Source organism: Bos grunniens, chromosome 25 (genome assembly GCF_055505025.1).
Source record: "Bos grunniens cultivar Pamir isolate PY7600 chromosome 25, Bosgru_T2T1.0, whole genome shotgun sequence".
Taxonomy (NCBI): Eukaryota; Metazoa; Chordata; class Mammalia; order Artiodactyla; family Bovidae; genus Bos; species Bos grunniens.
This window is the reverse complement of record NC_141189.1, coordinates 20,100,019-20,217,833: the sequence shown is the minus strand read 5'-3', so window position 1 is coordinate 20,217,833 and position 117,815 is coordinate 20,100,019. Positions and strand designations below refer to the sequence as shown.

The 117,815-nt window shown below is 44.5% G+C and overlaps 1 protein-coding gene and 2 pseudogenes across 17 annotated transcripts; 2 read left to right on the top strand and 1 right to left on the bottom strand.

The window, feature by feature from the left end:
* Window positions 1-2,323: 2,323 nt before the first annotated feature.
* ARHGAP17 (Rho GTPase activating protein 17) lies at window positions 2,324-104,788 on the bottom strand. 17 transcript variants are annotated; one of them, XR_015154606.1, is made up of 22 exons: window positions 104,196-104,328; window positions 60,327-60,366; window positions 56,074-56,178; window positions 50,335-50,408; window positions 49,092-49,203; window positions 48,774-48,850; window positions 45,105-45,216; window positions 41,543-41,611; window positions 41,302-41,383; window positions 36,520-36,647; window positions 35,633-35,744; window positions 35,004-35,085; window positions 32,433-32,513; window positions 30,311-30,424; window positions 27,800-27,891; window positions 25,422-25,581; window positions 22,944-23,177; window positions 20,805-20,968; window positions 12,975-13,568; window positions 11,697-11,873; window positions 10,041-10,089; window positions 3,684-4,546 (listed from the first exon to the last, which is right to left on the bottom strand). XR_015154606.1 is itself a non-coding variant. In XM_086375262.1 (21 exons), exons 1-20 carry the CDS (start codon window positions 104,246-104,248, stop codon window positions 11,827-11,829), a joined length of 2,532 nt encoding a protein of 843 aa, XP_086231388.1. In that variant the 5' UTR covers window positions 104,249-104,328; the 3' UTR covers window positions 2,324-4,546; window position 11,826. The 17 variants fall into 17 exon arrangements, 8 of the variants coding, with proteins under 8 accessions (XP_086231388.1, XP_086231390.1, XP_086231387.1 ...); XR_015154605.1 differs by having other exon boundaries at window positions 11,826-11,873; XM_086375262.1 differs by lacking the exon at window positions 10,041-10,089 and having other exon boundaries at window positions 2,324-4,546; window positions 11,826-11,873.
* A 605-nt stretch (window positions 104,789-105,393) lies between these two features.
* LOC147345232 (thyroid receptor-interacting protein 11 pseudogene) lies at window positions 105,394-108,011 on the top strand (annotated as a pseudogene).
* Window positions 108,012-108,014: 3 nt separating this feature from the next.
* LOC147345231 (thyroid receptor-interacting protein 11 pseudogene) lies at window positions 108,015-111,478 on the top strand (annotated as a pseudogene).
* The last annotated feature ends 6,337 nt before the right edge of the window (window positions 111,479-117,815 follow it).

Genomic DNA, 117,815 nt, shown 5'->3' with positions numbered 1-117,815 from the left:
CAGTGATCCCCACCTCCTGGTGTCTTGCTCTTGTGTAATCCCCTCCCCTTGAGTGTGGACAGAGCCTGTGATTGGCTTCTAACCAACACAATATGGCAGGGGTGATGAGATGCTGTCTGGGATTGCATTACAGCACGCAGACACAGTCTTGCCAGCAGACTCACTCTAGGGGTCTCCTTGTTGACTTGAAGTAGCAGCCTCCCTGCGGAAGCCCATATGATCAGAACTGCAGGCAGCACTTAGATCACGGTCAGCAATCAGCATAGGCTCTCAGACCTGTGGTCCTACAAGCACAAGCACGTGACTTCTGACAACATCCCGAGGGAGCTTAGGAGTGGGTCCTTCCCCAGTCGGACCTCCAGATGACACCCCAGACCCACGTGACCCTTGACTGCAGCCTTGTGAGACCCAGGCAGAGGGGCTAGCTAAGTTCTGTCTGGACTTGTGACCCACAGAAACAATGAGATAATAAACGTGCATTGTTCTAAGCTGCTTAAGTTAGTGGTCATTTGTTGCTCAGCGATAACTGACAGTGTGTACCATTTATGCATACCTGTGTGGATAAGAAGGGTGGGGTGATGTGGGGAGAGCTTGCCTGTGGGGTTGCCAGGGGTTTGTACAGCTACGTGCCAGAGAATGAGCAGAAGAGGGCAGCCTCTGCCGGCTGGGGTGATGAGATATCTCTGGTTGTATTATAGCATGTAGTGCTACACTCTCTTTTGAAGAGTGTATCAAGTAGGAGTCATTTGCTTGCAAGTAACAGAGACAAACCCTACAAAGTTCAGGCAAAAAAACAATAAAAAATAAAGGTGAGGCAGGGGAGGGGGGAGAATTTGTGGTGAGGGTACCAGGGCAAGAAATGCAGAATGGCCTCAGTGATGGAGATGGGTTAATGGGAGAGTGAACTGCAGAGACACCTCTAAAAGTGATGCCAGAGAAGGTGCCTCAACTCTGCACCACTTCATGCCTTTTCCCTAAGCTGGCGACTCAGGCAGTTTGAACCGCTTTTTGCCTTTTGGTTGCATCAGAGCCAGTGGCCTCACCATGTTCACAGATCTTTATCTTCAGCTCCATCACTAGGCTATTAGCAAAATGGATGCCTTTGGTCTAGAAATATCTGTCAGTGGTGTGCCGCCCGGTCTCATGCAAGACCCTATACTGTGAGTCAGAGACTACTTAGGGCTCTGAAATGCACTCACAGACCATCAGGCTCAGGGTGCAGGTGGCAGAATGGTGGGACTAGACCACAGGTAGAGAAACTAGAAAGAGGGTTTGTCTTAAGTCCTGCAAATATGAGCACTTTAAGGACTCACTGGGCTCAGGACAGTACTGGAAGCTGAAGCCCCAAGAAGGGGACCAAGGGGATCCACGGAGCCCCCAAGGGAACCAGGGTATTAAACAGGTTCAGGGATTCAGTCATTCCACGTGCTTCTGACCTGTAGGGAATTCACAGGGTAGAGCCCAGTACAATCAAGGTAACCAGGGTACACCCTGACCCCCTGCCTGCAAGGGGTGCATGGTGAGAGGCCCAGGTCCTTGACTCTGGTGTCGCTGTGGGCAGGGAAGCAGGAACAGAAGGCCTGGGCACCCAGGACTGACACTGCCATGAGGAATATTTGTATGGAGAAGGGAAGGGAACAGTTTGAAGGGCAGATCCCAGCACCTCCCTTGATGGTCAGGGAAGGCCATGTGAGTTTGTATTACAGACCTCTCCACCTCTCTGATGGTGGGTATGGTGAAAAGACTCTTGTCATGTGTAGTATACTCTGGGCAAGGTGACAGTCACATGGCGACCCCTGCCCCCCACACAGGGGTGATTCTGTCTCTGCAGCACCTTGGAGGTGCTCCCGTGGTGATGCAATGACAGCTCTGATTACAAGCTGAGCCAGCACGTCCCACACCATGACTCGGCCATTCAGGAAGGACAGCGGCTGCTGACACACACAGGGGCAAGCAAGCTTCATCTTTCTTTAGATGGGAGCCGCTGTGGTAGGGTGACAGCTACAAACAACTGGAGAGGGAAACATGAACACTGTTCCTAAAGCAAAGAGGTAGGGTTTGGTGTATTTCAGAATCATTTTGTTCAAATAACAAACCTCAGCATACATTCTGGGGAGAATGTTTGCCATGGCCCTTCCTCCTCCCCAGGCACCCACACTGTCTCCTGGGCAAGCACCGCATCCCAGCTCCCTCTGGAGTGTGAGTTCAGGCATTCTGGAAGAAGTATCTCCAAGGTCTGCAGAGATGCCTGACTGGATGGCTGAGCTTCTTGGAGAGGGGGTCAATACTTAGGAGCAACATATCAATACACGGAGACTTTTGCTTTCTCTAGAGGTTTTTTACTATAGTGCTAAACAGGGATGGGAGGGAGCAGAGAAAAAGAACAGAGGTGGTGTATGAGGAAGGAAAGAGTGAGCCTTCAGTAAACACAAATTTAAGACAGGGGGTAAACAGGTTTACAGGTACATATTTTCAATGTAATTTAAAAGTGCAGGGAGTTAAACTTTGAGTTAAGAGAAAAAAGTGATTGTCTTTTGCAAGTTAAGTTTCAGTCAATTCATATAACTGTGGTGCTGGAGAAGACTCTTGAGAGTCTCTTGGACTGCAAGGAGATCAAACCAGTCAATCCTAAAGGAAATCAGTCCTAAATATTCATTGGAAGGACTGATGCTGAAGCTGAAGCCCCAGTCTTTGGCCACCTGATGCGAAGAGCTGACTTATTGGGAAAGACCCTGATGCTGGGAAAGACTGAAGGCAGGAGAAGGGGGTGACAGAGGATGAGATTGGTTGGATGGCCACCACTGATCCAATGGAAATGAGTTTGAGCAAGTTCCTGGAGATAGTGAAGGGCAGGGAAGCCTGGTGTGCTGTAGTCCATGGGGTTGCAGAGTTGGACATGACTGAGCAACTGAAAAACAACGACAACAGGGGAAGGAGGTCCAGTGGCTTCTGAGCAGGGGTCGGGTCATGGATTCTATCAGTGGAGCCACTTGGGGCAGCCAGCATGGCAGCCTGTGTCCCAAGAGACGATGCCAAATCTGGGCCACAGGGAGGCACTACCAACACAATAGGTGTCCAGCCAATCGGCCTCACTTTGCTCCAGTCCCGCATCCACTCTTCCCAGGTTATTTCAATCCTGGGAAAGAAGTGCTTTCCGGTCACTAGAAGAGGGATTTCCCTGGAAGGTAATGAATGGCTCTGCCTCCTGCACTGAGCCTGCGGGGCTGAGATACTGAGAGTTGGCCTCCAAGTGTCTAAGTGTCGCTGGACAAGTGTCTCCAGACAAGAAAAAGAATCAGGACTGGTAAGAAGAGGAAAGGAAGAGCCCAGCCCCTGGAACATTCGACGAGAGGGAACCAGTCTGGCAGGTCTCTGGTCCCCTGGGGGCGGGTCTCACTTCTGTGACCTTGCTCTTGACCCTTTCAAACTTCTACGTTCACAGTTAAGACTTTCGGCTGTCCCATCCACAAGTCTTTTTTTTAATTTAAAAAACTTTTTGACGTGTGAGATCTCAGTTTCCCTGACCAGGGACGGAATCCACGCCTCCTCCAGTGAAAGCGCAGGCTCCTAACCACTGGACTGCCAGGGAAGTCCCCCATCCACAGTTCTCTGTAGTTAAGTGACAGATGACACATGCACACACACAATCCACAGTTTTGCCTGCAAGAATGATAGTTTTCATATAAACCACAGAATATATTTAATTCAAATTAAACATGAAACTAGAGTAACGTTCGGTCCTTATCAAGTAGCAATTACATTGTTTAAAAAAAAAAAGAACAGTACATTTCTGTCTACATTCTGGCAATCCAACAAGGCACAAGGCGATCCAGTTTGCTGAGGTGACGGATCCAGCAGTCACCCCCAATGCTCGTGGTTCTGAGGGGTCGGGGAGACACAGACCATACTTCATACAAAATGATTCTGCAGCATGTCTGAAGGAGAGGAAACTCCCTTGTGATAGATGAGAAGCAAAGTCCAAGCAGCAGGAAGTAGGTGAGCATAATGGATGTACTTCATTAAATAGAGTGTTAATGCATGGCTCTTTGTTCATTCCAAGTTGCCCATGGTGCTGCCTGTGTGAACAGCAGAGACAAAAGCTTCCAACACATGTCTCGGCAATGATACACCTTCCACTGTAGGTATCTCTCTTTAAAAAAGAAAAAAAATTTTTTTTGGCGTGATTCTTTCCCATGTAAAGAAAGCCAACTTCTTCAAGACACAGGTCATCCAGCTTTAAGTGTCAGCCTCTGCTCTCTCCTGGGGCTGTGAGAAGGCCACGTCCAGCATGGTGAGGCCTTTCTTCTTCCCCTTCACTGAAAGCTTCTCACTGTTTGGTCTATGAAGATTAACATCTGCCTGCCCCTGCTCCACTCGCCAGGGCGGAAGGGGTCAAGGGTGGGGCATGGCTTTCTTCACAGGGCGGTGCTTTCTGTATCATTGTCCATATCCAACAGAATGCGGCCGGGCAGGTCTTTGCTGGCTGAGTCTGAATGCATTTCAGGAAAGATGCTGCGAAGCGGTTCTGAAACCCTAGAATTGGCGTCTGGACAAAAACATGAGGAGACATGGTATCAATGGTGTGGAAATGCCCAAGAGGCCACCGAGGTTCTCTGAGAAGGAGAGAAGCTGGAGAGTTTGAGGGTCAGCCCATGCACGCACACTCCCCTACTGCAGGCACCATTAGCCCTAAGAAGTTGAGTCAAGCCTTGGAGACCCCAGGGACAGCCACGTGGCACAGACCACCTGGCTCTGGTGGTCCTTTCTGGGAGCCCATGGCAATCCTCAGAGATACAACCCTTGGAGGATCTGCTTGCTGTGACTGAGGAAGAGAGACCTTATTCCTACCAATAGCTCTAAAGCATTAACTGAAATCTGCTGACAACATCTGGGCTGCGGGAAGGGCTGAGCTTCACTGGAAAGGGTTCCCTCCTCTGAGGCTGGTGAGTTTCCTCCTGATACTAATGAATGCTGTGGCCTCAACCTCGGCATTAGTGACATGTGGGGCCAGATCACCCTGGGTGTGGGGCTGTCTTATGCACTGTAGGATGCTGAGCAGCAGCATCCCTGCCCTTAACCCATGAGATGCTAATGCACACAGCTCTCCTTCCCGCAGCTGACAACCAAAGATATCTCTAGTCACTGCCAAATGTCCTTGGGAAGAGGGTGGGATGGCACAATCACCCCTGGCTGGCAATCACTGAGGCAGAGCAGCAAATCTCCTACAAATATTAATTTTCACATCTATTTCTAATACTTGTGCAAGCACGTGCTAAATTGCTTCAGTCATGTCCGACTCTGTGTGACCCTGTGGATTGTAGCTCACCAGGCTCCTCTGTCCATGGGACTCTCCAGGCAAGAATCCTGGAGTGGGTTGCCATGCCCTCCTTCAAGGGATTTCCTGACCCAGGGATTGAGCCCGTGTCTCCTACATCTCCTGCACTGGCAGGTGGGTTCTTTACCACTAGCACCACCTGGGAAGCCCGTTTCTAAGACTTATATACCTCCAATTCCTTTTTCGTGTCTTATTACGATGGCTGGAACTCCTTCAGTGAGATGGCAAATACATGGTCCTCAAGCCATGATTGCTCACAGGACACCTGAACCAATCACAGCCCTCTTCCTAGTGAGATGGTGGGTCTCAGATTCCTTCATCATGAACAAATACTTGCTCAGCACCTACCACATTCTAGCTGTGAAGACGCAATAGTGAACAAGTCAGACACAGCTTTAGTTGAAGCCCATGGCCAAGTTGGGGAGACAGGCCTTCTGGTCTTGAAAAACTTGTTTCTCTAGTAGATGTGAATTCTAGCAAATGATGAGCCTTGTTAGGGATTTTAGGGCAGTGGAACAGAGGCGGGAGATGTTTAGATGTGTTGTAGTTTCCTTTTGCCAGGTTAGAGCTAGTCATGTAGGGAGCAGGAAGTAGGTGGTGGGGCGGCAGGGGGGACGTGTGGTGGGGTTTTCCTGTTATGCTTAGAGCTGCTTTTCTGTACTGGCTGTGGTGCAGTATGCCCTTGCTAGAAGCTGCTTTCAACAGTACTAAAACAGTACTAAACAGTACTTCTGTTTTAGCCACTCCTGATCCACATAGGCAGAACTGGCAAATGCAATTGTATCCTGAGAGGCTCACTTCTTTGAGACTCCTGCTCTGACACATCCCTACAGCTCTGAGGTGTGAGATCTACTTACTTCCCGGAGTGTCCCTTTTCTCTCAGTCACTCCTGGGTTGGCAGACCATCCCTTGAGATTTGCTATGCACCATAACTCAGGTGAATATCCGAATTTATGGAGGTGCCAAGGTGTCAAAGAGTTGAGGTGCTGCGTGTCATTTCAGATAGCTCAGGTCTTATGGTAATTGTAAAGTCAACTGAGTGTGCTGAACGGCACTGTCTAAAGGTACAGGAAAGGGTGTCTATGTACACAGAATACAATGTCTCAGATTTGTCCTCAGCAGAATGAAGGTCAACGAGGGCAGGGACCACGTCTGTCCTACTTACAGTGCGTCCTTGGTGCCCAGAACAGTGATGAGTTAATAGCAGATATTCAATAAACATTGTGGCTGTTTGTGTCTGTCTGGACAGAAGAATAGATAAAAAGTCATCTAGTCCAGCCATCTTTCTAATCCTCTTTGCCGACAGCCTCATGTAAAGAAGTGGCCATGTCTTGAAGACAACACTGATACAAGAAACTCAATGCACATTCAACCCCTTTACCATTATCCCAACCCAGCAAGACAGATGGGACAATCAGCCAGTGCCGCTCCCTGGCTCATAGACTTTACACAGAACCATGGAACTGACATGCATGATGCAAAGGGAGTGTGCATATGAGTTAGATTTCTACTGATCAGTATCTATTTACATGTAAACGTAACACTATCAGTAACAGATCCTTTTCAGAGTACAAACTTGTTATTTTTCTTCTTTTTCTTTTTTTAACATCACCAATAATTTCTGGACTTGACTTTTCTGAATTTCTCTAGCTATTTATGATGAACACACATTACTTACATACTTAGAAGAAAAATGTGTGGTGGGACATAGAGGAAATTCCTTTACTTCACATTGCCTGGTTTGCCTGAGGCTGGTGGATTTCTCCCATCTCACTTTTATATGAACCATTTCTTGAAAGAAAACTACAAATCTGTTTACACACAAAAAGCAGTAAGAATCACGGCATGTGTGCAGAGCCAGCTTTCAGAAAGAGACAGATTTTTATCCCAGTGGCCGAAGCTACTGAGCAGCTGCTACTTTCCAGGTGTGGTGCTGAGTGCGCCACACACGTCACCACACCACAGCATCACACTGAACCCTCGTGAAATCACCCCAAGGCGGCACTGGCACCGCCATAAGACAAGCAAGGGGGGAGTCTTGGGCGGGGCTCGGCTCTCTGATCCAGGGGACACAGCCAGCACTGGAAGGAGGAGCTAAGCCAGACCAGCTGGGCTCTGGAGCCTGGTTCTTAATTTGCAGAAGGCCTCTCCACCTCCCTAGAGGAGTCTAGATGCCCCTGGAAGAGGGGCCTGGGAGAGAAGACAGCACCTGAGCAGATAATGGCTTGAGGCTTAGACTCTTGGCCTCATTTTAGTGACTTAAAGTGTCACTAGTCCCTTTAGTGACTTAAAGACTTTTGGCTCATTATTTGCAAAGGAGATAAAGGTTCTTTTAGGAAGATGCCTATAGGAGCCCTTCAATGTTTTTTAAAAAAACATCTTCAAAACTTTCTGGCTATGGATTTACTTACGCAAGGCATCATTTTTCATTATACGCACTCCAAGATGGGCTGGTCTTTGAGCATATTTCTTGGAGTTAAGTTCATATGAAAAGTATTATAAGAAGGCTGAGCAAGAGGGCCAAGTCACAGCCTCTGCTTGCTGGTAGAATGCCATGTGGTTCACCATTGCTCTGGGGCTCTGGCTAACATACCCTGGATCCTCCAGTTCCACGAACAGAGGAGCCTGGTGGGCTACAGTCCATGGGGCTTCAAAGAGTTGGACACGACTGAGATACTGAGCACGCACACACACATCGAAGGGTGGGCCTTCTGAGGGTGGGAACTGGCATTCTACAGTTAGGGTACGGTCCTAGGAAGTCTGTCACGCCAACAATATTTAGTAGTGATTTAGGTGGTAAGCCTACCCTTCAGAAAGGCCAAGGTTATTCTGATAGCCACTCTGACACGTTAAGGGGTCCAAACACAGACCTGAAATTAAACATTTCAGGCACAAGTGCAGGGTGAACCACCCCACTCTCAACCATTAAACCCTTCTCTAAGCTAGAGTCTGAGGAAATGACTTCCTTATAATCCTCATCAGTTTTCTAGGGTTGGGAGAGGCTTACTCATCTGCAAGCGACTTTGAGTCAACTTTTTATTATTTCAGTCAAAGGAGAGCGCCTGTTCTGGTCTCACTGGATGTTTATCTTGACATGATCCTGACATCCACTTATTAAAAATAAAATGCAACTACAAGCAGAAGCCACTTACATGTCCAACTGTGAGCAATAAAACATCTGCTTAATGAAATATCATGTAGTCACTGAAAAACTACATTATAACATGGGAAATAGCATATCATATAAAGTTATAAAAATTGTATCATAATATAAGAAAGAGCACATGATGTAAAGTAAAATAAAAACGTAAAATCAAACTCTGTATATGCCAAACAATTATGATCATGCATCCCTTTGCCTTTTAGGAAAAAAAAACTAGAAGAAAAAAATAAAATATGAATAGTGGACTTCTTCAATTATGGAAGGGTGATTTCTTATTGTTTCTAATTTCCCAATTTGCTTTAGTATTCATATTTATTTTTTTAATATATTACTTTTTTGGAAATTTTTTTTTTTTTTTAGTATGGACCATTTTTATGGTCTTTATTGAATTTGTTACAATATTGCTTCTGTTTTATATTTTGGTTTTTTGGCTACCAGGCCTGTGGCATCTTAGCTCCCCAGCCAGGGATCGAACCTGCACCCCCTACATTGGAAGGTGAATTCTCAACCACTGAACCACAAGGGAAGTCCCAATACGTTACTTTCATTTTATTAAAAAAATGCTTAATTTTAAAAAGCAAAAGCTATGGGAACCAGCAAAATGTCAACTGTTTGATACAATTATTGTGACTGGTTCTACCACTGTGCAGTGGACGAATGATTTACTAAATTAACTTTCAGGCTCACTAAATTAAGAATATCTTCTACTCCATTCCTGCACAGGGAGCTCAGCACAGGGCTCTCTGATGACCTAGAGGGGTGGTAGGGTGGGTGAGGGGGTGGGTGGTGGAAGGGAGGCTCAAGACGGAGGGGATATATGTATACATATAATTGATTCATGCTCTTGTACAGCAGAAACTAACACAACACTGTAAAGCAATTATACTCCGATAAAAAAATATATGTATCTTCTAGTCCAGAGCACTGTCTTTTCAACCCACTACCAAGTGGCACATTGGAATCAAAATACTGGGCTCCAGACCTGACATGTCTGGATCTGGGCATGTGAGTCTTTAAAATGGTGACATACGAATCTAATACCTAACTCTGATTATCTATTTTTTCTCGATAAAAATGATAATAAATAGCTACCACTGACTCAGACCCCCTGTATATTAAGAACTGTAAGGTCCTTTCCTTATTTTATCTACTGTAACGCCTTGGATAGTTACTCTCGCAAATGTCACCATTTTACAGAGCAACCCGGTGATGCGGTGCCGCTGTTCCACAGAAAGCTGAAATTCGAATTCAGGCATGTCTGGTTCTAGTGTGGTTTTTCACTACCCCTCAAGCCTGCCCGGAACAGAAAAGACTAGAAGTTGAGGAGGTGACAAGGCCAGCCCGGTGACACGGGAGTGTGAACACAGTACTCACAGTCCTTGGCAGCAAGCATGAACAAAGCCAGCCTCCCTCAGTGCATGCACGGTTAGTGGGGGTGCGAGCAGGCAGGGTTAGAGTGAACGGTTAACATCGGGCATTAGTGCGCGGACATGATCATCAAGTAGCAACAATGCTTTGGCCAATCAGGTGCCTTTTCCTTACCATTAAATATTCCAATTTCAGTTCTTACTGAATATGGCAGGTCATACATCTAAATTATTTAATGAAATGTTTAGATTAGAACACTCTAAAATCTATTACTTTAAAAACAGCAAGATGTAAACTCTTTTCCTTGCAAAGCTAAAATCCTATGGCTCTTTTTTCCTACTGCTTTCTAGAGTTAACAATTAAGAAGAGATTCAGAAGGACAGCAGAATCCCTCCTTTCTCTGGTGCTGAGCTGCCAGAAATTGACTGCCAAACCTGTTTGGTATCAGGAATCTCTCCTGAGAGCTTATCTTAATCCCCAGGCCATAAGTTTTTAAGATTAAATGCTCTCAGTGAATAACCTGTTTTCAGGAATTCATCTGTCTAGAGTTTTCCAAGTGAAAACATGATTTCATAATAAAGGACTACCTGTCTAGGGAAGTTAAAACATTTTCTTCTTCTTGAAAAACCCAATGACTGTATTCCAGATTGGTTAACAGCAGCATGATCAACACAAGCATATTCGTAAATTCTAGATGCTGGCCTTTTATGTACTTCTAATGGCAATTCAGGGGATTTGAAGAAATTAAAAATTAATTCTATAAAACAAAGATATGGTGACCTGGAATTTCTTGAGTTAGGAGAATTCAAAGTACAGATTGATTTTTACAATATTTACCTAATATCCTAGGAAAAGTTATTTATAATATCAAATTTCACTTATCTGACAGTTGTTAAAGTACAGAACATTACAGTGTCATAGCACATCAATAAAATAAGTTTCTGGAATAAAAACACCCGGATAACAATGGTAGTGAAGAGCAGATACAATTCTGATTGTAGTCTTTCCTCTAAAGAAAAGGGAAGATCTGGAAATAAAATTCTGATGTATCACAAGAATTAAAGTGTTAAAAGGCTCAGCCTTAATTAGGGTTTAGTCTTTTCACTCTGTGATTTCCACACCCAACTGGGTAACTGCAGACTTCTGGGTTCATTACCCAGGAGTCAGGAAGGTAGAATAAGACCTGAGCCCTCCACTGGTTGTAAAGATTGAGTTCTTGTTTTCCCTTTCTGGTTTTTACAGAAAGTCTTCCTCAGGCCAAAGCTGGGAAAACTCTAAGTAGCCCACTGAAGGCTTAAGGCTCAGGTCAGCTGATTAGAACTGAGTTGGACACATGACAAGAGCCTTATGCTGTCCAAGCGTGGACCTAAAGGCTAGATTCAGATGAGCCTCACAGTACCTTTCAAAAAGCTCATGTGGTTTAAGAAAGCAAAATGTAAGCATGCCAGAATGCAAAGAAATTTAGTGTGGGATCTTTGGAGAAAGAACTTTTTTGGAGGGGATGGGGGATCCTGAGAATTTTAAACACCAAATTAAGAAGCTCCATGCAGTTAATTCAAAATTAAAGCTCAAGACATAAGGGATGCCATTTTCTGGGCTAACTGCACCCCAGTTCTCTTTGGTTGGACGCTGAGGAGCCAATCAATGACAGGGAAATCACGCTGAGCAGAGCAGACGCTTGGGAAAAGCTTACCAAAAAGAAAGGAAACATTTCTTAGTATTCTTATCTGAGCGGCTTGAAATTGGGCTCGAGATCTATTGACACCTACATCTCGAATTTGGAGCACTGCAGCTCCAAGTGCTTCTGATATAAACAAGAGTGATGTCTACCTGCTAGAGAATGGATGGCAGGGGGTCGGACGGCTGCTCTTGAGCACAAAGTCAAAAACACGTATACAAAACATGGCTAAGCAGGAGCATTTGGGGCTGCGGGCAAGCTGCTTGGGGAGGGTTACAGACCTTACTCCTGGAAACCTTCCCCACCTGTGAGGGCGCTAGGAAGGGCATCTATTGGGAAACAAACAAACAAACAAACCAATGTGGCTTTGTTTTTTAAATAAAAGCTGAGGTGTCATCAGAAAAAAAAAAGCTCACAATTTATAACACATGTAAATCACGCAATATATTCCTGGGGGAAAAAAGTTATCAAAAGAGAAACTAGTCGGTTAACCCTCGTCACTTAGGGTGGGATGTATCCTTTGCTCATTTTTAGCAGAGATGTCATTCAGCATGGCTGGAGGGCCCAAAGATATATTTCAGCTACTTCTCTAAAAACAGCTCCACTTAGGAAAATGTAAAACTAGGCTGTTCTAAGAAATTATTCAAAGCTCCTAATTACCATTTTTAAAAACATTAAAAAAAAATCCATCCATCTCATCCTTAAACAGTAAATTGGAGCACTTGAGATGGAAATTAAAAAAAAAAAAAATCACAATTAAATAAATGGTTATGTTCCAGACTGCCAATAAAAAATATCCCATGAGACAGGTAAAATCTGTACAATCATCAATACCTAAAACAGGTTTTCAAAGAATTAAAAGGAAATCTCAATTCTTCTGTTCTTTGCCATTAAAGGCTGGCATTCTCATGCATCTCAAATCTCCCTGCTGAGAGCATCCAGTTAGCACAAAACATAGTTTTTAAGATTATACCTGAAATGCTTCACTTACTGTAAATTACTCTTGAAAAGAAAACAAGCATTTTAATGAGTTCACTAAGAAATGAATATCATGCTCGAGTTGGACAATACCTTCCACTTGGATGAGGTCATTATACCTAGAAAATGTAAACGTAGATGGTTCTCAAACATAGTGACCCTATACATCAGGGGCTGGCAAACCTGAGGGCCAGGTAGGAACTCTGAAGGCTCTGGGAGTATAGGACTTTCCAAAGGCCGACACAACTCTGCTGTTTTAGCATAGAAGCGTCTAGAAAGAACATGTCAACAAACGGAAGGCTTTATTTATGAAAACAAGCTGGGGGCCAGATTTGGCCCACAGTCCTGGTTTGCCAACCCCTGATGTAAAATGGAAGCCTAAATGAAGGAGAATAGTAATAAAGCAAGGTAGAGTTGGCAAGGGGAACTGTCTGAATCCATTTCCCACTTACCTGTGACTATTTTGGAGGCGGTGGGAGCTGCGATGCTGAGGTTGCCGTCCCCGGCGGCGTGCGCGCCGGGAGGATGAGGGGGCGGGGGCACGTTGGGCCGGTTCCTTGGCTTTGGTACTGGTCTCGGTCTCGGTAAGGTTCCAGCGTGTGGCTGTGCGGTCTCGGGGTTACTCACCGCCTGGCCGGGGTTCTGTTTTCCGAGGGGCGGAGTGCTGGGGGGCGTTGGAGTCTGGGGAGGGGTGTGGGACGACTGCTCGAGTCCAGGCTCACCGGGCGCCGGTGGGCCCTGGCTGCCCGGCTTGGTGAGCGCCGACGGCGATGCGGCCTGCGTGGGGGGCTGCGGCGGCGGGTGGTTGGGGGCTTGGATCGGAGGCAGGCTGCTGGAGTACCTCCGCGGTGCCGAGAGCTGCGACGTGGCACAGGGCTGGCCCGGGGCCTGGCCCGGGGGCTGGGTGGGGGGAGAAGGGCTGCGGGTGGACGGCTTTGGCGACAGGCTGGGTGGGTGCTGAGATGTTCCTGGAGAACTCTGGCCCCCGGGGTGGCCGGGAGGCGGGTTTCCTGGTTTCGGGGGTGCTGGAGCAGGTTTTTTAACAGCTGCGCAAAGGAAAAACACCTCTCAGGAAGCGGAGCGCTGGGGATGGCCAACACCCCCTGGACCAGGGTACCGAGCTTAACCTCACCATGTAAGCCAGGTGAGATCCGGACCTGCCCCAACTCCCAACCCCATGTCAGCCAGGGGCACCCCCCTCCGTGGTCCTCCTCGCCCAACCCCACAGTCTCGGCCTAACCATGAGAAAAGCGTCTGACACACGCAAATTGACAGACTGTCTTCAAAATGCCAGGACTCCCCAGAACTGTCAAGGCCACGAAAAACTAAGGGAAGACTAAGAAACTGTCACAGTCCAGAAACGGTAAGGAGAGGTGGTGTTGACTAAATGCTACATGCTGTCCTGGGGGTCGGGGATCAAGCTGGGGTCAGAAGAGGGCCAGTAGAGGAAATATTGGTGAGATCTGAACAAAATACAGAGTTTGGTTAGTAGTAATGTACCAGGGTGGTTTCACAGCCAACTCTGGTGATAAAGTACCCTGGTGATGGGAGATGTTAACCATAGGGGAAAGTGAGTGAGAAGTACACCGAAACTCTTAGACTACCTCTGCAACTTTTCTGTAAATCTAAAATTATTCCAAAATAAAAAGGCTATTTTTTAAAAAAGTACATTGTACACATATAGGTCTTTAAAAACCTGTCATTTTAAAAGCTGAATGATTAGAAAACTCAGTTAACAGAGGCTGACCCACTTACATGGAGTCAAGCACCTTAAGACCAGCTAAGTATTATTCGCTCAGTCGTGTCCGATTCTTTGCAACCCCATGGACTATAGCCTGCCAGGCTTCTCCATCCATGGAATTTTCCAGGCAAGAATACTGGAGTAGGTTGCCGTTTCCTTCTCCAAGAATAGCTAAGGAGGTCTCTAAGCATGACTGGGCCGCCTGTACGTAACCATGGACCCCTTGCCCTGAGGTATCATCTCCTAGAGGGCATGATATTTTTTTATTATTGAAAGAAATTCTACAAATTCCAGAATCATTTGTGCTAATAGATATATTCTAGATAAAAGTATAAATCTGGATGATAGCCTTGGATTCAGTTCCAAGAGTTGAACTGCATCACTCTACTTCCTACATCAGCTAAGATCAGTATCACTGCGGGTGGGGATTGGGTACCAAGGATGGCAGGGTAGGAGAAAAAAACAAGTCTGGAGCTGGTGTGGGGTTGGGAGAAATAAGTGGAAAGGAGAAACTTTAGCATTTTTTCAAATTCTGCTGAGATCCTTCTAATCCTGCAAGAAAGGAAGAGGGAAACAAAGGGAAGAAATGAAGGTGTATCATTCACCTAATACGTGACTGGCACCAAGTTAGGCCCTTTACACAGACTGTCTCATTTAAGTCTCATAAGCTCACTGCAAGACAGGCATTATCATATCCATTTCATGTGCAGAAAACCGAGGCTCAGAGAGGTCAAGTGTTTGTAAAGGGTCACACAGCCAGTACAGAGCAGAGCACAGGCTCACACCATGTCCTGTGGCCTCCTTGGACTCTTTTTCTCTCTCTTCTTCCTTCCTACGCTGCCTGGCTCCCTGCTCATAAGGTCCAGAATTCAGGAATAAAAAAGGAATAAAGTCTGCTCTGCTGGCTTGATAGAACTTTTGACCTTGGAAATGGGAAGATCTTTTCCCACAGAAACAACCAACCCACTGACAAAGGAATCTGGAACATTAGCTGCACTCTCGTTATCATAAGCAACTTAAAAAGAAAAATTTCCAGCATTCTGTTCTAAACAATATTAAGTACAAATTCATGCTGAATAAAAGGTCATTCCTGACATTTAAGGGTGTAGCGGGAATCCGGAGAGAAAGCACAAGAGTAGCACAACAAGGTCCGAGTCCCGCGTGGAGGCCAGGCTGGGAGGAAGGCCTCGTCTAAGCCCACCCCGCAGGTGCTGGGAGGCTGAGCCAGGGCAGGTGGATGGTGCACAAAGGCTCAGACTCTTCTTGTGAGGAAACCTGAGATCTGTGATGCAGGAAAAACTCCTAAAGGGGCTATGAAGGAATCTCAACCTCACTTCCAGGGCTATACCTGGAATCCAGGTAGAAAAGACCTAACTTCCCTCGAGCATCAGTTAGGATGCAGACAAAGATGACGGTGGCTTATAGGAGAGCCTCCGTAATAGCAAAACTGTTTTTTAATAGCAAAACTGTTATTTATTGTTTCCCCAGTCTTGGTTACCGAGATGATAACACAAGAAAATGAACTCAGAAATATACTCTTTGCCCATTTTTAAATGGGATATTCTGTTTTGCTATTGAATTGTATGAGTTTCTTATATATCTTGGATATTAACCTCTTGTGATTGGGGTAATAACTTCACAGTGAATACATGTATTAAATCATCACACTGTACACCTTAAAAATGTGGGATTCTGGATTGATACTGGAACAGAAAGAGAACTTTACTGGAAAAACTGGGGAAATGTGGTCAAAGCCTGAAGTTCAGCTAATAACACTGTTTCAGTGTTATTTCCTGATGTCTATAGTTGTTCCATAAAAGTATAAAAATTTAAGAGAGGTTCAGTGAAGACTATGTGTACATGTTCTACACTATCTCTGCAACTCTCCTTTAAGTTTAAAGTTATATCAAATTTAATATTAAAAAATATATTTTTTTGTTATATATATGTCATTTTATATTGAAGATCATCCATACTCTGATAAATGCAGTTTGGAGTTAAGACATAGGGTGCCCTGGTTCACGTGGAATTTAACTGGCTTTAGAAACATCTTCAGTGAATCATGTCTCTTTGTAGACCAGTTTCTCAGCCTCAGCATTACTGACATGTGGAGCTAGATGGTTCTGCGTTGCGGGGGGCTGTCTCGCACATGGTAGGATGTTTACCAGCATCTTGGTCCTCCACACACTAGATGCCAATACTGCTCCAAGTCTCCAGACATTGCCAAATGTCCCAGATGGTGGGAAGAGAGCAAAATCATCCCGAGATCCGAATCATTCAAGCTTCTCTAGTTCCCAAACCATACATATTTGAGTATCCTCTCTCTAACAGGCACGGGACCAGGACTAGGAATATAGGAGTGCGTGAGACAGGCAAGATCCCAGTTCTGTGAGCTATGAGGGGAGACGAGCAATATGTTAAAACACAAATTTAAAAATTTCAGATGGAGAAAAAGGCTCTGAAAGAAACAGAGTGATGTGATAAGAGAATGACTTGTGTGAGTGGTGGGCCTCAGTTCAGACTGGGTGGTCAGCGAGGGTTCACTGGGGAAGTCTTTGAGCTGAGACCTGAAGCATGGAGAGAACAGACAGCACAGAAATAAATCTGTGTCTGTACTGCCAACTGATCTTCAACAGGGTACCAAGAATACACAATGGAAAAGGATAGTTTTTCCAACAGACGATGCTGGCAAAACTGGATACTCACATGTGAAAGAATGAAATACACCCTTATCTTACACAAAACACAGAGGTCAACTCAAAATGGACTGAAGACTTAAATGTAAGACCCGAAACTGTAAAACTCTTTGAAGAAAACACAAGGGGAAAGCTTCATAACACTGGTGTTGGCAGTGGTTTCATGGATATGACATCAAATGCATAGGCAACAAAAGCAAAAATAGATGTGTGGGATTATATCAAACTACTAAGCTTTGGTAAAGCAACAAAAGAAACAGTCGACAGAATGAAAAGGCGACTTACAGAATGGGAGAAAAATTTCAAAATCATGTATCTGAAAAGGTGTTAGTTCCCCAAATATATAAACAACTCCTACAACTCAACAGCAAAATAAGTAATAACCTGATTTTAAAATAGACTCAAGACTTGATGAGGCATTTCTCTAAAGATGACATAAAAATGGCCAACAGACATATGAAAAGGTGCTCAACATTGTAACAATCAGGAAAATGCAAATCAAAACCAAAACGACATATTACCTCACACCTGCTAGAATGGCTAATATCAAAAAACAACAGACAGCAAGCATTGGTGAGAATATGGAAAAACTGGAACTCTTATACATTATTGGTGGGAATGTAGATAAGTACAGCCATTATGCCAAAGAATGCTCAAACTACCGCACAATTGCACTCATCTCACACGCTAGTAAAGTAATGCTCAAAATTCTCCAAGCCAGGCTTCAGCAATACGTGAACCATGAACTTCCTGATGTTCAAGCTGGTTTTAGAAAAGGCAGAGGAACCAGAGATCAAATTGCCAACATCTGCTGGATCATGGAAAAAGCAAGAGAGTTCCAGAAAAACATCTATTTCTGCTTTATTGACTATGCCAAAGCCTTTGACTGTGTGGATCACAATAAACTGTGGAAAATTCTGAAAGAGATGGGAATACCAGAACACCTGATCTGCCTCTTGAGAAATTTGTATGCAGGTCAGGAAGCAACAGTTAGAACTGGACATGGAACAACAGACTGGTTCCAAATAGGAAAAGGAGTTCATCAGGCTGTATATTGTCACCCTGTTTATTTAACTTATAGGCAGAGTACATCATGAGAAACGCTGGACTGGAAGAAACACAAGCTGGAATCAAGATTGCCGGGAGAAATATCAATAACCTCAGATCTGCAGCTGACACCACCCTTATGGCAGAAAGTGAAGAGGAACTCAAAAGCCTCTTGATGAAAGTGAAAGTGGAGAGTGAAAAAGTTGGCTTAAAGCTCAACATTCAGAAAACGAAGATCATGGCATCTGGTCCCATCGCTTCATGGGAAATAGATGGGGAAACGGTGGAAACAGTGTCAGACTTTATTTTTCTGGGCTCCAAAATCACTACAGATGGTGACTGCAGCCATGAAATTAAAAGACGCTTACTCCTTGGAAGGAAAGCTATGACCAACCTAGATAGCATATTCAAAAGCAGAGACATTACTTTGCCAACAAAGGTTCGTCTAGTCAAGGCTATGGTTTTTCCTGTGGTCATGTATGGATGTGAGAGTTGGACTGTGAAGAAGGCTGAGCGCCAAAGAATTGATGCTTTTGAACTGTGGTGTTGGAGAAGACTCTTGAGAGTCCCTTGGACTGCAAGGAGATCCAACCAGTTCATTCTGAAGGAGATCAGCCCTGGGATTTCTTGGGAAGGAATGATGCTAAAGCTGAAACTCCAGTTCTTTGGCCACCTCATGCGAAGAGTTGACTCATTGGAAAAGACTCTGATGCTGGGAGGGATTGGGGGCAGGAGGAGAAGGGGACGACAGAGGATGAGATGGCTGGATGGCATCACTGACTCGATGGACGTGAGTCTGGGTGAACTCGGGGAGTTGGTGATGGACAGGGAGGCCTGGCGTGCTGCGATTCATGGGGTCGCAAAGAGTCGGACACGACTGAGTGACTGATCTGATCTGACAGCCATTATGGAAAACAGAATGAAGTCTCCTAAAAAAAATTAAAAATAAAACTACCACATTGATTGAAGAATCTCACTTCTGAGTATTTATCCAAAAGAAATGAAATCAGGATTTTGAAGAGACTGTTTGCACATCCATGTCCACTGAAGCATGATTCACAATAGCCAGGATGTGGAAACAATCTATTGCCCATTGATGGATAACTGGATTTTTTTTTTCTTTAAAGAAAAATGGTCATTTTTCCCAAGGAGGTGAAAAGGTATTTCTTAGTACAACTAATTTTTATCTCAATTTTATGATGAACAGGATATCAGCCCTTTAAGTGGCTCCTGATTTTTTAAATTTAGTATTCAGTATATTGGATATGGATCTTCTATACTTTATTTGCATCAAAAATTACTTCCAAATTTTTTTCTTACACTGAGAAGGGATGACTGGATTTTAAAAAAGTTGGTATATATATAAAATGGAATAGCCTCAAAAAATAGGAAATTCTGTCATATATAACAATGCAGATGAACTTTAAAGACATGATGCGAAGTGAAACAACCTAGTCACAGAAAGACCTATTCTAACTGATTCCACTTACATGAGGTATCAAGAACAGTCAAACTCTTGGAACCAGGAGTGGAATGGGCGTTGCCAGGGACTGGGGGCAGGAGTAAAGACGGGGAGTGATGGAGAGCTGGTATTCAACAGGCATAAGGTATCAGTCATGTTAGGCAGCTTCTGGAGATCTCTTGTATATCACTGTGTCTACAGTACAGGATTGTATTATGCACTGAAGAGTGCAGTACTGTCTATTATACACACATATTTAAAAGGGTAGATCTCATGTGCTCCTACCCCAATAAAATAAAAAAGAAGGAACCATGTGAAGATGTGGGACAGAATGTTCTAGAAGAGAAAATATGTGCAGAAGCTCTAAAGAGGGAGTAAGCTTAGTGCATCTGAGGAACAGAGAGTGGACCAGTGAGGCTGAAGTCAGTAAAGGGACAAGGGAAGAGCTGGGCTCAGAGGGGCCAACCTAGACCACGTGGCCAGGCCATGCAGGGTGCCTGGTGGGAGGTCTGCATGGAAGGAATGGAGAGTTCCAGCCAGGATGACTCACTCAGCTTTGTGGCTTAAAGCCATCCCCCTCCTGATGGGCATTATGCTGAGCAAAATAGGTCAGAAAGAGAAATCCTGTATGATATCTCTTCTGCATGGAATCTAAGATACAACGGAGTGGTGAATAAAACAAAAAAACAGCAGACTCAAAGATACATAGAACAAAACAGTGGTTACCACTAGGGAGAGGGATGCGGGGAGGGGCAAGAAAGGGGTATGGAAAAAAGGGGGTGTTATTATGGGATTATATTAAATCACGTGTGCAAAACTTTTGAAAAAACTGTAAAGCACTATAGAATTTAAAGAATTTTTCATTAAAAAAAAAAAAAAAAAAGCCATGTCCCTGCCTGCGGGGGTGAGGACCACAGTGGCACAGGTGGGAGCAGGTCAGATTACATGTGAATGGGGACCCAGAGACCCAGAGCCCAATCCAGAGAGCCTGGGGACTCCCAGGCCCAGGAAGCCTGGCTGGGACAGAGGCTGTGATTCTGAAAACAGAGTGAGGGCTTGGAACACCAGGTTCCTGGAAAACAGGGAGCATTTCTGGAGAAACGACTGTCTCTCAGGCTTGGTAGCTCAAACATATTCTGAAAGGTCTGTTTGCCTGCTCCCCATTTTTCCACTTCCCTTAAGGATTCTTTTCCTTAACGACTGGTATTTCTGCTTGCCACTTTACAACAGATGTGGAACCATCAGCCGGAGAGCTTCTCAGCCTGACTGCTACGCTGACCCAGGGAGGTGTGCGTGTCCCTCCCCAAGGGCATGAGTGAAGGTGGCGGGGACTTACCTCGGCGCACAGTGTGAGGGCTCGGGCCGGCGGAATTGTGCACGGGGCCCACAGAGAGCTGATGGGAGCCGGCAGCTGCCTGGGCCTGGCTTGGACCGGGGGCCGCCTGACTGCTGTTCCTCCCGGGCGCAGGGGCAGCTACAGAGTCCTTGGGCTTTGGAGGACTATGGGGAGCAGAAGCCACGTTAGATGTCAAGCATTTCCAGCTAGAAAAGCTAAACATGCTGTAAAGTATGGGATTCCCACTAGTTTTCCCCATAGCAGGCAAGGAGGTGGTCTGAACTTTTAAATAGCTCACTCAGGGTCTCTGAAGCTGGTATCTATTTGGTGCCAGCCAGGACCACAGATTTTGAGATTCATGGCACCAGATGGTCTTCCAACTACTCTGTCACTTAAAAATCATGAGAGGCCATTTTGCAGCAATCAATAAGAAATTTCAAGTTCTAATGAGCTTGTACTTAAATTGGGCAACATTTAAAGACATGAAAGGGTTTTTGGACTTCAAAATAATACCATTTTGACATACACGTTGGACAAAACTAAGCAAATGGAGTAGCAAAACACTAATGCTATGCTAAATGATCAAGTGCTCAATTATTATCAATAATTTGGCCTGCAGGAAAGAGAAACTCTGAGAGGCTAAATGATTACTCAAGGTCCAGGGTGGGTTAATAGTGGCGTAGAGATCAGATCTGAGGTTCCACTAATCCCTGGCTCAGAACTCTGTATACTGAACTTTACAGCTACAATTTGTCAAGGTAAATGCCATTGATGAGATGTACCCCAAGATATCTACAGAGCACAAAAAACAAAGAGCAAATTGATGACGGAGATCCTACTTGTCCTTCTACGGTGAAGACTAATTTGTCTTAAATAAAATATTTTGCCTGATTAAAACAAATTGAACGCTGCAGGTAAATGAAAATGTGTGAGTCTGCTAAGACTTTTTCTCCAAGCAAAAGATTTAGGCCCAAATGAACACCTGTGTGGCAGGAGTTATGGACAGGCCAAGGTGGAGCTTACAATGCGTGTTTGAAGCACCAGGGAGTTTGAGGCCTTAGTTATTTTTAACCAGGAGGTATATTTCCTTCAATTATGCTGGTAGAAAGGAATGTAGGAATGTACAAAGCCCTCAGTTAGCTATGAGAATTTAATGAGATTCTCATCTCATTATGCTTTGCACATGACAAGCAGTCTCTCCCCACCAAAGGAGAAGACCTGAGGGAGCTCCCCCAAGGCAAAGTCACCTCTGGGCAGGAAAAAAGTGCATGATTCACAGGCGGCCATCCTTGTTTTACCTTTTATTTTACTTGATATATGACCGTTCAGTGCTTTATAGGTGGCCAAGGTAGACCAAATACAGTAAACATGTTAGCATGTACAAGAGGGGCTCATCTTTTATAGCAGCTGCCAGCTCTGAACCACCCAACATACCACCTCAAGTGGCTTCTCGTGGCTATCTGCCCAGGTCAGAGTGGAGAACTGAATTCACGCCAATTCAATAAAGGTCTCCAGGTCAAAGGTATTTTTCCCTAAAGCTGCTATAAATTCACAGTCCACTCCAGGTGGCTAATCAAAAGGTGAAGTAACCAAAGAGCCTCCGAAGAAAATCTACCATTATTTTCTACAATCCCTTCCCCTACAAGACTTAAAGTCAGGGGGCTGGGGGGATGCTCAGTATAGTGGCCAGCACAGTTATTCACTACATCTGATTGGATGGATGGCTGAATGGATGAGTGAAGGAATGCGAGGAATATGATTATCTTACTAACTTGTTACAGGCCAGCATTTACTAGTTAGCGTTCTGGATGACAACAAGCAAGTGCTACGTGAACAACGAGTATACATCAAACAGGTAGGAGAGGCTTATGACTGTGAGACACTCACTGGCTTCTAGCTTCCCACCCCTAAAGCAGTATGGTAAAGAATGCAAACAAATGTTGCTTTCTTTTGAAAACAGGAAAGGAAGCAAGCAATTTGCAGTCTTTTTTTCCATCCTTTGCCAGGAGGAGTGAAGGCAAAGATGGTTCATGCTGTGCCAAATGATCCTTGGGACATGGAGGCCATGCCCGCAGGCCAGCACCTGCAAGAAGGCTGGGGTGTCTGGCACCCACTGCCAGCAGAAGCTGGCCTCCTTACCTGCTGTCGCCCGGGCTGGGCCCCTGCTCCAGAATGCCTGCAGAGGAGGGGCCAGTCCCACCCCCTGTGCTGCTCTCGGCCCTAGAGCTCTGAGGAGGGGGCTCTGGGCCCGCCGGAGCCAAGGTGCTGCCATCTGTGGGCGGGAGTGGTGGCTGGAAAGCAGGGGATACGTGCTTTCTATTTAGGGTGCCACCCCGCCGGTGGGCCTGGAAGTCCATAAGCTTCACACCAAAGCTACACAGAGAGAAGAAAAGTGAGCAACACACCATGCGAGCCGACCACTGACACAGACGCCCGTCAGTCCCCGCGTGTTAAACCCCACACGCGGGGACAGCCACCCCAGTTGCCCAGCATGCAATGAAGCAGCAAGGACCAGATGAATGGTCGCTCCTGTTACTCAGGCACGGAGTAACAGGGCTCTAAATCTGGACCTGGTACTGACCAACGTCCTTTCTGAAAGTGGGTGTGAGCAGCTGAAAGCAAACACGCAGGCCTCATCCTGAGTGAGCACCATCATAACAGCGTGTTTATTTCCATAGTTTATTTCCACGAGGCCATCACCTGGAATCTGTGTGTTTCCCCATCAAGGTGGAAGCTGAGTGCAGAAGTGCCACCAGCAGCAAAGTCAGACAGCCTTACGTCACCTCTTAAGCTGAGATGTAGAAACTTAGGTCTGCTGCTGCTGCTAAGTCGCTTTAGTCGTGTCCGACTCTGTGCGACCCCATACACGGCAGTCCACCAGGCTCCCCTGTCCCTGGGATTCTCCAGGCAAGACCACTGGAGTGGGTTGCCATTTCCTTCTCCAATGCATGAAAGATTAAAGTGAAAGTGAAGTCGCTCAGTCAAGTCTGACTCTTAGCGACCCCATGGACTGCAGCCCACCAGGCTCCTCCATCCATGGGATTTTCCAGGCAAGAGTACTGGAGTGGGGTGCCATTGCCTTCTCCAACTTAGGTCTATGCGTATGCAAAGAATATATCCAAAAGGACGCGCTGTTTGTTGTTTAGCTGCTAAGTCATGTCCGACTCTTTTGCGACCCCATGGACTGTGGCCCACCAGGTTCCTCTGCGCATGGGATTCTCCAGACAAGAATACTGGAGTGGGTTGCCATTTCCTACTCCAAGGGATCTTTCTGACCCCACATCTCCTGCGTCTCTTGCATTGGCAGGCAGATTCTTTATCACTGAGCCACCAGGGAAGCCCAGAAATGATGGTAAATACGCAAAGAATATATCTGAGCAGATGTGTAGGACTGGAAAAATAGTTGCTCTGGGAAAGGAGATGGTGGTTGGATGATAGGTTAGAAGGAAGATTCACTTTCTACTGAAGCCACTGGTGTATGAACTTTAACCTTTTTGGCCAGTTCAAAAGATTAGAAAGGTATATGGCTGCCTGAGCTTGTGGTTACTGAGTCAGCTGGTGGGGAGAATCCATCCAGGAAGATGGCTGGGAACTCTTTAGCATGTGCTAAGTAGACCCTAACACTGCAGTCTGTAACTTCAGATACACAAAGGCTAATTCTGTGAAGGACAGTTTGTCATCAGGGAGCTCTTCTGCGTGTGTGAATGTTGGTTCAGAGGAGTGAAGCTTCTGCACATCGTAAATGTGGCCTCCAGAGTGACGGAACAGAAGAGTAAAGCCTTTTCCTTTGCTATGGGTTTTAAAAACAAAGAAACAACAAAAAGGCAAAACAAAAAAACAGACCTCACTTTAAGAGCGGGCAGTTAGAATAAGAGCTTGTTTAGTTTTCATGTAAAACTATTTCCAGTAAGATTATTGCATGTACATGAGAAAAGCACGCGACTCCTAACTCAGCGTTACTGGTAAACACAGTAGCATTTCAGCATACATGTTGGACAGATTGGCATCTGAAGGCAAAAACCACAAATAGTCTTAATAACGTTTGAAAATCCCACAGATCACCCAAGGAGCCTAGTATAGAGACTAGTACTGCCTCTTACTAAGTCCGACACAGTTTTTTTTCTTCCAGAACTGGCAAAAACTGAGGCTCCTATGGTTGGCATCCAGTGAGGAACCAAGTTATACCAAAAACGTGTGTCTTTAGACACCAGCTCACACAGATCACCATGAGAGGTGGGTTGTTCTCATATTCACTCCTGGACAGACATCCTCAATATTTAACTCTTTTTTTTCTTTTTCTCCAATCAAGTACATTTAGTAACATTTAGTAACATGTGTGTGATGCTACTGTGTAGGGCTCATCACAGACCACCAAGCAAAGCTTGGATGCGCCAGGTACGAGTGTTAACTGGTGGCTACACACCTCCTGTCGGGACGGATTAATGTTTGCAACGAACTAGAGCCGAGTTCCTGAAACTGTCTGGACTCTGACAGGCCTGGGTGCTCACTGAGTCGCTCCCGAGGGACAGGTCCACTGAGGCAGGACCAGGGACCATGGGTCGCTGCCTCTCCCCGTGCCAGCTCCCACCACCGTGAAGATCATAGCTCTGAACGCACCTCTCCTTCTTCACCAGGTCCCCCTCCATCACCGCCATGCTGGCAGGCCGCTTCCTCTCCAGGGTCCCCGAGTCGACAGGGTCGTTTCCAGTGTGGGATGAGTGATTGGAATTTGGGGTGGTGAGAGGTACGAACGCTTCTGACACGTTGAATTCCACCTCTGCCGGAAGAAAAAGAAGCGTGTACGTGAGACACAGCGCACAGTGGCCAAGAGAGCTGGAGGACAGCCCACTGGGACAGGAGACTCCTCTCGTCCACGAGCCCTCACTATTTCACAAGGGGAAGCCCCAGGCACCTCATCTTCTTAACGACAGTTTCCCAAACCAAGGTAGGGGGGTAAGGTAAGAAAACTAGAGCTAAGGGAGGGGTATGACTCAGCATCCAAGTTACACAACTCCCCCACTTTCTCTTTTCTTAAAAAAAAAAAAGAAAACATGGAATATGGAAGAGGATACTGAGCATGGATGACTACTTATTGGAAGCAGAAAAAACTAAGATATTTACAGCTTGATATTAAATAGATAAAAAGGGCGGTATCAACTTCATACTGTCTATAGCAGGTTCTGAAGACTCGTTTTCTCAAAAGAAATCTTGGCTCTCAAAAGCGTGATCAGGGAGCCTGGGGTGCTGCAGTCCGAGGGGTTGCAAAGAGTCGGACACGACTGAGCAATTCAACTTATTGAAAAGCATGATGCTAAATGAAAGAAGCCAGATACAAAAGACTACACTCCATACTCTTATTTATATAAAAATGTTTAAAAGACAGACTGTAGACACGGAAAGCAGATGAGTGATGGCCACCGGCTGAATGATAGGCATGACTGAAAAGGGTCATGAAAGAACTCTCTGGGATGATGGAAACACTCTATGTAAATCATTGTGGCAGGTACACACTGGATGTATTTGTTAAAAATCATTACACTGTACAGTCAGTTGTTAATTTATGCAAATTGCACCTCAATGAACACTGACCCCCTCCAAAAAAAAAAGGAAACCCTGGGCAGAATGCCAATTATCACCTATCCATCACACATTCACTATGCATCCTTACATGAGTGGGGTGTGATTCTGGATGGTGGGAACTCAGGGGAAGAGACAGATGAGAAGAAAGATGACTATGAAGAAAAAAGACAGAGGAGAAGAGATGTGCTTGACCAGGCTTCAAGGAGCTTACACTCCAGAGGATGACAGCCGGGCTGCTCTGGGCAAAGCTGGGGCGGAAGGGCCAGACTCCCAACCAGTACCCGAAAGGGGGCCCTGCACCCCTGAGGATCCCTGCATGTCAGTGTCACCTCTTCTACAGAGTCATCCCTGGCCCTTGGTGCCTGACACCTGAGTCTGTCAAATCCTCCCTCCACCTTCCTTCAAAGGTGTCATGTGTTAGAGTTTCTCTGACGATCAGGTCTCCTTCTCCAGGGAAGACAGCACATCTCACCAGCAAACATGCACCTAGCGAGTACTCAGCACACACTGGCTGAATGGATGACTCCATGTGCTGTGAAACAAAGTGAAATACCCAACAGTGAGGCTACTACTGTGTGAAAACAGGAATGCCAAGGGTCTAAAAAGAAGCATGAAAAAGTAAAGGCAATGTGATGGGATTACTTATGCATTTGCTTCCTTAAAAAGATTGTTTATACATAGAATTCTCATATAGCTCAGCAATGCCACTCCTGGATATGTACCCAAAATAAATCTGGGAATTAAACAGATACCCCTATACCGATGTTTAGAGCGGCCAATTACCAATAGTCAAAAAGGTGCAAACAGCCTAAACGCCCACCAATCGGCTAACAGATAAACAAAATGTTGTTTATACATACAAGGAATATTATTCAGATTTTTAAAACGGAATGAAATTCTGACACATGCTACAACATGGATGAATGACCCTTGAAATTGTTATGCTAAATGAAACAGGGCAGACACACAGGGTTAAACATTCTATGATTCTACTTATAGGACATGCATAGAACAGGCAAATTCACAGAGACAGAAAGTTCAGTTGCTCAGTTGTGTCCAACTCTTTGTGACCCCAAGGACTGTAGCATGCCAGGCTTCCCTGTCCATCACCAACTCCCAGAGACAGAAAGCAGGACAGTATTAACAGTTACAGAGACTGAGGGGCAGAGATAATGTACACTTATCATTCAGTGGGCAGGGTTTCAGTTTGGAATGATGAAGAAGCTTTGGAAATAGATGATGGTGGTGGCACAACACTGGGAATGCAGTTAACCCTCTGAATTGTACACTTAAAACGGTAATTTCATATTATGTGTATTTTACCCCAATGAAAACTTCAAAGATAAACAACAAAGAAAGACTGTTTATACTACTGTTGTGTATCAGTGTGTTGATGAAATTGGAGCGGCAGTCACCTTCGGGGAAGAACCAGTTGGCGTGCTGGATGATGGGTTCGATGACCGCAACCACGTGGACGGATGTGGCAGCTGCCATCTCGGCGAGCGTTCTGCAAAGGAAGTTGACAAAGTTAAACCACCTCCCCAGGTCAGCTTCTAATTTCTGCAGGTTGAGTCAGGGCAATTCAGTTATATTGAAAGGATAAAACATTTAAGTACAAAGGCAAAAATGAGATCCATCAGGCTCTGGCCAAGGAGTGTGGCAGTGATCACCCAGGAAGAAAAATTACCCTAACTTGGCCGTCACTCCTTAGTCTGTGCTAACAAGTATGACGTAAGTCAGTCCCCAATGATGTCTCAGAATGCTGGTTTTCAGTTGTTTGGGGACAGGCCTGCATTTTCCCACTCCATACTCTTGCCTGTGGGAGTCACACTGTCTAAGACCCCGGATCACATATACAATGGTGATCATGGCTATGATGCAGCCAAGCGTATGCGGTGTTTCGGGGTGTCTCTTATCACACAGAAGACCTGGGCTCTGCGTTTACACATGTTAACTAAGGTTGTCACATACAGATGTGGACTGGTCCCAAGGTGTGTGTTCAGAAGTTGACAGTGTCTGAATGCCAGGGCTCACAAGAAAGAAAATAAAGAAGAATTGTTGTCCCTGCAGTTAAGGAGCTCACATCCAGTCCAGAGTCAGAACACAGGACGGCAGATGGGCTGCAAGGGCCTGACATTTACTGGGCACCAACCATGCTCAGAGCCTCAGATTCTTCACTGCACTTAATTTTTACAGCATCATGACTGTTCTGAGGTTTTTCATATAAAGGAGGACACAGATCTCTGACAGACTGGATCCCACATCCGACTGTCCCAAACCTACTTCCTCCCTCCTTTTATCACTAGAACCTGTCTTTCCACTGGGAAGAATACTTTTGCTCTGATTTCCAACCATGTGAAAGTTCTAGCTCCTTTCAAATTCCAGATTAGTTGGAATCTGAATCCAAATTCTGCTTGAAAATCACCCTCCCCTCTGGTTCATGCTTCCCTTCCACCCACCTGGATTCTGATTCTCCTGCCTTAGAACCTCAGCACGGGGGAGGAACGATTCACTGGTATTCTTGGCCAATCTTTCTTTTTGAGGAGATATTGTTTACCTATTGATTTCAAGACCTTTTTATGTATCTGGATATTTTTAGAGGAACTCCCTTCCCATTTGTGAATTGCTATTTATTTAAGGAGCTTTTTGACTTATCTGTTTCCTAAACTGCTTTTATGCTTATAAAATCCTCTTACATTATATGCTCAAAGCTAATAAATATTTACCTGACGCATTTATGTTTATTTGCTTATTTTTTTTTAACTTGCTATGTTTACAACATCACTCTTTATAATTACCTCTTTGGTCTACCTTGGAATTTATTTGCTGTAGGATACGATTCACTATGTAGTTAGCCTTTATATTCACTTATCTTTTGCTTTATAACGTTGGATCTTTGTAAATAATTTTATAAATACTTTCCAAAACAAGAGTGGGCATACCACAAGGAAATGGATGAATTAAAGATAGAAAAAATTTGATTCAGAAAGTCCTTATATTTTTTGAATGGTAACTTGAACCATTCATGATTTTACAAAGCTGAAGAGAAGTGAGGGGAGGCAGGGAAGAGTGGTAAAAGCTAAGGACAGATCCTGTGGGCCCCACCACTTCCCTGCTGTGCAATAAGCAAATTATTTGTCCTGTCTAAGCCTCAGCATCCTCATCTGTAAAAATGAGGACAGATCACCGATTTCAAAAGGTTATGTGGCAGATGTCAACATGAGTGGTTTCCTGGACGCTTCCTAGTTGACCTCTTAGATACCTCTCCTCCAGTCAATCTACAGTTCTCAGAGCCAACAAATAATCTTTCTAAATCCAATTTGCTCAAGTGATTCTTCTGCTGAGAAATCTTGATGCCCTCTTCCCAGCATGACCCATAAAATAAGTTGCTAACATCTCAGCAAGATGCATGAGGCCCTTCATAAAGTGGCTCCATAAATTTCACCCATAGCCTCATGACCCCTGTGCTCAAGCTATATGAGACCACATGATGCACCCCACCCCTCACCCCCAAACACAGAGACCAGGGCCTTTTTATGCCCTCTGTGCCACGGCTCATTCAGGTCCTACCCATGGAAAACCGCTCATCCATCATCAGTCAAGTGCCGTCTCCTCCTGAATGACTCAGCCCAAGCTGTGTTCCTCCTTCATAACGTCTATGATGCACAGATGTGTGTGTGGAGCTTATCACTGCACGATCACCATTCACCTGCCTGGCTGCCCAGGACTGGGGTCCTTGGAGGACAGGGACAAAGTCTCTTACACCTTTGTGTGACCAGCGTGTGGGACAGGACCCAGCGCATAGTAAGGTCTGAGAAAGTCGGCTATCAGGGAAATATCGACTTCAGAAGTGAATTTCATGTCTACCCTTCGCATCAGGTGGAAAGCAGAACTTAGATAACAGGATACAGGGAACGGTTACTCACCCTTCATTTTTGGCCCATAACAAGTTAGGGCCTAACACGATTGCAATGTTGCTGGGGGTCATTTTATTAATGTCGCTGGTCTGAGCAAGCTTCGCAAGGAACTTGATTAAATACCTACGGAACAAAAGAGAGAAGAAAAGCATCTACTCTGAAATACTTGGAGGAGCAGTACCTTCCTGCCCATGGGGTGCTCAACCCCAGATCCCACAGATGCTAACTGCAGGGTGTGACTTAACCCGAAGCTGCCTTGGGTTAAGTGTGTTTTCTTTTTTTTTGTTATTGAAGTAACCTTTATTGTCCCACTCTTTGTGACCCCATGGACTAGCCCGCCAAGCTCCTCTGTCCATGGAATTCTCTAGGCAAGAATACTGGAGTGGGTTGCCATTTCATTCTCCATAAGTACATGTTCTTTGTTCCAGGGAATAGATAGTTCAGAGCTTGGAATGGGAAAACAGCTCAAATGCAAACCTCAATGATTCAATCTCTATGTGCTATATATTTCTAATCTGTTTTTCCTTTATGACCTATCTCTCTACCCTGAAATAGATTACAATTTGATTAACAGTGGGGTCAAGATATTCTTAATGTGAACATAATTTCTTTTTTACAAACATGATTTTAAAAATACAAGTATAGGTTTATTGCTTAAAAGAAACTGTATATGAGAACGCTTTAGGCCCTAATTATGAAAATGTCCAATTTATCATATACTCTCAGGTACAAAAATAGCACTATAAAAGCAAAAAATTAAGCACAAACCCAACTATTTACCAAGAGGGGGCTGATTAAATAAATCATAGCATATCCATACAGTAGAGTACTATGTAGCCATAAAAATGTATTACACACTGATATGGACAGACCTCCAGGACGTGCATTATAACAAAGAAGGCAAGGAGAAGAATGATGTACCTAATATACAGTGCCATTTGGTTTAAAAAAAAAAAGTGAAAGGTGTGACAGAAACGTTTGTAGATATGTATGTAGACATATATATATGTATATATATTTGATTCTACATCTATCAACTCTTGCTGAGAGGATATACAAGAAACTGAAAACACGAGTTGTTTCTCAGGAGAGGAAGTAGGTAACTGAGAGACAAGAAGAGGAAAGAGATTTTTTCCATTGTACATCTTTGAATTTTGAACCATGGAAATGTCCTCCCTAGTCAAAAAATAATTAGTAAAAATTATAATGAGTAAGTTAAACAAAATAAAAGCTCAGATCCCAAAGTACCAAGCACTGTAATTTAGTTTCCACCATAAGACACTGAAGAAAGAGTACCTGCAATTACAAGCTGGGTGTGTTAAACAAATCAAATAAGGGATTATAAATTTAACACATTCATAAGGCATGGTTGATAGCTAAGATATTAAAATATTTAGATTTCAAAATATTAGCTAAATATTAGAATATTTAGCTTTAGCTTAGTAACAGGATCTAAGACTGAAATTAAAGGTCAGGCGACATACCAGAACTTTCACCAGTAAAGTATCTGTCATTTCAGATCATATCTTCTTACAAAGTTTTCTTTGGTTTTAAACAACTTTATTACCTCAGGCTACCTTTTTTACCCTCTCTCTGTGCTTCTTCAAAGTTACATTTTAAGTCAAAGAGAAAACTGAAGTTAAATACTAGAAATTTATTCCATGGCAAATTTTCCTACAAACACAGCCATCCCACAAACTAATACATAATCTCCATTTCTTGAAGTTTTATTGAGCAGGATGATTTGTACTCTGCTTAAATTATGTAGCATATGTGAAACACATTACAGAAAGGACAACTATTGTTGAATTTTTGCCTTTTAGATATTGGACAATTTGGACTCCAAATCCAACATACTGTCGATCAAACTTTTCATAAGAATTTTTTCCCAACAGCTGCAGTGATGAGATGGTCAGGAGACATACCTGTCGATGGCAGACATGATGCCCGTGCTCCAGACACATCACAGTAATATATATCAAGCCCCACTCCCAGCAACCCCGAGTTACCCTCCAGAGCATTTTTTTGATTGTGCCAAACATGCTTGAATCCAGTGGCCTCTCCGCTGCGGATTAAACCTTTCTTCATTGCAGCTCGGTGGCTTAATTTGCAGAATGCCAATCATACATACCTAAAGTTAACAAAATTTTGTGGTGGCAACTTCTGACATGTTCTCCATAAATCCTGAAGTTTTTTGTCTTGATCCTGTACGCTGAGAAAAAAAATTATTTATAACCGTTTATTAACACTCATTTTAGGAATACCTGTGTTCATTTGCTATATTAGCAGCGATGCCCCCACTGACAGAGAAAGCACAGTTGGAAAACAGCACAGCAATTTCTAGTGGTTCGGATTCGGCACTTTTCACTGCCGTGGCCCAGGTTCAATCCCTAGTCAGGGACCTGAGATTCCGCAAGCCGTGTGGCACAGCCAAGATTAAAAAAAGAATTAAAGGGGCTTCCCTGGTGGTCAAGTGGTTAAGACTCTGAGCTTCCAATGCATGGGGCAGCGGTGGGGGTGTGCAAGATCGATTATTGGTTGGGGAACTAGGATCCAACATGCTAGGTGGTGTAGCCAAAAAATAAAAAATTAAATTAAAAAAATTTTTAATTAGAAAGCACAGATTTTGGAAAGAAACGAATATGGAGTCAAATACTAACTAACATATGCTGAGCAGTTAGTCAACCTCATTAAGACTCAATCTCCTAAAGTGCCAAACTGGGGATAAGAATGTTAATTCTGCCAAGTGACTGTGAGCTTTCAGAGACAGAACAATGAGAAACCACCTAGATCAACGTTTGGCACACAGGAGGCATTCTGAAAATTCTATCTAGACAATGTGTATATTCCTGTACAGCGTCCGGGGCTCAGGTCTGTTGTCCCAAGGGTGGCCCAGCAACAGATGAGCGGGCCAAGCTCCTAGCACCCCAATCCCCAGGGCTCTCCCTGTGCTCAGTACTGCCCAAAGGCTCCGGGCCAAGAAGCCCTTTCTGTTTTGAAGCAATTACAGGAATTCTCCTGCTGCAGAGTTTCAATGTGTGAGCTTTCACAGACCCAAAAAGGGTTAGATCAGAGCCCGCAGGGCAAGAATCAACTCTGCCCACCAGCGAGAGAGGGCGTTAGAAGTTGCTCACACAACACACCTTCGGACTTAAAACCTCCTCGACAGCTGAACCAGCCTGGAGAGCTGTGGGTAGGGGTTAAACACAGTGACAACTCTAGAGGCCAGTGAATGTGTCACTGGGAGGGGATGACATTTCTCAAGTATAGAATCAACACACCAGTAGACAGATTCCCTCTTTTACCGCTTATTTCCTCACAGGGACAAATCTGGGAATCTCAGAACAGAGAGAAAAGTCAAGGCCTAGGAAGAGGGAAGGAGCCCACCCAATACGAGACTCCAGAACCCCTGACCTGACACTGCTCAGTGGGTTCCCCCAGCCCCACACATGTGAGTACCCAGAGCAGGCAGTGCCCCGTGCTGCTTCCAAGGACACAACTGGCCTAAGAGGTCACTCTTACTTTAAAATCCTGACTGTCTGCCAGGGAGAAAGCCTTGTGCCATAGCTGCACAGAAAAGCTCACGGACTTCCCTGGTGGTCCAGTGGTTAATAATTTGCCTTCCAGTGCAGGGGATATGGATTCGATCCCTGGTCAGGGCACTAAGACCCCACATGCTGCAACTAAGACCTGATACAACCAAAAATAACTAAATATTTAAAGAAAAAAAAAGTCAACACCATAAAAAAAAAAAAAGCCCAAATGCCTGGTTCAACTGATGATGAATGACTCATCAGAACACATGGCTTATTTCTAATCACCGCTCGTTTGATGGGAACAGGTGAGTATTTGAAGATGCGTGGAGGGGAGGGGAGGTATATTCCCCTCCCCTTATAGGTGAGGAATTAGGCATTCTGAGAGGAGGCGAGTCAACTGGGAGGGACACGTTGACCAGGAGGCGGCCAGGAAGAAGCCTCTAGAACTTTTGCAATGAGTTCTGCCTTGCCTAAAACCAACTACTTCTGGACAGACAGAAGCCGGGGTTGGAGGGGAAGAGATAAACAGCAGGGACTCAGGCTCCGGGGCAGAGTTCTGGGTGTGGATTCCAAGCTCTGTCAGTTAAGTGACACCAGTCTTTCGTAAGCCTCCGTTTCCTCATCTGAACAGTGAGGATAACAGCCATTTCTGCCTTTCATGTTATTAATTATTGGCTGCAGGAATTCACGGGCATAAAGATTAGTACAGTACTTAGCTTGCAGTAAATGCTCAGTAAGCATCAACTGTTGTTACTGATTACGTAAACATTATATTATTGCACAGCTGAGTTCCCACACAGCTCAAAATACCTTATTTTAATGTTGTTTTGTGGTCCCCAAGAGTAAGGTGATTTACAAACAAGACAGAGTATTACATTGTTTTCTTTAACTTTTAAAATTCGGTGTTCTTTACATACACACTACCATATGTAAAATAGACAGCCAGTGGGAATTTGCTGTATGACTCAGGGAGCTCAAACCAGTGCTCTGTGGCAACCTAGAGGGGTGGGAGGTGGGAGGGAGGGTCAAGAGGGAGGGGACATGTATACCTATAGCTGATTCCTGTTGATGTATGGCAGAAGCCAACACAATATTGTACAGCAATTATCCTTCAGTTAAAAGTAAATCAATTAAGAAAAAAACAACTTGGTGTTCTTTACACTTACCTCGCAACCTGTGTCCATTCTTCATACAGATTAAAAGTCATCAAAGGTTCAGGCAGCTCCCGTAAATAGGACTTCAAAGCACCTGAAATTAGTAACACCCTCTTTGAGTGTGACAAGGGGCAAGGCTGGGACTCTTAGGATATATCATTTTGCAAATTCAAATGACCTCAATTATAACCACTCACAATACATAGAACAAATCATGAACTGGCAGGAGTGGTTAGAGAATGAAATATTCACAAGATGATTTCTGTCCCTTGTAAAATATATTGAGAGATCAATAGAAAGTAAAATTAGCTTCAAAGTCAAATTAATAGGTATCATTTCTCTGTGCAGATGGAGATTTGGGGGTAAAAGAAAGGAAGAGAATACAAGCATGCCTCCAAACATTTGGATTATAAGCTTCTTTCACCTTTACTTAATAATCAGGAAAATAAAACAAAACCCCCAAAACAGGAACAGAAAAGATATGTATGTGTAAGTAGGCACACTTTTGAGTTTTGTCATTTCAGTTTTGTCACTTAAATCTATTAAGGAGACCATTTCAGTTTCATCTGTTACTTAAACTTAATGTTGAACGTTCAGCTGATGCTATGTCACCTCGAGGTGCCTTCTTCCATGGAGCTCACCTGCTACGGCATGGGGGTCAGAGTAGAACTCATCCAGGTGAGAAGTAGAACAGTCTAGAGCAGCTTTCAGTTTCTTTAACTTGGAGGCCCCAGCCCCAATTCGGAAAAGGCCCTAAAGACAACGCAAAGCCATTAGTATCACCTCCTGTACAAACAGCACCTGGAACTCTGCTCGAGGTTACGCGGCAGCCTGGAGGAGACGGGAGTTTGGGGGAGAATGGATACACGTATCTGTACAGCTGAGTCCCCTCACTGTTCACCTGAGACTACCACAATGTTGTTCATCAGCTATTTGCTTTTGTTGTTCAGTTGCTAAGTTGTGTCCAGCTCTTTGCGACCCCATGGACTCTAGCCTGCTAGGCTTCTCTGTCCATGGACTTTCCCAGGCAAGGACACAGGGGTGGGTTGTCATCCCCTCCTCCAGGGGATCTTCCTGACCAAGGTGGGAACACTATGCCTCCTGCATTGGCAGGTGGGTTTTGTTTTTTAACCACTAGCGCCACCTGGGGTAAGGATTTCATAAAATAAAAGTATGTAAATACCACCCTCCCCCACCTCACAGAGTACTACACAAATCTAAGAATCTTGCTATTGGAAACCAAAGCTCACATAAGCTCTGGTTCAGTAGTACATCATGAAATTCACTTTCACAAATCATGACCACAGTATAAAATGAAATAATCAAATGGGGCCAAAAGAAAAAAAAAAAAAAAGGCAGAGTGTACTGCAGGTAGGCAAGGTAAATATTGCTCTGTGAAAGCTCTCTTTCATTCCATGTCTACAGAAGGTAACATGGACAGGGTTTCAGTGTGAAATGTGGTCACAGTGAACGCGGTTCAAGAGTCACTGGTCCGGGGAGACCGGCCCGGGACGGCGGGGCCCCTCACCTCCTCCTTCATGCCCGTCTCCAGCAGGAGCATCACGCAGGCCTCGATGGGCAGTGCGATCTCGCGGCCGCTCCGCTTCAGGTGTTCTTCCAAAGGCGTCCCAAAGGCGGGCTTCTCCGCCCACTTATCTAGAGCAGCAAACTGTCCAGTGAGACACTCGACCACCTCGTGGGCGTCACCAAGTTATTTCCTCCCCCAGACTACGAGGAGGGATTTTTCTTTTTTTCTTTAGCAGCCTGTAGCTGAGGCTTTGGGAAAGGGGGAAACGTGTCCTCTTTGCTCGTGTCCTTTCCTGTTTACATATGTGCCAGGCTGGGAAGGTGGCCTGTGGAGCAGAGCCCAACACGCCACGGTGCCCGACGTGAGATGCCCAGCGGAAGCTGCAATGGGGCTTCTGGCCCAACATGCACCCGAGATGGGTGGGCTGCCTTGGGCCAAAACCAATGGCCTGTCTGAGCACAGAGGTTCCACTGAGAAGAAATTGACCTAGCCGTGCAGAGCAGCACTGGTTTTCTATCCGGAGGACAAGAAATCGACTCCTTCCATTGAAAAAGGAAGTAATTTCTTAAAGATGTAAACACCAGCCGAGTATTACTAAACAGGACTGGAGAGGGCCACCGTAAACTCCTACCCCCAGACCTGCAGCACCTCTTGGTGCCAGACCCCCAGACTGCCCAGGATTCTGAGTGGAGAGAACGCAGCCCCCACAAGGCAGCTTAGGCTGGAGGCTGTGCGGACAGCAGCAAAGCAACGCTGTGTATTATTTTCCGGTCATATGCGCTGCTTCATTCCACGAGAGAGGTGAGGCGGCTTAGCAGAAAGACAAACGAGAGAGCGGGCACACAGAAACAGGCATTTACGACGGGGATGCCCAAGGGAGACCAGGAACTGGTGGTGGGACCCGGGCTGCCTGGGGGCCCGTGGAGACCCAGTACTGATGGAGATGCATGCAGAAGCCAAAGGGAGCAAGTCGGCTGGTGGGAGGGACTCCACCGGGACATGTGGTTCAGGAAGGGTTCCTCTCAGCATGTGGACATGTGTCCTTCAGCCACTTTGCTATTCGAATCTTGAATGCCAGATGGGCAGTGTTACCCCAGCATGGCTCTGACACCGCTCCGCATGTGATGGCAGGAGGGGCCCACTGCAAGAAAGAAAGGGAAATCCCACGAACCCGGAGACCTGGGCGCTCCTGGGAAGTCAGAGGTCAAAGGCTGCTTTTCTTTGGTGGAAACAGCAAGTAGGGTACAAGAAATCGACTCCTTCAGTTGAAAAAGGAAATAATTTCTTAAAAATGTAAACACAAGCCTAGCATTATCATACAGGACTGGAAAGGGCCAACATAAATTCCTACCCTAGGACCTTAAAGGACAGGGTGAGGGGGCGGAGGGCAGTGGCCACTCTCAGAACTGTCAGGAGGCCCCTCGCCCCTGGTGAGGGCCCCAGCCCTGGTCCGTGGAACTCTGAACACAACCCGCACCCAGGGGCCTGGCCCTTCTCAGAAGACAGAGCTCTGGGACAGTCCACTCAAAGGCCAGATCTTACCTCAAACACTTCATCCCTTTATTTAAAGCAATGATTCTCAACACAGGCAGAAGAGGGCCAGCTGACCTTCCCCTGAGGGGGTGGGGGACACATCAGAATCACCCAGGGACTTCTGAAAATGATTCCTGCCATCACATCCCTGTGCCTGACCCTGCGATGCTGAGGGGCCGGCACACTCCAGACCCTGGCCGGAACTTTCAGGTCAACACTGGACAGGGTGTCTCACCCCCACGTTGGTGTAACGTTGGCAGAGGATGGGTGTGAGAGCCCTTGGCTTAGAGACCACTCTGGAGGCAGACTTTACCACCAGGGCTGCCCCTACAACAACAGACCCCTCAAGTGACAGATCTGCAGTGCTGGGTCAGAGTTCACCCCCCAGCCCCACTCCCCGGGACGAGAGCAATCAGAATGTGAAGAGAGCACAAGACACACATGTAAACAGACAACAGAAATTAACAAGATGAGACGTGTTTGCTAAGTCACTGCAGAAAATGGTATAGACGAGGGTCGCAAACATGACTGTGCAGGGGCACCGTAGGAGCTCCATCCGGTGGGGAGCGTGTGCGTGGTCTGTCCCCACGGCGGCAGCCGCTCCTGGGAGCCGGACCCGTGTCACCGTGCGGGAAAGCACGTCCAGCATCACCAGACACTCTGAACTTCCAAGACAAGCCAGAGATTAGGACTGTTAGGGTTTTTAAGTGATGGCAATTAGTTTAAAAAAAATTTTTTTTTTTTAAATGAGAAACGGCTGTTTGCGACTTCTGGTGTAGACCATAAACGCTAGAGCGATTTGGGAGACGCAAGTGTTCACTGCTGGCTTCAGTTGTCAGAGAAGGCTTCTCAAGGAAGGGAGCTTGGTGAAAGTCTTAGAAGATGGATAGGAATTAAGTAGACCAGGAGGACTTGGGCTGAGAAGAGAGCAGGGATCTTGAGTCTGGGAACGGACACTTTCGTCCACACTCTTGCTCTAGGTGACGGGGGCGTGAGTGGGAATGGAGAGGAGGCATCAGAAAGGAAGGAAAAGAGGGCTCTGAGGTTTGAAACCTGGATTGTCTGAAGGAAAGGAGGTCCTGAGGAGCCCAGGTGGAGGAAAGGTCAGCTGGTGTGGGGGAGCATCAGTTTGCTGCTTGAGATATGCTGAGTTTAAGACAACAGCCAGTCATCGCCTGAAACTGAGGCTGTGTGGATGAAGATGCGGGTGAGAGTGGAGGCCTGGAAAGAAAAGCTGGGGAAGAGGGGAGGCAGAAGAACACAGGAGCGAGGACTGGATCGCAGAAAAGGCTCAATTTCTGATGTGGAGAAAACACAGCCCCAGCAGTGGTGGGAAACACAAAATGAGCGGGGGAACCGGCAAGGAAGAGCCCATTCAAGGCACGTCGCATGCCGGAACCTGACAACCCAGAGTCACTGACCCAGTGGGGCTTGCAGTGCCTTCTGTCTTCCGTTTTTGGTTTTAATAGTAAAGTGACTGGAAGCGGAAATCAGACCACAAAGCACACGGGTGGGAAGGTGGTTAGAAAATTGAGGTGGTCAATAGAAACGAGTCATTTGAAGAGCCTCCCAGAAGAACCAAGGAGAATGTGATGAAAGGAGGCTCCATGCTGAGGACAAGCAGGTACTGAACAAAGGTCAGACGACCAGAGTGGAAGACCAGGGCGCTGGGTGGGAGGTTGAGCTTTTTGCCTACCATAAGGACACTCTGAGTCTTTCTAGAAATAGAGAAGAAGGAAGAGGAAGACAGAACTAAGATAAAAGGCAGATTGGAGGCAGAGGTGGAAGGGGCTGAACTGCAAGGCTTGGGCGAAGGCAGCAGCCTCAGAAAGAGAGAAAGAATCTCATTTCTTTCGACGGCTGCTCCCGCCACATGCCGGCTTGTCCCTCCTAAAACGCCTGCCTGCCCCTGCCCATTCCCCATGACTTTCTGACATGCTTCTCCAGGGAAAAGAGCCTTGGGTAAAAATAGAACAGGAGCTTTTCAAAAGCGGGGAGTGGAGCTGCTAAAGAAATTTCTTTTTTGTGTCCTTTAGCCAACCCTTCCAGACTAGGCTTCAAAGGCTAAGATGGTGAAGTTTACTATTTTGTCCTGTGTAGGGCACTGAGCATAGGAGGTATCCCGTAACTACAGGCTCTTGGCACTCTGACCTTGGCCAGCAAGAGCTGGCCCCTTGCAAGGCTGAGTGTTCGCCGGCTGCTTCGTTCCTCTGCACTGTGACTCAACCCCATTACCCAAGAGTTAGGAGATGGGATCAGATGGGAGATGGGCTAGAGAGTCAGGCAAGACACAGAATTTTCTAATTCTGAAATCTAACAAGTCTCAGGCACAAAGACTATCTGTTGGGATTGCCTACTATTAATATTTAGGAGAGAGGAGTGGTATTCTTGAGGGGCCAGTGTGTGAGCACAGCCACACCCACGCACACATGTGTATGTTTCACAATCATGGAGTTGTCACACTCAGCGCCTGGCTTAATCCTCTTTCAGCTCAAGACCAAGGCTTCTGTCGGGGGCATTTAAGTTCCAAATGTCAGGACCATACCTTAAGGCAAAGCATGTAACATGTCTAAAGGGGACAGCAGTGTCTGATCATCTACTCATCTCTGCTGGGAGATGCTCTGATAGCAAATCAGAGAGGATTAGAATCAAAACTAAGCATCAAGGGAAAGTTTGGACTGCTCATAACTCAAGGGTAGGATCAGCAATGTGCCTGAACACGGTGGGCAAAGTAAGTGCTGATGAGAACAAGATCTGAATGAGATGGTCACGTTCTCATGACCCGATCACACTGATTACATGCCTAATGCTGCGGTATCAGGTACTGGCTTCTAAAGTTTCTTTTGGGAAGCCCCCAACTTTTTTCCTAGAGTGTATGCTCCTGGAATCCCAGAGCCAGAATAACGCCCTATGGAACAAGTAACTGATTTGGGAGAAGGTAATTAGAGACTAGAAGGTTTTGAGCCTATTTAGAAGACAAGAACAGGCGCTCCCCCAAAGGGTGCAGCTTTCTCTTCAACTGAAGGTTTCAGAAGAACTGCGAATGCTCTGTTAGTATGTTAATTTGGGCTTGGAAGAAAGTAGAGAATGCAGCAAGGGAAGATGAAAGTGTGCTGGGGAACAGTGTCCGCCGAGGCAGAGCAGCTTTGTCCAGAGGAAACGCATGCAAAGGAGCTGGGTGAAGAAGAACAGAGGCGGAAGTGGCAGAGGCGAGAAGGAGGCATCAGGCCAGCACGCAGGTTACGTTACCTTGATGGGCTCGCAACTCGGGAAGGGCCTTTTCTAAGACTGCTAATGCTTTTCTATGGTAATCTGCTTGAGCTTCTAATAACTGAGAACAGACCCACATTCAAAAACAAAAGTAACGTTAGCATTGGATGGACATACACACAATGGCTGAGCAAAACCAAAAATGACATCTTTTGCAAAAAAAGCTAAAATGACTCAACTTTTACAGTGCTTTCATGTCTCGCCAGGGCAAAGTGCTTACCGTAATAAAGAATTTGCCGTACTCCCCTTCTTTGGCCATAAAGTTGTACATGTCCGCTGCAAGTTGATCCTGGGTGAGTGGAAGAGGAGATGTGTCATTGAAGAAAAGAGAAGTGAAAGCAAATAGCATCTGAGAATTGATATCCATGAACTCCAAGAGCAACACGTGATGAAACAGCCACAGACTGAATGTCCATCAACTGATTGGTATACTCATACATAGGGATGATGAAAAGAATAAGCAAGCTTATTATGGCCTGATCTTATTAGGTATGGCCTGATAATAAACCTCTAAGGTTTATTATCAAAATGCCTTGTTAAGATATGAAACAGAACATTACTTCTGGTATAGTATGTTACTACCAGTGTAAAAGAGGGAGAGGAAAGATTTTTACCACCATGTTTGTATAAAAATACCTCTAGGAAAAAAAGCAAGAGGGTTTGCTTAATAACAGGGGTTACCTGTTGGGAGCAGTGGGAACTAGGAGGAGAAGGACAAGGGTGGAAGGAAGACTTTATATTGTTTTATACTTTTGATATTTGAATTAATGTACAACAGACTGGTTCAAAATTGGGAAAGGAATTCGTCAAGGCTGTATATTGTCAACCTGTTTATTTAATTTATATGCAGAGTACATAATGCGGAATGTTGAGATGGATGACTCACAAGCTGGAATCAAGATTGCTGGGAGAAATATCAATAACCTCAGAGAAATATCAATAATAATGCAGGTGATACCACCTTAATGGCAGAAAGTGAAGAGAAACTAAAGAGTCGCTTGATGAGGGTGAAAGAGAATGAAAAAGCTGGCCTAAAACTCAACATTTAAAAAACTAAGATCATGGCATCTGATCCCATCATTTCATGGCAAACAGATGGGGGAAAGGTGGAAACAGTGACAGATTTTATTTTCTTGGGCTCTAAAATCACTGCAGATAGTGACTACAACCATGAAATTAAAAGAATTCATGGAATTCTTGAAAGAAAAGCTATGACAAACCCAGACAGCATATTAAAAAGCAGAGACATTACTTTGCCAACAAAGGTCTGCATAGTCAAAGCTGTGGTTTTTCCATTAGTCATGTACAGATGTAAGAGCTGGGCCATAAAGAAGGCGAGCACCAAAGAATTGATGCTTTTGAACTATGGAGCTGGACAAGACTCTTGAGAGTCCCTTGGACAGCAAGGAGATCAAATCAGCCAATACTAAAGGAAATCAACCCTGAATAATATTGGAAGAACCGATGCTGAAGCTGAAGCTCCACCTTTGGCCACCTGATGTGAAGAGCCGACTCACTGGAAGAGAAGACAGGAGAAGCGGGTGACAGAAGATGAGATGGTTGGATGGCGTCACCGACTCAATGGATATGAGTTTGAGGCAAACTCTGGGAGACAGTGAAGGACAGGGAAGCCTGGTGTGCTGCAGTCCATGGGGTCGCAAAGAGTTGGACACAGCTTAGTGACTGAACAACTAAATGAATTACTTACATAAAAATTAAATAATGTGTTTAAAACTGATAAGTTGGGCAATTGGATATACCCATATTTCAAAATTTCATATACATATGTATAGAATTTCATATATATATATTCTTTTTTTTAGTGTACTACTTTCTGTTTTGGATAGGGTTCTAGATCTGGGAGAGTAAAACATTTCCCTGAGAGTTCTCAAATACAGATCTACTTTCATGAGGGTTTGGAGTTTGAGTTGATTATACGTATGGTCTAGAAATCCTTAAGATGAGAAAGTTTAGTTTAAAATTGCCCTGGACTGGCAATACTCTCTGGGAGACTGACTCCTAATTCCAAGAAGGCCCACAGATAAAGTTCCTCTTAAAATAAGCTCATGATACAAAACTGCAGAACAGTCCACCATAAAGGAGAAACAGTCTACCATAAAGGAAACTCTCCCAGAAAATTTAAGAAAACAAAATGAACAAAGACTTAAGCATACATAAATGACTGAAAACATTAAAAAAGAATAATGCAATATCAAAAAGGGCAGGCTTGAAGAATTAGAACTTTAAAATGAAAAATATAGTCAGTGGAATTCAAAACTCGTTAATTAAACATCAGATCATACACAGTGAAAGAGAGAATCAGTGAACCAAAACTTAGATCTTAGGAAACTACCTTATGGTAGGTAGTTTCATAGTAGGTAAGATAGTTTCCTAACTATCTTAGGGAACTAGAAGTTAACATAAAGAGAGGAGGAGAAAATATTTTCGTACGTTTTCACCATTTGACTTTCCCACAAGCCATGGTGTGGAAGTTCAGAGAAGAGACATCAGCCCATAATGCACCAGTTCAGACACCCAAAGTGAAAGTGAAAGTGAAGTTGTGTCCAACTCTTTGGACTGTAGACCCGTGGACTGTAGCCCACCAAGCTCCTCTGTCCATGGGATTCTCCAGGCAAGAATACTGGAGTGGGTTGCCATTTCCTTCTCCAAACTGCTAGTCAAATTTATATCCAATAAGGAGCCAGCAGCTGAGAGCTAGGTTAGACCAGATATGAATGACAATGGCAAAGCTACAACTCTCTGAACAAGAAAAAGCCAATGTGAGACTTTTACCAGAAGCATTTGTGTGGTTACCATCTTTTTAAATGCAAAGGCTATGGCATGACTTCAGTATTAATTCTTACCCACTGTACTATTTTCAACAAGTCGTTTTGCTGCAAATTGTCCAAGGTTTCCTATCTTGAAAAGTGAATTATAGCGTAACCTGAATAAACCAAACTATCCAGTCCTAATGCCAGTTTTGGAAAATGGTGAATAATAAAAGGAGGAAAAGTTTCAGGCCATGATTCTAAGAGTCACCAAAGACTTGTTTCTTTACCACCTCAAATAACATTTGGAATAAACATCTATTTTCATAGATAAATGCATAGAGAATAAGATCACTTAACCACCTAGCCTGGAATTTAATTTATGAGATACAAATTTTATATTTCTCCCCAAGTGAGAAACCAATTGTCCTAGCAACATCTTAAAACTAATCCTTCCCTTTCTTATGGACATATTATGAAACCCATTACTATATATCCAACCCTTAAACATAATAGCATTCATTCTAGAAAATCTATATGATTCTGTTGTTGTGCTTGCTCTGCATTATTTTAATGTCTATAACTTTTATGATATGTTTTTCTATAGTTTTCTCCCTTTATCTCCCCCCATTCTTTATTTTATTTATTTTTAGTTGGAGGACAATTGCTTTACAATGTTGTATTAGTTTCTGCCATACATCAACATGAATCAGCCATAGGTATACCTATTAAAATCTTTGTTTTAAATAAGCTTAGACATTTTAATCAAGTTTTGTAAAAAAAAAATCCTACTTGAATTTTTAAAATAATGTTTTATTCTGATTATAAAGCAATGTAGAGCCTTGGAAAACAAAGAAGGAAGAAGAAAATAGAAACCACCTTGAACATCATTCAGGGAATTCTAATAGGAATTATAGAAGACATCAAATAATTTGCAATATTTGACCTTTCATCCATCACTTGCAAAAACCAAAAGACTGATTTAAGTACACATTCATTAGGGAATTTTCCTACCTTGCACTGTTCTACTTTATTTCCAGCTTCATCCATCTCTTCCTTTAGGGTATCTATTTTTGATGGAAGCCCCTGAAAGTTGGTTCCTGAAGATTTGTGAGCCTGGTTCCACCTGCAGAAGCACAGGGGTAGGTATTATCTGAGAATCCACTCTATATACGCAATCTTATGGAGTCAAGGATCTAACAGAGACAGATTCCTTTCCCAAAACTGATTCTACCTGGGACAGGTGTCAGTACCTAGGATGTCAGCTTCTCTGGAGTTTATCCTCTAAGAAAGGAAAGTGAAAGTGACACAGCCTTCCCGCCAGGACCGGACTCTCATAGTGCTGGGAGGAGCTGTCTGCTCCGAGCGGAACTGACACGTCTTGTCTCACGCAAGCCCCACTGCTGGAGATCAGTCCATGGAACTTCTTCCTCTAGAGTTCAATCTTGGGATCGCTGCCATGAAACACCCCCTTGTGCTCTTTGATCTAGAATGTTCCCTGTGCCACTGGGGGTCAGCTGCTGCTCTTCAGGACCCCTTATAACACTGCCAACAACTGTCCTGACTTGTGACTACTTTTAGCAAGTGAAAGCCAGAACTTCAGTCACGGAACTAGTAATCGATAGCAGTGAAAGCACTTTAAGAATTAAAATCACTTGTAAGGATTAATATTCCAAAGACAACAGCTACAGCAAATCTGAAACATAATGTGGAATGTTTACATTCCTTTCACAGAAAGTCAAAAGGACTCCCTTCCCCCAAATTATACAGCAATAGTCATGGCAGGGGGGCGGTGCATAGGGAATAACACTCTAAAACAACTTCTCTTTGGTTTTCAAGTGTGTTTTGACTTCTTTTTAAATATGGACATACCTGCTATTGTGGAAAGTTCTAGCACTTCAAATTTAAACATGGATGTAATATGGATGCAGATGAGAACCCATGTTAGCAACTTATCAAGCTTCCCAGATGACTGCATTGCCCTCAAAAGGCTCTGCTCCACTCTTTCATGCTCCTGATATGCTGCACTCCTCCACAACAAGGCTTCAGTAAATCTGCTGAAGCAAAGCTGGCAATGGAAAAAGCATTGACTTTGAAGTCTGATGGGCTCAAGTCTAAAGGTCAGCTCTGCCTTCATGAGCTGTGTGACCTTGGGCAATGGTCTAACCTCTCTGTGCCTCAGGTTGTCTCATCTGCTAAACTAAGAAAACAAATACCGTTTGCACGGCAGAACTGTCCTAAGCAACAAAGGAGAGAACAAACATATATGTATATGCGTGTGCACGTGATGGAGTCCCACTTGATATTAGCTGCTACAATTTTCCTCCAGGGAAAAACGACAGGAATAAGTAAAAGTAACAAGGAAATATTCATCTATTTCAGTTTCTCTGATCATTAAATGAACAGAGCCATGAACGCAGGATGAAGAATCAGTGTTGAAATCTCCTATGGGATATGTGTGTTGCAGATGTAAATTCCGGGCAGGTAGGCATCTATAATATTGCTCAACCAACTCCAGCAAGAGTGACTCATATCTTTGTTTAATTAACCATAAAAACATTCTTCCTTTTCTTCAGCAAAAATCTACCACTGGGCAGCCTGCACTGCCCGATCCTGGTTCTGGACACAAGATTCTAATCCCACATACACAGATGGCAAGATGATGATGGACTTTGCATTCAGAATCCTAGCTCTGCTGTTCACTATGTCTCAGGGCCAAAGCGAGTCACAGACACGCCATGTGCAGGTGCCTCCTGTCTCCGCAATACAAGTCTCCTCTCAAAGTAGGAGATATCACAGAACCTCCTAACCCCCGTCCCCCGACAACCCTCACTGAAGGGTCTCTGCATTTAGCAGCAGCAGCAGAGTCTGATTCACAGTAAAGACCTACTTCATGTCTGTTGAAAACATGAACAGGCAAACTGATAGGGATTGGTGGGAGAATCGAAGAACTGACATACCACGTATGTGTATCTGGCACGCGGCAAGCACCCGGGTAGGTGGTGGCAATTACCATTTTCACCACGTGTTAATTCCTAGATGTCTCTTTTATCATCTCAACATTTATTATATCAGGATGTGTCTTACCAATTGATTTGTACATTTAATACAGTGGTGTTTCTATTTCATTTCCCTCTTGAAATCAGGTATTAAATCAGTCGTGCATCTGGCACTCAATGACATCTTAGAAACAAGGAAACGCAGCCCTGTTACAGACTTTCTCAATCTGCGATAAAAGCATCTGACACATAGAAAGTCAGTAAATGGTGGCTGTGTCTCCATTTATTTGCCAAACAGAAATAACCACATCTATTTCACAAGAGCACAATGACGACTATTAACAAAGCAGGGCTCAGCAAAGCCACCTGTTTTGCAAATAAAGTTTTATTCAAACACAGCCTTGCTCATGCATTTATACAATGCCCAGGGCTACTTTTATGCTACAACAGCAGAGCTGAGTAGCCGGAACAGGGAGCATCCGGGCGGCAAAGCTGAAAACATTCATCTGGCCCTTTACAGAAAAAGCTTGTCAATCCCTGTATAAGGTATGAGAAATGATCGGGCCTATGGGGGCCATCTCCCTTATCCCCATGCTTCTCATATGAATCATCGATACAAATGCCCTTACGGAAGGAGCTGAGGCTGGAGCCCGGAGCGCTAACAGACAGGTCACTTGACATCAGCCCTCTGGGATGGTTACTTGGTTTTACTCAGTTCCTCCCTGTTGAGCACAGCATTTCTTTCTTTCTATTTTTGAGTTAATAATATTGTATTTTGAATTATTTTCCCAGCTTTTCTGAATGTATCGCATGATGTTTTCTCTGATACAGTAAAACATTTGAGTATACAATAGATTACAAGGTCTGCAGTGATGAATTAAAGATAAAAGTGCTTTTTAATCTATTTGCAGACACAGCTTCAGATATAGTTCTTCCTGTTTCTGGTTGTTGGCAGAACATAAGCAGTTTCTTACATGTTTTTAAAATTTACAGTCAGGCTCTTTCCCTTTATCTGGAAGGAAACTGAGTTCTCCTTTCCACAGTCCTTTCATCTTGTGGAAAAGAGACCACAGGAAAGTGCAGATGAGAAGAAGGTCAGAGGGGAAGAGAGGTTCGATAAAATGTTACAACTAAAAAATGAAACTAACTATGCTCTGAGAAGGAAGGACGATTTACTCCCTTCCTTGAGTCCTGTCTGTTCTCCACAAGCACGTGAAACGTGAAGGAACGCCTGTTCTAGGATGGAGTGGAGCACAGAATCCCTTGACTATGAAAAATAATCAAAACCACACGAGTGTATCTTGACACAGTGGGACCCTTCGTGGTTGCTAAGATCACAGATCTATTTATTCCTACACTCCACTACTCCAAGAGCAACGCTCTTAGTTTTTCTTAGAACTATCTCTTCTTCCCTGAATACACTTAGGTTTTTTTTTTTTTTTTTCCTGTCTCCTTTCACTGTTGGTTGATTAACAGCAGGGTGTTCTAACACTGTCCCGCTGGGAGAATGAGGCCGGAAAGCAGGTGTCAGTGGGCTGTGACTCGGTCTGTGAGTCAGGTGTGTGAGTCTGCAGTGACTTTCGCTTTGTCCACCCAGCGGTCTTTGTCTGTATTGAGGAGGGGGCTGGTTGCTGGGGATGTCATGGAAGACAGCATTGTGGGTTATTTTTCCGCTTTATCTTACCTGGCTCTGACCGAGTCCCAGTCTAACACCAGTTTGGCGAGCTGCTTCCTCTGCTTCTGGATGTTGGGAATCTCAACCTGCAAAGAACACACCAATACACCACGTGGGACGAGCTCCAGGGTTTTCAGTTTAACATTTGCAAGTGTAGTCTTTATTTACAAATTTTTTTCTCTTTAGGCAAAGGATTTTGTACCCTCTGCTTACTCCCCTTACTTCCAAAAAGAAGCGTAAATGTCAAAAGCACTGATTGTTAAAATTTCAGATACAAGTGAACCTTCCCCGTCCAGCCCCCACCGAAGACCCCACTGAAGCCCCCACCTCTGCGATGCCGTACAGAGGGTCCACAATCTCCTTCTCGACAAAGACTTCGTGCTGAGAGAGTTCCAGAGCCAGCTGATTCTCAGCATCTCCACACGTCTCCAGCATCTTCCTTTAAAAAACAATATACCCCGACAACACACGTACATCCATTAAATCTGGCCCCCAAAACCCACACTAAGCCAGTTCCGCACTCCCCACGATGGGAACACCTTAGGGCGCTACACAATAGAGCCTTAAAAATGTTATAAATTTATTAGGGCATGAGTCCACAGGCTTGTTCTTTAAAATGAACAAGACTATCTTAGGTACACTGTGTGTGTGCACGGGTGGGATGTGTGTAAACAGTGAGGTGACAACTCACTGAAAGGTTAGGTCCTTGGATCAGGGGACGACCAAGAATTCTCAATATCTCTGAAAATCGTTTAAAACATACATCAAGTTCATTATTCTATTCTGTTTTTTTTGTCTGCTAGAAAATAATAATAAAGTTCATTATACTGTATCTGTTTTCTGTCTTCACGGCCTAGGCAGTGCCCTTCAAAGAACGACAGAGAACTACAGGGCACAGAACATGGCAGACCCTGGAAATGGGCTGAAAAGTCCAAAGGTCATACCCAGCTGGGAAAGGAGGGCCCATGTTATAGCAGGAGAGAGAGCTGACAGGATCCAAGAACACTAGCCTCGTAGAGAAGCAGGTGGAAGGAAAGGTCAGCCTTCTCTTTTACAATGAAAACAGCTTTACTATTAGATTTTAAAACTATATAATACATGATCACTGTAAAAAAAAAAAAAAAAGAGCCACATAATTCAGCAAAGGCCCTATTTTGAGAAGACCTCCACTGCCATTACGGTGATCATCTTTAAAGAAGTGACTCTTAAGGATTGGAAGAGACTGGACAGGGCCTTGGAAGAGACTGGTCAGGGCCTTCCAATAAGTCTGAGTCAACACCTGAACCAGGGAAGGGACTGAGCTCTTTATACCCAGGCTCAGCAGAATAAACACTGACCTATCAATTACTTCATCATCGGCCCTCTGTAGCGTCAATCCCTGCTTCTATTAAAAGAAAGATTCTCTAGCATCCCAGGGGCCTCCCCTGGCGCCTGAGCCATTCCCCTGGCAGATGGGCCATGCCACCATGCTCACGGTCCCTCTGGTCACACAGGAGGCCGCCCCCCGGCCACCCACTTCCACCAACCCACAGGGCGCTCGGCTCTCTTTCTGATAGCAGTCAATTCTTACCCCAGGAGAGAGTCTTCTAGCTGGGTTGATGCTTCCAGCATATTCTGAGCGAGAGCTGTCAGAGGGAGTTTTTTCTGGAAGGCAGAAGACAATGGGGTTTTGTTTTTTTCATTAGAGTTGACACCCGTTCTTAATTACCTGCGTCAGATCATCAGTCATTGGTTTCTCCTCCAGGTCCACTGCACAGGTAAGAGATAATTGTTTAGGTTTAGATCCTGGTCTCAAAGGTATCAATAGTCTGACTTAACCTCTGTGTTCGTTTCCTCATGCCTGGAAATTTGGGCTAACAGTACACGGGTCCTAGGGCTGTCTGTTGACTAAAGGAGATATATCAAGGTCAAGCAACCCCCCACATGGTAAGTACTTAGAAGATGTAAGCTGCTATTATTACTGTTGTTGTTGCCATTTCTATAATTACTGATTAATCAAGAGCATACTATGTCCCATGCACTAGGGACATGGGACGTAAGACACAGAACATGCCCTCTGATTATCATGGCAAATAAATGCCACGAACTGCTCAAATTTCAAAAACTGCTAGAATACTCATTCTTAAACTTGCTCTTACATTGGCTGTAATCAGAAAGATTTTGCTTCAGTTAAAAATTTGAAAATACCAAGCTAAATATCCAAAAGAGATTTTTAAGGTTTTTAAGCATAAAACCATTCCTGTTCCTATCAGAGATTGGTTTTTCAGCTGGAAATGACCATAAGGGTCATCTGATTAATGTTCGCATAGTGTGGCTGGGAAATGGGAAGCCCAGGGCGCTTACGTGGCCTGACCAGGCACCCTGGTGAGGGCACAGAGCCAGACCTTAGTGCTGACGGCCCGAGCCCCGGTTCAGAGTCTGTCCACACCTGGCTGGTGGTTTATCTCAGAATATGGGCAGAAGATGCCAGGACAGCTGCACACACGTTGGTCATAACACCATAACCTGCTAACAAAAAATGCTTTCAATGCTGCAGTACCCCATGTCATTTCGCCTTCCAAGTAGGAACAACACTCATGTTTAAAACCCAGGGTTCACCTTGCTGTGGCATAGCTCTGCCTCGACCTCACGCACGGCACCTGCCTTTCCTGCTTTCAAACGGGTCCACTCGATACACTTATAGAATTTCTCTGGAAGGCTATACAAGAAGCTCCTACTACTGGTGGTCCTGGAGAGGGGGACTGGGGGCCCCGGAACAGAGCTGGGAGAGACATCATGTTACGTTCACTTATTATGGATTTTGACCATGTAAATGGACAGCCCATTCAAAATGGCATATTTAAATTTAAAAATAAATAACAATGGGGACTTCCCTGGCTGTCCAGTGCACTTCCATGCAGGGGTCATGGGTTCGATCCCTGGTCAGGGAACTAAGTTCCCACATGGGGCATGGTGCAGCAAAAATAAAACAAAATAACATAAAAAATAAATAAAAATAAATAACAAATATATTTATCCATCTCCCTTCCCTGTCAGGTTATTTTCAAATAAACAAACAACAGGCTTTATCTGCCCCACAGGAGACGCTTCTGGCTTCCACATTTCTAGACTAGGAAGCTATAAGAAAATGGGCAGTACACTTGGATCACAACAGAGGATACTTTATACCTTTTGGTGATGCTGCCTTTCTAAGGGAACTTAATGTATGCTCAATGCAATAAGGAAGAGAAATACACTTTGTGCAACTCTAGATGGAGGTCAATGGGGAAACAAATCATAAAGAGAAGAGTTTATTTTGACAAGTATCATTCAAGTACCCAGCTGTAACTAAGCTGTGGTTTCCATGCCCTGACTCCCAAGCACAACAATCCCGTTTCCTAATGTCCAGATTACAGACCTTCCACTCATTGGACACTGGTTAATGAAGATGCTGTCTACTCACATCAGACGCCTCCACAGAGACGACTGAGGATGTCCTAATTTACAAAAGGCATGCCAGTTACACAAAAATAATTTCAGATCTAACATGTATGACCCACAATATAAGCTGAGAAGTTTGGGTTGAGAAGGCCACCTGCTACGTCTCTCTTCCCTCCAATTCTTGCCTCTCTCCAAGCATGTAAGCTTTCGATGGGGCCTGGGGGAGGCTCCTCTGGTATTTCCTCGAGCCTGAGAGACTGCTGTGATTTTCTCAACATGACTGACATCTGATGGCCACCTATTACCTGTCATTTCCATGGTGACTCCTCTTCCCACGTGCAGACTGTAGACATTCTCAGAGCCTGTCTTGGGCACTTTGATTTGAGGTTGGAAAACGAAGGCTAAGACATTAGGTTTCAGAAATGAGGGTGATACACCTTTGCTCCTGCTGCCTGAAGAGGCCCATCACCTGACACTCTCTCTCCTTTACAGCTAGGCCAGTGCCTCCTCCAGGAATCCTCCCTTAACTCCCCTCTCCTCCTCTGGTGTCCATTCTTGGTCCTAGGCTGTGTCTCAAAGTAGACCAAAGGAACAAGAAGACAGCTCTGTGTGAAGGGCAATGACCTATAGCATGAATGGGAGGAAGCAGGAAATACTGAGACTGATAAGGAAAATTTGATCAGATTATGATGGGCTCAAGTCATCTTCCCCAGGTGGCTCAGTGGTAAAGAATCTTCCTGCAATACAGGAGATGCAGGTTTAATCCCTAGGTCAGGAAGATCCCCTGGAGAAGGAAATGGCAACACATTCCAGTATTCTTGTTTGGATAATCCCAGGGGCAGAGAAGCCTGGGGGGCTACACTTCATAGGGTCTCAGAGAGTTGGACACAACTGAGTGACTGAACACACACATGTCCTCTAAAGAGCTTGGACTTTAGGATATTTTGTTACAGCACAGAGAAAATGGCCAATATTTTATAACAATTTTAAATGGAGTGTAATCTATAAAAATATTAAATCATGAAACTAATACCATATTGTAAGCTCACTATACTTCAATTAAAAAGGAAAGAAAGCTTGAACTTTAACCGAGGCAATGAGAACCAGGCACTGTCCCGACACAACACTGCTGGCCTTATGGGATGCTTCCTTCTGTGGATCTATACCTTCAGACACTGCAGAATGCTCAGTATCTTGGTCCCTGCCCTCCAAATGTCAGGAATGTCCCCCTGACCTTATGGCAACCAAAAAAGTCTCTACGCCCTTCTAAATATCAGGAGTGTAGTTCTGGTCCCTGTTGAGAATAATTAAGCTTAAGATTTTTTTTAATACAGAAGGATAACAGGATCAACTTTTCTGTTGTTTCTGTTTGTTTTTTGGCCTCTCTGCATGGAATGTGGGCTCTTAGTTTCCTGCTGCTGCTGCTACTGCTGCTAAGTCGCTTCAGTCGTGTCCGACTCTGTGCAGCCCCATAGATGGCAGCCCACCAGGCTCCCCCGTCCCTGGGATTCTCCAGGCAAGAACACTGGATTGGGTTGCCATTTCTTTCTCCAATGCAGGAAAGTGAAAAGTGAAAGTGAAGTTGCTCAGTCGTGTCCGACTCCTAGCGATCCCATGAACTGCAGCCGACCAGGCTCCTCCGTCCATGGGATTTTCCAGGCAAGAGTACTGGAGTGGGGTGCCATGATCAAACCTGTGCCCTCTGCATTGGAAGTGCAGTCTTAACCCCTGGACCGCCAGGGAAGTCCAGGATCAATTTGTATTTGAGGAAACCAACTCTGGTGATCACACTGAAGAAAGGCTAGAAAAAGAAGGAAATTAAAGGCAGACAATGTAGCTCAAGAAGTGACTGAACAGTCCATATGAGAGGTAACTGGGTCTTGCATTTAGGCGAAGGTGGTAAAGATGGAGTGGAGGTGAGGAATTCAAGACATAGTCACAGACAGAATCACAGGACTTGCAAATCAAGCAGCTATGGGAGGGAGAGGATAAGACAAGCAGGAAAATAAGATAACCTGGTCTGCATAGTAGGGTGCATGGAATTCACAAGTCAACACAGAAGGAAGAATAGGTTATGCATGCTAAAATAGATAACTAGGGGAGGCAGTATTTTGCTGATTGAAGATGGTTTACAAGTGCCAACAAGGTCCTACTTGTAGAGCACCAGGAACTCTGCTCACTGTTATACAGCAGCCTGGATGGGAGGTGAGTTTGGGGGAGAATGGATACATGTATATGTATGGCCGAGTCCCTTCGCTGTTCACCTGATCTAGCACAACACTGTTAATCAGCTATACTCCAATACAAAATCAAAAGTTTAATTAAAAAACAAAAAAAGACAACATGGTTTACAGGTGCCTGAATAAACACATTAGTTAGGAGCCATGAGGAGAGGAGGGGCCCCAAGGAGTATGAAGGCAAGAATAAGGAGATGAATGGAGGGAATGATATTAACAGGGGAGCAGAGCAGAGGCCATGGCAAGAAAATGTGAAGGAACAGTGGCGGCAGGACCAGTGAGTTGGGCCTGGTTCTGATGGCAAGCTGGCCAGAAACATGTGTAGGAGATATCAAAGGAGATGACACAGATCGTCTGCCATCAATTCTTATGCAATATCTACTGACAAATAAAACAATATGGGGAATCATAGCTTCCCTGAAAGCCATCAAAACTCCCACTTTATAGAGTTACACGGATTTCTAAGGGTTAGAGTACACTCACAGGCTGGGAACTTGTAACACTAAGGAGGGAACTGCCTGATGAACAAAGATGCTGTGCTCTACTCAAGGGATATGGGGACTGGGACGCTTTGAGCAAACGTACCCTGAAGTAGACATCGGATTATTTCCTAGAGCCCATTCTTTCTCCTGCCTATAACAGCATCCTGAATCCTGCTGAGGATCTATTCTGGTTTTGATGGAGCCTACAAGCTGGAGGTAAGACCACAGCCCAAACTCTGGGATGAGCCGTGATTAACTTAAGCTAACCAGCACGTCCCGTCTCCTCACCCAAACTCACCCCCACCCACTGTAACTGGTGGGGGTTGGGAGGAGTTTGTTCAGGAATGGAGAATGTGACCCAACGCACATCAGTGCAATGGGAAGGGACTTCTATCTGTGAATGGTATGGGAAAAAAGTTTCCTCACTCCATTAAGGACACTACTAGAAGACATGCTCTCTACTCCAGCTGGACATGCACAAAGAAGCAGGCAGCCCATGGAAGCTGCTGGTAGCCAGCCTGCACCATGAGGGATAAAGCAGACGCTGAAATAGCTAAGAGGAGAGAAGGAAAGAAACTGGGGTCCTGGTTACACCACTGAAAAGCTAGACCAAGCCCTACCTGCAGTCATCCCAACTACTGGACTTACGAGTAAGTCAGTTAATTCTACTTTCTCAGATAATTCAAGAGAGGCTTTCAGCTTTCTGCTGTCAAAGGATTTCTAATTGACGGTGCAATCTCTAAAGGGCTTCCCTTGTGGCTCAGCTGGTAAAGAATCTGCCTGCAATGTGGGAGACCTGGGTTCAATCCCTGGGTTGGGAAGATGCCCTGGAGAAGGGAAAGGCTACCCACTCCAGTATTCTGGCCTGGAGAATCCCATGGACTGTATATTCCAGGGGGTTGCAAAGAGTCGGACACGAGTGAGTGACTTTCACATTCACTTTCAATCTCTAAAAGCACCTGCAGAGAATTCAGTGTGAGCAGGACCTTCAGCTCAGGGAAGCATGAAAGAATGCTGTGGTCAGGCACGAGTCACGAGCGTGAATGGCGATACAAGGTTCATGTCTGCAGCCAAACCTTCTGATGCCACTTGGGAAAAATCGCCTGATAAAGGGCAAGAAGCTTCTCAGGGACACGAGAATCAGGGCTCCGAGTCCCACCCGGTACTCACGTGTCTCCTCTCTGCGTCGGTGCCATGCTGGCCCTGGAAGCAGGCCATGAGACGCTTGTGGGAATGGTGACACATGGAGCGCACTGTGTCCAGGCGCCGCTCAATCTGAAAACACAAAGACGGATGAGTGGTTGGCAGGGCTCAGGAACCGGCTCAGCCTCCTCTCCTGCACTGTTTGCATGTAGGCAGGGAAAAGTGTCCTGCCGTCGAATTTTTCAGCTCTCAGGGGTAAATGGAAAAGGTTCCCACGCACCTACACCAGGGCTTCTCACCACTGACAGCTGGACTGGATAATTCTGGGCTAGGGGCAGCTGTCCTGTGCATTATCGGTGTGTTTAGCATCATCTCTGGCTTCCACCCACTAGATGCTGGTAGCACCCAACTGCCCCCTTTCTAACAACCAAAATTGTCCCTGGATATTGCCAAAACAGCCCCTGGTTTTGCAGTGAAGCTTCAGATCCCTTAAAGGCTGACTCCATGTGCAGGAGGAGGGGACAGTCCTGACTAGAGCTTGCTCTTTGATGAGTGGTGGCCAAGCCACACACTATAGCACCAGCAAAGTCCCGGGTCCAACCAGCAACACTGCAGATGAACAAGCTGAGGCCAGTGCAGGCCCACTGCCAAGTGGGAAAGCCACGGGGACATTCAGCTTTCTCTAGATTGTGGCAATGGAGTCCTCCACACGCAGTACATCAGACAGAAGAGTCAAAAGATGTGCTCTGCAACTGACACTTGAGATCAGTGTTTTCAAAATTATTCCTTATTGTTCCTTATTGGGCTTGGGATGGAGGAGGGTGGGGGTGTTTTTGCCTATTTATTTATTGTTTTAGAACAAACCTCTAAAGCAAAATGGACAGCCAACAGTAAGAAAGTCTGACTCCGGGGGCCCACTCATCATCATTAGCTTCCCAAAATATTATTGCTGGGATATGGCTGTTTATGGCAAAGAGAGCTGCTTTTTACAGGAAGGAATGCCAAAAATGTGTATTCTGATGACTCATTAAGAATGAGGGCAGGCCCTTAGGGATGCTTTCTATTTTAAAGAAAAATCAACAGATTTCAAGCAGAATACATTTTTACCCCAAAATATTTTACCCAAGGAAATGGTTTTGGGCTTCCTTCTCAAGCAGCCCTTCTTCAGACTGGGGGCCCCCTCCCAGGACCCTGATCTGCAGCCTCACTTATTTAGGACCAGATGCCACATCACTTGCCCCAAATTTTATAATGACCTGATTGTAAGGCATTGGAAAATTAATACATATTCTCCATCGGCCATAAAAGCAGGGGCGGGGCGGGGGGGAACCCAGAAAACTCCATTTTTACTTGATTCCATTTTCCACTGGTGGTGGTTTAGTTGCTAAGTTGTGTCCGATTTTTGCGACCCCGTGGACTGTAGCCTGCCGGGCTCCTCTGTCCATGGGATTCTTCAGGCAAGAATAACAGGGTGGGTTGCCATTTCCGTCTCCAGGAGTTCTTCCCAACCCAGGAATTAAACCCAGGTCTCCTGCATTGGAGGTAGATCCTTTACTCACTGAGCTCCGAAGGAAGCCCCAATTTCCTCTAGAATTCCTTGATGACTCAGACAGTAAAGAATTCACCTGCAGTGCAGGAGACCCAGGTTGGATCTGTGGGTCGGGAAGATCCCCTGGAGAAGGGAATGGCTACCCACTCCAGGATTCTTGCCTGGAGAATTCCATGGACATAGGAGCCTTGCAGGCTACAGTCCATGGGGTCACGAAGAGTCAGACACGACTGAGCGACTTCACTTTTATCAAGTCCACAAGGACAGGGCCTTGGTCTCTTATGTTCACTGATTTATCCCGAGTGCTTTGATCACTGCCTGGCCCATGAATGGAAGGTAGTATGTGTTGAAGGAACAAGTATATACTGAATCCCTGTACACGGTATTAGAAAAACAAGAGTAAATAATTTGTGGTTCTTGCCCTCCTGGGGTTGACAGCCTCTTGGGGAAACTCCATACAAACAAGATAAAAGGGCGGCCTCTTGAACTGCTCTAACTGAGAGCTAAGAAAAGAGGCTGGAGAAAGAGCAAATTAAGGGAAGTCTCACACCAGAAACAAAATAACTTCTGTGGCTTGTGACGGTGGCAATCATATCAACAAGTCATTAATATTTACCCCTTACTACGGGCCAGGCTTTGCTCCCAGGGCTGACCATGTTTAACCCATGAGCCCGTCCTAACAACCCCACAGAGTGATATGTCGATTACCTTCCTTCTAGAGAAGTGGAAACTGAGGCAGAGGGAGGTTCAGAGAATTCTTGAGGGCACCGAACTAGTTAGGGGCAGACCTGGCATGGAATACAGGTGGCTGGTCGCCAGACTCAGCACTTTGAACCACGACACACCTTCTTCATGGCTAAAGATCACAGAAATAAGAGCAGGAAAACAACCGCTGCAGACGTGGAGTATCTGTGTTATAAGGAGTTCCTATATCCTGTGATAAACCGCAATGGAAAAGAATACGAAAAAGGATATAGAGATAGTTGTAACTGAATCATTGTGCTGTACAGCAGAAATTAACACAACCCTGCAAATCAACTAAACTTTAATAAATTTAAAAAAAATAATAAGGATTTATAGAAACTAGCAAACTCCTCAGGCCCCAGTGGGTGTTTGAGCAAAGAGACAAGAACAGACAGTTACTGTCTGAGTCCCGTACGATCTCTGCAATCCTCCACCTGCCAGCAAGAGCTCTGGTCTCTCCTCAGGGCTTTGGGATGAAATTACTGACATGAGATGTGGGAATGAGAATGCTCACAGGAAAACCTAGTAGAACTAGAACAAACAATATTTCTAAAAGTCTGAAAATGGATTTGAAATATCTGATAAAAGTTAGTGGGGAAATAGTGTTAAGAATCTGATTCTTAAGCTATAATATGTGTGTTAGTCGCTCAGTCATGTCCGACTCTTTGTGACCCCATGGACTGTAGCCCGCCAGGCTCCTCTGTCCATGGTATTCTCCAGGCAAAAATACTGGGGTGGGTAGCCATTCTCTTCTCCAGGGGAGTTTCCTGACCCAAGGATCGAATCCGGGTTTCCAGATTATTTACCATCTGAGCCACCCGGGAAGCCCTAAACTATAATATTGTACATCAACTATACCTCAATAAAAAATTTATTTTAAAGATTATGATTCTTTAATAAATCTTTTTCTAAAAACCTAGTCCTTGATAAAAATTTCTAGTCCTTAAAAATAGAAAAGAAAAAAGTGCTCTTAAAATCTTCTACCTGCAGAAGACTGTCATAATTTAGGAGACTGTTTTGGCATGGGGTGGGAGCAGAGCACAGGCGGTGTTTTTCTAAATTATGCAGCTCCTTCTCTCCACGGGAAGAGACAGAAAGCCATCTGGGAGCAGACCTCTGGTCTCCAGGGACTCCTTGGAGCACACCTGAGGCAGGTTATGAAAATAAGAGGCTAGGAGACAGGTGGAGAAGTCTTAACAAAACCTGCATGTGGAAGGGGTCCTGTCTTTCTCGAAGTATTCAGTGTGCGTGGGGATCGAGTGGGGTTGGGTGAAGTGATGTGTATATAAGGGTCCCAGCCCTCTTGGGAGAAACACCCAGCCCCACAGTTAGGGAAGTCTACTGAGAGATAGCATGGAGTAGCCGTAATTAAGGTCCCCAGCAGGAAATGCCCCTTCCTGTTCAAAGAGGAAAGTCTGGCCTAGCCATGTGAGGCCACCCTAGAGCCCCTGGGTGGTTTTGAGAGACCTGGTCACTGTCACTGAGACTCTGAGTCCTGCAGGACCCAACTTAGCTCAGTTTGGGGGAAAAGAAGCATATAATGGAGCAAAAAATCCAAACTCTGTTGGAGCTAGTGGGGTCACTGCTGCAGCTGGTGGGGCCTGTTGCATCAAGGGCACCACGCAGCGGCCTGCAGGGACCTGTGACCAGGCCACTGTGCCAACTGCCCAGACGGCCCAGCCAGGCTCCGCCCCCTGTCCCCACCCCAACACCTGGCACTTGAACTTGGGACTAGCCCCATCTGAACTTCATAATATGACACCAAAGTTTCAGATCCCCTTTTATCACCGTGCAACTCAACTGCTTTTCTTTTCCTGCTCAAAACCATGCTAATTCTGTTTCGGGAAAAATCCCCCCAAAACAAAGAACCATAAGGTTCAGTTCTCCCCTATGGGTTTTTTAATTTGTTTGGTTTTTTCTACCTATGGGCTTTTTTGTTGTTGTTCTTATTTAAATGGAGCACTTTAAAAAGTCTTTCTTTTGTTACCTGTAACAGATCTTCACTGAGGACTTCTGTTTTCTCGGCCCTGTGGGAAAAATTCAAAGTTCAGAGTTAGATGTCTGGAAATAAAAAGCAACCCATGAAACTGAGTAATTAGTATCCTGGCGTTTAAAACACAACAGGTAGAAATGAATGATCACAAGGGGGGAATTTTTACCAGTTTTTATATTAGAGGGCGACTTTAGCAAAGCCACAAAGAAACAAACAAATGAAAGTCTGCAGAAACTAGCAACCCTCAAGACCAAATGATTGAGATCAGTGGTTCTCAAACTTGGGCATGCACAGAACCAGCAAGGGGGGGTGGGGGAGGAGGTGTGGCCTTAAAATGCCATAGTCCAGAATTGTAGTGAGATCCTGAATTTGTAACAAGCCCCTCCCTGCCCAGAACTCCCTGGCAGGAGGCCTGTAGACCACACTTTGAGAAAAGACTGCTCTGGAGAAAATTAAACTTTAGTTCTTAAAATGATCACTTCTGAGTTTCACAGCGAACAAGTGTGCCACAGATCCAGAAAGGTTACGCAATCATACACACAGGGTAACAACACTTAAGTCTTCCTTCCTTCAGCTATCTCATCTTTACTTTCAAAAGAGACAAAATAGTTTCACCCTTATCTATGCTTCAGAACTCCTGCTGACCTTTCTAGAGGACTGATACAGCAGCTGACAATCAGCAGAGAATGTGAGCTGCTGGAACCTCACGTGCCAGGCCACCATCTTTTTCCAAGAAGATTTTTCTCTGCAGTCCGAAACAGCAGCATTGTTGGTGTACCCAGAGTCACTACAAATCACTACATTCTGGACTTCTGGTTCAAATAGCGATTTAAGCCCAATCATTTAACATCCCTACCAAATTCCCATTGAAACAAACTGGGACATTTTTAAAGGAAAATGAAAAAAAAAAAAAAATTCAGTTCTGATCACGCTGTAGGAGGGAGGAGGCAAGACCACTGATGAATCAGAAAATTTGAAGCCTTTTTATAAGATACACTGCAGAACGGAAGGCTGCATGCCCTTGGTCTTGCCCACGTACCAACACAAGAGAAGGAGAAGGCATCTGGCCAGAAAAACCGGTGGGATCCCCAAGAATGACCGCAAAACACTGCTAGGCTCAGAAGGGCACTAGATGCAAGGAGGATGGTGGCCCACAACCCCAATCCCACGCTTGGGAGATGGCACATCAAGCGAAACCCAGCCATTGGCACGGAGAGCTCCAGTATCAGTCATCAACAGCAGTGCCCCAGTTAACCTGGAGATGCCTACAGGAGTGGCTCACTTGTGGTTTCTGCAGGAAACTAGAACTCTGACCTGATTCAATCCTCCCAGGTCCAGAGGAGCAGAGCCTGGAGATCAGGCCAAGGCCCCAGGTTCCCAAAGAGGCCAACTCAACTCTATGAACAAGTTCTGGAAGCAGCCGGCCAAAATACGTCATCCTAGCCCTCGCTTGGCACGCGTGGTGCCAGGCATTGCTGAAGCGCCAAACATAGGTAGTCATGCCAGTTAGGGAAGTGGAGCAGGACCCCAGCTGACTATGATCTCAAGCAAGCGGCCTCGGAGAGAAGCCTGTGAGTCGGCCTCGCAGGGACAAACCTGGCATGAGACCACCATAGCTTCACCATTCATCCCAGCCTTGCCGCTCCTCGAGCAAAATATCACCTCAAGACAATGTAGCTTTCATTTGTCTTCACTGGCCAGAACCCAGAGTTCTGGATAGGGCCCTGGACGACTCTGAGAGCATGCTGATATCTCCTTCTCGAAGTATAAGTAGAGAAAAGTATATGCAGAGAAAAGTATATGCAGAGTATATCTCCTTCTCTAAGTATATGCAGAGAAAAGTCCCAAGGCCTATTAAAATATTCATAAGTTCAAAAGAGAAGATTCAGAGCATATATGTCTACTTATGAAACAAAATTTTAAAAATAGAAGAGGAAAACTTAAGTTTAAAACTCCCATTGTGGTACAGATGGCCAATGGGCACATGAAAAGAGGCTCAACATTGCTAATTATTAGAGAAATACAAATCAAAACGACAATGTAGTACACTTCACTGGTCAGAACGGCCAGCAGTAAAAAGCCTATAAATAATTTATGTGGGAGAGGTTATGGGAAAAAGGGAACCCTCCTATATTGTTGGTGAAGTGAAGTTAAAGTCGCTCAGTCATGTCCGACTCTTTGTGACCACATGGACTATACAGTCCACGGAATTCTCCAGGCCTGAATACTGGAATGGGTAGCCACTCCCTTCTCTAAGGGATCAAACCTGGATGGGACCCAGGTCTCCTGCATTGCAGGAGGATTCTTTACCAGCTGAGCCACACAGGTTAATTATACTGTTGGTAGGAATGTACATTGGTGCAGTCACCATGGAAAACAGTATGGAGTTTCCTCCTTAAAAAAAACTAAACATAGAGTTATTGTATGACCTGGCAACTCCATTCTTCAGCATATATTCCAAACAAAATTATAACTCAAAATGATACATGGACTCCAATATTCACTGCAGCACTATTTACAATAGGCAACATACAGAAGCAACGTAAGTGTTGACAGATGAACAGATAAAGACGATGTGGTATGTGTATACACACACACACACACACACACACACACTGGAATATTACTCAGCCATAAAAAAGAATGAAATAATGTCACTTGCAGCAAAACAGATGTACCTGAAGATTATCATACCAACTTAAGTAAGTCAGAGAAAGACAAATATCATATGATATCAATATATATGGAATCTAGAATATGATACAAATGAACCTATTTACAAAACAGAAACAGACTCACAGACATGAAAAACAAACTTATGGTTACAGAAAGGGAAGCTGAGATGAGGGATAAGTTAGTAGGAGTTTGGGATTAACAGATAAAAACTACTATAAATAAAACAGATAAACAATAAGGTCATACTGCATGGCACAGGGAATGATACTCAATATCTCATAATAAACCATAATGGAAAAGAATATGAAAAAAATATATATGCATGCATGTGTAACTAAATCACTTTGCTGTACACCAGAAATTAGCACAACATTGTAAAGCAACTATCAGATCAGATCAGATCAGATCAGTCACTCAGTCGTGTCCGACTCTTTGCGACCCCATGAATCACAGCACGCCAGGCCTCCCTGTCCAGAACCAACTCCCGGAGTTCACTCAGACTCATGTCCATCGAGTCAGTGATGCCAACCAGCCATCTTGTCCTCTGTTGTCCCTTCTCCTCCTGCCCCCAATCCCTCCCAGCATCAGAGTCTTTTCCAATGAGTCAACTCTTCGCATGAGGTGGCCAAAGTACTACAGTTTCAGCTTTAGCATCATTCCTTCCCAAGAAATCCCAGGGCTGATCTCCTTGCAGTCCAAGGGACTCTCAAGAGTCTTCTCCAACACCACAGTTCAAAAGCATCAATTCTTTGGCGCTCAGCCTTCTTCACAGTCCAACTCTCACATCCATACATGACCACAGGAAAAACCATAGCCTTGACTAGATGAACCTTTGTTGGCACAGTAATGTCTCTGCTTTTCAATATGCTATCTAGGTTGGTCATAACTTTCCTTCCAAGGAGTAAGTGTCTTTTAATTTCATGGCTAAAGTCACCATCTGTAGTGATTTTGGAGCCCAGAAAAATAAAGTGTGACACTGTTTCCACCGTTTCCCCATCTATTTCTCATGAAGTGATGGGACCAGATGCCATGATCTTCGTTTTCTGAATGTTGAGCTTTAAGCCAACTTTTTCACTCTCCACTTTCACTTTCATCAAGAGGCTTTTGAGTTCCTCTTCACTTTCTGCCATAAGGGTGTTGTCAGCTGCATATCTGAGGTTATTGATGATATTTCTCCTGGCAATCTTGATTCCAGCTTGTGTTTCTTCCAGTCCAGCGTTTCTCATGATGTACTCTGCATGTAAGTTAAATAAACAGGGTGACAATATACAGCCTTGACGAACTCCTTTTCCTATTTGGAACCAGTCTGTTGTTCCATGTCCAGTTCTAACTGTTGCTTCCTGACCTGCATACAAATTTCTCAAGAGGCAGATCAGGTGGTCTGGTATTCCCATCTCTTTCAGAATTTTCCACAGTTTACTGTGATCCACACAGTCAAAGGCTTTGGCATAGTCAATAAAGCAAAAATAGATGTTTTCTGGAACTCTCTTGCTTTTTCCATGATCCAGCGGATGTTGGCAATTTGATCTCTGGTTCCTCTGCCCTTTCTAAAACCAGCTTGAACATCAGGAAGTTCATGGTTCACATATTGCTGAAGCCTGGCTTGGAGAATTTTGAGCATTACTTTACTAGCGTGTGAGATGAGTGCAATTGTGTGGTGGTAGTTTGAGCATTCTTTGGCATTGCCTTTCTTTGCGATTGGAATGAAAACTGACCTTTTCCAGTCCTGTGGCCACTGCTGAGTTTTCCAAATTTGCTGGCATACTGAGTGCAGCACTTTCACAGCATCATCTTTCAGGATTTGGAATAGCTAAACTGGAATTCCATCACCTCCATTAGCTTTGTTCGTAGTGATGCTTTCTAAGGCCCACTTGACTTCACATTCTAGGATGTCTGGCTCTAGGTCAGTGATCACACCATTGTGATTATCTGGGTCGTGAAGATATTTTTTGTACAGTTCTTCTGTGTAATCTTGCCATCTCTTCTTAATATCTTCTGCTTCTGTTAGGTCCATACCATTTCTGTCCTTTATCGAGCCCATCTTTGCATGAAATGTTCCTTTGGTATCTCTGATTTTCTTGAAGAGATCCCTAGTCTTTCCCATTCTGTTGTTTTCCTCTATTTCTTTGCATTGATTACTGAAGAAGGCTTTCTTATCTCTTCTTGCTATTCTTTGGAACTCTGCATTCAGATGTTTTTATCTTTCCTTTTCTCCTTTGCTTTTCGCTTCTCTTCTTTTCACAGCTATCTGTAAGGCCTCCCCAGACAGCCATTTTGCTTTTTTGCATTTCTTTTCCATGGGAATGGTCTTGATCCCTGTCTCCTGTACAATGTCACGAACCTTATTCCATAGTTCATCAGGCACCCTATCTATCAGATCTAGACCCTTAAATCTATTTCTCACTTCCACTGTATAATCATAAGGGATTTGATTTAGGTCATACCTGAATGGTCTAGTGGTTTTCCCTATTTTCTTCAATTTAAGTCTGAATTTGGCAATAAGAATACTTCAATTTAAAAAATAATTAATAAGATAAAATTCCAGTGCGGGTGTTTAGTAGGTATGAGAGAGTTAGTAACAGCTCAGTGGTTTGAGAGAATAAACTATGCATCTTGTCCCTGCTGCTTGTTCAGTGACCTCACATTGGTAACTTGAAATGAATTAAAAAAAAAAAATCAAATACAATACAAACAAATACACATAATACAAATCAGGGTTGTTTTTTTTTTTTTTTTTGAGAGTCAGCTATATGAGCATAGCACTGCTATAGCCACAAAGAAAATAAAGCTAATGTAAAAAGAAAACAAGAATTAACTTCAGAAAAATCAAAAGTCTATTGGCAAGACAGTCCTAGTTTACTTCTATGCTTTGATGCAAATAACTGATTGAACATAGTATTATATATATCAAATAGCAATATATGCAAAAGTTGTAATGTAACTGTATTGGAAGGATGAGAAAGCAGAAGTAGAGAGCCCTAAACCCTCATTTATCATAACAGGAAGTCAATAAATAATACCTAAACTTGATAACTCAAAAGACAGTGGTTTATATATATTATCTATAAATATAGATAGGAGTTAATGCCAAAATAAACAGCACAAATTTGAAAGCAGTTGCCTCTTCAGTGAGGGAATCTCAACTGGGAAAGTGCAGTGAGTGAGGAGAGAATCCACTGTAATTTGTGCATGAGCCTTTTCCTGTTATTGACTTTTAAAATTACAACAAATTTCAAAAAAAAAAAAAAGCACTTTTTTAAACAGTTAAAAAGTAACAATAGTTCATTACTTTTTTCAGCAACATGCTTGATATGGTTTCAAGCGATGTATAAACTTAAGTGAAGCGTAACTGTAAAGTGATGAGTCCAACTGCCAATCTGTACAAAAGAACATCAGAACACAGACATTAGAGTATCTGAAATACAAGGCAAATTGGTATATTTGTTGTCCTTTCTTCAAACTGACAACTGTGATCCTTTCCTTTAAATTTAGAGGCATTTTACTTGCAAAGGTATCTACAGACTGAAAAACACACGGAACATACTACATGAAAATGTTAACAGACAGCTTAAAGATGAGTTTATCCTCTGTTTTCCTCCTTTGTGGACACTCGGTATACCACACTGATGAAGCGAACTTTAGAAAGAGATCCAGTGCATCTTCTCAATCAGATTTTTGTGTTCAATGAAATTAATTAAAATTGCCTATAACCAGGAAAGATTATTTCCCCCCTAGCTTTACTGAAGTATAATTGACAAAACTCCATATATTTAAAGTGTACAATGTGATGATTTGATTTACACACACAATGTGAAGTGGTTAATGAACACATCCCATTACCTTTTTTTGTTATAGTTGTGAGAATGCTTGAGATCCACTCTCAGCAGATGTCAAGTATGTATTATTAAGTATAGTGACCATGCTGTAGTGAAGGTGAAAGTCACTCACTCATGTCTGACTCTTTGCGACCCCATGGACTATATAGTCCATGGAATTCTGCAGGCCAGAATACTGGAGTGGGTAGCCTTACCCTTCTCCAGGGGATCTTCCCAATCCAGGGATCGAACCCAGGTCTCCTGCATTGCAGGCAGATTCTTTACCAACTGAGTGAGAGCCCCAGAATTTATTCATCTTATAATTGAGGGCATTTACCTTCTGACTAGTATCCCCACCATTTCCCTGATGCCCCATTCCCTGGTAACCACCACTCTGTTTCTTTGAGTTCAACTTTATTTAAGACTTCACATATAATTGAGATCATATGGGTCTTTCTCTGGTTTATTTCACTTAGCTTAAGGTCCTTCTGGTTCATCCACGTGTTGCGAATGGCAGGATTTCCCCATTTCCTTCTTTCTCATGGCTGAATAATGTTCCTGTGTGCCTGTGTGTATGCACCTTCTTTATCTGTTCATCCATCACTGATAGACACTTTGTTTTTACACCTTAGTTATTGTACCTATGCTACAATGACCCTGGACGTGTAACTATCTCTTAGAAATACTGATTTCACTTCTTTCGGATACACACCCAGAAATAGGATTCCTGGATCATATGGTACTTCTTTTTTTGAGGAACCTCCATACTGTTTTCTTTAACGGCTATACCAATTTACACCACCAACACTGTAAAAGGGTTTCAGTTGCATTTTGGCCATATGGAAAAATGCCTTCATTGGATAAATGTCTGTTTAGATCTTTTGACCATTTTTTAATCAGGTTATTTGTTTTTTTGTTGTTGTTTGATACTAACTCCTTATCACCAGTCCATTCTGAAGGAGATCAGCCCTGGGATTTCTTTGGAAGGAATGATGCTAAAGCTGAAACTCCAGTACTTTGGCCACCTCATGCGAAAAGTTGACTCATTGGAAAAGACTGTGATGCTGGGAGGGATTGGGGGCAGGAGGAGAAGAGGACAACAGAGGATGAGATGGCTGGATGGCATCACTGACTCGATGGATGTGAGTCTGAGTGAACTCTGTGAGTTGGTGATGGACAGGGAGGCCTGGCGTGCTGCGATTCATGGGGTCACAAAGAGTTGGACACGACTGAGTGACTGAACTGAACTGAACTCCTTATCAGATAGATGGTTTGCAAATATTTTCTCTCATTCCAAAAGTTGCCTTTCCATTTTGTAGATTGTTTCCTTAGCTGGGCTGAAGTTTTTTAATTTGATGTAGTCCCACTTGTTTATTTTCAGTTTTGTTGCCAGTGTTTTGAGTGTTATACATATGAAATTATTGCCAAGACCAATATCAAGTAGCTTTCCCCTCATTTTCTTCTAGGACCTCTATGGTTTCAGGTCTTGTATTTAAGTCTTTAATCCATTTCAAGTTAACTTTTGTGCGTGGTGTAAGGTAGGAGTCCAGTTTAATTTTTTTGCATATGGATATGTGTATTTCCCAACAGCATTTCAAACAGACCATCATTTCCCTACTGTGCATTCCTGGCGCCCTTGTCAAAGACTAGGTAACTGTACATGTGTGGGTTTATTTTGGGGCTCTTTATTTCGGTCTGTTGGTCTATGTGTCTGTTCTCACCCCAGTGTCATACTGCTTTGATTACTGTAGCTTCATAATATAGTTTGAAATCAGGAAATGCGATGCCTCTAGGTTTGTTCCTGCTCAGTAATACTGCAGCTATTTCAAGGTCTTTTGTGGTTCCATATGAATTTTAGGATTGTTTTTTTCTATTTCTGTGAAAAATGCCATTGGAATTTGGATGGGACTATACTGAATCTTTGGATTGCTTTGAGTAGTATAGAATTTTAACAATACTAATTCTTCCAATCCATGAATATGGGTTATCTAGGAAAGAGTACTTCTATTAAAAAAAAAAAATTTTTTTTAATATAAATTTATTTATTTTAATTGGAGGCTAATTACTTTACAATATTGTATTGGTTTTGCCATACATCAACATGAATCCGCCACAGGTGCACATGTGTTCCCCATCCTGAACCCCCTGAAAGACTACTTCTAAATCACAACTATAGAATGTAATATACAAAGTAGGATGCCTCCCTCTCACAGAAACTCCCCAGTGGACAGTGCTATCCCCATCTTAACTTTAGGGAACCACCAATGTTTCCACCTCCCCCCATATGTGGTCCAAATGACCTGACCTCCCTCATCACTGTGACCAGTCCAAGACTCAGCCCTTTCTATGCTGAAGTGCTTTGAAACATTCATCTTTACCACAGATGTGGAATTTTTACCCTAAAAAAAGTTTGGCGATTAGCATTCAGAGTACTGTCCAAGGACCCCATTTAAAAGCCATTTACCTAAGCCAAAGAAACTTAGTTTTACTGAGACTGAATTTATCAAGACAAAGTGATCCAATTATAAAAATAATACTTGCTAAATCGGATTGTTTTCAATCAAGCATTTTGCTACACAGACCTAAACTCTTTGCATATGAGGGTTGTTTCTTTTTTTTTTCCTGCTTTGTCTGGCCCTTCCTTGTGTCCAGTGTTCCATGCTTGAAAACACACTTGATGTTTCCTGTCTGTAACTGGAAAAACAATACAGAGCAGGAAGGTACCTCCCACTCGCCATTTTACTCTGGGGGTTGTTTTTTCCTATGCAAGCTGCTGCACAATTTCTCTAGTCATTCAGACAAGGCTTTCATCAGGCACGATTTTTAATTTACTTATCACTTTCTGATAAAGCATAAGATTTCCCTCTTCTAATTCCCAAAGTCTAAAAGCAGCCACACTGTGTGGGCCATAACGTAGTCACCTTTTCCAGAAAAGCTCACGTGAGGAAAAGGGCCAAAGGAAGATTTCCAATTGGCCTTGATAATTTCCACCTCTAACCGTGGACTGATTTCTGGAGGAGTTTCTGCCATCACTACACTCAATCCCAGATGTTGCTAGCATATCATGAACTGCCATTCTACTTCCTGGGGAACAGACATCAGCTTAAAGCACGTACCATGGGAGCCATGGACATAAATGCTCAAGTCCACACCTTCAATGCACACTGTGATCTTCCAAGCACTTATCGAGCGTTACTGACCTCATCCCAGCACGACAGAATGCTCCCTGGGGGCGAGGACCAGGTGATCTTAGCATCAACCCTTCCCCAGCACTTCGCTTAGCCCTGCCTGTCACACAGAAAGCACTTGAATGTGTGTGTACTTAATCGTATTATGACTCTTTGTGACCCAATGAACTGTAGTCTGCCAGGCTCCTCTGTGCCAGGCAAGAATACTGGATTGGGTTGCCATTTCTTCCTCCAGGGGATCTTTCTGACCCAGGGATCAAACCTGCATCTCCTACACTTCAGGTGGATTCTTTACCACTAAGCCATCGCGAAACCCCAAACGCTTAGTAAATATATACTGAATGAATGAATGACAAAGTGACTGTCACAATGACAGAGAAAGAGATGCAATAAAGAATATTCTAGATTTCAAAAGAGATAGCGAGGAAAACACTCAGTCACACTAAGGCAGAAAAACAGCCACACATAAATACAGATTTGCCTTCCACTGTAAAATCCACAATGACTATAATTAAAATGTGATACTTTCTTCTGAAATTCATCTTTCTTTCATGGAAAAAAAAAAAAAAAACAACCGTAAACCATCCCTATGACCAGGGTTCAGCAAACTATGGCCTATAGGTCAAAACACACCAGTTCACCGAATATTTTTGTATGGACAGCAAGCTAAAAAGAGTTTCTATTTTTCAATGGTTGAAAGAACTCAAAAGAGCAATAAACAATATTTTATCACATGTGAAAATTATGAAATTCAGGTTTTGGTGTGCACAAGTCAAGGTTTCTTAGGGCGTGGCCTGGCTGATCTGTTATGTATTATCTATGGTTGCATTCATTACAGCAACAGAACTGAATTGCTGCAACAGAGACCGTGTGGTCTGCAGAGCTCAGAACACCAGCTGGCGGTTCACAGGAAAAGTTTGCTGACCCGGGGGCTGCGGCAGTGATGGTTACAGTGTGTGGTGCAAACCACGCCCACAGGCTTTTGAGAACCACTTTGCAGACTGGTATGTGAGGCTGGTCTGGAGGTGTATTTTCTCCACCTCGTGTTCGAGAAGCAGCTGCTAAAATGAATGTGGGTTGCTGGCTCTGACAATATCGTTCAAAAGTGGAGGCACAGCCCAGGGCTGGTCATGCGGTGACAATGAAAAATCAGAAATTAAGCTTCCGCTCCGCCTACCCACTTCCACCCACCCATGTCCCTCCCAAAACACGTATTATAACAATGATTTTCTCCTCGATTTCTGCTTGTAAACAGATTGCAGGATGAGAAATAAATACAATTGTCTGGTCAGGCATCTCACTTTTTCTGGAAAGACTGGATAATAAATATTTTAGGCTTGCAGGCCACATCGTCTCTGCTGCAATTACTCAGCACTGCCATGTAACACAAAAGCAGCCAGGGACAACATAAAAATGAATGAACCCGGCTGGGTTCCAATAAACTTTATTTATGGACACTGAAATTTGAATTCACACAATCTTCATATGTCAGGAAATATTCTTCTTCTTTTGATTTTTTTTCAACCATTTAAATATGCAAAAACCATCGTGAGCCTGCTGCAGCTGGATTTGGTCCACAGGCCACAGTTTGCTGACTCCTGATCCATGTACAAGTGAAATACGGTTTCCCATGAAACTCCAATCCTTTTTAATCGCTTCCAAATTCTTCTGACTTTGAAGGGGGATTTCTGCACTTTCCCAACTTGCATTTCAGACACTGGCTTTTCAGGACACCATTAGATTATTCCTCTTTGGTCCCTTCAGCCACTCTGAGGGCTCATCTTTCTACTCACCCAGTACCCTCTCTACCCAGGGATGCAAATCAGTGGTACGGGAGCCAGAACTATCACCTAACATTGAGGGCTTCCATTGCCTCCAAGATCACAGTGCTGCCATTTTTTGGTTTAGAAATTCACAAGAGATCCGAGTTCTGTAGGTTTTTCACTTACACTTTCACTTTGATACGCCAATTAAAGGCGGTGGGGGGAAGAAATGGGACATGGAGAGAAGTTTTAATAAACTGATTTTAAATTCTGATTGTCTGCAAATACCTAAACCCATCTTTGATGAACAAGATAAACTCTGATCAATCTTTTGAGGATTCTCAATATCATACGTGGGGCAACAGCACCTCATGGTCACTGCATGCACCGGAATTTATATTCTCAGAGGAATTACAGCAGCCAGACCCACGGCTAAGTGGTCTATTTCATTCTGCTGGGAACCAGATTTTGTGCAACGCTGTCATCTCCTGTTACAAGTGTTTACAAAATCCCCTTGAGCCTGGGCTCTGAGTTTGGGCTCACTCATCTGATTTCACAGTGAGTCAGGGGACTACTGAGTGAGTTTTTCCTGTTTTATCTCATTAGATTAGCTGTCTTCTTAAGTTCCTGGGAAGGAATTGCAAATCTACCTAATTGGATTTCAAAAATAAAGGCCCCTCTGACACTTTATAAATGAATCAATTTGCAACACATTCCACAAAGTAATTTTAAAAGCCTTAAAGGAGCATTTATAGAACTCTAAAGGGATAGTATGGAGGAAAAAAATCTCCATACATAATGCTGAAAAGAAACTGGGTACTAATCGGCTATACCTCAATACAAAATAAAAAGTTTAAAGAAATCAGAGGGAAAATGATTAAGGAGAATTTTGGTAATAGTACGGGCAACAAACATCTCATAGTTCTCTACTTTGATTTGTTTCCCCAAATGATGGGATTTTACCTACATATTTACAGCTGCTCTAAGTAATATATACATTTTTTTTTACTTTAAATAACAACAAACCCTATAAATCTTAACTGAATCTCTGTAATATTATTTGAATTTGAATCAATGACAGAGCTGAATTGTTACATTTTAAAATACGCTGAATTGAGTTTTATCATTTTCCTACATACATAAGCTTGTCCTGCAGCTTTTTGCTTGGTCAGTTGGGTTTTTCGCCCCTCTGGCACCTGGAATGGAATCTATTTGCCATCCCTGCTCTAACCATGAGATCAGCCTAAAAGCTCCACCGAGGACTTCTGCTTATGGCAAAGTGAGAAAGAAAGTTCATGGCCACCAGCACACTGTCCGACTCCTTTCAGTGGTCGGGCGTCCAAGTGCCTCCCTCCCAGGCCTGCTCTAGTCACTCACAGTACCTGCTCGTGCCTGGGGGCACCTGAGTTTGCCATCTCAAAACTTCCTCTCAAAGCTTCCTCAAACAGGTAAAAAATACGTGAGGAATATTTTGCAAACACTGCAAACAGTGCACGCGGAGCGGAGGCCTCTGGTGGGAAGCGAGGAGGAGGACCAGGAAGCGGGGGTCGGGTCTTGTTCACTGCCAAGCAAGGCAAGAGGCCAGCAGCAACTGCGAAACCACGCAAAAAATCTAAATCGAAAGTGCCAAAGGCAAAGCCACACAAAGTCAAGGGCTCAGCTCTGACTCAGGGCCGGGCCGCTGGTGGAGGCACTCCGCGTCTGAAGACAGGTTGTGCTGGCTCCCGTCCGAAGGCTTCTTCCTAAGTCAGCACATTTGGACTTTGGAAAGCATGTTCCCATAGAAAGCAGGTTATAAATGATCATTACGTTCTCAGCCCAGCTTAGACGGACCTACTTCGCTTACAGCTTATCTAAACGACAGCCCTCGTGGGCGGGCGTTGGCTGAACCCAGGGAACAGCAGTAAAAGAAAGAAAAACCAGGAGATAACTGCGGTTCTCAACCATGGCTACACATTACAATTCTTTCAGAATAATGCAGGGGGCTTTTGAAATAATGCAAGCAATTCTGTCTACATAAAATGACCAGAAAAAGCAAATCTAGAGAGGCAGAAAGACGCCCAGTCGCCATCTGAAGGTAAGGGTGGAAATGTGGATTAGCCAGAGAAGGGAACGAGGGAATCTTCCTGGGCGATGCCACTGTTCTAAAATCAGATGGTGGTGATGGTTACCCGACTTTGCAGATTTGCTAAAAATCATCAAATTGGACACTTAAGATGAGTGATGGGTGAATTTTATGACATACAAAGTGTATTTCAGATTTCCCTGGTGGTCCATTGGTTAAGAATTCACTTGCCAATCAATGCAAGGGACATGGGTTCAATCCCTGGTCCAGGAAGATCCTCCATGCCTCAGAGCAAATGCTACAACGGCTGAAGCCCTAGAACCCATGTTCCTCAACAAGAGAAGTCGCCACAATGAACCCTGAGCACCGCAACTAGAGAAAGCCTTTTCGCAGCAACAAAGACCCAGAGAAGCCAAAAAAAAAAAAAGAGTTTATCTCAATGAAGTTGTTTTAAAAAAAAAGAATAATAGCTGGACCCCAAACCAGAAAGGTTAAATCAGAACTTTGAAGGGTGGGGCCTGGCATTTTTTTTTAAAGCTCCCAGCCCACCCCAAAGTGTAGCCAGGGCTGAGAACCCCTATATTAGACAGTCTGAGGCGGTGGCAGAGGAAGTACTGGGACACGGTGGAGAGAGGGACCCGCAGTAAATGTAGACAGAGGGGAGAGCCCACAGTGTTCCTGGATAACAGCCCAGAGACACCCTCCTTCGAGGTCAAGACCATTCAGGATGTGGTCTGATAGGAATGACTCACAACTGGGTCCACGCTCTTCCTTCTCAGGCGGAGTTCGCTGAGGGACAAGAAACTAATGGATGGCAGATTCTAAGTTGCATTTTAAGTTTCAAGGTTAAGGAGACACAGCATGACAAGAGCTGTGAGTCAGGGCTCTGGAGTCAGACAGACCTGACTTTGAATCCCAGTGTTGTGGTCAGCTAAGCTGCAGGGCTTTCCTGGTGGCTCAGAAGGTAAAGAATCTGCTTGCAGTGCAGGAGACCCAGGTTTGATCCCTGGGTTGGGAAAACCCCCTGGAGGAGGGAATGGCCACCTACTCCAGTATTCTTGCCTGGAGAATTCCATGGACAGAGGAGCCTGGAGGGCTACAGTCCATGGGATCGCAAAGAGTCACAACTGAGCAATTAACACACACAAGCTGCAGACAGGAGGCTCCACTTCCTCCACTGTAAAATGGGAATAATCCTAAAAGCTTCAAATAGGAATAACCATAATACTGTCACTTTAGTGGATATTTAGAAATGTCATTTATCTCATTTGACTTCTCTCTCATAAACTGGGTCTCTGGCACTGAGTTCATGGAATGTTAGTCGTTCTGAGAATTAAAGCAAACAACCACCACCAGCAGATAAAACCAAGACAGTCCATCTAAGAAAAAGCTTTCCGTAGTCATCAAGCTGTTGTAGCTCTTCCTGGGAGAAGTCACGGCTGAGCCCAGACCACACAAAGACAAAAAGCTATGTCACACTTACACAGCGGGAGCAGGGCAGGCTGGTCATTTGCAACAAAGGCTTGGTTGTGATAATGCTGTGTGGGCTGCAGGCCACCAAAGAGAAGCACAGGCAGAGAACACACAGAACTTAGAGATCAGATATGTGGTGAATTAGCAAAACCCTCATCAAAGGATCAACATCTTAAGTGGCTGAGCCTCACAGGACGGTAATGAGGCTGTAAACATGCCAGCGTCGGTGGCTCTCAAGTGCGAGCTCACAGAGGGGCCAAGGAACTCTGCAGATAGAAATTCCCTGAGGAAGGACCTGCCACAAGGTGTCTCTGATCTTGATTCATTCAGCCTGTATTCACGGAGCTCTCTCTAAATGTCAAGAACTGGGCAGGGAAGACAGGAGAGAGATGCCTCGCAGTCCCCACCCTTGGAGAGCTGATGGGAAAGACAGAAAAGAAAACAGGTTCGCATGGAGCTGCAGGAGCACAGAGAGAAGCCTAATGGACTGCGCGGCCAGGGGAGGTTTTACAGGGAAGCCATCCAAGAAGTTCTCAGATAAGACGGAACATCCGAACGGCGTGGGGGAAGGGATCTGGAGAGGGTGCTGCACTGGGGCACAGAGCCCTGGGGGCGGGGACCTGGCTGACACAGAGGCTCTGCCTGCTAAGGAAGCAGAGGGCAAAGGCGAGCCACTGATGGCGTCTCGGCAATGGAGTAGCAAGACGAAGCCCAGGTCTGAACTTTAGAATGACCACTCTGACAGCAGGACGCAGGTAGGAAGAGCACCTGGAGGACCCCAGGCATCATCCAGGAGACAGGATAAGAAGAGAGATCCACCCCTCACAGTCTCATGCCAGCCAATGACACGCCGCTATTTTAACAGAAATAATAGGGCAGAATTTATAAACTATAAACTCATGGCTTCAAAAACACGTTTTAAAAGTTCCAGAAAAATGTATAAAGGATGGAGCTCTCTCGGCTCAAGAAATAAATCAAATGCTGACACTAAAATTCATGGATTGGACTTCCCTGGTGGTACTGTGGATAAGAATAGGCCTGCCAATCAGGGACATGGGTTCGATCCCTGGTCCAGGAAGATTCTATGTGCCATGGAGCTGCTAAGCCTGTGCACCACAGCTACTGGAGCCCAGGTGCTCTAAAGCCCACAGGCCACAACTACTGACCCTGCGTGCTGCAAATACTGAATCGGATATGCCTAGCGCCTGTGCTCCACCATGAGAGGTCACCACAGTGACAAGCCCGTGCACCGCAGAGCACGCAGCCCCTGCTCTCCTTTTAGAGAAAAGCCTGCACAGCAACGAAGACCCAGTGCAAACCCTCCCAAAATAAATACAATAAAATTCATGAATTATAACCTGTTTAAACCACCGTATTTCCAACATTAAATTAAGACTTGGCATCTATTCCTTCTTTTTTTTAAAAAAAAATGAAAGCACTTTCACATATATTATTTCAGTTTCTTATATTACACGTACTCTTACGGGGTAATTTTTATTATCCCTGTTTCATGGATGTGGCAAACATCCATTAAATAAATTACAGAATGAAACAAAACTCTTTGGACCCTCAGAAAGAGAGCAATTTTAAGATCATTAACCAAAGTTGAGTCTCTCTGAATTAATTTTCATGCTAGGTGCTGGTCCTAGCTTCACCACAAACTAACCGTATGATCCAAAAATATATCCTTTACCTTCCTGTATCTCACTTTATTTATATTTGCATCAACGATCTTACACAATTTTTAAAAGCCACAATAAAGCAGCAAATGAGAGGATATTTTGAAACCTGTAAAACCGTGCTTTGCAAATTGAGGATTGCATCTCTATAAACAACAATCAAAATTTTTTTAAAAGCAGGTAATACTGAGAATATGGGTAAGTGTGGCCCCTCTAGGTTTCTACAAGGAATGCACATCACAGATGTAACACAGAAAGTTCCATGATTAGTGTGGTGCACAAGATGAAGGGGAAACAACATTCACCTGGAAAAATGGGGTGAGGCTGCTTTTGAGGGACGACGGATAGATTCTGGGTGGAGAACACCATCAATCTTCACTTGCCCTTTTCTAAAGGTCAAAGGGAAGAGTGTTCCAACACCACAGCTTGATGGATGAACGGATGCTGTGGATGACTCGAAACAGAAAATGGATATTTTCAAAAGAGGCTTTTACCCAAATGAAATGTTAACTGAGTGGAGCTTGCAGCCCAACACTGAGTTGCTGTCATGTATATTTTGCCACTAACCTTCCCAAGTGGTTAGTCACTGAACAAATATTTGTTGGGTTCCCTTCCAAGGGCCACCACAAGTAAGAGAGACAGCCCCTGCCCTGACAAGCTGGAGGACTATCAAGGAAAATACATGATGACTCCCTGTGCAGTGAGTGCTTCAATGGGGAGCCCAGGACCCTCTAAGAGGGGTAGTTGTCCGTTATTATCACCATAGTTAACATTTGCTGAACTCATACCGTGTGCTTAGCACGGTTCCAGGTGCTTCTAAGAATTAGAAGGGATTCCTGGGATTTCCCCAGTGGTCCAGTGGCTAAGATTCCAAGCTCCTGATGCAGGGGACCTAAGTTTGATCCCTGGTTGGGGAACTAAGATCCCACATGCTGCAACTCAGAGTTCGCATGCCACAACCAAGCTTTGGCATACTCAAATAAATAAATAAAATATTTTTTTTAAAAAAGAATTAATCCCTTAAGGCACAACAATAACATCATGGGGTGAGTAGTATTGATATCATCTTCATGTTACAGATAAGGAAACTGAGGAACAGAGAAGTGACTTGCTCGAGGTTTTCACAGCTAAGCTCTGAATCTGGGCAATTTTATTCCAGAGATCCTGTTCTTAATGTCTGTGTTCCAGGTGCTTTACATATAGTAACTCGTTTGATCCTCAAGATAATGATGAGATCAATCCTGGTATTACATACATCTTACAGATGAGAAACCTAGGCACAGAGAAGTTAATTAACTTGCCAATGGTTACAGAGCAAAGAGAGGGCATCTAAAGCAGACCAAAGACACCAGAAAGGTTTTCTGAAACTAGTGATGGCTTTTGCGGCCATCACTGGGTGAACTGGACTTTGAAGCATGGGTGTTGGATAGAGAACAAGGGGACAGTGAGGCAGTGAGGGACAGAGGTAAGAGAGACAGCATGAGAGGGAACAGACACATGGTGATACAGGTAGGAGAGAATCCCCTCTGGCTCAGATGCACAGACCTGCTGTAGTCTGAGGGCAAAGCAGGAGAACTAGAGAAACCTTCCAGGACTCCGGGCCTCACACAGAGCGAGAGGTAGAGGCAGTCCACCACTTAGGAAAGGGGTGGGAGAGCTGGCACCTCCCACTCCAGGCTGCCCAAGGCACAAGTATGCAGAGCCTGCTTAAGGGCAGGGGAGAGCAGAGAACCTGCAGGACTTTGGGCCATAACATGAGTATCAGGCAGTGGTCCTCAACCACAGGGAGGGAACCACAGGGAGGGACAGGAGAGCTGACAAAAGCTCTCTTGATGCAGGCACACAAGTCCTACTAAACAGGATAAGCAAGAAAATTGAGCTAAAAGAGCCCTGACAGAGGGAAAATTTTCAACCTGCCTTTGAAGAAGTTGAAGCCTGTGCCTGGAGTCACACAACAGACTAGACTGATTTGAGTCCTCACAAAAATGGCCTGACAGAAGAGGCACATGCTCTCCGTTTCTACACATATCTGGAATTCAATCAAAACTTAACCACAGGAAAGAAACAGAAGACATGCATAATTAAGATGTGATAGAGTCAACAGAACAAGATCCAAAGATAGCCAAGATGTTGGAATTACCTTGCAGGGACTTTAGAACAACTATGATAAAAATATTAAAGGAGCTAATGGAAAAGGCATGCATAGATGAGGGATTTTAGAGGCGATTTGGAAAATGAAACTAATTATCCAAGCTAAGATGTAAAGTATCTAAAGCCTATGGGGCAATATCAGTCTCTCACATATGTAACTATACAGTGCTCAAGGGAAAAAAGAAAGAACATAAGGCAGAAGAAATGGTTGAACAAACAGTGGCTGAAAAGCTTCCAATTTAATGAACAATATCAAACCAGCAACCCAAGCTCAGAGAACTCTTAGTGGGATAAATACAAAGGAAAACACACCTAAAAAAAACAAGGTCATAAATTCTCTGGTGGTGCAGTGGATAGGAATCCACTTGTCCACGCAGGGGACACAGGTTTGAACTCTGATCTGGGAAGATTGCACATGCTGTGGAACAACTAAGCTCATGCACTGTAACTACTGAACCTGTGCTCTAGAGCCCGAGAGTAGCAATTTCTGAGCCCGCATGCCGCCACTGCTGAAGCCTATGCAACCTAGAGCCTGTACTCCACAACAACAGAAGCCACTCCAATGAGAAGTCCAAGCACTGCAGTGAAGAGTAGATCCTGGTTGCTGCAACTAGAGAAAGTCTGAACACCACAATGAAGACCCAGTGCAACCAGAAATAAATGAATAAATAAAAATAATTTTTTTTTTTAAGATTAAGGTCAGGGACTTCCTTTGTGGTCCAGGGGTTAAGCACCTGTACTTCCAATGCAGGGGGCACAGGTTTGATCCTTGGTCTGAGAACTAAGATTCCCCCATGCTGCACGGTGTGGCCAAACTAAAAACAAAAAAATCTAAAAAAAGAAAGATCAAGGTCAAATCGTTAAAACTCAAGGATAAAGAGAAAATCTTAAAAAGCAGAGAGGAAAAAGAAGAAGCAAACAGAAGGGGACTGCACAGACAAGGGCACAACAAGAATGACAACTGACTTGTCATCAGAAACACTAGGACCAGATGACAACGGAATAACATCTTTAAAGTGGCGAGAGCAAAAAAGTCAACCAGTGATTCCACATCAAATGAAAATTTCCCTCAAAGATGAAGGCGAAATAAAGACATTATTAGAGAGACAAAGGTTAAAAAGCTTTCATCTTCTGAAGACCTCACTACAACACTGCAGTGGGCAGGACCGGGGAGATGGAGAGAGTGTAGGCATAAGACATCCCTGCTGATCCAGTCTGGACTGCAGAAAGCTCTGAGCTCTTACTTCCCACGCCAAGTCCCATTAGTCATGGCTGCCTGTAGCCTGGATCAGAGAGACACTATGAGCCTGTACCCAAACTCCCTGGGAAAGAGAACCAGACAGACTGACAGTGACACAGTGGCAGAGAGATGGGCCAGTCATTCTAACCATGGATATGTTTGCCCCAGGCATTCAATGTCAAATTTAATGTCACACCCTAGTTTCTCCATGCAGGCAGATTAGGCACAGTGAAATGTTAAGAGATTTCATCTACTTTCTAGTAAAGTATTAGAGGACAGTTTAACACAAAGAAGACTGCCAGTTTTTAGCTTTCAGATTTTAACTGCTCACATCTCTGAAGTCTTAGGAGATAAAGTAAAACTTTGGGCTCCAAGTGTGCTAAGCAATTTCGAGTTGACTTCTCAACCTTGGCACCACTAGCGTTTTGGTCTAGATAATTCCTTCTTGCTGGGGGTGCTGTCCTGGGCAGCAGAACGTTAACAGTGGCCCTGGATCCTTCAGCTTAGAAGCCGGTGGGAGTGTATCCCCTTTACCCCAGAGATGAAAACCAAAATCATCTAGGTATATTGCCAAACGTTGGGGTCGGGGGCAAAACTGCCCTCAGTTTTGGTTAATAGAAAGCACCTTGACGGCTGTCAGAAAGGCAGAAGCATGGCATTCTTTCAGTGTGAACATCAATGTAATTTACCCACATGAATGGGATGGGAGGTTGAAGGAAGACAGAGCATACTTCTCTAATTTTGTAAGGACCTAGTAAATAACTCTATTTTTGTTTTATTAGTATTATCCCTGATGATGTATCTGGGGGAGTCCTGTACTCTGGAAAATAAAAGAACATAGAAACTTCCTTTACTTCTTCTCTGAAGACTACTTCTTTAGTCCCTTGAGAAACATTTTATGAAATGGTGACAGCACTGTATTGTTTTTTTTTAACTTCCGAGAACTCTGTATCTTTTTGTAGCCACCCCCTCTTTTTTTTTTTTTTTTTTAAGTGGAGGTAATATCTTTTCTGGGGACTTTTCTTACAAACTATGGTTCTGCCTTGGACAACGAATGAGCAAATAAAACTGCACTTGCTTTAGTCATCTGTAGAGCTACCTGCTACTCAAAAAGTCACTTGGGACTTTTTTTCAATGGCTTACAGTAACTTATTTTTTAATTAAAAAAAATATTTTTTAATATCTCTTCTAACATTTCAATAGATTTTAATGGGAGAGAAGAAATAAACATGTATTTAGCCAATCATCTTAAATGAAACCATCTCTAATAATGTCTTAAGTTCCTCTCCTCAGCAGAGAATTTTCCTACCATGGATGATTTCAGGAAGCTACTAGAGGGGACGACAGTCCAATTCGCTGTGCTGTAATATGTTATTATGATAGCTATGTCCCTAAGAATTTATAAAAATTCCTGATTAAAAAATCAGCAGATCAAAAGGCAGAGAGAGAGCAATCCGAATGGAGCACACTGAGAGAGCAGAGGAATTTCTACGGCATCACAGGGCTAATCTGGTATTTTATCACATCTGGATATCATTCAAACAGGAAGCTAATCTTTCCTTACCACTACAAATGCTCTTATAAGTGAGAACACCTTACACATGCATACCTCCTTTGCCACCTATAACTTTGAAAGGAGAACAGAAAAACACTCACCAAAGTATTGATTTCAGAAGGTATCCCCTCACACACCCCCAGCTCCTTGTGGGTAGATGAGGGGGCTAAGTTTGCAAGGGCTCAAGGCCCCATCCACCACCTAAGAGTTGTGTAAGTACGAGGTTACTTCACATTTCTGGGCCTCTGTTTCCTCATGTGGAAAAATGGAAATTGTTGTTTAGTTGCTCAGTCATTTCCACGTCTTTGGCAACCTCATGAACTGTAGCCCGCGGGGCTCCTCTGTCCATGGGATTTCCCAGCAAGACTACTGGAGTGGGTTGCCATTTCCTTCTCCAGAGGATCTTCCCGACCCAGGGATCGAACCCATGTCTCCTGCATTGGCAGGCGGATTCTTCATCACTGAGCCACCCGGGAAACCCCCAAACAGAGATACTGAATTTCGAAGTTAGAGACCTGAAAGGATTGAAAGAGATCATACATGTGAGGTGCTAATTCCTAGAATGCCCCTCTCACAGGGTTTCAGTTACTGTTTCATCACAGGATGTTGAGAGTATAGCCTCTGGAGACAGACTTACAAGCTCTGTGGTCTCAGACAAGGTACTGAATCTCTGTTTTCTCACCTATAAAAGGAGATAATCCGATACAATTGTGCTGGGTATTAAGTGAGTCGGTACATAACTAGCACTTGGAATCGTGCCTGGTATACAGTAAGCACCCAAATAAATGTAAGCTACCGTTATTACAATGATTTTTCTTTGGAAGGATATTTCTGGCAACCGTGTGGAAAATGACTGAGGGGAAGACACACTGGAGAGAGACCCACATATATGAGATCCAAGTAAGGGAAGAGGAGGGTCCAGACCCCAAGTAAGAAAGCAGTGGGCAGGGCTTCCCTGGTGATCCAGTGGTTACGAAACTGCCTTGCGATGAAGGGGACACCAGTTCAATCCTTGGCCAGGAAGCTCCCACGCTGTGGGACAGCTAAGCCCGTGCGCCAAAACTACCAAGCCTGTGTGCTGCAACTACTGAAGCCCGTGAGCTACAGTCTGTGCTTAGCTACGAGAGAAGCCACTGCAGCAGAAGCCTGTGCACCACAACTACAGAAAGCCCACACGCAGCAACGAAGGCCCGGCACAACCAAAAAATGTTTAAACAAGGGGGGAGAAAAAAAAGAAAGCAGTGGGCAGGCAGAGGACAGGACGGGAGTTTTTACAGAGGGACAGTGATCAGGTCCTGGTGATGTGATGTGGATGGGAAGCGAGAAGGAAGAGCCTAGAGTGATCGCCAAGTTTCTGTCTTGAGTGGCTGACTGGATAACAAGGCTCTTCACCTAGAGAGGAGATTTGGAAGGATCTGCAGGTCAGTGCGATGAGGGCAGCTCCAGAAATGCCGAGTTTCAGGGTTCTGCTGAACGCTCAGGTGGAGCCGTCCTGTGTGTTTTTTGATGGATGTATATATGGTTTGATGCATGTGTGGTTTTTTGTTGTATGGTTCTGAAGCACAGAAGAGGCGTCTGGAGGGGGGAGTTCAGATCATGCTGTAAGGACGAGCAGCAAACATGGATTTAGGGGAGTTCGCTCCAAATCCTATAGAGAAGATGGGAAGATGGAGGCTGAGGACGGAAGGCTTGTGATCACAACAGAAGAGGAGCCAAGGCAGGGAGCAGAAGGCGAGTCCCCCGGGAGGGGCGGGGAGGGAAGCGAGGCTGAGAGACTGGTTAAAAATGCAAACGGTGGCAGAGAGGACAGGAAAGTATGAGGAGAATGGTTCCTGGAAGCCAAGATGCAGGGTGGAGGGGGGAGAGGCAAAGCTTTCTCAGAAAGTGGAGAGAAACCTGAACACAGTCAGCAGTCAAGAAGAAAGAGCCAACGAAGGGAGGGAGACCTGAAGATGCAGAAGAGACTGGGGAAGACCGATGAAGAAAGGCCCCTGCGGTGGGCAGAGGAGAAGCAAGGACGAGTGTGAAGATGGTACCCCTTGAGCATCAGGGACTAAGAACCGGGGGCAGCAGCCCGTCTTCTCGGCAGTTAGGAGGCAGGTCATCTGAGGAGAGTGGGTGTGTCTGGAGCCGGGTGGAGTAGGTTTGAGGAAAGTAAAAAGTCTGGCGAAGACACTTAGGAAAATGGGATGGGAAACTCGGCCAAGGATAGGAAAGCAGTATGAAAAGCCCGGCGGAGCTCGGAGGCCATAAACTTTTGGCAGCCCTAACCTGCACAATTGGATGATCTTTCTGGACCGCGCCCTGCATCCCAGGTATTGGAGTGAAGCTGCCAAGAAGATAAAGGCGTCAGGCTGCTGGGCTGCACAACAGGCCAAAGGAAAAGGCCGGCTGAACAGAGCTCTGAAAGTGGTGTCAAAGGGAGGCCACCAGGGTGACTGAGGTTGGAGGAGGAACGGGGCTTCAACGAGGGCAGGAGGAACTGGATTACAGAGAAATCTGAGAGTACGAGACTTCAGTCAGGTGGCAGACAGAGAATCTGGGGCTAAGACTTTTGAAGTAGATCTTTCTCTTTTTTAAAATTTTTATTTTATATTGGACTATGGTTGATTTACAATGTTGAGATAGTTTTGGGTGTACAGCAAAGTGATTCGGTTATACATATTTTTTAAATTTAAATGTATTTAATTGGAGGCTAATTACTTTACAATATTGTATTGGTTTTGCCATACATCAACATGAATCTGCCATGGGTGTACACGTGCTCCCCATCCTGAACCCCCCTCCCACCTATATATCTGCTCCTTTTCAAATTCTTTCCCTATTTAGGTGATTACAGACTATTAAGCAGAGTTCCCTGTGCTATATAGTAGGTCCTTGCTGGTTAGACCTATTTTATTTTTTTAATGAATGTATTTTCTTTTTTTAAAAAATATTTTATTTATCTTCATTCATTTGGCCGCACAACGTCTCAGTTGTGGCATGTGAGATCTTTAGCTGTGGCATGTGGGATCTAGTTCCCTGACCAGGGAAGGAACCAGGGCCCCTGCATTGGGAGCGTGGAATCTTAGCCACTGGACCGCCAGGAAAGTCCCATGGTTATCTATTTTAAATATAGTAGTGTGTATATGTCAATTCCAGAGTCTCGATTTATCCTTCCTCCACTACATGGAAGTGGTTCTTAAACACAATGGCAAATTTCTCTCTGGAAAAGAAAGCCACTCTGCACTTCTACCAGCAGTGCGTGACACAGCCTTCCTCCCCTCTCCCAAGGCAGCAGTACAGCATGAGTTTCAACTCTGCCAATTTGGTCAATGAAAAATGGAGTCTCAAAGCACTGTGGGGCTTCTTCAGTTCCTTGAATTCTGGAGAGTCTCACACATTTGCTGCTCATCTGTACTTCCTCTGTGACTTTCTGCTCATGGTATTTGCTTATGGCAGTGAAAGTGAAAAGTGAAAGTGTTAGCTGCTCAGTCATGTCTGACTCTTTGTGACTCCATGGGCTGTGGCCCGCCAGGCTCCTCTGTCCATGGGATTCTCCAGGCAAGAATACTGGAGTGGGTAGCCATTCCCTTCTCCAGGGGAACTTCCCAACCCAGGACTCAAACACTAGTCTCCTGCATTGCAAGTGGATTCTTTACTGCCTGAGACACCAAAGAAGCCCCAGTAGAGTTCTCTACAATGATTGGTAAGAACGCTTTATACGTTAAGGATATTAACCCTCTGTTGTAGCTGCTCTTGATTTTTCACAGTTACTCATTCACCATAATTTTAATTATGATCTATGATAGACAGAATTTTAGTTATGTGGCTAAATCTAAAGGCTATCTTTTATTGTTCATTCTCTGCATTTGTAAGGCAGAGCATGAAGTTCTTTTCATATTTCCTTCTATTCATTTTATGGTTTTATTTTTTACACAAAACTCTTAATCCATTTGGGATTTATCTTGGCATGGAGTGGCGAGGTGGGATCTCACCTGACTCTTTTCCCCAGTACTAACTTGCTGTCTCAGACTGTTTCCTTACTGTCTTATAGCGTCTCCTTATCACCTGCCAACTTCCTAAACACACCCAGGCTTGTTCTCTGGCGGACAACTGTGGAAACACAGTAGGGAGGCTGACGCAGCCAAGGTCAGAGAGAGACAGCTGGCTAGTGAGCGGCACAGAGAGGATCTCGCGTTCACCTCCTACCATACCCCCACTGCGCTAAAGCAATGTCAGCTTCCTCATGCCCTCATCTACAAGTTTAAAAAACAACTAAATTAACAACCTGCCCAACAAGCTGATTTATATTAAGGGGCAGTAATTTGATGTGCTCATCAAATCTCATCAATTAGAGAACCAGATTTCTGCTTTTGGCAGGGGAGGGCTCTCAGAGAGACCTCGAGTGTGTATTTTGGAGACCAGCAGAACAATAGACAGATGTGTGAGGGACCCATCTGTACATTAAGACCAGGTCACAGCCTGGAAACTGCAGCCCAGCATCTCTCTGATCACCAGTAGGCTTCCTGAGCTGAAGACCATATAAATGGGTTTCCTTTAATCCTGGGGTTCTTGTCCATAGGCTTGAAGATGTCTGGGAAGTCCATGAAATTATATACAAGTGTGTATTTGTGGAGATTTTTTTTCTGGGGAGAGGATTGTTAAAACATTCATCAAAATCTGTGGGTTAGCAAATCTGTTCTTAAACACTATTCTAAGATTCAAAGACTACAATTAAGTCCGTTGATCCGTGACCTATTGACACTTGACAAGTTCTATGAACATATCATCACATATGCTCCATTTAAACTCCTCTCATCAAAGGGAGAAGGCAATGGCACCCCACTCCAGTACTCTTGCCTGGAAAATCCCATGGACGGAGGAAGCCTGCTACAGTTCATGGGGTCACTAAGAGTCAGACACGACTGAGTGACTTCACTTTCACGTTTCACTTTCATGCATTGGAGAAGGAAATGGCAACCCACTCCAGAGTTCTTGCCTGGAGAATCCCAGGGACGCGGGAGCCTAGTGGGCTGCCGTCTATGGGGTCGCACAGAGTCAGACACGACTGAAGTGACTTAGCAGCAGCAGCAGCAGCAGCAAAGGGAACCCTTTTGCACTGTTGGTGGGAATGTAAACTGATAAAATCACGATGAAGAACAGAATGGACATTTCTTTAAAAACTAGGAATAAAAAACTACCATATGACCCAGCCATCCCACTACCGGGCATGTACTGAGAAAACCATAATTGAAAAGTCACATGTACCCTTATGTTCACTGCAGCACTATTTACAAGAGCCAGGACATGGAAGCAACCTAGATGTCTGTCAACAGATGAATGGATAAAGAAGTTGTGGCACATAAGTGCAATGGAATATTACTCTGCCATAAAAAAGAAAGAATTTGAATCAATTCTAGTGAGGTAGATGAAGCTAGAGCCTGTTATACAAACTGAAATAAGTTAGAAAGAGAAAAATATCAAATATTGATGCATATATATGGAATCTAGAAAAATCGTACTGATGAATCTATATGCAGGGCAGGAATAAAGACGCAGATGTAGAGAACAGGCTTATGGACATAGTAGGGGCAGGAGAGGATGGGACAAATTGGGAGAGTAGCATTGAAATATATGCATTACCATATGTAAACCAGATGGCTAGTGGGATGTTGCTGTATAACACAGGGAGCTCAGCCTGGTGCTCTGAGACAACCTAGAGGGGTGGGATGGGCTAGGGGCTGGGAGGGAGGTTCCAGAGGGAGAGAAACATGTATACCTATGACTGATTCATGCTGATGTATGGCAGAAACCAACACAACACTGTAAAGCAATTATCTTCCAATTAAAAGAAATAAGTTAAAAAATAAAACCTCCTCTATTTCTAACTTTCTCTTCCAAGTCCTTCCTTAGCCTAAGTGCATTGCAATTGCTTTCTCCATACAGATGAACGTCTACAAGTTCAGCATTCTTCCCAGAAGATCACCTGTCAATCTTATGACTAAGACACAGAATAAAGGCTCATCATACATATTAAAAGGTGTGAGGCTAAAAGAAAAGAGCGGAAGGACTTCCCTGGTGATCCAGTGATTAAGACTCCACACTTCCAAGGCAAGGGGCAAAAGTTTGATCCTTGGTTGGAGAACTAAGATCCCACATGCCAAGTGGTGTGGCCAGAAAAGAGAGAGAAGGGTAGAGGGAAATGCTTGCTGATTTCCACTGGAAAGCATTCGGGTTAGGACATCTGCATTTTAGCAGGATTTAAGCATTCCTTTGGAGAAGGAAATGGCAACCCACTCCAGTGTTCTTGCCTGGAGAATCCCAGGGACAGGGGAGCCTGGTGGGCTGCTGTCTATGGGGTCACACAGAGTCGGACACAACTGAAGCGACTTAGCAGCAGCATTCCTTATCATGTTTCTGGAATGCCCATTAGAGGTGCAATCACATGCCCTTTATACGATATTGCTATAAACAATTATACAGCTAAACATTATTTTGGGGAGTCTAACTAATTAAATAAGGAAAGAAAAAGAAATCATTAAAATAATACCAAAAGAAATAGAAACAAACACAGATAATATTATATATACAGAAAAGTCAAAGAAGTAACAAAATTATCAACTGTAGCTAGAGAAGCTGTAAAGTATATGCAAACATCAACATGACCCATGCTTACCAATTACACTAATCAGGCACTATTGTCAACAAGAACTATTGCAACAAAATATTTAGGAAGCACAGAAAAGCTCTGGGTCCATAAAGAGATGTGTCATGCTCATGCTGTAAAGATATCAATTCTCCCCAGGTCTAGCTCACAGGTTTCCTAGACCACAATTCCTGGGTTTTAGTTATTTCTGTCTCCTCAGGATCTAGCCCATAGCAGGCACCCAATAAATATTGTTTGGATAAGTGAGGGAGCTCCGTATCAATCAAAATCCTAAATGAATTTTTCTAGGAACTAGAAAAGTGATACCGAAATTCATTTTTAGACAGAAACAGGAAAGAATACCTGAAAAAGAAGAGCTCATGGAAACCATATGTACCAGATTCAAAACGTGCTACCGATCAACAGTTAGTAAAACTGGTGTGCACATACATACAGGCACACTAAAGCCATAAATCAGTGGAAGAGAAAGCACAGTCAAAAAAGTAAATCTATGAATTATATGTTTTAAAAAAAGAGAGAAGCATTATAAAACACTGGAAAAGCCACATATCATGGTGTTACCTATTTCTGTAAGTAACATCTAACTGTACACCTCTTCCCTTCACCTCACACATCATACTGTTAAATGTGTTTTCAAGTCAATTGCCAGTGCCCTTGTCTTAGCTCTGGCCACAACCACTTCCCTCAGTCTGTTCCAGAGCTTCCTAGCTAGCCTCCTTTCACCTTCTCCTCTTTCCCTTCCTCCACCTGCTGCCAGAATTGTCTTCCTAAAGAAAACCGACTTAATTTTCTCAACCTTCTGCATGTCAGGGCTCCCCAGATCCACTGCAATGGTCCCCGAAGCTGGAACAGAAGTCTTTCTAACGATGGTCTTCCACAGAGGAGAACAAAAGCCAGTCAATACTACCTGACTTCAAAAAGTTGGGTGTTAGTGGTCATGGGTGATCATGTGTTTGAGTTCTGCCATATTGGGGTTGTTTGGGAATTATGATTAATCCTAGCATGTCCAGAAATGCAAAAGCACTGAGAGTACCGAAAAGGTTATAAGAGAGGACAAACAAGTATGATGGAAAGTAGAGAAACTAAAAGCTGCACTGTGGGAATCATGCCTCGGTAGACTTTCCATGTGCAGCACAACCGTCTATTCAGCAGTAGATGATCATTCACTCACACGAAGTGAAGAAAACTGAGTATACTGGTTTTAAAGCCTCTTAAACTTTGAAGAACCCATTTATTTCTTCTCCTACTGGATCGAAATGCATCCAGGGACTTGTGAACTGCAATACCGCAGTCATTCTGGACTTGAGATCATATGGATCTACACACAACCTTTCATTAGCTAATCTGAAAATAAGAGCTGAGTGGAGTTTTACCACTGTTCAAGAGTCAGATATAGTTGTCTTTTTTCAATTTATAGACCAAAAAAATATTAAGTAAAGAATATACTTTTCATTCCAATCCCAAAGAAAGGCAATGCCAAAGAATGCTCAAACTACTGCACAATTGCACTCATCTCACACGCTAGTAAAGTAATGCTCAAAATTCTCCAAGCCAGGCTTCAGCAATACGTGAACCTTGAACTTCCTGATGTTCAAGCTGGTTTTAGAAAAGGCAGAGGAACCAGAGATCAAATTGCCAACATCTACTGGATCATGGAAAAAGCAAGAGAGTTCCAGAAAAACATCTATTTCTGCTTTATTGACTATGCCAAAGCCTTTGACTGTGTGGATCACAATAAACTGTGGAAAATTCTGAAAGAGATGGGAATACCAGACCACCTGATCTGCCTCTTGAGAAATCTGTATGCAGGTCAGGAAGCAACAGTTAGAGCTGGACATGGAACAACAGACTGGTTCCAAATAGGAAAAGGAGTTCGTCAAGGCTGTATATTGTCATCCTGTTTATTTAACTTATAGGCAGAGTACATCATGAGAAACGCTGGACTGAAAGAAACACAAGCTGGAATCAAGATTGCTGGGAGAAATATCAATAACCTCAGATATGCAGATGATACCACCCTTATGGCAAAAAGTGAAGAGGAACTCAAAAGCCTCTTGATGAAAGTGAAAGCGGAGAGTGAAAAAGTTGACTTAAAGCTCAACATTCAGAAAACTAAGATCATGGCATCCGGTCCCATCACTTCATGGGAAATAGATGGGGAAACAGTGGAAACAGTGTCAGACTTTATTTTTCTGGGCTCCAAAATCACAGATGCAGATGGTGACTGCAGCCATGAAATTAAAAGATGCTTAGTCCTTGGAAGGAAAGTTATGAACAACCTAGATAGCATATTCAAAAGCAGAGACATTACTTTGCCAACAAAGGTTTGTCTAGTCAAGGCTATGGTTTTTCCTGTGGTCATGTATGGATGTGAGAGTTAGACTGTGAAGAAGGCTGAGCGCCGAAGAATTGATGCTTTTGAACTGTGGTGTTGGAGAAGACTCTTGAGAGTCCCTTGGATTGCAAGGAGATCCAACGAGTCCATACTTAAGGAGATCAGCCCTGGGATTTCTTTGGAAGGAAGAAAGTTTCCTTCTTTCTTCCTTCTAAAGCTGAAACTCCAGTACTTTGGCCACCTCATGTGAAGAGTTGACTCACTGGAAAAGACTCTGATGCTGGGACGGACTGGGGGCAGGAGGAGAAGGGGACGACAGAGGATGAGATGGCTGGATGGCATCACTGACTCGATGGACGTGAGTCTGAGTGAACTCCGGGAGCTGGTGATGGACAGGGAGGCCTGGCGTGCTGAGATTCATCGGGTCGCAAAGAGTTGGACATGACTGAGCGACCAATCTGATCTGATCTGATCTGATAATTTTCAGGGTTTTAGGTTTTCCACTATGAATTTTTCTTCTCTCTTGGAATTCTTAATCACCTATCATCTCTTCCTGCCTGTTACCAACACTGCTAAAGTATCTCATGTCAGAAAAGCTTCATTGAGCCCCCAGCACATTTCAGAGACCACAAGCCAGAGCCCCTGCTCCATCTAGCCTAGCACTCACCACAGCTAGTGAAGCAGAAATACTCTGGTATATTTTCCCAAGGTACAGCTGGGCATGGGTTCAAGTGGCCACTCCAGGCAACGCATCTGAAAGTATCCAATGACCATGTGAAATCCAAGCTGGTAGATGTGTAAATGTTCACGCTGACAGGTAACAGGTAGTTGCCTACAAGAATTTCCATGTAGTTCTGAACATTTATATATTTAAATATTTGTATTTATTTCAGCTTTTGTTTAGTCTACAATTTATGATTTAAACTCTAGGAGGCAAAAACTTGGCTAACCCATGTGGAAGAACACTGAGAAACCATAGAAGAAATGCTGATGAAACATTAAAAGAGAGATCAAATTGACTACTAGATTAGACTATTGATAAGGAAGACACCTAAAAAAGAATTGAGGGAAAGGAGAGGAAGAGAAACATCTTAAGACTAATTAAAAGGAAGAGGTCTATGCAAATAACAAGCTGTGAAATATCAAGACACAGGAAGCAAATCTTACAACCCAGAGCGCTGCGGTGAACTGAATATGTTTTCATTTCATCTGCTACAAATAGGCTCTACCTATTTAAAATCAAGATATGGCATTAATATTTACTTATTAACACCTAAAATCCACTAGAATAGATACATTTGGCTGTATTTGAATTATCTGTTTGTGTGTCTGTCTTCCCACTCAAGTTCCTAGGCATCGGTTACCCTAGGTCCTAGCATTTGACAGGTTCTCAATATACATTGGATATTCCCAGGTGGCAAAGTGGTAAAGAATCCATCTTCCACTGCAGGAGACACAAGTTCAATCCCTGGGACGGGAAGATCATCTGGAGGAGGACATGGCAACCCACTCTAGTATTCTTGCCTGGAGAATCCTACAGATAGAGGAACCTGGCAGGCTTCAGTCCATAGAGTCACAGAGCTGGACACAACTGAAGCAACTTAGCACACATGCACAATACACATTGGTTGAGCTGAATTGGTAACTGAACAGTGAAACTGACAACTGAACATTAATTCCATGGCAATTAAATACACAAATGACATACAGAAAACTTGAACATACAAGGAAACACAAATATAGCGACAACAGTCATTTCGACTTTAGTGGAAAAAATTAAAATAAGAAGTAAATTTAAAAAAAGACAACATCTGGACTTCCCTAGTGATCCAGTGGTTAGCAGCCCACCTGCCAATGCAGGGGACACAGCTGTGATCCCTGGGCTGGGAAAATTCCACATGCCAAGGAGCAACTAAGCCAATGTGCCACAACTACGGAAGCCCGTGCAGCTAAAGCCTGTGCTCTGCGATTAAAGAAGCCACGACAATGAGAAGCCCACAGACCTCAGTGAAGAGTAGCTCCTACTCACCACAACTAGAGAAAGCCAGCACACAGCAGCAAAGACCCAGCACAACCAAAAATAACCACTTGTCTAGGGCTACGAGGGTGATGATGAGACATGGCACTCGTCATGTCTTGTATGGTGTTGTGCATTGCTGGGGGACATACTTGCTGTAAATGTTCTGCAAAGGAAATGACCATGCTGTCATGTTAGCAGGAGACTTGCAGCACATGCCTGCTGCTCAGTCGCTCAGCTTTGTGCAACTCTTGTGACCCCATGGAGTGCAGCCCGCCAGGCTCCTCTGTCCATGGGATTTCCCAGGCAAGAATACTGGAGTGGGTTCCCATGCCCTTCTCTAGGGGATCTTCCTGACCCAGGGATCGAACCTGCATTTACTGCTTGACAGGTGGATTCTTTACCACTGAACCACCAGGGAATCCCCAATTTGCAGTACAGTGACCACAAAAATACTGATTTCCTACAAACGTATGGATTCAAAACTCCAGAAAATTCATCAGGAAAAAAATAATAATAATTTAGAGGGGAACGGCTAAGATCATTAAAACAGTGACAGGCCACGTCAAAAGTAAGAGGAGAGCTAGATGTTTCTCAGAAGGGATAAGAATCGGCTCAAGCCAGCAGAGCCAGCTGGAAGGACACTGTGGGTCCAGGTGGAAAAAAAAAACAAAAACGAAAGCCTGAACTAAGGTCATTGGAAGAATGGTCATCAAGGGGCAGAGACCAAGTCAAAAGATACTCAGGAGGCAGAACTGCCAGATGGTGGTGACAGCCTGGATATGAACAAGGGGGGGTTGGAGGGGGAGGGCGGGCCTGACAGGCGACTGAGTAGGTGTGGTGGCATTCCACACACTAGGGCAAGAGTCAGCAAGCTCTTCAGTAAAGGGAACAGATGGTAAACGGCATAGGCTCTGTGGGCCAGACGATCACCGCTAAAACTACTTAGCTCCGCTGCATCAGCGCATGGCTCTTTTTTTTTTTTTTTTTTTTTACAAAGCAGGTGGTGGGCAGGATTTGGCTTGCAGGCCAAAGTTTGTCGACCTGGAGACTAGGGAATCCAAGGAAAGGAGATCAATCTGGGGATGAAGTTCATGAGTTCAATGTTAGCAGGACACTTAAAGTGGAGATGTTCAGTCTAGGGACAAAGAGATGCTAGGGCCAGACGCATAAGATTGAGAGTCGTCAGTCGTGTGGTGGCAGTGATGGGGCTGAGATCACCGGGGGGAAATGGTCTCAGAAGAGAGGGATGAAGGGCGCTTCCCTGTCCCAATCCAGGGCAGGTGGGCAATGTCACCTCAGCTCACTATGGCCATGAAAAAGATAGAGGCATTATAACCTGCCGCTGCTGCTGCTAAGTCGTTTCAGTCGTGTCCGACTCTGTGCGACCCCATAGACGGCAGCCCACCAGGCTCCCCTGTCCCTGGGATTCTCCAGGCGAGAACACTGGAGTGGGTTGCCATTTCCTTCTCCAATGCATGAAAGTGAAAAGTGAAAGTGAAGTCGCTCAGTCATGCCCGACTCCTAGCGACCCCATGGACTGTAGCCCACCAGGCTCCTCCGTCCATGGGATTCTCCAGGCAAGAGTACTGGAGCGGGGTGCCATTGCCTTCTCCGACCTCCCTTAATTCCTTTATCCTAAAAAGAGGCTCCTATTTTAACACAGGGCTTTCCTTCCCTTTTCCAAGGTTGATGACTTCCAAGATTGAGTTTCAATGTCATAGGTGAAAAAGAAAACTTCCCACTGGCTGGAAAATAAGGCAATTCTAAAATAAAATGCCTAAACAATAATGTTTCATTTTTATTATGAATTTTATACTCAAAACATCTATCACATGTGTGTTAAGTATAATGAATGATGACAGAACAAATGTTTGGTCCCCCATCTTAAGAGGAAGCGAATTAAGTTCATTCTCAAAATACAACTGTCCAACGTTCATACCATAAGAGTTAGTCTCTAAAACCAGAGGTCAAAGCAGGCAGCCCAAGACCAGAGAAAGCCTAAAGTTATATTTTCTTGGACTTACACTAATTTTTTCTTTTTGGTTGTGAGCATTTAAACACCAATAAATTGCATTCTGGAATATAAATATTATTTAAAAAGGGGAGATGTGATTACAATGTATACACATTTCACCACAGCAACAAGTGCTGGAGCTGAGAGTAGATATCCCTTTTTTTTAAGATTCTCTTTTTGATATGGACCATTTTTAAAGTCTTTATTGAATCTGTCACAATATTGCTTCAGTTTCATGTTTTGGTTTTTTGAATGCCAGGCATGTGGGTTCTTAGCTCTCTGACCAGAGATGAAACCTGCAGCCCCCTGCACCGGAAGGCCAAGTCTTAACCACTGGACTGCCGGGGAGGTCCCATCTGCCCTCTTTAAACATGCCTCACTAGGTTCATAGTCCTCACCATGCCCTATGCCTTACACCTGTCTACCACTTCACTTACTAATTTTGCTTGCTCGGCATTTGAGTTTGTGACTCCCTCCTTACAGAGTATTAATTGTGGTTCCCAACTTTTTGGAAAATAGGAGACATTATGTAAAGCAAAATTTCAGACTCTCTCACCAGGAACATTACAGGTCCACAATCCCTTATCCATCACTCTAAAATTAAAAAAAACAAACAAACAACTTTTTCTTTGCAACTCATTTGACGACACAACTTAACCTAAGCCAACACAAAGCTATTTATAATCTTAAGGATTCCATTTAATGTGAAATACATTCATATATTTTGCTATAGAAATATTAACATGTATGATTATGGGCTAGTGCCTCAGACAGTACTGGAGATATTGTATTTAATAATAACCGCATATGTGCACTTTTCTTTAAAATCTGAAAAATTCTGAATTCTGAAGCCCATCTGACCCCAGAGGTTTTGGATAAAGGACTGTGGGCCTATTATACTTTTGGTATCTACATTTAAGAACACATACACACACACAAAGCAGATGGGAGTGCAATAATAATATTTTTACATGGATTTATACTTGATTAATTATAATGGCATTTATCTATATGTGAGAAACAGAAATAGAACAATATGCAAAACCATCCACAGTCTGAGAAGAATGCATGGCGCACAGGCTGACCCTAGGACCCTATGCCAGAGTACGGGACCCTACACCTGACCCTGGTGAGGCCGGCCCTGTACACACTGGGAATCACAGGCACAAACTGAAAGGGAAAGTCACTCACTTTGTGTCTGACTCTTTGCAACCGCGTGGACTAGACAGTCCATGGAGTTCTCCAGGCCAGAATACTGGAGTGGGTAGCCTTTCCCTTCTCCAGGAGATCTTCCCAATCCAGGGATCGAACCCAGGTCTCTTGCATTGCAGGCGGATTCTTTACCAGCTAAGCCACCAGGAAAGCCCAAGAATACTGGAGTGGGTAGCCTTTCCCTTCTCCAGGGGATCTTCCCAATCCAGGGATCGAACCCAGGTCTCTTGCATTGCAGGCGGATTCTTTACCAGCTAAGCCACCAGGAAAGCCCAAGAATACTGGAGTGGGTAGCCTTTCCCTTCTCCAGGGGATCTTCCCAACCCAGGGATCGAACCCAGGTCTCCTGCATTGCAGGCGGATTCTTTACCAGCTGAGCCACAAGCGAAGCTCAAGAATACTGGAGCGGGTAGCATATCCATTCTCCAGAGGATCTTCCTGACCCAGGAACCAAACTGGGGTCTCCTGCATTGCATATGCTATATGATATGTGAAAACGATGCTATGTGACCACATCCTTTGGGTTTTTTTGTTTTCCCCCTCTTGGTGAATAATGGGTTTTCACTCACCTATAAATACCCTGTTTGCTATTCTAGGATTTCACAATATGTAAAGTACATCACAAGGCCACAGAAGATCAGGTTCAGAAGAAGCTGCAAAGGTACCAGATTCCTTACCACCCATGCTCTAAGCAGAGGCTGGATGGAATCCACTCGGATTGGAGCAGAGCACAGCTGCCTCCTCTGTCTCAGAAATACTGTTCAGAGAAACTCAACGTGAGTAAAATGAGGCAGCAGAGAACGGGGTGCATCCTCAGTCACTTTAGCTGTGTCTGACTCTTTGAGACCCTGTGGACTATAGCCCAGCAGGCTCTCCTGTTGGGAGATACTCCAGGCAATCCCAAGGGCATTACCATGCCCTCCTCCAGGGGATCTTGCCAACCCAGGGTTCAAACCCAAGTCTCCCATGTCTCCTGCACTTGCAGGCAGATTCTTTACCAGCAGGGCCACCTGGAAAGCCCAGAGCAGGTGAGGGATGTAGGATGTGATGCTGACAAGAACAAGGGCTGTATCGTGGAAAAGACAAGATGGAGTCTGCGTGGCTCCAGAGGGCTATTCTGGGTATGTGGATAGAGGGGTATTGCTGACTCACCTTGAGAGTTTAGCGCTGCCCACCTGGGCGGGGGAGAAGGTCAGTAGATATCTGTGACCTTCAGGGAGGGTCGGCAAAGACTGTATTGGGGTGACCAAGAAGTTCATTCGGATTTTTCCGTGATATCTTCAGGAAAACCTAGAACGAACTTTTTGGCCAACCCAATAACAGACTAAAACAAGCCAGGTAGGGACTGGGCTGAACAGGAGCTCAGCTCCTGCCTCCTGTACTCGGGAGGGGTGGCAGGCACTGCCAGGTCTTCTGAGATTTTACAAGCCGCTGGAAATCCAGGTTTTCATATGAAAACTTCTCATTTTTGAATAGGAGCCAATGAAGACTCCAGTATTCTTTGCCTGGAGAATCCCCATGGACAGAGGAGCCTGGCGGGCTACAGTCCATGGCCTCAAAAAGAGTAGGACACAGCCGAGCGACTAAGCACAGCACAACAAAGACTCCAAGCTCCCAACACAGGGGTCCGGGGTTCGATCCCTGGTCAGGGAAACAGATCCCGCATGCTGCAACTAAGATCCAGAGTGCCACAACTAAGACCCGGTGCAGCCAAATAAATAAATAAAATATATTTTAAAAAATAGATAAAAATATGAGCCAATGATTGTTAAAATAAAAAAAAAAAGTACTGAGTAAGCCAAAGAGAACACATTGGTGCCTTGGTTTGGATAATTCACATGTCTGGATCCTGGAGGGACTAGAACAGGCTTTGTCAGTCTCAGCAGTCTTGAATTTGGGATCAGATAAGTCTGGGCTTTGAGGCTCTCACATCAGGTGCATTGTAGCATATGTAGCAGCCTCTCAGGACGCCACCTACCCCTCCCCCAACCAAGTCAGGACAATCAAAAAAAGGTTCTCCAGACGTCACCAAATGTCCCCCAGGGGGTGAAACGACACCTGGTAAGAGCCACTAAACTAGAGCAATATCCAACTCTCAGCCTCAAGGATTTTAACAAAAGCATCACTCACGACTCATACAGGTTTCTTACCTAAGAGTTCCCACGTGAAGTATGAATTTACAGCTGCTTTGGAACTAGAATCCAGAGTTTAAATCTGTCATTTACTAGCTTGATGACCTCTCTGAGTTCTGGCTTCCTTATCATTATATCAGGAACAAATCACCTCTTGGAGTTACTGAAAGAGGGCGACGGGATAATTTATGCAAAGCACTGAGCCCAGCAGCTTAATAAGCACCAAGGACATTTAATAAACATTAATCCTTCCCTGGTGAAAAGGCAGCCCAGATTGTGTAGTGGGAAGCACGTGGGATCCAGAGTCAGAAGCCCAGGACTCAAGTCATGCCTCAGCCTCTTAGTAGCTGTGTGAACCTGGCAAGTCATTTCCTTCTTTCTAAAATAGAAATGATAGTTGCCAGTAGCAAGAACCAAGCCAGGTGGTTTGGTACTGTGCTGTGTGCTTAGTTGCTCAGTCGTGTCTGACTCTTTGCGACCCAACTGACTGTCGTCTGTCAGGCTCCTCTGTCCATGGCAATTCTCAAGGCAAGAATACTGGAGTGGGTTGCCATGCCCTCCTCCAGGGGATCTTCCTAACCCAGGGATCAAACCCAGGTCTCATGCATAGCAGGCGGATTCTTTATCATTTGAGCCACCAGGGAAGCCCTGGTTTGGTACAGCACTTGGTACCAAGCAACTAGAGAGAAGCTGATGAATAATACTATCAAATCTTTTAAACATTTCCATCCTGGTGGCTCAGCGTAAAGAATTCGTCTGCAGTGAGGGAGACCACCTGCAATGCAGGAGATGTGTGTTCTATTCCTGGGCCAGGAAGAACCTCTGGAGAAGGAAAACAGCAACCCACTACAGTTTCTTGCCTGGAAAATCTCATGGACAGAGGAGCCTGGCAGGCTACAGTCCATGAGATTGCAGGAGTCAGGTATGACTTAATGACTAAACCACCCCTATAAAGAGAAGAATGAGCTCGTCAACAAATCCAAAGAACCGAGAATGTAATAATATCAGGGTATGTGTTAGTTGTTCAGTCATGTCCAACTCTTTGCGACCCCATGGACTGTAGCCCACCAGGCTCCTCTGTCCATGGATTCTCCAGGCAAGAATACTGAAATGGGTTGCCATTTCCTTCTCCAATAATATCAGGGTAAGGTACAGGAAAAATAAGAAAAATAATAATAGGGATCCTGAAGTCCCAGGTCCTTCTAGACAACAATTGCCGGCTGGTGACCCACAAGCCAAATCTGTCCCAGTATCACAGTGATTGTCTCATTTGCATTAAATACCACCTAAACTTTCAGTACTCTTGCCTGGAAAATCCCATGGATGGAGGAGCCTGGTAGGCTGCATGGGGTAGTGACCATGGGGTCGCTAAGAGTCAGGACATGACTGAGCGACTTCACTTTTACTTTTCACTTTCATGCACTGGAGAAGGAAATGGCAACCCACTCTAGTGTTCTTGCCTGGAGAATCCCAGGGACGGGGGAGCCTGGTGGGCCGCCGTCTATGGGGTTGCACAGAGTTGGACACGACTGAAGCGACTTAACAGCAGCAAACTTTCATTAAAATTCAGATTTCAGGCTTTTCTGGAAAGTTGCAAAGGTTGAGTCACTCTGGGTCCATATTCTCATGTGCCCTTTTTGGTGAGACCGTAGGAGGGGGGCAGGGAGGGGCACGTCCCCAACCCTTACCTGTCTTCAGTCACTCATTTATTTTACTCATCTGGCCCCTCCAGGTATTTGAGTTTGTAACCTTGGCTTATCTCAAAAGCTTTGAACCTCTAGGGAGTACTTCAGTCAAGGCAGGAACCCACACCCAAGGAGACACTCCCTCCCAGAGCCTCACCTAGGTCATAACTCTCCTGGTTAGTCCTTCAGATTCCTTTTCTCCTGGACACTCCAACCTCATAACTAAACTTTCCTCAAAGTCCTCATCCCGTGTACACTTTCCTCCTGGCAGGGCATCACCTCCTCCAAATCGCCACCTGTGTCCAATGGATTATGTGCACCAAGGATTTTCAAAGAACAAAATGCCTGCTTCTTGCTGCTGCTGTGCTGGGCTGTGCTCAGTCATGTCCGACTCTTTGCGACCCCGTGCACTGTAGCCAGGCTCCTCTGTCCAGGAAATCAGACTACGAAAGACCTGACATGATGTGTCTTGTTTCCTAACCAGCAGCCCGGTTTCCCTTGGGGAGCCAGTGCTCCCCCACTCTCAGTCCCTAAGGTTTAGACGGGTGTTGACTCCACACCCATCTCCAGGGAGAAACAGGGGACCCAGTCAGAAGCACTGAGTCAACTGTGGGTCTTTGGAGACAGTGGCTGGGAGAAAAGGTTTTTCCGTCCTTCTGGGAATGGAACTGAGGATGATGGAAGGTGGGGACGGGGAGGGGTCCTTCTGTGGACCCAGCTTGTCCGGAGAGTGAACCCCTGGATCCAGCCCAGCCTGAAGCCAGACTCCTTTTGGATATTTTTTGGTCACATATAAGCCAATTAATTCCCATCTTCTCTTATGGCAGCTTGAAATGGGTTTTCATACAACCAAGGGAGACCTCATTAACACAAAAGAAATCTGAAAGAGCTTGGAGATGAAAACAAAGCCAAAAGGCTTTGCCCAAGCTTTCTTCTGTTTGTTACCTTCCCCCATCCAATAAGAACCAGCATTAGCCAGCGCTCTGAAAGCATGTATCTCAGGGTAACAATTATTTCTTTGCTTGCCTATCTCTTCCACAAATGCATTGAGCTCCTTCAGGGCAGAAACAGGGAGGCAGAAACAGACTCCAATACCTCACATACTCACACACAGTTTAGGCCCAACAATTGTTGAATAGATGAATCAACAAAAGGCAAGGGGCACAAAAGAACCATCCTCATTGTCTCCTTTGGGACACCCACCTCAGGAGACCACCTCATTTGAACCACCTTCTGAAACAGACTCATCCACCCATTGCAAACAAATTGCATCATGAGAACTCACTCCTTCCAGCCATTACTAATTCTCCCACATGTCAGCCCCATGGAACCTCACAGTGGGGTTACTCACAGGTCCTCATTCTGCAAAGAGAATACTTCATCGCAAGACACCACCTAGAACCACAAACTGGCTGTACACACTGTGGGCAAGTCATTCACACATACAACTTCACTCACTAGTGAGTGTGTGTGTGGTAGCCTTTGTTTTGACCCCAATACATCCAGAAGCCTGGTTCTGGTATCCACCAACTATCTGCTTCTGCCCAATAACAATTTCAGGCTCTCTCCTGCCTCCTCCATCTTTCCTCCCTAGTCCTTTACAATTACTTAAGTAGGGAGAGGGGGGAGAGACAAACATATATAGGAAATCAACAGCAGTAAAGCAACAGGTTCCCCAGTAAAAACAGTTTTGATTTGAGGTGCATAATTTCCACACCCTTAATACTACTGTATAGCTGCAGCCTACACCGCATCAAGCAATAAAGATTTTCAAACAAAGTCAAAGGTCAGAGCCAGAATTACAGTCCTAGGGTGAGTCACATCACTCCACTCATTCTGTCCAGTTCTCGTTTTCCCATACCACTTGAACAGTCTAGTGAGAGCTGGATTTACATTCATTTGACAATGTTTATTGAGGATCTGCCAAGTGATAGGAACCACAGAAGATCCTGGGAATCAAAGAAGAAAGAGTAAACATTCTTAAATGTTTAGCACGATGAAGAATGCGGGCAAGTAAAGAAGCAATTACATTATGGAAAAACAGGTGCTATATGGGGTTAGGAAAGAGCCAAGGAGGGACATCCAAACTTTGTCCCAGAGAAGGCCTTTTAGAGACAGAGACCTTTCCAAGGAGACCTGAGGAACAAGTGGGAGGTGACCCAGGGCAGGTGTGGTAAAAGAGACTTCTTTCTGATAGTTCCAAGTAGAGGCTAATATGAAAGAAAAGTATAGCCTCCACTGAAAACTGAAAGTAGGCAAGATGGCTAGAATTTAAAAGTATAAAAAGAGAAGCTATGATAGAGGAAGCAGGGGCCAAAGACACCCTGAACAGTTTCCCTGAACCAGCTTTGCAGCTTTTAAAGCCTCAGAACTTTGTTTAAAAAAAAAAAAAATCACTTGCCTGATACAACGTATAAGCAGGCCAAAATGACTCTCTGGGACAAATGCATCTTGACACTCACTAAATATTGATTCTCTGATGCATGTTCTTGAGAACACTAAGAGGGGTAGAAAATTCACAGAATTATCTTGTAACTCATTCCCAGATTCTTGACTGAAACATGAGCCATCACCAATACTCTCTCCTGGTAGCTTAGCCATGAAGAATTCACCTGGGATGCAGGAGACTGCCTGCAATGCAGGAGACATGGGTTTGAATCCTGGGTCAGGAAGATTCCCCCAGAGGAGGAAATGGCACCCCACTCCAGTACTCTTGCCTGGAAAATCCCATGGACGGAGAAGCGTGGTAGGCTACAGTCCATGGGGTTGCAAAGAGTCGGACATGACTGAGCCACTTCACTTTCCAGTATTCTGGCCTGGGAAATCCCATGGACAGAGGAGCCTGGCAGGCTACAGTCCATGGTCGCAAATCCGACAGGACATAGCGACTCAACCGCCACCACCACAATACTTTGTCAACTTCCTCTCCACGTTATTTCTATCATTTCCCCACAAATAACAGAAAATAAGGCACATTTAGGCTTTAGCCTAGACAGGAATGAACTCTGGAAAAAGGATAAACGCACCCCAAGCTAACAGGGTGGGGTACCAAAAAGACCTAAACAACAAAACTAAGCAAAAAGTTGAGGGAAACGAAACAGTAAAGAGCACATTTAGAAAACTCAAGAGGAAGTAAAAGTATTTTCATACACACACACAAAAAAGAAGTGTCCCACGTGCTTTGGCCAAACCGAACTCCCCCTTTGACTCAACTGCTGAAAAAAAAGAAGCCAACGCGGTGAAAAAAAAATTCCCGCATTCATCTCTCTTCCCAGAATAAACAGCAAAATCGCTACCATACAGCTAACTTGCCCTGGATAGACCTTGAAAATTCTGCCCCAGGTAACACAGCACATGACGGTCATCTTCATGAAGCTCTCAAGACCACAGACCAGTCCTGTCCCAATGGCCGGATCCTCTAATAACTCCGTTCTCTCCTGTCATTTCAGAATCAGGGCTTGTCAAGCAGTCAAGGAATCCCAAAGAAGCAGGGAGCAGGAGCTGCTTCCAAACCCAAAGTGAGAAAGACTTTTTAAAATGATACTTATTTTTAAACTGGCGCTAGGCGTTTCCAGAATCCTGTTCTTCTAATTTTTTTCCCCCCAAGCTTTTTTAAATGTCAAGCTGTCCAGTTCATATTTGCCTCTGGTCTAGAGACAACACCAGCTCGTAACTCCCTCAAAGGGCGTTCTGAAACTCACTAGGCAGATCCGCTGGGCTTATGACCCTTGCTTCTTGACTGCTCGCCCTCCCCGCCATCCCCCGCCCCCAGGCACTTGCAAGTGAGGTTTTGCAGCAGGGGGCCACACGGAAAGGCTGGGAATGCCGCCCCCAAGCCCGGCAGCCTCCGACACACCAGTGATCCGAGTTGTAGCCCCAGGCGGCGGCCCGGGGCTGCCCGATCCCGGGGTAGGGAAGGACGCGGGGCAGTTCCAGTCCCAGGAGGGCGATGCTCCGCGGGGCAGTGGGGACCCCGAGGGGTAGGAGCGGGAGGCGCTGCCCGCCCGGCCGGTCTCCGGGGGCCAGGCGGCGGCCCAGAGCGGGCCTCCAGGCCGCGGCGTGGCGCAGACCCCGACCCTGGGCCCCGCCGGCCTCGGGCGGAGCCTCAGCCCGGCCCGCAGCGGTCGGGCGCGCGGAAGAAGCCGGCCCGCCCCCCACGACCGCGACCCCCGGCCCGCGCGACCCCCGGCGGCCCGGCGCGGCGCACTCGCCTCCCCACGGTCTGGTTGGCCAGCTGCTTCATGCGGTTGAACTGCTTCTTCATGGTGGCGGCGGCGGCGGCGGCCCGCGGGGCTCGGGCCGGGCAGGACGGGGGACGGCCTGGCGGCTCCTACATCGCTTCCCGGCCGAGGCGCGGCGGCGGCACTGCTCCCCAGGCCCGCGGCCCCGCCCTCGCCGCGTCACTTCCAGCGGCGCCGCCCGCCGGCTGGGCCGGGTCGGGCCGGGCGAGGAGCTCCAGGCCCCGGGCGGCTCGCGGCCAGGCCTCCGCCGCCCGCCCGCCCGCCCGGGGACCGTGTGGTCCCCCCGCCTCCAAGAGGCTCCCTGGGCCCGGCCACGCGCGGCCACCCGGAGCCCCGCGGTCCACCCGGACCTCGGCGTGCTTGTGTTTCCGCTCAGCGATCGCCTGCTCGGGTGATATTAATATTTAACTCACTTCCCAGACTAGATCGCAAACACGCGGTGGGCAAAGCAGACACAAAGAGTGGAGACCCCAAGAACCGCCAAAAATTCACCCTCGGGACTAGACTCCCGGACAGGGCTCTCGGAGGTGGGGGGCGGGGTGCGCAAAGTGGACCGGGAAAGGAGCTTTGGGACGGTGGAAACGGTCCAAGTCTTTATCAGGGCCGTGCTTGTGCGCAGGTGTAGACGTTTGTCAAAATACAGCAACTTGGACTCTTAAGACGGACGCGTGTCCCACGTACATGTTTCCTCGATTTTCTTTTTTAAGAAAAAAAAATAGTTGCGTGAAACAAGCTGCAGGACTGTCTGTATGTGAGATGCCACTTAGTAAAAAACTCAGAGGCAATTAAATATATTTTATTCCCATTTGAATACTATTACTGTAGTGCCGCTTCTCTTTTATTGATTTAAATCTACCTTGAATGTCACTCCATATCATAAAGAAGAGAAAAAGAGAAAGAGACAAGGTGTGCTTTCTATGAACACGTGCTCACCGATGGAGCCGTCAGAGCTGCGGTGACGGTCCCCGGTCCACAGGACCGACAAGTTCTTTGTCAGGTCAAGGCCACACCCGGGGCTCCGAGGGTTCTCCAGAGGGGCCTTCGCAGCCCACGTTGCCTAGAAACTCCTCATTTTTTTCTTAACCTCGAGCTGGTCAGCAGTGAGGCTGTCCGACTCCGCTGAATCCTTTTCGCAGGACAAATTAGGTCAGTTCTACGACCTGTGACAATGGCCTGGTTTGGTGGCCTTGGCTCCAGCTTAGGCCATTCCCTGGGGCAAGCGGGTGGTACTATGGCCTCTTTAACAGACTATGTTTCTAGTTTCACAAAAAATGTGCTGAGGAAGGGAGCTGAAAAGGTAGAAGAACTCCTTTACTCTGCAAGAGAGGAAGTTGTCGACTTTGAATCAGTCTTAAAATCAGAGATTGAGAGGCTTCGAATTCTTTGTAGCGATCTAGAAGAGAAGTGATCCACACAGTCAAAGGCTTTGGCATAGTCAATAAAGCAGAAATAGATGTTTTTTTGGAACTCTCCTGCTTTTTGCATGATCCAACGGATGTTGGCAATTTGATCTCTGGTTCCTCTGCCTTTTCTAAAACCAGCTTGAACATCAGGAAGTTCACGGTTCACATACTGCTGAAGCCTGGCTTGGAGAATTTTGAGCATTACTTACTTTACTAGCGTGTGAGATGAGTGCAATTGTGTGGTAGTTTGAGCATTCTTTGGCATTGCCTTTCTTTGGGATTGGAATGAAAACTGACCTTTTCCAGTCCTGTGGCCACTGCTGAGTTTTCCAAATTTGCTGGCATATTGAGTGCAGCACTTTCACAGCATCATCTTTCAGGATTTGGAATAGCTCAACTGGAATTCCATCACCTCCACTAGCTTTGTTCATAGTGATGCTTTCTAAGGCCCACTTGACTTCACATTACAGGATGTCTGGCTCTAGGTCAGTGATTACACCATTGTGATTATCTGGGTTGTGAAGATCTTTTTTGTACAGTTCTTCTGTGTATTCTTGCCACCTCTTCTTAATATCTTCTGCTTCTGTTAGGTCCATACAATTTCTATCCTTTATCGAGCCCATCTTTGCATGAAATGTTCCCTTGGTATCTCTGATTTTCTTGAAGAGATCCCTAGTCTTTCCCATTCTGTTGTTTTCCTCTATTTCTTTGCATTGATCGCTGAAGAAGGCTTTCTTAACTCTTCTTGCTATTCTTTGGAACTCTGCATTCAGATGCTTATTATCTTTCCTTTGCTTTTCGCTTCTCTTCTTTTCACAGCTATTTGCGAAGAGTTGACTCATTGGGAAAGACTCTGATGCTGGGAGGGATTGGGGGCAGGAGGAGAAGGGGATGACAGAGGATGAGATGGCTGGATGGCATCACTGACTCAATGGACGTGAGTCTGGGTGAACTCCAGGAGTTGGTGATGGACAGGGAGGCCTGGCCTGCTGCGATTCATGGGGTCGCAAAGAGTCAGACACGACTGAGCGACTGAACTGAACTGAACAGAAGAGAAATATGAAGCCTCAGAGCTTCAGCTGAAGCAGCAAACTACTAGGTACAGACATCAGTTATGCCAGAAAGACATAGAAATCAGACTTCTGACAGCAAGACAGGTAGCAATGAAGGATCAGTGGCTAAAGCTATAATCAGTCACCCACTCAGTAAATCTTCAGGATAGCTTTCAGCCCTCAACTCCTGCACCCTCTTCACTGGGTTAGATGTCTGTCAGCATGCTTTAGCTTTCCAGAATGATGATATGGACTTCGCTGATCTAATTTGGTCACAACAAGAAATAAATAGATTGTCAAATGAAGTTTTAAGACTTGAGGCTGATGTCAGCCATTGGAGACATTTTGCTTAAACTTCTACAGCACGTGGAGCAGATAGTTTTAATCTAAAGGAAATCTATAAACTGCAAAATACTATCAAGGAACTTGAATAGAATCGAAATAAGGAAATTGATGACCATCAACTTGAAATGGCAGTACTGCAGGAAATTCATCAGCAGAAACTGGCAGAAATAAGTGGCAGGCATCGAAAACAATTAAAGGATTACGAGGAGATGATTCATGATAAGCAAAAAGCTATTCAAGTCCTAGCCACTGAAAAAGTAGCATCTACCAAGAAAATCAAAGGACTTGAGATTAGAGTAAAATACCTTAAAAAAAAATTATCTTCGGTAGAAAAGGAAATGGATGCTTTAGTTAGAGAACAAGACCAGATAAATGAAACGAATAAAAGATTTAAAAAAGGTGAGTTGAAGCCTTCTACTAAGAAGCATAGTGATGCTGTGACAGAAAAGGAAAAAGTTCGTCCACAGAGAACATCCCTGGAAGAAGCATCCAGACAACAAGAGCCATTGTCTGATGCTGAAAACGAAATGATGAGATTAAGTAGCTTGAAGCAGAATAAAAATCTCATTGAAGAGAACCTGAAGTTTCAAAAACGAGCCCAAGTTTTAGAAAAAGAGAATTCATTATTAAATAGAGAAAAGGAACTTCAACTATCACTTGTCAGATTGAGCAATGAATATGAACCCATTAAAAGCTCAACTATAGGACACACGAACTTGGAGAAAAACTCAATGAGAGCACTGCTGAAAAGAAATTACTGATCCCTGAGTTAGGAGAGCTGGACAGGCAGAAACAAAAAACGACAATGTGTGTGGTTTTGATGAAAGATCAGAAATAAAAAAAAAAAAAAAATGAAGGAGACAGCATCATCAGTAAACTAAAACAAGATCTAGAATGTGAAAAAAAAGAGCGTTCATCAACTTGAAGATGATAAAATGAACATTACTAAAGAGTTGGATGGGCAAAAAGAAAAGTTAATTCATTAAAAAATGCAAAAAGGACAGAAGCAGAATTGTGTCAGGCGGAACAGAGGCTATTGGAAGAAAGGAGGAAGTCTGAGCAAGCTATTAAAGAGCTGTCAAGAACAGAGAACCCAGACAGCTCTGCCTATTAGCTGGAGTGTGAGGGTTTGGTTAAACTCGGTCAAGAGAAATACTGTTGAGCAGATGATTGCTGACCACAAAGAAACCAAAGAAATTTTGTCTAGTTTAGAAGAGCAGAAGCAGTTGAAACAACATAAGGGAGAAAGACATTTTTTTATTGAAAAACTTCAAGGAGGTTCACAGCTTCAGGAGGAGTTAAATCAGTATGCTCAAGCCTTAAGAAAAATGGAAAATTTGCAGCAAACCATAGTGGAAAAAGCCAAAGTCTTGCATCCATGACAGAAGAAAATAATCATCTGAAAGAAGAATTGGAACAACTGAGGGAAGAACACAGTCAAACCGCAACAATGATTAACCCTAAAACTGTTCCAGAAATAGAATCTGAGGACTCTCCATGGAGCACAGTTGAAGATAATCTTGAAATTAAATCTCATCAAAAGAAATAGAAAGATCTCAGATACCAACGAGAGCAAATGAATATTAAACACAATCAGCTCTTTTCCGCCCAAGGGGAGGAAATCGGGAATTTGCAAAATGCAGCAGAACAAATCAAAACCCAGTTGCCTGAAGAATCCCAGTACATGCCAGTAGAACGCTGTGACATTTTTCGAGTAACAGAAAGAAGTTCAGAGCCTTCACATAGAAAACGGAAGTGAAAAGCATGACTGATCTAAAGCCGAAACTGAAAGGTTATTACAAGAAATAACAAAAATTGGAGATTAAACTTCTAACTGAAAAGTATACTCTTTTAACTGAACAGATTGATCAGCTGTCCCATGGTGAGAATAGTAAGCTAACTCAGCTCATCTGGCAAAAAATTTGGAGATATGGTTTCTTCGTATGATAGTATCTTCAGCTTCTTCCAGTGGCCAAGGTAATGAAGAGATTCATCAATTAATGTTAGCTGTTTTAGATGAGAAAACTAGGGAAAATAATCATCTTACAAGAGAAAATTTCAGAATGATAGATGTAATTGTTGCCAAAGAAGCTGACCTCCTGAAACTCAAAGATGCCATCACAGAACTCTCCACCAGATTTCTCTAACATATCCTGAACATATCCAAACATATCCTGAAATATGTTTAGAGAATATTTGTTTAGAGAAACGATCAGGATATGTATAGAGAAACAATCCAGAATTCATCCCACATGGTTTGAGAAAAAGACATTGAAATTGATGCTTTGACTCAGAAGTGTCAGACTTTACTGGCAACAGTGCAAACATCCAGCAATGGTGGTAGGTGAGAGTCGTTCATATGGATCCATTTGAGGAGCTTCTATGGGAACGTGATAAATTGAGACAGCAGGTGAAGATGCTAGAAGAATGCAAAGAGCACATGATGGCCGTGGTACAGAATATGCAGCGTGGGTCCACCAGTCTTCAGAAAGAACTTCAACAATTTCAGGCACCGGTTCCAGTTGACAAGGTTAATAATTCTAAACTACAGTTGAACTGTACTGACCTGATCAAAACGACGAAAGGCATAAAATCCAACAAAAAACTTGGAGCAGCAGGTAGCACAAATTAATCTCAGCCTAGAGCGGCTTTGTAGAAGCAGTGCCAAAGGCCTTCTCTTTGGAGTGTCTGACCTGATTTTACCACAGCCTTCTGAAGAACCACTTAGCTCCACGTCAGCAGCCTCTCTTAAGGCAGTTAAAGCTGATGAATTGAGTGACTTTTCCAAAATGCTCAAAGAAGAGATTGAAGAGTTAAGAAAATTAATGGAGGAAAAAGATGCAACCATTAGAACCCTCCAGGAAGATAATCAGAGATTGTCCAATTCCATCGCAGATGGTTCAGAACTAGAAAGAAAGCGGTGTGAACAAGTGGATTCAGAAATTAAGCATCTACAGGAGAAACAAGATGACTTACAAAACTTAAGGAAAAGGAGCTTTTAATCCAAGCAAAAAGTGATGAATTACTTTGTTTAAGTGCAAATTTCACTAATAAAGTTAGTGAAAACGACCTTTTGAAGCAGGCAGTAATCAACCTGAAGGAGATAGCAGTCAGCGTTGAATCAGAGATGTGTCAACTAGAAGAGGAAGAGGAAAAAATAGTAAAAACATCTAGGGAAAAGGAAACAGAAAATCAAGCATTGCAAGAGACAAATATGCAGCTGTCTATGATGTGGAGAGAGAAAAAATTGGAATACTTTACAATGGAGGAGAAGGCACTTGCTTTTGAGCATCTGTTAAAAGAAACAGAACAAGGCAAAATGGGAAATAAGTCATTTTTTAAATGTAGTGACATCAATGCAAGAAAAGACACGCTTTGACAGGAGAGAAATGAAGCCATACTGGTACTAAAACAGAAATAAATGGAAAACCATGCCCTCCAGACAGAGGTTCAACATTGACACAGCAAAGATCTACGCTTAAAGCAGGTGCAGGAGAGAGTGCATGATGGGCTGTCGAAGCAGAAGTGCCTCATAACTGCAAGGCTTTGGCTGCAGAAGACAGAGCGGCTAAACTGAGAATGAAAGTCACCGCATTGGAGGAAAAGTTCCTTCTGTCTTCTAATGCAATGGAGAGTGCAAATCAACAAGCCAGTTTGCAGATAGAGTCATTGAAGGAACAAGTGAATATCATCCCAACGCAGAGATGACACTTTGAGACAGCTTTCTGTGTCGTGAGAACAAGTAAAGGAGGATGCTCAAGCACTAGCTAACCTGAAGGTGGTGCTGCAGAATGGATGGCCAAGGTAGATAAACCTAGAAGGAAAATTAACATCGGCACAAGGACATCAGGAGAAAGTGAATGCTGCCTGGAATCTAAAGGAAGAACAAGTTAAAGATCTGAAAAAGACAAAATGAGGTCCAACAGGAAGTGCTGGGTGAGGTACAGAAGAAATTGATGAAGTTACTAAGTAATGCAGAAGAAGTTGACGAGAGCCTCGTGAGAAACCTCTTCATAGGGTATTTTCAAACACCAAAAACAACATCATGAAGTGTTGCAGATAATGCGTAACACTCTGGGTATCACAAAGGAAGGAATAGATGTGATTGTGAATGAAGAGCAAGACAGTGGTACCCTATGGATGACTGGCTGACTTGGAACAAAAAGTGTCCCCAACACACCTCTGAGACCAAATCAGCAATCAAGGACGAAGAATTCTTTCTCGGAAATCTGTTAAATTTCTAGAAACACAATCTCATCTCACTCTTCTGCCACTCAAACCAAAGTCTTTGGGTTCACCAGGAAAGAAAAAACCAACTAAAAATGTACCACCAAGTCTTAAAACTATCTCAGAATCCACACCCCCAAAACCAGATGTGAATCAACATTCACAGCTATCTCTGGGACTAACCCACCCAGACCTAAAAGTGCTGAGTCTGGGCATCTTCTTTTAAATGCTGTTACTGATGTTTTGCCTACATACCCACCTTTGGTGCTGTCACCTGGCAAGAGGGCTGGAGATACGTCGAAAGACTTTTCAAAGCCATAGATGATTCTTCAGAGACGAGAAACTAAGCCACTTTAAAAAACCAAAGTCACTGTGTGTGCCTTACCAGAGCATGACTTTTCAGAGTCACTTTGTTTAATAAAAATATCAATACTTTAAAAAAGGGTATATTTTAAGGACTTCAAAGATAATTACTTTTTATGAGACTTCAACAGTAGTTACTTTTTATGAGAAAGGGCATGAGTGGGATTGGAGGCTGTGGCCAAAGGATGCTTCAAATAGTGTTTGTTATGCTTTCACGTTTTTATAAGAAGCAGATACTTATGTAGACTTTGGGAAATTAAAATATTATCTTTTGTTAACATTCAAAATGGGACTTCCCATGTGGTGCTGAGTGGTAAAGAGTCTGCCAATGCAGGAGACCCAAGAGACACAGTTTCAATCCCTGGGTTGGGAAGATCTCCTGGAGGAGGAAATGGCAACACACTCCAGTATTCTTGCCTGGGAAATCCCATGGACAGAGGAACCTGGCAGGCTACAGTCCATGGGGTTGCAAAGAGTCAGACAAGACTAAGCACATACACACAGAATGTTCAAAATGATAGAATATACAAGTGCACAGTCTTTGTATAAGAAAAAACATGGACAGCCCAAAAGTACAAGACGCATAAAGTTTTTAAGAATGAAAGGTTACTTTTCCTGGCTAAGTCCCACTCCTCTTTTCATTTCCTGGTGCTATTGTGCTAAGTCGCTTCAGTCGTGTCTGACTCTGTGCAACCCTATGGACTGCAGCCCGCCAGGCTCCTCTGTCCATGGGATTCTCTGCACAAGAGTACTGGAGTGGGTTGCCTTGCCCCCCTCCAGAGGATCTTCCTGGCTTAGGAATCAAACCTGCATCCCTTATATCTCCTGCATTAGCAGGTGGGTTCTTAACTATTAGTACCACCTGGAAAACCTTTCATTGCCTGGGAAACTACTCTATTAGTAAACTGTTCTCTCAGGCTTTTTAGAAATATTTATATATTTGTGTATATTCTCTGACTTTAAAAAAAAACAAAACAAAACACTACACCTTAGAGATCTTTCCAGGTGTGAATGAATTCCCTCTTACCCTTTTTAAAAAGCAGCAGTTAATTTGCTGTGTAGATGTACCCTAATTCTTTTAACTAGCTCCTATTAATCATCACTTACGCAGTTTGTATCCCCAAAATGATCATGGCCATGACCAACTCTCTTGCCCATTTCCTTAAGAACCGCTCCAAACTGTCATCGCTTTCCTGAAGTATGCCTTATGTCCTCTTGCAGACACTAGAGGCCAGCAGTCAGGAACTCCCAATTTCCCACACCCCCTTCCTATATTAAATCATCTACTCACTTCCCTCCACTTCTACTTTTCCCCTTTTGTTGTAGAGGACAAGGGATCCAGCTTTGCAGTTGAAGTCTAATTGCTCCATTATGCCCCGGAAACTATCCACTCAGACTTGTTAAAAGATTTCATTCCATTGATTTTCCTTCCGGCCTTATCTTGTGCCTGTCTCTTTCCCCTAAGCTTCAGAGCCTGTCCAAGTCACTCTAGCAAGCAATCCTTACCTTTCTGCTCTTTCAGCTACCACCATCTCTCTCTACCTTTCACAACAAAGGTTCTGAAAAAAAATTGTTCACTCCTCCCCACCATCTCATTTCTCACTGACTTTTTAAAAAATTATTTCGTTTGTGGCTGTCCTTGGTCTTTGTTGCTGTGCGGGCTTTCTCTAGTTGAGGTGCTCCAGCTCAAACTACCGCACAATTGCACTCATCTCACACGCTAGTAAAGTAATGCTCAAAATACTCCAAGCCAGGCTTCAGCAATATGTGAACTGTGAACTTCCTGATGTTCAAGCTGGTTTTAGAAAAGGCAGAGGAACCAGAGATCAAATTGCCAACATCCGCTGGATCATGGAAAAAGCAAGAGAATTCCAGAAAAACATCTAGTTCTGCTTTATTGACTATGCCAAAGCCTTTGACTGTGTGGATCACAATAAACTGTGGAAAATTCTGAAAGAGATGGGAATAACAGACCACCTGACCTGCCTCTTGAGAAATCTGTATGCAGGTCAGGAAGCAACAGTTAGAACTGGACATGGAACAACAGACTGATTCCAAATAGGAGAAGGAGTACGTCAAGGCTGTATATTGTCACCCTGCTTATTTAACTTCTATGCAGAGTACATCATGAGAAACGCTGGACTGGAAGAAACACAAGCTGGAATCAAGATTGCGGGGAGAAATATCAATAACCTCAGATATGCAGCTGACAACACCCTTATGGCAGAAAGTGAAGAGGAACTCAAAAGCCTCTTGATGAAAGTGAAAGTGGAGAGTGAAAAAGTTGGCTTAAAGCTCAACATTCAGAAAACGAAGATCATGGCATCCGGTCCCATCACTTCATGGGAAATAGATGGGGAAACAGTGGAAACAGTGTCAGACTTTATTTTTTTGGGCTCCAAAATCACAGATGCAGATGGTGATTTCAGCCATGAAATTAAAAGATGCTTACTCCTTGGAAGGAAAGTTATGACCAACCTAGATAGCAAAAGCAGAGACATTACTTTGCCAACAAAGGTTTGTCTAGTCAAGGCTATGGTTTTTCCTGTGGTCATGTATGGATGTGAGAGTTGGACTGTGAAGAAGGCTGAGCACCGAAGAATTGATGCTTTTGAACTGTGGTGTTGGAGAAGACTCTTGAGAGTCCCTTGGACTGCAAGGAGATCCAACCAGTCCATTCTGAAGGAGATCAGCCCTGGGATTTCTTTGGCAGGAATGATGCTAAAGCTGAAACTCCAGTACTTTGGCCACCTCATGTGAAGAATTGACTCATTGGAAAAGACTCTGATGCTGGGAGGGATTGGGGGCAGGAGGAGAAGGGGACGACAGAGGATGAGATGGCTGGATGGCATCACTGACTCGATGGACATGAGTCTGGGTGAACTCCAGGAGTTGGTTCTGGACAGGGAGGCCTGGCATGCTGCGATCCGTGGGGTCGCAAAGAGTCAGACACGACTGAGCGACTGAACTGAACTGAACTGAGCTTCTCATTGTGGTGGCTTCTCTTGTTGCAGAGCAGGGCTCTAGGACACGCGGGTTTCAGTAGTTGCGGTGCACGGGTTAATTGCTCTGCAGCATGTAGCATCTTCCCAGAACAGGGATCAAACCCGGGATCCTTGCACTGGCGGGTGGATTCTTATTCACTCTGCTACCAGGGAAGTCCTCGCGGACTTCTTTTTGAAAGCACCACAAAATCTTGTCTCAATGTCCCAGGTATTTTCTAATGCATTAGAAAGTAGTCTTCTTATTTCCCTAAACTCTCAGTGGTGGTGGTGGTTTAGTCGCTAATTTGTGTCCGACTCTCGCTATCCCATGGACTATAGCCTGCCAGGCTCCTCTGTCCATGGGATTTTCCAGGCAAGAATACTGGAGTGGTTTGCCATTTCTTTCTAATGCATTAGAAAGCAGTCTTCTTATTTCCCTAAACTCTTGGTAATATCTTCTAAATGTTAGCCCCATCTTCATTCTTAAAAGTTCTCTCCACCTTCTTTCTTTTGGAGATGCTACTCTCCTTAAGATCCTTTCCTAACATCAGAATCTTCTATCTCTGTTTCTTCTGTGACTTCTTCTTTGGATCACTTTTTTTTTTTTTTTTTTTGAACTTTTTATATTGCATTGGGGTATAGCTGATTAACAATGTTATAGCTTCAGGTGAAGAGCAAAGGGACTCAGCCATACATATACACGTATTCAGTCTCTCGCAAACTCTCCTCCCATCCAGGCTGCTACCTAACAGTGAGCAGAGTTCCCTGTGCTCTACAGCAGGTTCTTCGGACAACTTCGTGATGGATTTGTTCTCTAAGGTACCGCTTTCAGCTAACTGCACCTCCCTGTGGTCTCAGGGCAAGCTCATCCCCTCTACTTTCACCTGGACGCTGATGATGACTTCTGAATGGCTATATTTGACCTCCCCCTTCTCCTGACTCCATACTGACTTATCTGATTGTCTGCTGGACACCTCTGTCAGGACATCCGTGGGCTTCTCAAAATCAACGTGTCCAAAAGGGAACTCAGGGTCTTCCTTCAGAATCCTCCTCCGTTCCTTTTATCATCTCCTAAAACCCGTGTCCATCTTGTCACCCAAACAAGAGGCATCAGAGCCATGATTGATCTTTTTGTCTCCCCTGCTCCATATCCAGTCAACTACCAAAGGGCCCTCAATTCCTTCCTTTCCTGTCTCTTCCATGAACTAGTACAGTAGGCTCCTCACTGATCTTGCTGGTGCCACTCCTGGGTCTCCTTGAGTCCATTTTGCAGACGTCAGTAAAACTGAACTTTCCAGCATAAAGATCTGATGATACTTCCCAGCTTTAAATTACCTTAGGGGTTCCCACTGCCTGTAGCCTAACTTTAAAGAAGTAACCAAAACAAAGGTTACCAAAGTAACCTTACTTCCTACTCCTCAACCACCCACAGGCCACCCTCCAGCTATATGTGACTTCTTGCAAACCCAGACAGACAATTACCCAAATAACTTCAAGCCCACGAGCTTGATCATAGCAGGATAATGCCTCCCCAAGAGTGCAGATCAAAGAAGTGTCTCATTTGCTTCCTTTCCACCCATTGTGGGGAAGGGCATTCCCACTCTAGAGTTATGGTGAGGGCCCGACATTGAACAGATAAGCCCTCCAGCAGTTTATTCGTCACATATACTTATAGCCCAGGGAAGGACGTGCCGACACCATGTAGGGCCACAGAGGCTGCACTTGGGAAATGAAAAACAAGCAGGGGCTTTAGAGGGAGGACTTTGGAGGAACAAGAGATTGGAGGTATCTTTAATTCCCCCTCTAGAGTGTTGTTTGACTTCACAGGCTGGCAGGGACCTGGAGGCTGCTCTTGGGGATAAACTGTGCCTGGCCCCTGTGATAAGGAGAGTGATTTGGCTAGGGGACCTTACCTGTGGGGGCAGAAAGGGAGGGGAGTTTGAAGTCAGGTCATTTGAAGCCCTCTGATTTGATCAGATGTCAAGGCAAAACCCTTAACACTTGATTTCATGGCTTCATACCACAATTGAATATTTGATACCTTGGCATCAGTTTGTTTGCTTTTTAAAGATTTTTTTTTTTTGATACGGACTATTTTTAAAGTTCTTATTGAATTTGTTGGAATATCGCTTCTGTTTTATGTTTGGTTTTTGGCCGTGAGTCATGTGGGATCTTAGTTTCCCAGCCAGGCATTGACCCCATACTCCCTGCATTAGAAAGTGAAGTCTTAACTGCTGGACCACTGGGGAAGTCCCTTGATGTCAGTTTAAACCTTGCTGACGATGAAACTTTTAGGTAGTAGGTGAAGCCCTTTCCTAGGCAGTGAAGTTGGTGCTTGACCAAGAGGAAGAGGTGGTCCTCTACGACATAAAGTATCTGAACTCACTGATATTCACTCAATTGATCCCAAAGGGCCGGAGGGAAACGTGACATCTTCTAGCTCCAGGGCATCTGGCAATGGACTGATGACTGGAGGCCACGCCCACCTACAAGTAAGATGTGCCAGATGGCCCAAGTTTGGGTCCATCCTGTAGCAAGGAGGCCTTGCTACCCATGCTGAGCTTGGGGACCCATACCTTTGCTCCTATGTCAAGGAATCATGGGCAGCTGGGTATGGAAACTCGGGATCTGGGAGAGACACAGTTTTCAATGTGTGGCCAGAGATTCCTGCTCTGATGGTATGTGACACAGGGCCAAAGAGAGCAATTTCTTGCATCAGAAGCCCAAGGATGACTTATAGACAACATGGGCAGTCCAGAGACTCCATGAGGCAGGAGGGGAAGTTGCTAAAGCCTCTTCACTGAAGGAGTCTCTGAGGGCACTAAGGGGAGTGCCTGTTGATTTTAGGTTCTAGAGCCTGTTGTTGGAGGGGTCTCCACTCAAGGTGGGCTCATTTAAAAGTAACAGCATAAACGGGCTTAAGTAAAATTCGTAAACAAGGGATATGTTTTCCCAAGAATCCAAAAAGGACTAAAAGATGTTGGACTCGTGTGTCCTTAACAAGTGTGTCAAACAAATGTGTGCAAAGGAGGACGTCATAAAGGTAATGTCGTCCTTCACATATACACTATTGACATGCATGTGTGTTGCGACCCTATGGACTGTAGCCCACCAGGCTCCTCTGTCCATGGAATTCTCCAGGCAAGAATACCTGAGTGAGTTGCCATTTCCTCCTCCAGGGGATCTTCCAGATTCCAGGACTGAACCCGATTCTTC

Coding starts and splice junctions, on each gene's coding strand:
- ARHGAP17 (XM_086375261.1), bottom strand. CDS start 104,248: ATGAAGAAGCAGTTCAACCGCATGAAGCAGCTGGCCAACCAGACCGTG. Junction 41,612..45,104: donor ATAAAGTAGAACAGTGCAAG/GTAGGAAAATTC, acceptor CCACTCACCCAG/GATCAACTTGCAGCGGACAT. Junction 41,384..41,542: donor ACGGCAAATTCTTTATTACG/GTAAGCACTTTG, acceptor GTCTGTTCTCAG/TTATTAGAAGCTCAAGCAGA.